This window comes from Chanodichthys erythropterus, chromosome 2 (genome assembly GCF_024489055.1).
Source record: "Chanodichthys erythropterus isolate Z2021 chromosome 2, ASM2448905v1, whole genome shotgun sequence".
Lineage (NCBI taxonomy): Eukaryota > Metazoa > Chordata > Actinopteri > Cypriniformes > Xenocyprididae > Chanodichthys > Chanodichthys erythropterus.
The window spans coordinates 41260720-41374698 of NC_090222.1; the positions used below are offsets into that span (position 1 = coordinate 41260720).

The 113979-nt window shown below is 41.1% G+C and overlaps 2 protein-coding genes across 7 annotated transcripts; both read left to right on the forward strand.

Annotated features, from left to right (window-relative positions):
• Positions 1–5015: 5015 nt before the first annotated feature.
• Positions 5016–21887, forward strand: LOC137002322 (SLAM family member 8-like). Of its 5 annotated transcripts, XM_067361909.1 has the most exons (7): positions 8110–8248; positions 11149–11241; positions 11443–11757; positions 12164–12445; positions 12582–12699; positions 21014–21084; positions 21235–21887. In XM_067361909.1, exons 2-6 carry the CDS (start codon positions 11202–11204, stop codon positions 21030–21032), a joined length of 774 nt encoding a protein of 257 aa, XP_067218010.1. In that variant the 5' UTR covers positions 8110–8248; positions 11149–11201; the 3' UTR covers positions 21033–21084; positions 21235–21887. The 5 variants fall into 5 exon arrangements, with proteins under 5 accessions (XP_067217975.1, XP_067217992.1, XP_067217982.1 ...); XM_067361874.1 differs by lacking the exons at positions 12164–12445; positions 12582–12699; positions 21014–21084; positions 21235–21887 and adding exons at positions 5016–5232; positions 5372–5692; positions 7687–7977 and having other exon boundaries at positions 8072–8248; positions 11443–11486; XM_067361891.1 differs by lacking the exons at positions 12164–12445; positions 12582–12699; positions 21014–21084; positions 21235–21887 and adding exons at positions 5016–5232; positions 5372–5692; positions 7687–7977 and having other exon boundaries at positions 8075–8248; positions 11443–11486.
• Positions 21888–62297: 40410 nt separating this feature from the next.
• On the forward strand, positions 62298–102223 carry LOC137002311 (hepatic and glial cell adhesion molecule-like). Of its 2 annotated transcripts, XM_067361851.1 has the most exons (6): positions 62298–62426; positions 62590–62901; positions 63067–63345; positions 63412–63519; positions 63598–63656; positions 100014–102223. In XM_067361851.1, exons 1-6 carry the CDS (start codon positions 62363–62365, stop codon positions 100074–100076), a joined length of 885 nt encoding a protein of 294 aa, XP_067217952.1. In that variant the 5' UTR covers positions 62298–62362; the 3' UTR covers positions 100077–102223. The 2 variants fall into 2 exon arrangements, with proteins under 2 accessions (XP_067217952.1, XP_067217962.1); XM_067361861.1 differs by lacking the exons at positions 62298–62426; positions 62590–62901; positions 63067–63345; positions 63412–63519; positions 63598–63656 and adding an exon at positions 90223–90308 and having other exon boundaries at positions 100014–102217.
• Positions 102224–113979: the final 11756 nt, after the last annotated feature.

The following is a 113979-nucleotide window of genomic DNA, read 5'->3' on the forward strand; positions in this document are numbered from 1 at the left end:
CTTAGGCAAGGGGGTTCAGGTGGCTCACGACAGAGCGCTGGAAGAGGGCAGCCCCTGTGGCGCTTTGGTAGGGATTCCTATTCGTCGGTCTGTCCGACGTACGTCGAACGTGACCGACTGAATGGGAACGTCTCGGTTACATAGGTAACCCTCGTTCCCTGAAGGAGGGAACGGAGACGTACGTCCCGTCGCCACAGGCGTTGTCCTGCTGATGCTGCCGCCTGCTGGGTTCGGCTCCTCAGCGAAAACCTGAAGATGCAACGCACCTGCTGCTCATTATATACCCGCGCTGCGAGGCGAGCAGCTGATGCAGATGATTGCATGCCAATGTGCATTGGCTCGTTTAGTTACACTCGAAGTAGATTGGCCTCTCTAGCGAGATTCCTATTCGTCGGTCTGTCCGACGTACGTCTCCGTTCCCTCCTTCAGGGAACGAGGGTTACCTATGTAACCGAGACGTTATATATAAGACATATAGTTAATGTATAATTTATATTATATTTTAATAATTATTATTAATATATGTTATTGCTATCTAAAAGGAAAAGGTTCAAAATGGAACCTTAATGGGGCTTTAATGCACCTTTAAGTGAAGGTTCCAATTAGAACCTTTTCTTCTTAGAGTGTGTTCTCAATGAATAAAATTCTTATTTTATAATTTCTTTCTTTTTTTCCCCCCACAAAACATATTTCACCAATAGGTGTGTTGACAGGTTCAGGAAAGGGAACTGTTCCTAAAGACAGAGTGATATTTTTGAAAAGAATGCATATGCCGGATGGAATAGCATCCATAACAGTGGCAAACTCTTTAGGAGTTACAGGTACATTATATTCTAAAAGAAATTCTGCATACCTAAAAAAGCAGACCACCCTTGTTAAAGAGCTGACTAACATGAAATATTCCGTTACTGAACTACTATCACCTGCTTGTAAATGAGAGTCCATGGAGAACTTGTTGGTGAAAGTTAGAGAGCTTGACAGGGAGTTTTTGGGTATCATAGTTACACATTAAGACAAATTTTGCACCACCAAGCTGTGCGAAGACAAGTTGAGGGAAAGTATTCCAAACGGAGGAGGGATTTTTGAGGAAACGATTAAGCCAATTTTTTTTGATTGTATTATTCAATGAGTTAAAGTCAATAATGTTTAAACCACCCTTATTGTGAGAGTTTAATATTACTGATTTCTTTAAATAATGGGGCCTGTTTTTCCATAAAAAGTTTAGATAAGATTCTATCAATTACTTTACATGTGGGGCTATTAACGTACAATGATTGAGCAGCATAAGTAAGGCGAGACAGACCTTCTGCTTTAATAAGCAAACTTCTGCCTTTCAAAGAAAGGTCTCTCTGTAGCCAACAATTAACCCTTTTTTTTGTTTTGCTTTGTTTTTGTAATAATAGGGTTAAATTTTACAGAGCATCTAAGGTTATCTTTAATTATCTGTATACTCATATATGTAAAAAATTTTAACTGCAACAATTAATTGAAGAAGCCATACTATTTTTAACTGGAAGTAATTCACATTTATTTAGATTAAGATGTTAGCCTGAAGCTTTAGAGAAACATTGAAGAATATGTAGGGCTGTTGAACAGGGTTAAGATCCAAAGAAGTAGATTAACAAAATATCTGCCTTAAAGGGACTGTTGTTCAGCGTACAAGCACACAAGTTTGTTTATTTAAAAATCCTCCAGTACTAAAGTGCGCAGTTCTACTTTAGAGTGGAGCAGGTAAACGAATAGTCAAAAAGGGGAATTCAAGTTGGTGGAAATATTTCCATGCCATCCACAAAGGCCCTACCTCCTACAAAACAGGCCCACTTGTTATCTCGCCGTACTTGTTCTACGAGAGGCCACAGTTTCTTTCTATTTTCTCTATCCGTCGGAGACAGATCCTCTGCGATTTTTAAGTTGTTGTTTATGGGGGGCGAAGTGTGCCACTTCTAAGGCTAAGCAGGCGAAGGATAAGGCGCAGTCTACCCTTACGTCGCCGTCAGGCCGTGTCAAATTTTGAATGGGATTGATAGGGAGGGCAGACGATAGACCCGCGGCGAAGTCACTGTAAAACTAATCGTAGGCGGCGACGTGACGGTGGCGTACGTGAGAAATTTACATAAAAAATGAAGTGTGATTGGTACGTCTGAAATATGTACGTCACATCAAATGACACCTGATCATCATACGTCGCATCATATGACGCCTTTAAATGCATTTAAAAGTTTCCATTAGTAGATGTAGGCTATTTGTTATAGACTATTGATTTTACAATAATTAGTTAACTAACTAGTGGCAACAGTGCATAAGAATTCTAAATTTATTTAATGTATTATGAGTGTGTGCGTGTGTCTTTGTGTGTATTGGCTGTTACGTTAGTGTTGAAGTGAACAAATTAAACATGTTTTGAAAATTTCAAGGCATTATTTGAACTTGGATGCCCTAAAAGCCTATGCTCAATTTTTCTATATCTTTTTTTTGTTCTTTCGTGATCTTGCCTGAATTTTCTTTGTCATTTAACATTTTCTTCAACATGAGGTGGAGAAGTTATTCTGAGAAAACATTCTTGGTTTCATGGATATAGTTTATCTATTTGGGAAAATAAGAAGTTACATAAAGTATAAACAGTAAAAAGATGATGGTAGAAAGGATTCTTCTTATTATATTATTATTATTATTATTATTATTATTGCATTTGTTACAACGAAGGAATACTAACATGGTAACTTCTGACCAAAAAGAAGAGCAGTTATAATAGATGTATGAATTTCTGATGCTCAGGAGAACAGCAAATTCTAAACCAGGGGTTGTCAGCTATGGTCTTTAAGGTCCATTTTACTGCAGAGTTTAGCTCCAACCCTATTCAGTTGAGAACTCCTGGTTTAGAATTTGCTGTTCTCACCCTGAACTATTATAATTTTATTTTTGGTATTATAACCACTGCTCTAAATCATCAGCAATTTCATCTGCAACCTGAAGGCTTGGATATTAACCTTGTCCACTAGATGGAGCTATAAGATAAGCAATATCAGAACCCATTTCGGTGCTAAATAGATCCAAGGATCCATAAAGAAATAATTTTTCTAATTTTTTTATCCATTGAAAATGCTATAAAGGACCCTGGTGTTGTAAATAATGTGTTTATTTTCAATACGATTAGTATATTATTATCTTTAAATTATAAAACTGTGTAGTTAATGGTTGAGCTCCAGAAATCCATTAATGAGGTGGCTATGACAGTTACAGCTTTGAAAAACAAAAATAAATAGGTTCTAAATAGAACTGTTACTATAATCATAGAAAAGTCTTCCATAAGTCTACTTTTATTTTTTTTCCAAAGAAGAAAGAAAAAGAAATACGTGTTTGGGGCAACATCAACATCTCTATCCCTTTAACCCTCTGGTACTGTTCAGTTCAACAGTTGAGTTTGTGGCAGAACCATAAAGGTCCTTGTATTATTTTATGAACCACTACATAGCTATTTTAGCTATGAAAAAAATAGCTAAAACTAAACCCCTGGGCTTTAGGACACTTTAGGACACTTATCAATTTTAATTTAGTTTAATTTAATTTAATTTAATCTTGTCGGTTAATGAAAAGATGTTCGCGTCAGTTGAAAGTCAGGGGGGAAAAAAACAGAAATGAAACTGACAAGGCAACAATAATTTTCGTTCAGTTTAAGTTTTTCAAATAATATTTAGATTTTCTTATATTTCAGGTTTATTTCGATTAGCATAAAAGTTTTAATAGTTTTTGTTATGAATTAACTATAATAACCCTGCCCAGGCCACAGAACTGCATTACAGTAAATTTTCCCGCTGTATAAGTCACAAATATTTACAAAGATTCACTAATTATTTAATTCCGTCTGGGACACAATCTCAGGCCGGGAGTCTCACGCTCATCGAGGCCAATAAACCTACAGCTATTGTTGAAAACATAATTTACATTTACATTACGTTTAAGAAATTTGTGATTAGAATAGTATTTTACTATATATTGTTATATTCGATTTCTTGAAAATAATAGGCTATTAAAATGACTTAATTAAAATTCTTACCACTATCAAAAGTAAAAGCTCAGAATGACATATCCCAGAATATTATGTTTATAGATTATAATTATAAGTTTTACGTGCTTGAATTTGAAGTTGGTAATAGTCGTGAACATAGCATTAAATTGCGACTTTGGTGGTGTTTTTAAACAGTAGGCTACTACATACAACTTTGTATGCAATATACAATTTGTATCAAGGATATATCCAGTGTCATCAGAACACATGAAAGTAAAAGAAAAAAAGTGATTGATACAGAAAATACGAATACATAGGAAAAAACATGAGGGTAAGATATTAATTTATTATGGTGGTGACGTTCCCCTTCTTCTGTGTTGCGACTTACCCCTTCTCACACGTAAAAACTGTTTCCTTTGGTTGGTAGTCAATGGCACGATCCACCCGTCATAATCATCATCGTTCCATTAGATCATCAGATCGATTGTTAATTAGACACGAGAGTTCTTTGAACTTGAGAGTATAATGGCAGTATCAAGGCTTTCTATGTTCCGATGGTTAATTAAAGGAGACTCATATGGAGTTTGGGGTAGAAGAGGAAATAACACCTCAGCAGGCATGATATCTGCAGAATCCATTTCTGACATGAGGTAAACATGCAAATTTTCACTCAAAAGTTTGTTTGAGTCTTGTTGCATCACTGGAGTAGCTTTATTAGCCTTAACTTGGCACGCGTTCTTGTTTTTCCTCTATAGATTTTCTCAATCATTCTAAACGTTACTACAATCACATATGCACCGAAATATAACTGAGTGTTCTCTGTTACTGCACTGCAAATTAAAATATTAGTTTGAATTTGCGGAGCTCTCTAAAGCACATCTTGTCAGTACGCCATCTTGGGGCCTCCTCTTAGAACTCAACTGTTTAGACCAATGAGGATTAAGCTGTGACGTCATCAAGTGGTTTCACACAGAAGTAGATGATTCACTCCTCCATTTCACAACAGACCTGCAGCACTGACTGTCCCTTCAGCTCTTCTGTCGCTGTTTCTCCAGATCTTCAACCTTTATGATCACATTTATGGCTTTTTGTTGTTTAAATGTAGCATTTAGAAACTTGGGAAATTAGGAACTGTTGTAATTTGAAACCGTTCACCGAAATGCCAAAAAATATAAATCACATGGACATGCTTATATTTCTCTGTTTGTGCTTATGGAGTCTGAATGGTAAGTATTTTATGGCTTAATTTCTGTATACAGGCTATTATCATATTATATTATTTATTTATTTTATTTATTTATTTATTTATTTATTTATTCAAATGAACAAATCTGGTAAAACTCCAAATGTGGTGTTTGTGTTCAGGTGTGTTTGTTGCTGATGCAGTGAAGTCAGAGTCAGTGACTGAGGGAGAATCAGTCTCTCTGAACTCTAGTTTCACTCAAATACACACACAGGAAGAGATCCAGTGGAAGTTTGGTGATTTTCTCATAGCTAAAGTAAACAAAAACAAAGAGAGCAAGTTTTATGATGAAAGTGCTGAAGGGAGATTCAGAGACAGACTGAAACTGGATCATCAGACTGGATCTCTGACCATCATCAACAGCAGAACCACAGACTCTGGACTTTATACAGTCATCAGCAGCAGAAGAGACACGATCAACACCATCAATCTCACTGTCTATGGTGAGGAGAGAATAACTGTCCTGTTACATCTGTGGACTAAATGTTACTGAGAATATGATAAAATGATGGAGAATTCTGTGATGATGCTGATTAGGGCTGCACGATTAATCGTGATCGAATCGAAATCGCGATTTGGCTTTAGTGCGATTATGACAACGCAAAGGCTGCGATTTTTAATTCTATAAATATGTACACGGCATAGAGAAGGCTTGAAGAAAACATATAAATCACGTATTGTTGTAGTTGTCATACCTATTCATATTTATATTTATTCTACCTTCTTTTTATTCAGTCACAGCGATAGCATGACGCCCATTGGGGATTTCCTGGAACAGCGTTTGTTATATTGCGTGTATTTGGAGTATCTGCTCAAGGGCGCCCTCCGGCGTCCAGTATTTAACAGACATGTTTAGTGCTGAGTACTTGAAGTAAAGCTCACTCCTATTCAGGGTAAAAATAGGGAAAATAATTCCTCTCTAAAGAACTTTGAGGGGAACATATAATATGTTTTTCTCCAGCGTACAGAAGTGTACAGGATTTTTTTTTTTTTTTCTACAGTGGATGCATAAGAGACACGTAGTTCATATTAAATAGCTACATGGACTCCATTTTGATTTTGCATACCTCCTGTCACATAGGCGTCGAGCACCCACGGAAAATTACGAGATATTCTCCATGGATTTTAACAAGAAAAAAAATCGATTGCTATTGCTATCAGAAACGATCCTTATATATATATAGTTTATTTAAGGCCGTTTCAATGACGTTATTTTAATGGCAAAAGTCGAGAGCGCGTCCAGTGTTGAGCGAGCACAAATCTCAACTCGGATTTCCATCACTCTCGCGCTCGCTCAGATTCAGAATCAACTTTTAAAAAACTGTCCTTGCCCTGTCCCTAAAATGGTCTTCTTTCCTGGATTTAAAGTTGACAGAAGCTTTTAACCACCTGACATTCATGACTGACTGACGAAATAACACAGTGTAGGCTACCTTTAGGTAACGTTACTGTCTGATCATCAGATTTCAACGAGAGCACGACAACACTCATGAAAAGAATGTGCTTGTTTTGGGTCGAATTCAAATGAAACATCCAGTTGACATTCATTTGAGTTCCCTGGTATTGATATACAATCATAAATAAACTTCTTTGATCTTAATGAGAGAAAAAAAACTATGCGAGGGCGGATTCGAACCGCTGATAAATAGAGCACGGGAGAATTTCTGACTGTTTCAACGATAACTCTACCACGAGACCAATGGGGAATACTAAGACAAAATGCGGATTTGTCTAAAATATAATAGTAGTTCGATACTTAAATTGTAATGTAGCTATAAGAATGAGACTATAATATCTTAAAAAAAAATAAAATAATAATAACTACTGGAATAAAATAATAAGTTACTGGGCACCCACCGGCAGAAACATAAACCGGCGCCTATGCTTCCTGACAAAAATAAAGAAATTATTGAGACAGATTTTTATCATAATAATATAATATTTGATGATAAATCCTTAGACCTTTCTAATGATTTATAGACAAACTGCTTGCACGTTAACAGGTAACCCCACATTTTGTCATGCAAGTTTTAATTTTATTTTCTAATTATTATAGTTATATTTATAATTAAATACTAATGTTAAATACTTTAATAATGAAAGTTATTACAACAGTAATATTTCTTATTTGGTTTAGAATTTTTATTTAGCAATAATGATGATAATAATAATAATAACAATTAGTCAAAATAATATATTAGCACAAAATTTCGGGCCAAATTTTGCAGCCCTACAAACAAGCAAAACAAGCCTGGTATTGTTTAGATTTTTGTTTTTCATTTGTTTTAGAAAATCGCATTTTAAATCACAAATCGCAATTTTAACCAAAAAATTGCAATTCGATTTTTTTCTCCAAATCGTGCAGCCCTACTGATCATTTTATCCATAAGATCACAGTGATTTCTACTGAATCTGATTCATTCTGTCATGTTTTCAGCTCGTCTGCCTGTTCCTGTCATCAGCAGTAACTCTTCACTAAACTCTTCATCATCATCATCACCATGTTCATTGGTGTGTTCAGCTGTGAATGTGAGTCATGTGACTCTCTCCTGGTTCAAAGGAAACAGTGTATTCTCCAGCATCAGAGTGTCTGATCTCAGCAGCCGGTCTGATCTTCTTCTCCATCTGGAGTGTGTGGATGATTCCTACAGCTGTGTGCTGAACAATCCCATCAGAAACCAGACTCAACACCTCAACAACACTCAGCTCTGTCACACATGTGCTGCAGGTACTTCACTGATGATATCTGGTGTTTATTTATATTTTCACAAACTAAATTAACAATAATTATATATTTATGTTGCTCATTTTTTTTGTCTCAGAAGAGAGTATCCACTGTTGTGGTTCCACTGAAGCTGTGATCCGATTGGCTCTCTCTGCTCTGGTGGGCGTGGCTACTGTGGTTGTTCTGGTTTATGACATCAGATCCAGAAGTCTTGAACAGAAGAAGAGCGTCCAGAAATATCCATCAAACTCTGATTAATCAGATACTCAGGAAGGTAGAGATGTTCTTGAAAAACTGTAGATGTGATATTACAAGAAATATAATTTTAAAAATCATTATCATTTTTTTCAGCATCTGTTTGTCACTTTTCACAATATAAATAGTTCTAAAGTAGATTTTCAAATTTGCCTTAAAATATACACTGTGACACATCAATATATATAAACACACAATCAAACCAAAAATTATTCAGACATTTTTAATATTTTTGTTATATTTTTACTAGTGGGTGCAGGACACTAGTTCATTTATGTAAGTGAGGATAGCAAAATAAAGCAAACTGTGACATATTATACCCAAAAATTCTTCATTACTAGCAGTAAAATTGATAAAAAAAAAAAAATATTAAGACCAAAAATTTTTCAGACACTTTGACCTGACCATGTTTTGCTTAAGTGTTATCTGACATAATTATATATATAAAATTCCAAAGTACCAAAATTCCAGTAGTTGGTACCAATACCATAAAAATTTTATGTTTCTCGGTACCACAGCAAAATCTGTTGGAACAATTTTACTATTTTATATAGCCTATTTTAAAAGCATATTAAATATGGTAATCATACATATAAATATTTGGAGCATGTGTGTTTGTGTGTGTATATATACCTCAATGAAATAAATTGTAAAATTATATATATATAAAAATGCTCAAACATCCATTTTGTAACAGTGCATGTTTATTTTAGCTACTCCTTCAATGAAACAACACACTACAGCCTGTAAAACTATTAAATAAATATCGGCAAATAATGGTAACCTAAATAATAAGAAAGTTAAATAACACAAACTGTGTTAAATAAAAACTGACATGTAAGCAAAAGGTTTCTGTCCTACGGTGTTTTTTCTACTTTACCACAGTAAAGAATGCAAATAGCCTATAATAGGCCTAAAAGTGAATGAAAGAAATGTTTATAATCCCCTGGGTGAGTGAAGATTTGCGAAAAGAAACAGAGATTTCATGTCTAATGGAATAACTAATGGAATATTGTTAAATTCTCTGATAAATCAGGTGACCAGATCGTGATTTGCAAAACAGAACACAAAGCTTAAATTTATGGACTCATGTACCTCTGTCATTCTGCATGAACCAAAATGTTTCCATGCAAACCTATTATTTCTTTTGTAAACAAAGCTTTGAGCTTCACTTGTGTCATATTCATGTAAATACTGTCACAGCCCTATCAGTGGGTACCGAATATACCCGGATTCTCGGTACTCCCGGTACTACATAAATGCAGATAATATTTTGTATGTCCTCCTCTGGCCTTGATAACAGCTTGCATTATTTGCTTGTTTTCATGTGCTATTACACAGTCTCTGTTGTTAGTGACTGTAACTGGAGGTCTGAATAATAGTTTTAAAAAAGTAAAGTGATTTACTATTTTTTTTTTCTGCCTTTCTTATAAAACAGTAAATTTGAAAAGTTTCGAGCTCAAAGAATCGATGAGAAAATGATCTTGAAGTCTGTTATCTAAATAAAAGCATTAATAAGATTATTAGTTGTTTGCTGACAGATTGATGGGGTTACGATATGTTTTTAATTTCCTTGATGTTTTATTAGTTTATTGGAGTATGAATGAATATAGTGATACATGTCTGTCCCCATTTCACTGTTATATTTATGACAACAGAAAATACCATGATATTGATCAAACATTTGTTTTAAGCCATGATTAATGGTCAGCTCATTTAATTTAACTTGTATTGTTTATAGGTAAATGTAATGTTTTTTTGTTTTTGTTTTTCCTGTCGGTTTTCTTCTATTGTTTTAATGCTTTGTTTCTTTAATCTCTCATGATGATGTTTTTAGTGTGAACAGACTTTAATAAGTGGAAATAATTTCCTTTGAATAAACAAGTGATTATATTTGTTAAATTATTTAGGTTTTAGTCAGGAGAAATTTTTTAATTGTTATTTTGGGTCAAGAGCACATTTTAAAGATTTGTTCTTGTGAAATAAAACAATAAATCATTTAAAAGTTTGTCAGGATCTGCATGTGTCTTAAATGTAGCAATAACTTGACAAGAAGTAAGAAGGATGATGGATGATTTGACACCAGGACAGAGATGAGCAGAACTGTATAAATCTGAACTATATATTATTTCCACAAACAAGTTCAAACTATTGCATTTTTCTTTAATATATATGTATAATATATATAAAAGTGGGGCATGGTTAAAGCATAAATCATTTATTGTGCTTTAAAAAAATATATATATAATTGTTTTTTTTTTTTTTAATAAATCAATAAAATAGGCTAACATTAGATGCTCATGAAGAATCAGTTGCAGAACCAACTGCAGATACATGAAGGAACTAGGCTTTATATACAAAATGCCAGAAAAAAAAAATGAATGCAAGGTAAATTCTTGGTGTGAGATGACTTACCATTGAGATAATGTTGAGCACAACTCATTGATTTCAATAATACTTCATAACATGAAATTATAGCAAACTTCAGTATTTTTAAAGCAATCTTTTATAATACTGGACTGGGAGGAATGGGAAAATTAGTCATTAGTAATTCTTCTTAAACTTCACCGTTTAAGACTTCAGAAGCCATTATAACCCGTGTTACTGTAAACACTCGACGCTGTTCTTCTTCATCGTGCTCTAAACACTCACCCTACTAACAGACATGAAGGACAAATTAATGAGCGACAGTCGCTTTGTCATGTCCAGGGTAGGCAGTCTCAAGCTGTTGCAGCACCGTAGACGTGGAGTTAGTAATTGCTTTTTAAAAGTTTTTACTAAAATAGGTCTATAGAAGTGAGAAGCCACAGAGGCTCTGAAGGGAAGTGCTCTAGAGGAACTTATTATTCACTCTGAGTTTCACTACAGACCCACAGCACTGTCCTCTCCTGATCTTCTCACACTTTCTACCTTTATTAGACCATTTCTGCTGGGATTTCCTTTTCTGATCAAGACACAACAACATATCTGACATGTTTATATTCATCTGTTTGTGTTTATGGAGTCTGACTGGTGAGTATTTTTATGGCTTATTATTATTATTTGCTCACAAACAAACCATTCTGTTATTAACAATATTTTGTTTTAATGTGTTATTAGATTCATATAAACATTTATTTATGATGTTATTATTCTTATCCAATGATTGTTTCGAATTGAGAGAAACTCATAATCCAATCCGGTGACTCTCAGAGTATGTGTGTTTGTGTTCAGGTGTGTTTGTTGCTGATGCAGTGAAGTCAGAGTCAGTGACTGAGGGAGAATCAGTCTCTCTGAACTCTAGTTTCACTCAAATACACACACAGGAAGAGATCCAGTGGAAGTTTGGTGATTTTCTTATAGCTAAAGTGAAGAAAAACAAAGAAAGTGTGTTTTATAATAAAAGTGCTGCTGGGAGATTCAGAGTCAGACTGAAACTGGATCATCAGACTGGATCTCTGACCATCATCAACAGCAGAACCACAGACTCTGGACTTTATACAGTCTCCAGAGACACAACGATCAACACGATCAATCTCACTGTCTATGGTGAGGAGAGAATTACTATCCTGTTTGATGATTTGGGTTTCTTTAGTGTTCAATTTTGGCTATAGACTTTAAGAAAACAAGTATATTAAAAATGTTAGACCTGAAATAACATTGCTGACTTGTTAAGGCTATAGCAGTTATTCATTATATGCAGCTGAATAACTTTTATTCAATAGTCCTGCAAAATATTTAATTACAGATTGATGGTAAATGAGGCATAATAAAAAATGTTCTCAAATATTTAACTGAAAATTTCCATGCTTTATTCACAAATTACATCTAATTCATCTCAAGCAGTACACTGTTCTTTCAACATCAGATTGTTTTAAAATGCTCTACTTTTCACTCTTGATTTCTCATCTACTTCATTAATACACATTTATCCATATTCTCTCACATTTTTCAGCTGGTCTGTCTGTTCCTGTCATCAGTAGAGACTCATCATCATCATCATCTTCATCATGTTCATTGGTTTGTTCAGCTGTGAATGTGAGTCATGTGACTCTCTCCTGGTTCAAAGGAAACAGTTCATTCTCCAGCGTCAGTGTGTCTGATCTCAGCATCAGTCTCTCTCTTCCTCTGGAGGTGGAATATCAGGATAAAAACACCTACAGCTGTGTGATCAACAATCCCATCAGAAACCAGACCAGACATCTCAACATCACTGAACTCTGTCACAAACGTGCAGGTACAACAGCAATGATATATTTGGTAATTTGCTGAACTGATCTCTCAAGTTATATAGTTCAGATATAGTGTTTGCTGAAGGTTAGATTGACAGGTTTATTTGCTTTAACCCTTCATTGTGTCTATTCTGTATCAAGGCGTATCCTCGTTGATCATTGGACTGATCTCTGCTGCTGCTGCTGGATCTCTGTTGATTGTAGCTGTAGTCGGGATCTTCTGGATCTGCAGGAAAACAGACCAAGAGGGTCAAGTCAAGTCAAGTCACCTTTATTTATATAGCGCTTTTTATAATGCAGATTGTGTCAAAGCAGCTTTACATTGATAACTGGTATATAATTTTGGCTGCACAGCAGCTCATAAAGAATAGTGTAAATGCAGGCAGATCAAAGCACTGTTGAATAAATGTCAAGAATACTGTTGAATATCAAATGTCAAGTGTCCCCAACTAAGCAAGCCAAAGGCGACAGCGGCAAGGAACCCAAACTCCAACAGGTGACATCAGGTGGCAAATAGGTGTTAAAATGGAGAAAAAAAAAACCTTGGGAGAAACCAGGCTTAGTCGGGGGGCCAGTTCTCCTCTGGCGAACAGTGCTTTGTTACGATTCAGGTTGCTATCATAAGTCTGATAGGATCGCAACATTCAAAGTATTTATTCCAGTTCAATCCAGTTGAGGATCGTATTCATCACGCCGGTATGGACGGTTTGTTGAGGAACTGTGTTACTGACTGTTGTGTTGATGAGGCCTTCACAGTGGATGATCTAGTTGACTCGATCTCTGCTGATACTTCAGGGCTGTGTTGTGGTCGTGTTATGGCACAGATCCTCGATCTCACCTGGATACTGCCCGGATCTGGTTGACTCTGGCAAACCTCGGGATAAACAGAAAGACTAATATTAGCGTAGATGCCATTCTTCTTCTGATGTAACGAGTACATCTGGTGTTATAGGAAGTGTTCCCGGTTCCGGCTGACCTAATTTATGCAGCCTAATAATCCTTTAATGGATTTGAAAATATAAATTGATAATGTGTTATGTGTATGCCAGGTTAAAGAGATGTGTTTTTAGTCTAGATTTAAACTGACAGTTTAGTGTGTCTGCTTCCCGAATGTTACAACAGAGACACGGAGACTGAAGTAGAAGCAATCCAGTTAAGTATTTATTTGCAAACAGTAGAGCACAGAATGATAACAGGCAGATATGGCGTGATGAGAGATGAATGGGAAATAATACTGTCCTTTTCAACTTGCAGATGCTGGATGAGAGATGCAGTTGAGGGAGACGATGGAGACACTCACACACACAGGTAGGTTTGCACACGGGGAGACCAGGAGACGAAGGAGATGAAGGAGATCGCTGGAGCAGGTAGGTAAGTCGTTTGGGAGTCCTTAAGGTTAGCATACATAACATGTAGTGCGAACGAGACCGGACAGTGAGTGTGTGTGAGTGTGGTGGCTTTATGGTGCTGGTGATTGCAGGGTAATGACGTGCAGGTGGCGGTGATTAGAAGGCTGGTGATTGAGTGCGTGGGTACTGCAGTGAGGTGGAACCTGACGTGTCTGTGACAGTACCCCACCTCGACGCCGTGGTGGTCGTCCTCTAGGTCGTGGGGCAGGTCTGTCCGGGTGATTGGCGTGGAAGTTCTGTAATAGGATAGGATCAAGGATGTCATTCTTGGGTACCCATGAACGTTCCTCTGGGCCATAACCTTCCCAGTCAACGAGGTACTCGAGCTGACCACCACGGCGCCGGGAATCCAGGATCTCATGAACCACGTAAGCTGTGCCGTCCTCCAGGATGAGTGGAAGGGGGGGCTCGGCGGCTGCCACGTCAGGTTCTGTGGAGGGAACAACAGAAGGGTGGTGAGGTTTTAGCAGAGAAACGTGGAAGGTAGGATGAATTCTACTATACTGTGCAGGGAGTTGGAGACGGTAAGTGACGGGGTTGATCTGCCGAAGGATGGTGAACGGGCCAATGAAGCGGGGACTCAGCTTCTTGCAGGGCAGACGCATCCTGATGTCCCTGGTGGACAGCCAGACCTTCTGCCCCGGTTGATAGACTGGAGCGTCGGAGCGTCGAAGGTCGGCTGTCCTCTTGCGTCTGCGCAGGGCTCTCTGCAGTTGGTGGTGAGCTGAGTCCCATACCTCTCGCTCTCCCGGAACCAGTAGTCGACTGCAGGGACGTTGGAGGGTTCCCCATCCCAGGGAACAGCGGGGGTTGGTAGCCGAGTACGCACTGGAAGGGTGTTAGTCCAGTTGTGGCTTGACGGAGGGAATTCTGTGCGTACTCGGCCCAGCAGGTACTGGTTCCAGGAGTTCTGGTGGCCGTGACAGAAGGTACGCAGGAAGCGGCCAATCTCCTGGATCTTCCTTTCCGTCTGCCCGTTCGACTGAGGATGGTATCCAGATGACAGGCTGACGGTCACACCCAGGAGGGAGAAGAAGGCCTTCCAGACGTGGGAAATGAATTGAGGTCCTCGGTCTGAGACTATATCTTCAGGTATTCCATAATAGCGAAAAACATGGTTGAATAGCATCTCTGCCGTGGCCATAGCGGTAGGTAGACCCTCCAGGGGTATCAAACGGCAGGACTTAGAGAAGCGGTCTACCACCACCAGGATGCACGTGTGACCGTCAGACTCAGGGAGGTGGGTGACGAAGTCCACTCCCAGGTGTGACCAGGGTCGCTCAGGAACGGGCAGAGGAAGTAGCTTGCCGGTGGGAAGATGGCGTGGACTTTTGGAGATGGCGCACTCCCTGCAGCCCTGCACGTACCTTCTGACGTCGTTGGCCATGTTAGGCCACCAGAAGCGTTGTTTGAGCAACGAGAGGGTCTCATTGACCCCCGGGTGACCAGTGCCAAGTGATGAGTGGGTATTGTGCAGAAGTGGAGTGCGACGTGCCCGTGTGACGTATTGCAAGCCTTGGGGGCAACCCGGCGGAGTGCGTGCGGAGGCATTGGTGGAGGGAATGGTTTCTTCGGACCACTGGATAGGGTTCACGAAGATAGACTCCGGCAGGATCTTTTCAGGCTCTTCAGGCTTGTCCTCAGGGGAATGGATGCGAGACAGAGCGTCAGCTTTAGTGTTCTTAGAACCAGGGCGGTAAGAGATGGAGAAATTGAATCGAGAGAAAAACATGGCCCAGCGAGCTTGGCGAGGGTTGAGTCTTTTGGCAGCCTTCAGATATTCGAGATTTTTATGGTCAGTGAGAACTTGAAACGGATGAGTAGCCCCCTCCAACCAATGCCTCCACTCCTCAAGGGCAAGCTTGACGGCCAGGAGTTCGCGGTCACCGATGTTATAGTTGACCTCCGCCGGGTTGAGCTTGCGGGAGAAGAAGGCGCATGGATGGAGTCTACTTGGCGTCCCCTGCTGCTGGGAAAGGACCGCTCCCACTCCGGTGGTGGAGGCGTCCACTTCCACGATGAATGGTAGGTCCGGGTTAGGGTGGACGAGGAGGGGAGCAGTGGTGAAGGCTCTTTTCAGGGTCTCGAAGGCGTTGGTGGCAAGTTGGGACCAGGACAGAGACTTGGGCTGGTTACGGAGTAAGTTAGTGAGGGGACTGACGATGGTACTGTAATTCTTGATAAATCTGCGGTAGAAGTTGGAGAATCCTAGGAATCGTTGGAGCTCTTTGATAGTTGATGGAGTGGGCCAGGACTGGATAGCGGTGACCTTCCCCTCGTCCATCCGGATGCCACTGTGGTCAATGATGTATCCTAGAAACTGTACGGAGGGTTGGTGGAAAGAGCACTTCTCAGCTTTTAGGAAGAGGTGGAACTGTCGTAAGCGTTGAAGGACCTCCGCAACGTGGTGGCGATGTTCGGCCAAGCTCCGGGAGTAGATGAGGATGTCATCAATATATACCAGAACGAACTTGTGGAGATACTCCCGGAGCACCTCGTGGATGAAATCCTGGAATACGGAGGGGGCGTTGACTAGGCCATACGGCATGACGAGATATTCATAGTGTCCGGTGGGCGTGACAAAGGCGGTCTTCCACTCGTCCCCCTCACGTATCCGGATGAGGTTGTACGCGCTGCGGAGGTCCAACTTGGTGAACACAGTGGCACCGCGGGAGAGGTTCCAGGGCCGCTGGGACGAGGGGAAGTGGGTAGCGGAATTTGACAGTAATTTTGTTGAGGGCACGGTAGTCGATGCAGGGCCTCAAGCCTCCGTCCTTCTTTGCCACAAAGAAGCTTGAAGCAGCAGGGGAAGTAGACGGGCGGATGTATCCCTGTTCGAGTGCCTCTTTGATGTATTCCTCCATGGCCTTCTCCTCCGGTAGTGATAGGGGGTAAATGCGTCCCCTAGGCACTGGTTCACCCGGTAGCAGATCGATGGCACAGTCCCATGGCCGGTGTGGAGGACGTGTGGAGGGCGCGCTGCGGGCAGAAAACGTCACTGAAGGGGGCGTAGTCCGGGGGAACATCCACGGAGCGTTTCTCGACAGGGCTTTCGATAGAGGTGGCGTTCATGGAGAGAGACTTGGAGAGTGGAGACGTTGGAACAGGAAGCGCTGGGAAACAGTCGGGAAAGCAGTGATCGCCCCACTTCAGGATTTCGCCCGTGCGCCAAGAGATGGTGGGATTGTGTTGTTCCAACCACGGACGCCCTAGAACCACGTCAGCAGTGGATTCCTCCAGAACCAGCAGATGTACCTTCTCCGAGTGCAGGATGCCGACACAGAGTTGAAGAGGTCCCACATAATGACGGATGTTCTTACGGCTCAGGGGTTTGCCCGTGATGGAGTGGATTTGATAGCTAGTCGGAGACGGGGAGACTTTGAGGTTGAGTTGTCGGCATAGGGCACCAGAGATGAAATTTCCTGCTGACCCTGAGTCGAGGAGCGCCACCACTGGAACAGAGGTGTTTGCAGCAGTAAGGATTACAACAGTAGTGAGTGGTTTCATTTTTTTGGATAGAGGGAAAAATTGCACTCACCACGGGCCGAGGAGGACGGGTTGGGCATGTGGAGATGACATGCCCCGGTAATCCACAATATAAACATAAGTTCAGGGTCAGTCTTCTTTGTCTCTCATTAGTGGTGAGACGAGAATGATCAATCTGCATGGGTTCGGTGGCTGGTTCTGGAGAGCTGACGGGTTCGGACCGACGGAGGAGGTTGGTGATGGTTGACTGGCCCTGGTGCTCTAGGAGGCACGACTGCATACGGGACCCCACGCGAATGGCGAGTTGGATGAAGCGTTCCAGTCCAATGGAGTCCTCGTATGCAGCGAGATGCAGCCGCATATTGGGTTCCAACCCCTGACGGAATGATGTGATGAGAGCTTGTTCATTCCATCCGCTGGTGGCGGCTAGCGTTCGGAACTGCAAGGCATATTCGTTAACAGAGAGATTACGTTGTTTTAGATTATAGAGTTTCTCACCAGTCGATGAATCAGTCAGAGGTCTCCCGAAGACCTCTCGGAAGTGAGAGACGAACGCCGAGTAAGATCTGACCACAGGGCCCATTTGAGTCCACAGAGTCTGCCCATTGCAGGGCCTTACCTTGCAATTGCGAGATGATGAACGCTATTTTAGCCGTGTCGGTGGTGTAGAATTGCGGCTGCATCTCCAGGACCAGTTCGCATTGGAGAAGGAATCCGCTGCATTCCTCCGCCGATCCAGAGTAGGGCGCCGGTTTGGCCATGGGACTGGCGGTGAATGCAGGTGAGGAAGCGGTGCTGGCTGGTGCTGGAGTGGAAGCGTTGCCAGAGGAAGATGACGATAGCTGTGGTGTGAGTGCTCGGCGCAGCGTGTCCACGAGCTCTTGAAACGGGTCGTTGGTGCTCATACTGTGAAGTTGTTAAGGTCCGGTCTTCTGTTACAACAGAGACACGGAGACTGAAGTAGAAGCAATCCAGTTAAGTATTTATTTGCAAACAATAGAGCACAGAATGATAACAGGCAGATATGGCGTGATGAGAGATGAATGGGAAATAATACTGTCCTTTTCAACTTGCAGATGCTGGATGAGAGATGCAGTTGAGGGAGACGATGGAGACACTCACACACACAGGTAGGTTTGCACACGGGGAGACCAGGAGACGAAGGAGATGAAGGAGATCGCTGGAGCAGGTAGGTAAGTCGTTTGGGAGTCCTTAAGGTTAGCATACATAACATGTAGTGCGAACGAGACCGGACAGTGAGTGTGTGTGAGTGTGGTGGCTTTATGGTGCTGGTGATTGCAGGGTAATGACGCGCAGGTGGCGGTGATTAGAAGGCTGGTGATTGAGTGCGTGGGTACTGCAGTGAGGTGGAACCTGACGTGTCTGTGACACCGAACAATGCTAGGAAGATTGTTCCAGAGTTTAGGTGCCAAAATAGGAGAAGGATCTACCGCCTGCAGTTGATTTTGATATTCTAGGTATTATCAGCTGGCCTGAATTCTGAGATCGCAATAAACGTGAAGGACTATAATGCATTAAGAGCTCGCTTAGGTACTGGGGGGCTAAACCATTTAGTGCTTTGTAAGTAATTAGCAAGTTTTAAAATCTATACGATATTTAACAGGAAGCCAATGCAGTGACGACAGAACTGGGCTAATATGGTCATACTTCCTAGTTCTAGTAAGAACTCTAGCTGCTGCATTTTGTACGAGCTGCAGTTTATTTATCAAGAGGGAGGAACAACCACCCAGTAGAGCGTTACAGTAATCTAACCTCGAGGTCATGAAACCATGAACTAACTGTTCTGCATTCTTCATTGAGAGCATACGTCGTAGTTTAGATATATTTTTAAGATGGAAGAATGCAGTTTTACAGATGCTAGAAACATGGCCTTCAAATGAAAGATTGGTATCAAAGAGCACACCCAGATTCCTAGCTGACGACGAAGACTTAACAGAGCAGCCATCAAGTGTTAGACAGTATTCTAGATTATTACGTGAAGAAGTTTTTGGTCCAAAAATTAGAATCTGGTTTTTCTGAATTTAGTAGTAGGAAATTACTGGTCATCCAGTCTTTTATATCAGCTATACATTCTGTTAATTTTCGTCAGGGCGTGAAGAAATATAGAGCTGAGTATCATCAGCGTACTAATGAAAACGCCATGCTTCCTAATGATATCTCCCAAGGGTAGCATGTACAGAGTGAAAAGCAATGGTCCTAGGACTGAACCCCGCAATACTCCATATTTAACTTGTGATTGATATGAAATCTCATCGTTTACTACTACAAACTGATAACGGTCAGATAAGTATGATTTGAACCATGCCAATGCAATTCCACTAATGCCAACATAGTTTTCAAGTCTATTTAAGAGAATATTGTGATCGATAGTGTCAAATGCAGCATTAAGATCCAGTAACACTAATAAAGAGATACAACCACGATCTGATGATAAGAGCAAATCATTAGTAACTCTAATGAGAGCAGTCTCAGTACTATGGTACGGTCTAAATCCTGACTGGAAATCCTCACAGATATTATTTATTTCTAAAAAGGAACATAGTTGTGATGAAACTGCCTTTTCTAGTATTTTTGACAGAAAAGTGAGATTTGAGATCGGCCTGTAATTGACTAATGCTCTAGGATCAAGTTGTGGTTTTTAATAAGAGGTTTAATAACAGCAAGCTTAAAAGTTTTCGGTACGTATCCTAGTTATAAAGATGAATTAACAATATTAAGGGCAAGTATTCCCTACTGCTGAGATATATGTACAAATATAAGGTACAGTATGTAAATTTCCCTGCTAGAAGTCATGACTGTATGAGATCATATTGATTTCTGTTATCTGATGAACACAGTAGAAGATATTTTGAAAAATATGGGAAACCAAACAGTTGGCGGTAGCTACTGACTTCCATAGTATGGGGAAAAATACTGTAGAAGTCAATGAATGTTTGGTTACCCACAATCTTTAAAATATCTTCTACTGTGTTCATCAGAAGAAGGAAATTCATAAATTTCAGGAAATTCAAGTTTGGATCAACTTGAGGGTGAACAAATGATGACAGAATTTATTTATTTATTTATTTATTTATTAGTGTAACGGAGGCCAGCTAGTAGTTGCTGTGCGAGTAAACCTCACTCCTCAAGTTACCATAAATAAGTGTCTGTTATTACCAACATTTGTCCATAAGTACAATATAGTTTCCATGTACATACATACATGTTAGTAAGTAAAGTAATATTTCTGTGAGTTGCCATATACGGACACTATAAGTAAGTGCCTGTTATTACTCAACACTTGTCTATAGGTACAAAGTAATAACCATGTATGTACCATTGGAAAGTTCAGCAGTGTTTCTTATTAGTTTCCATGTACAAGTACCTTGTGTTACCACTCTTTTACCTGTATGTACAACATAATTACTATATATGTACCAGGAAAGTACACATACTGTAAAATAAAGTGCAACCCTGCCTGTGTTAACCCTTTTGAACTATTGATAAATTCTGTCTGACCAGTCTCTTCGCTTCTGGGTCATCTGCTGAACATAACACCTTCCACTTCAATCAGAATCAAGCATCGCACAACACTGTATTATTATAATATTATTATATTAAAATAATGAAAATCAGTGCTGCAGAAAAAGCAACAATAATTCTTTGTCATTTTTGTAGAATCAGTTCAGAGCGGTGAAGAAATCACATACGCTGATCCCACATTCTACAAACGGAAAGCACAGAAATCGGTATGAACTTTAATTCTGTGTATGTGTGTGTATTATTTGAGCTAAAAGTCTGATCTGATCTAGATGTGTATTTGTGTGTATAAGTTAAAATAAATGATAAATGTTCAGTAATGTTCTTGATGACTACATCTGTGGTGTGTTTTCTTACAGAGAGCTCAAGAGGAGGAAGTTGTGGTGTACGCAGGAGTCGCCATGAGACATTGATAAAAATGTGCTTCTGTTGAAGGACTGCCAGCTTTCTAAAACCCAAAGATCCAACAATGGGAAAGGAGGTGTATTAATATAGTAGAGAGGTTATATTATTATGTGTGAATATAACAATATATGTGTATTTTATGTCACAGGAATCAGGCACAAGTGATGTGATCTAGTTTACAGTATTCAGAGGTTAACCCCTATTCTTTAACCTGAAAATCGAACCCTCACACAATTTTGGTGACATCATTCAAAAAAGGGAAATGAATGGTTTTATTCCAGGGCTTCTGAGCAGTGCTTTTGTTGTGTGTATGTTTGTAGATTGTTCCGTTAGAGTAATGTGTACAGACAGTTTTGTATTTCTCTGCTGGAGCCTGATGGAACCTGATTGAGGTGAACATGCTCAGTGAACATGTTCTTTCATATCTCTCTCACTGTCATATATTTGTAAGTGAAAATGTTTATATGCAGTCATTTATTTCAAAATCTTCATATTTTATTGCTTTGACACTTACTCCTTTACTCCCTTTTTGTAGTGTATTGCTCATTTTGCTCTATTTTGTAGGAAATACCAAAACAAATAAATACATAAACAAAAATATTAAGAATTTCCACAGATATCCTTTCTATTTCATTATGTACTATATTTCAAAATGATATACACTTTTATTCAGAAAATAAAATCTTCTATATGCCATTTATTGAGATAACAACATAAAGTTAAGTCTTTAAAGTTAAAAACTGACTTTTGTAATGAACTTTTTAGCGATATTACATGTATTTAATCAATTCATGGGTGAAATATATGAATATAATAAATCATAAAGCCTTATGATAAATTATGGTACATATATCGAACCCAAGAGGGAATTATGCACATACATTGTGAATTAATTACAATGAATTATAATCAATTACATATATGATCAGTTCTAATTTAATAGTTATTTAGAGAAACTGTCCAAGTTTGTCCAGCAAACTGTTAGTTTTCTCACAGACTATTATAAAAGGAATGTCATTCTCTGGCCACAAGAATAAACTCCTATTTTAGCATCAAAGCGTAAAGCAATGTTACAGGATCAACAACGAAGAAGTGAATTGGTGTTTCTGAATGAGCAACAGAACAATCGAGCATGAATATAATGTATTTAATATATGAAACTGATAATACAAAGGTTATGCGGCCAAATAGACACAAAGGATATACATACAAAAACAAACGTAAAGGCAGGAAAAGAGAGGTGATCACAGCAGTGGCAAATTAAAAAACAGTTAAACCTTTGAGAGCCAGCAAAGAAATCAATTTAAACAAATTTTAAAAGATTACTTGCATGAGTTCGATCAGTGTGCAGGAGTTCGTAGAGTTTCAGTGCGCTTCCGAGAGGGCGTTCTCTGGCGGGTTTTCCAAAGCGAGATTAAGATAACCGGAAAACAAAGAAGCGAGACCGTCTCCTAGGTGATAGAGGCTGACGGAGGCTTAACAACAGGAAAACTTGTACGAGGAAAATGGTCGTCCCGAAAGAAGATGAGCGCGTGATGGAAACGCGGTCGCTGTGACGTCCGGGAGAGATGTGCGTGAGAGGGTGATGGACAGTTCAGAGATAATCGAAAGACAAAAGAAAAGTTGCATGTTGTTGTCTTTTATGGGAAAACAAGCCAATACGCCTCCTTGGTTGAAACAACCAATGGTCAGGGTGCAGTGTTTGGCAGGCAAAACTTTCTTTGTCTTGTCTTGCGGCTCGATTTGCATAATATATGAGGTATCAGATCGGAGTGTATTTTCTTCACAGTACCATTAAAAATAGAACAATGCATTTTATAGTAATGTGACATACATTGATGAATAAGGCATAAAGAGAGATTTACAAAGAAACCCATCTTGTCAGGTGGCAAAAACCATTAAGGGAAAATACAGTTTTACAAACAGGGAAGATACAGTATACTCAAATACTGGCCACTATGAGTACTGTGTGATGCCGTATGGACTTGTCAACACCCCCTCCGTATTCCAGGACTTCATGCATGAGGTGCCCCGGGAGTTCCTACACATGTTTGTGATTATTTACATCGATGACATCCTCATCTACTCCCGGAGCCTGGCCAAACATCGCCATCATGTTGTGGAGGTCCTCCAACGCCTGAGGGCTTTCCACCTGTTCCTGAAAGCTGAAAAGTGCTTGTTTCACCAGTCCTCAGTGCAGTTCCTGGGTTACATCATCGATCACAGTGGTGTCCGCATGGACGAGAGGAAGGTTTCCGCCATCAAGGATTGGCCACTTCCCATCACCATCAAAGAGCTCCAGAGATTCCTAGGATTCGCCAATTTCTACCGAAGATTCATCAAGAACTACAGTACCATCACGTCTCCACTCACCAAACTGCTCCATGACAAGCCCAAGTCTCTGTCCTGGTCTCCAGCAGCGGGAAAAGCCTTTGAAGATCTCAAGATCACCTTTACGACTGCTCCCCTCCTTGTGCATCCCGATCCAGAACTCCCTTTCATGGTTGAAGTTGATGCATTCACCACAGGAGTGGGAGCAGTCCTATCCTAGCAGCAGGGGAAACCAAGTAGACCCATCTATGTGCCTTCTTCTCCCATAAACTCAACCTGGCGGAGAGAAATTATGATATTGGCAACCGAGAGCTACTCGCCATCAAGTAGCATCAAACATTAGCTCGAAGGAGCCCATCATCCCTTTCTGGTTCTGACTGATCATAAGAATCTGGAGTACCTGCGTGAGGCAAAAAGATTGAATCCACGTCAAGCAAGATGGGCATTTTTCTTCACTCGCTTCAATCTCACCATTTCCTATCGTCCAGGTCCCAAGAATGTAAAAGCCAATGCTCTATCCTGTATCTACGTCCATTATCCCAGAGAAGCTCATTGTCAGTCCCATAACCTGGTCAGAGGAAACATTACCTGAGTAATGCCTCCACTAACCCTCCGCCGGGTTGTCCACCAGGTTTAAAATACATTCCACAGACATGACGCATTCCACTGATCCACTCCTCACACGCGTCGTTGGGCAAACACGCGTTGTTGGGCTACCCAGGGGTCAATGAAACCCTCTCGCTGCTTAAACAGCACTTCTGGTTCTTCATGGCAACTGACGTCTGGAGGTACGTTAAGGGGTGCAGGGAATGTGCCATGTCTAAGAGCCCTCGTCATCTTCCCTCCGGGAAACTACAACCTCTGCCCGTTCCAACTCGCCCGTGGTCACATCTAGGAGTTGACTTTGTTACGGATCTCCCAGCATCAGATGGACACACCTGCATCATGGTTGCAGTGGACAGATTCTCCAAGTCTTGTCGTCTGATTCCACTCCCAGGACTCCCCACAGCTCTGGTCACTGCTGAACTCTGGTTCAACCACGTATTCAGATACTTCGGATTACCTGAGGACATAGTATCTGACCGTGGTCCACAGTTCCAGACGTGAGAGGTGAAGGCCTTCTTCAAGCTCCTAGATGTGACCATTAGCCTCTCGTCTGGATACCATCCTCAAACGAACGGGCAGATGGAGAGGAAGATACAGGAGATTGGCCGTTTCCTGCGTACCTTCTGTTATGGCCACCAGGACTCCTGGAACCTGTTCCTGGGCTGGGCCGAGTACGCCCAGAACTCCCTCCGTCAATCCACCTCTGGACTCACCCCTTTCCAGTGCATGCTCGGCTACCAGCCCCCACTGTTCTCCTGGGATGGGGAACCATCAGATGTCCCGGCAGTGGATCACTGGTTCCGGGAGAGCGAAAGGGTCTGGGACTCAGCGCATCTTCAGCTCCAGTGAGCCCTCAGGAGACGCAGGCTTACAGAGGATCTTCGCCGGTCTCAAGTGCCTTTATATCAGCCTGGAGATAAGGTCTGGTTATCCACTAGAGACATACGGATGCGCCTTCCCTGAAAGAAGCTGAGTCCCAGATTCATTGGCCCCTACACCATTCTCAGACAAATTAATCCTGTCACATACCAGCTACAACTCCCTCCTGAGCAGCGGAATCCTGGACTCCCGTCGTCGTGGTCCTCTAGAGTACCTCGTCGACTGGGAAGGATATGGTCCAGAGGAGAGATCATGGGTACCTAGAGTCGACATCCTGGATCCGAGCCTTTTGGAAAACTTCCATCCCAGACATCCCAATAGACCAGCTCCAAGAGGCAGAGGCCGACCACCACGACGGCGGGGTCCGGTCTCGTTAATGCATACTAACCTGAATGCTTACCTTACGGACTCCTTACCTGTCTCCAGTGTGTCTCCTGGATCCTCCATGTTCTCCAGTCCTTCGTGAGTGTCCATGTGCAGTCTCTGTTCCCAGTCTTTTGGTCGTTGTTGAATCTGGCGTGAAGATCAAGTTCAGTGTTCCTGTCTTGATATATGCTCTGTCTTGCTCCTCGTCTCTCTGCCTTCATCAAACCCGGTGTGAAGATCAAGTCAAGTATTACTATATACTCTGTCTGGAAAACTTCATCTGAAATACTCACCTGCTACTGCTCTGGTTGTCTCAATAAACATCATAACCTTTACCTGTGTCTCTGATCTCCTGTGTTATGTAACAATGGTTTAATGATCTTCTGATAAAATAAACATTGATAAGTATTCTTTCATGACACCGAAACTCTCAAGAGCTAAAAGTGTCAAAAGCTACAGTTACTTCAGCTTTTATTCATGTGAATGTGTAAGATGAAAATGTCAAAACCAGAGCAGAAACTGACCAGTGCATGGGAAATATATTTTATCACTGAACAATTACATTTAAATGTGCTTCTTTTAAACTTTTTTTGAAGATTATAGAACTATGAAATATAATGAGTGCGACAGGGTCTAAACCATTATCTGTGCTTGTGTTATTCTGCCAAAAAATTGAGAAGACTGAGGAGACGATTGAATTCTGATGAAACAATGACTCTCTCAGACAGTGAGTCTCTCATGCAGACCCTGCTGTAGCGCCTACTAGTGACTGAACCTTTTAAAAAAATTAGTTTTTTTCACAGTATGTATTTTCAGTAGATCCTATTGCTGGTACATGTTGTAACTACAGGTCTGGAAACACAGGACATCCTCCTTTTCATAAAATCATTCAAACACAATTGTGTATTCAGATTAAATTTTTGTTTAATCTGTATTACATGTATTACCAGTGACTACTATACTTCTTTGGACATTTTCAGTATGATGTTGTATGTTATGCTCTTCTAAAATGTACACTCACCTAAAGGATTATTAGGAACACCTGTTCAATTTCTCATTAATGCAATTATCTAATTAACCAATCACATGGCAGTTGCTTCAGTGCATTTAGAGGTGTGGTCCTGGTCAAGACAATCTCCTGAACTCCAAACTGAATGTCAGAACAATTTTGAGCGTGGCATGGTTGTTGGTGCCAGACGGGCCAGTCTGAGTATTTCACAATCTGCTCAGTTACTCGAATTTTCACGCACAACCATTTCTAGGGTTTACAAAGAATGGTGTGAAAAGGGAAAAACATCCAGTATGCAGCAGTCCTGTGGGCGAAAATGCCTTGTTGATGCTAGAGGTCAGAGGAGAATGGGCCGACTGATTCAAGCTGATAGAAGAGAAACTTTGACTGAAATAACCATTCGTTACAACTGAGGTATGCTGCAAAGCATTTGTGAAGCCACAACACGCACAACCTTGAGGCGGATGGGCTACAACAGCAGAAGACCCCATCGGGTACCACTCATCTCCACTACAAATAGGAAAAAGAGGCTACAAATTGCACAAGCTCACCAAAATTGGACAGTTGAAGACTGGAAAAATGTTGCCTGGTCTGATGAGTCTCGATTTCTGTTGAGACAGAGTCAGAATTTGGCGTAAACAGAATGAGAACATGGATCCATCATGCCTTGTTACCACTGTGCAGGCTGGTGTAATGGTGTGGGGGATGTTTTTTTTTTTTTTGGCACACTTTAGGCCCCTTAGTACCAATTGGGAATCGTTTAAATGCCACGGCCTACCTGAGCATTGTTTCTGACCATGTCCATCCCTTTATGACCACCATGTACCCATCCTCTGATGGCTACTTCCAGCAGGATAATGCACCATGTCACAAAGCTCGATTAATTTCAAATTGGTTTCTTGAACATGACAATGAGTTCACTGTACTAAAATGGCCCCCACAGTCACCAGATCTCAACCCAATAGAGGATCTTTGGGATGTGGTGGAACCGGGGCTTCGTGCCCTGGATGTGCATCCCACAAATCTCCATCAACTGCAAGATGCTATCCTATCAATATGGGCCAACATTTCTAAAGAATGCTTTCAGCACTTTGTTGAATCAATGCCACGTAGAATTAAGGCAGTTCTGAAGGCGAAAGGGGGTCAAACACAGTATTAGTATGGTGTTCCTAATAATCCTTTAGGTGAGTGTATACTCCACAATAGAAGAAACGTTCAAACTCTGAAGATCGCATCCATGACCACTAAATGAAAGGAATAGTGAGGATCTGATGGCGTAGAATTCTCAAGGAACAAAAAAAAACAGAACAACTCCACACACCTTCCAGATAGCAAACATTACAAATGGATGTCCAACAATGACAAACAAAACAAAAACAACAAGACCGTAACACCTCCCCTAATAAAGAAGGAGGACCTTACCTAAGGGACTCATTCATTAACCCATTTCAGGTCAAATTAAATCCCATCACCAGCACTTAATTTCAGCACCCACTCAGTACTTGGCCAAAACCACCCCTCCCATCTCACTCTTGGTATCTCCTCCAGCAATTCTTGGCACCTAAGAAAAGCAATATTTAAATTGAGAGAAACACAGAATGAAAAAGACAAAAGTATCAATATCCACAATCTCTGACTTGACAATAAAACTGTTTGTCTATTAACATAGAAGTTTGTTGGTGTTTGTAGAATTTAGCTAACTGGCTAGCAAAGCAAAAACGCGTTGGTCTTTGTTTACATCCTTGATGCAACCAAAAATAGCAACAGAACTATACATTTAAAAGACATGTACAAACAATAAAACATACTTAAATTTTTTGAGAGACGAGGGCCTTGTGTGGTGAACGCCACTGCTAGATCAGGATATGGAGAAACAGCGAACACCATTACTGTTTGCACGGAGGGGCGAGTTACTCGCTCCCCGGCGAATTAAGTGAACTCTCTCTTTCTCTCTCTCTCTCTCATTTGTTGGAGCCACAAGTGGTGATAAGAAATGGACTGTGTTGTTTGTTGTAACCAGAGTGAATGAGCTGGTTGTCTCAAGAGAAATCCCCGAAGGCAAGGAGAGCAATGGACTGAAACTTATACTTCGCAACCGCGGAAGGCCAACCTGATGTTTTAAGTCAAGGATTGCTTTTTGAACTGTGTGAACTGTGCCCAATGTTTTAAATCCTTTTGAAGTGAGTTTTTATATTCTCTGGAGTTAGTCAAGCTGTGGTTATTGTATTTGTTATTGAGTATTCTTTATTGTTTGGTTTCATCTTTTTTATATTACATTTGTTTTGAAGCCTGTATAGAGACCGGAGTAGAGCTTATTTACATCCAGATGTGGGGAATTATGAGTACTTAGTGTCGAGTGTATTATAGTAGGTAGATTTGATTCATGTTTGCACTTGCAGTGCTTATCTGACTTTTGGGGTGCGTGTATTTTGTTTTTGTTTTTTTTGTTTTTTGTGTGTGTGGGTTTGAGTACTTTTATTTCCTCCTCAGAGGCTTTTTTCCAGGCTGATGGTCAAATGTAGCCAAGGTATTTGGTGGGAAATATATATATATATATTATTGTTAAGTGCATAAATCTTTTTTTTATTATTAATTTTTTTTTTTACTTAGACGAACTCTTAAGAACTATCTTTGATCAATTGAATTTTTAACTTTTTCTTCCATAATTCGTTGTGAAATAAAGAGAATTGTGAGTAAGTGTGGCTCTGTGGCATGACTGAAGAAATTGGTTTGCTCCCCAGAGTAAAATTAGAATTAACCCAAGATTTGTATGTACATTATTAATATTGACCTGTGACACAACTCTTCCGCTTCCATTATGCTGCACGCACATGGCCTCACCCACTTTGTTGGGTGTTCCCGAGGGCGTGTTTTGCTGGGTTTATGATGTCACCAGCCCAGGAAGAAGCTTGTTGTAGTCCATTTACTCAGGGAGACTTTTATTTTGGAATTCAGCATATCATACAGTGACAGAGTCCTAGGTGTACTATCATTTCCAGGTGAAATTCGACTGTGAAATATATGTATTTTTTTTCATTTATATTTATTTATTTAGGCCTGTTTTTATTATTATTATTATTATTAGTAGTAGTATTATTATTAGTAGTATTATTATTATTATTATTATCATTATCCAGGCAGACATTTATTTTGGATTTCAGCATATCATACAGTGACAGGCTGTGAGGTGTACTATCATTTTCAGGTGAAATTGGGCTGTAAAATATATATTTATTTAGATATTTTCATTTATTCAGACAAACTGACTGAACAAATTAATGTGAAATCACTTTGACAGAAGACTTGGGTTCTTCTCAATATCTGCTCAAAGTGTTTAATGATAACATTTCTTTGTGTGCTTTGACCTTACTAACTTTAACCTTACTTAATACCTTAATTTACAACTATATATAGAGCCCGTTTGGCCTAAAGTTCCTTATGTATAGCCGGGCATAACTTGGCTTGGCTCCTGAGATACACCCGGTCAAACTTCAAGCTTGACTCCATCTACAACTCCAGTCGCCAATGTAACGACTGAGACAAATCAGACACAATTTTTTGTTATAGTGAACCAATAATTGTTTAAAATGCTCTGGGGCCTGTCCCACATCCCCTGAGAAGTTCTCAGTCACAAGTTTTATTGTGCTAAAGAATGTAGTTGCCACATGGAGAGCAGAGAAGAGACCCAGGAAACGTGCATCTTTCCTGCATTTTCCCCACATAACCCAGACTCTCTTGCATTAATTTATAGACAGACTGTTCTATAAATGAACATGCACATCCCCAGGAAATGGTATCCATTGCTGTTGTTGTATTGCACTCATTGCATTTACATCTTTTATGATTTTTAAGTTTTATGACATTCAAGCTAACTTCAATTATGCCATGTTTAGTGTTTATGGGTTCGTATCGAGAAGATTTAAATGCTTGTGTATGCGGTATGTCCATACCTGTGCAACACATTAATATTACAAGAATCTTTAATAGTTCTTCTTCAAAAACTCAGCCAGTTAATCTTGCTTGGTCGTAAAAGCCCTGACAGGAGGCGTGTTGTTGCCCGGAAATACAACATCTTCATTGGTCTGGTCAACAACTAAGAGGTGTGACTTTGACCAGAGGTTAAAAGCCAGTGAACAAAGCCACTTCCTCTCTTTTCCTTGCTTCTTGGATGACTGGAGAGACCCCCTTCTTGCTGCAGGCCTCTTCAGGCCAAGACCTGCTGGCCTAGTCCTGCAGGCCTTGGCCTACAACCCAGCCAGGTGCTCATCTATAAGTTGTTTCATAGTACTTCATCTATTGCAGAAGATACTGGCAACAACTTCAGATCGAATCATTAAGATTTCTCCTCAGCCTGCAGATCTGATGCTCCTCAGCCTAAAGGCATGTTGCAAGTATCATACATTTGAACACTAAACAGCGATTTAGTATTGATTTGTAAAACTTACCTTTGTCAGCAAAGGTGTTTTTATTACTGAGGAAACTTATGATTCTTATCCAGATTGTCTTGGACTTTTTCCTATAGCTCCATTAATGGCTCCCCTTCCGGTTCAACTATATCATTACTCATTCTTACCTACGTATGTGTGTGACCTTTGTTGTATCTTATGTGTTTGTTAGTTTAGCTATGTGTTTGTGAGTTAGTTAATAAAGATGTGCACAATACATATTTGGTTCTGACTCTGTCTGCTAATAAATTGCCTCTTAAGTGATTTAGATCCTGACAACATGCTCTAAGAAGCACGGTACAATAAGAATGTTATTTTTCTATAACCTGGAAATTAACATTTCTTAGAATTAATATACAATCAACACTGAGTGTCCACTGGACGAACAGGTTAATTGATTGTAATATTAATCTTAATTTAGCTACATCCAGTTAATCTGATTAACTGATTTATATATTCATAATTAGGGGTGTAACGGTACACAAAACTCACGGTTCGGTACGTACCTCGGTTTTGAAGTCACGGTTCGGTACAGTTTTCGGTACAGCAGGTGGAGAGAAAACTAAACATAAAATTGCTTTTTTTTATTATTAAACAGAGGTTTACTGAACAAATTGTGCTTTTGTCTTTAAATATATTAAATTAAATTAAAACTAAAAGTTTCTTAAGGATAAAGAAAATGATCTCTGTTAATGCTATAAACTATGTAGGGAGCCCTAACTTGAAAGAAGCCCAAACTATTAGCCTAAATTCAATTGCTTTTTAATTTTAGATAAAATAATCAACACTCAAATAACAAATTGTATGCAAACCTGTAAGCTGCACCTAAGGCAGTTTTTGCATTAACTTTTAAATGTTTTTACTCCAATTCGTTGTTGAAATATAATCATTTCTACACAGTGGCTGTTATTTTAACATCAGATTTATTTAAACATACATTAAATAGCCTAATCAGGATATCACTAAAAGGTTAAGTAAAAAAATGAATATATTGGCTAATACAGTGCATATATTAAGCGAAAGAGTTCATTTCTCTAGCGAACTAACAAGCTGTGAACACTGAATGGCTTTTCTGAGGTAAATGCATCATGACATATTGTTGAATACGGAAGCTTTCATTGATGTCTTTCCACCGTTGAAACACTGAATGAGCGATTACATGAGATATGACCGTTTCAGTAAGTTGTACTGAATCTTGCAACATACCTTCAGATGTTCTTGCATGTTTATTCTGTAACTATTAAGGAGGAAGAGATGAACACATTCACTTGCGCTGCCGGTTGAACTGAGGCGCCTGTACAGTGATCTGTCACCCCACATCAAAGCACGTCAAAATGGCATTTTCTGTGTAAACTTCATGATTTCGTGGACAGAATTTGAAGGATGACACTTTGTTTCTTATCGAAAGTAACAAAACGCAGAGCTTATTGCGGTTATTGGTGGTGAATATTGGTTGCAATGTAATGCTTCGGTACACACGTGCACCGTACCGAAAGCCCTGTACCGAAACGGTTCGGTACAAATACGTGTACCGTTACACCCCTATTCATAATTAATCATAATTAATGATCATAATTGAGTTATTAATAATTATTAATATTTCCCCTTTGAGTTAATTTGCTACACCAACTTAAGGCATAAATGAGATTTATGAGATTTTTCAAATGAGAGAGAAATCTTGCATTTTAACAAAAGATTTTCATATAAACAATGTCAATATCTATGAAAAAAACACCTAAACTTAGCTGCTAATAGGTACACTTACTCTATACTTACTGCATAAAGTATACTTAAAAAAATATACTTCAACATTCCTTAAGTAGACTGAAAGTATACTCTCTTATTTTTAGTTTAAAATAAGTAAACTAATGGCACACTCTAATAAACTTCTTTTTCATAAGAATATCCCACATTCTCCAAAACTCTTGGACCTTTTGTGAGGAAATTGCTGACAAAAGTATTTCTGCTGTATTTCCTGTGCTTGTGGAAAGAGGATAGATAGATGTGCCAGTAATGTGATGAATACATTGATGAACTTTTGTGTTTTCTTTAAGAGAGCTACAGAGGAGGATCATGTGGTGTACGCAGCTGTCTCGAGACGTTGATCAGATCTTGATCATTTGAAAGATTTCCCGATAATTTTTTAGTTATACATAAGTCAAGTCACCTTTATTTATACAGCTCTTTTTACAATGCAGATTGTGTCAAAGCTTCTTTACAGTGATAACTGGTATATAATTTTAGCTGCACAGCAGCTCTTAAAGAATAGTGCCCATAAATTCTGGCCTGCATTATATTTACTGAATGACATCCAGCACTTTTTTTTTTGTATTGAGCCAAATGTTTTCTGTTACAGATATTAAATTACATTAAATAATTAAATTATATTAAATTACAAATGTTATGGAAAAACTATATATAATTATATAATTTTTATTTATTAAGTCATAATTTTTAAGATGCAGTGTTAAGTGTTAAGTATTAAATTAAATCATTTGGCAAAAAAAAAAAAAAAAAAAAAAAAAAAAGAGAGAGAGAAAACCCCCAAAAAACACTGTTGTTCCAAATGTTTTACTTGTGTTTGGTTTAATTTAAAGTTTCTGTGAATGATTTTTATCAGTTAATGGCTGTGGTGTTCATAATCCATGTCAAAAGGTCAAATATTATACATTAATAATGTCATAATAATGGATTTTAATCGATGATATTTTAAGTGTTTTTATATTATTTTATTTATGCTTGTTGTGTTCACACAACATCATAATTACTGTAATTACCGTAAATTATAATTTGTAATTTTTGGAGAGCTCAAACTTCTACCTGACTGCTGGAGACTCATTTTGTGATTATTAATGCTGTGACAGAAGCACATAATTCTGAATCTGATGACATGAACAAATAAAATCATGTGTTTTCTCATCTCATAATAACAATTATCACGACATGGTGTGAACAAAGCATGTTTTCAATAGATTTGTCAGTCTTGTTTGTCTCTCTTGAAGCGACAACTAATGTGTTATTTCACTAACAGCTCTCTATCTCTCTGTGACATTGTATAGTGTAAAGTTCTTAAAAGTGTTTATGCATATTTTTCCACATTTCTATATGCCTCCTTTTTATACAATTTGAAATAAATATGCTTTAATATAATATTACATTCTCATCACAGCTGTGGGTGAAAACACTGTTAAACAGTTCAAAGAAGATGCTGACGACTGGAGTGGAAACAATGATGAGTGGGAAATGAGATGAAAAATAAACTGACCACACGGTGACAAAAATAAATGTGTGAACTTGAGTCATTTCTTCAGTCTAGTCCACTCTGCTCTTAGTTTGATCTTTATCTCTCATCATGACTATATTTGAGCACATTTGTTCACATGTTGGTTGAATCCACAGATGTTTGGTCTGATCAAGTGTCACTACATTCATCTTTCTGCTGTTAAACTCAGATTCAGTTGATCTGTCTACACAAACTATACTCAACCAAACCACAGACGTCGGGTGTGTCTTTCAACAACTCACAGCAAAACAACCACAGATGAGTTCAGTGCAGCGATCTGAGTGATTTACATCAACTAAACATGCATTTTTGAGCAAATATAGTAGCAAGAGATCAATTGAGAGTCGATGAGAGAGAAGAACTGTGAGTGTAGAGACACTTTAACCTTTAAACACACTGTGGTTTAATACGCTTCTGCTGAAACAAATGTTCATAAACAGTTTCAGACGTCACTGATGCCTTCAGGAGCCACAAGTGTCAAAAAGAGCTGATGTTTGTGTGTATTTGCATGTGAATGTGTGTGAGAGAGATGAAGTGTGAAAACCAGCAGAAATACAGTGCACTGGAAACACTGCAAAAAATGCTTACTTAGAGTTTTTTTCTTGTTTCTAGTCAAAATATCTTAAAGTTCTTAAATCAAGAAGCATTTTCTTGACAAGTAAAAATTATTTTCTTGTTTTCAGGAAAAATAAGTCAAAATTAAGTAAGTCTTTCCTTAAAACAAGTAAAATAATCTGCCAATGGGGTAAGCAAAATAATCTTATTTCAAACCAAGAATAAACTATATAATCTTGTTTTCAGTTTGGACTAAGATTATTTTGCTTACCCCATTGGCAGATTATTTTGCTTATTTTAAGGAAAAAAGTACTCAATTTTGATTTATTTTTCCTGAAAACAAGAAAATAATTTGTACTTGTCAAGAAAATGCTTCTTGATTTAAGAACTTTAAGATATTTTGACTAAAAACAAGACAAAAATTCTAAGAACAGCATTTTTTGCAGTTAAATTGTTTTTAATATTGAGCAATGAAACTCAATTAGACCTTACAACTAAAACCTCCAGAATATTTACAATAAGGTCTCATTTATTAACATTATGTTTAATAAGCTATGGGTTTAATCGAACAACATCATGGCAAAATTCACTTCACAAATCTGATTGTAAATGTTATTTATTTTCAGTTTTTTCACAGTGTTCATTTGATGGATGATGTCGACTGTCTGTGAAGAAAAAGACATTAAAATTGAATTGTGTGTACATTAATGAGGAAAAAAAAATGAACTTAAATGATTTTAGCAAATGGCTGCAATATAACAAAGAGTGAAAAATTTAAGGGGGTCTGAATACATATAGTAACGGTCTAAATGTTACCGTTTTTTTTATTGTATTTTTTTTCTTTCTATTGAATTAAGAGGTATCTGGGTCAAGGATAATTCCACAATAGCTACCAGATATAAGCCCTAGTCATGTATGAGCAAGTCAGGTCGTTTGGTATTAACTGGTTGACGGTATGAACTAACACTACATATATCTACTCATGTTAATGTCCTGTTTTGAGAACTCTTTAAGAGTAACTCAGATTCAGTTGGTCATTTGGTCGAGATCAGTCCACACAAACCACACTCAACCAAACCACAAATGAGTTCAGTGCAGCGATCTGAGTGATTTACACAAATATAATAGCAAGTGATCAATTGAGAGTCGATAAGAGAGAACTACCCACATAGCAAATGTTTTCTGGCCCCGCTCCGGGCCACACGATCACGTTTCCCTCGGCCCAAGTACAGCAAAGAATGACGGCCCTGAAGTGGCCCAGAACTGGTTTAAAGACAAGGGTCATATACATAGGCCATAATCGGCCCAAATCTCAGCTAGTTAATCACCCTGAACTGGCCCTGAACTGGGCCGATACAGGTTTTATTATTGGTACCAATTCTCAGCCATATGTTAACCATATCAACACCACCCTTTAACCAGAAACCCCAAAAATGAGCCATAACCCAGTCTAATCTTACCCAAACCATGTTAACAAATGAGTCACAAGAAAATTGAATTCTCAAAATTAGTTTATTTAACAATATTGCACAAGCCAATAATAATAATCACATTCACAATTGTGTAACTGTGTGAAGGCTATTTTATTTAGTACAATCAAAGCATAACATCTTATTACCACCTCATGAATATATGAATGAATCTAGCACTGAGTTGTAAACATAATATAATGTAATTTTACTCATAACAAATATAGAGCAAATAAAAAAAAAAATACCTAAAACAAATTTACACATCAGAATGTTTTTATGTGTGAGGGAGAAAGTGATCCTATTTAGGACTGTACTCAGGAAGTGAAGTACAGCTCTGCAGCCCCTCTTTTCTCCTCAAGCGCTCTTTCCTCCATCTCTATCAGAAGCAAGCTGAAGCCATCTTTGTATATTTGCTTCTATCTCCTGATCGGTGGCTTGTGGTGTTAGACGATTTTTTCTCACAGCAGCTAAAAGGCAAAATAATAATGCAAAATTCATAAATACATATACAAACATTCATCCATCTGAAAATAAATGTAGGTAACAAATTAAAAATAAGGTTGCTTCGGTTACATTTTTTTACAGTAAATAATTGCCTATAATGAGGCACTATTGAATGACTAACTGGCTTGTCAGAGTTTGACAACAGTATTATGGCAAATAAGGCCATTTTAAGACCAAATCCTTACAAATGTTGAGATATGGAAACTGTGGTGTAAACAGAGTAACCGATGCACTCTTGAAGTAATAATAATGTAACGCATTCAAAGCATAAAATCTTATTTCCACCTCAAAAAAGTGCATTTAATTTCAAAATGTGGTCTGTCTTAAACAGTTGCTTACTTATTGCATAGGTTAATGTAAACTAACACTGACCTCCTACAAATACCAAAAGCATGCCCTTGTTTATGTGAAACAATGATTATTCCAGATTTGATTCTACATGACTGATGCAAAATGCTTACAAAATAACAAATTGCTTTCCAATTGTTTTAAGAATGTGTACTAGCTAAAACAAAAATATCAGACATAGACCTATCTGTTACGTGTGGTTGTAGGGACAAGCACAACGACGATGAAGATGACAAATATAACAATACTTTAATTCCAAGCAGAGTGAGACAGCATACACACGTGTAAACATAAACGAGAACGGACCATGAGTGAGGGCAAACACAGGATATAAATACAAGAGACTAACAAAGGAACTAAACAAGGTGATGGGATAATTAACAAGACACAGGTGGATCAAATGAACTAATAAGACAGACTGGGGAAAAACTAGGTCACAGGACACCGTACATGTAACATATCGCCCCCCTCCGGGTAGGCGCGGCCTCGCGCCGTATGGAGTTCAGAGGAGGGAAGGGTGGGGGCTCTGGAGGAGGGCGAAGGGCAGATGAAAAAAAACCTAGTCCAAAGAAAACAAAAATAGTCCAAGGGGGAGTGGAGGGTGGGAGGAGCCAAGGGGAAGCCTGGAGCAGGATGAGCCAGATGTTGGTCCAGAGACCAACCATGATGAGGCCCCAGGGTGGAGTCGAGGACAGGAAGAACCATCGTGGGGAGATGAGAGGCGCCACCCTGGGGACGGCCGATGGAGAAGCCACCGATGATGGTGATCCAGGTGGAGTTGGAATGCCGGAGAGCCCAACCGACACTGCTGGATCTGGAGACCGAGCTGGAGCCGGGACGACGAGCATCCGAGGTGGAATCCGGGAACCTGAAGACTGAGATGGAGGCGGTGCGACCGAGGACGAAGGAGGAAACGGGGGGAAGGAGGAGCCAGGCGAAACCGTAGGTGTAGGCTGGACGATGTCTGACCAAGTCAGAGCCTGTGGGACGAGGGAGCCCGGTGGAGTCTTGAGGCTGAGGGTATCCGGTGGAGCCGAGGGAGGGAGGAGCCACGGCGAAGGCGAAGCGCCGACAGGCCGCGGTGGAGTGTTGGACTCGAAGGCTGGAGGCGGAGCCAGGAGAACCTCAGTCCACGGTGACACTGTTGGCCTGAAGCGTCGAGTCGGATCCATGCGTTTACGTAATGGAGTTGATGAGAGGCTGAAGGGTACCAGGGGAGGCAGAGATGAGATGGTTTGAGGAGGCGGGAGAGGGAGGTTGGGAGGGAACACAGGGCTGGACAGAACCAGCAGGGGCACGAACAGTTCTGAGCTGGACGGGACCAGCGGGGACACAGACAGTTCTGAGCTGGAAGGGACCAGCGGGGAAACAAGACAAGGGAAATTTACCTCCTCAAACACATCCAATAAATCCAGATAAGTTCCTGTAGACATGACGATGCCATCCGCCGTGTTGATGTTGTGGTCGGGGCTCTCTCCCCAGCCCTCGAACTCCACTAACACTCCCTCGACAGCACACGATGTAGCGGACTCACGCACCTGGTCAGACACACCTAGCGGTTCACATCCCGGGGTGACGACTCCTTCCGTCCTCTCTTCAGGTTCGGTCTCAATCGTCCCGGCAGGTTGATCTCCGCGGTCTGCGGTGGGCTCTCGTTTCTCCATCGTGCACGTAGTCGATGGCGGATGGTTGGTCTCTGGATGTGGAGTGGTGCTGGTGTCGTCCTCAGCAAGGCCGATGGTGAACGGAGAGTTGTTGTTTACCAGCACCCACTCCACGTATGCGGCGAAATCCTCAGTTGGACCGCCCGCTGGAATGCGTGCCTTGGACCGAGCGGTCTCCCTGCTCCAGGCAGAGGAGCTGGACTGCGGGTAGAGCCATGAAGGAGAAACAAAAAATAAAAACTGAAGTAAAACGCCGCAAAAGAAAAAACTGTTTAGGTCCGTTCTTCTGTTACGTGTGGTTGTAGGGACAAGCACAACGACGATGAAGATGACAAATATAACAATACTTTAATTCCAAGCAGAGTGAGACAGCATACACACGTGTAAACATAAACGAGAACGGACCATGAGTGAGGGCAAACACAGGATATAAATACAAGAGACTAACAAAGGAACTAAACAAGGTGATGGGATAATTAACAAGACACAGGTGGATCAAATGAACTAATAAGACAGACTGGGGAAAAACTAGGTCACAGGACACCGTACATGTAACACTATCCTGATGAAAAAAGTCACAGATTAGATTTAGATATAATTAAATCTGATTATTCAACCTTTGAATCAACTTCAGCTCAAAAAGTCAATTACTGTTGCTGATTTCGCTGTGATTTTTCCTATCATTTTAACAAAATTACATTGTTCCGCACACCGGCCTCGGACATCCCGCCGGCCGGTCTATCGCACCCCGGTAACGTGAATCCTCATACTCGCGTTCTCAAGTTCAAGGGGCAGTGAATCAGCTACCATAAGTGTAGAGACACTTTAGCCTTTAAACACACTGTGGTTTAATACGCTTCTGCTAAAATAGATATTCATAAACCGTTTCAGACGTCACTGATGCCTTCCGGAGCAACAAGTGTCAAAAAGGAGTTGATGTTTTCTGCGTATTTGCATGTGAATGTGTGTGAGAGAGGAAGTGTGAAAACCAGCAGAAATGCAGTGCACTGGAAATTTTTTTTGAATAATCTGCAATGAAACTCAATTAGACCCCTGCAACTTAAACCTCCATATATATATATATATATATATATATATATATATATATATATATATATATATATATATGAAAAAAAAAAAAAAAAACACAGTGGAGCTATATACTATATTTGGCAGCTCATTTGAAGTATTAGATAGCTTAGATATGTGCAACACTATCTACAATGACACAAATAATTCTTAAATTTCCCTGGTGTACATATGTGCATTTTAAGACATTTTAAGGCCAACAAATCATGTCAACAAATACATGCATGCACAGTTTTGAAGCAGCTTTAGTCACGTTTGGTAATTTCATGAATTAACTTACCACTGAACAACGACGGTCATTGCTCATAGTTTCTTTTGCGCTTTGTTTAAAGGTTTACTACTTCAATATTACTTGAAACTGTCTTTACTAACTGATAAAAGACTATTTATTAGGTGCACTGAAAGCAATATTGTTGGTCCCACTTTATATTAAGTGGCCTTAACTACTATGTACTTACATTTAAATTAATCATTTGATACAATGCACTTATTGGGTACATACATGTTTTTACATTGTACTTATATTTTAAAAACACCTGCATGTAATTACATCTGTAATTAATTTCTGTAATTACTGTTGACCCATCCCTTAACCCTTACCCCTACCCTTAAACCTACCCTTACCACCAAAGCTTTCCCTAACCTTACCCGTATCCACCTCAATAGCTGAAAATGTGTTTTGCAATTCAATATGAACCTAATAAGTACTTATTTTTTGATGTAAGAACATAGTAGTTAAGGCCACTTAATATAAAGTGGGACCATAATATTAATATACATCATCTGTGCACGAGGTAGGGCCTTAAAAACATCAGCCAATTCAGATTGGCCAGATTGGCCCTCTGGCTTGTCAATCACTGCCATGACGTTCCTTCTACCTTTTCCGCACGTTTGACTTGCGCCTGGCCCTGAGGTGAAGTCGGATGTGCGTCTGAAAAGTCTCCCGTTTGTTGTGGTCGTAAAGAGACAGTTCTATATAAACACAGTGTTTTACTTAATATTATATTATATATATTGTAACGGTCTAAACGTTAACGTTTTTGTATTGTATTTTTTCTTTCTATTGAATTAAGAGGTATCTGGGTCAAGGATAATTCCACAATAGCTACCAGATATAAGCCCTAGTCATGTGTGAGCAAGTCAGGTCGTTTGGTAGATGGAAACCGCATGAATGGTTGAACTGACGCTACCTACATCTACTCATGTTAATGTCCTGTTTTGAGAACTCTTTGAGAGTTTACGCTCAATGTGAGTATTGGCCAACTATGACTTGCTGTATTTGTAAAAAAACTGATGTGAACTATTTTGCTTTCTTTTGTAGAAAGGAGTCTTTGTTTCTTCCACCTCATGTTTCGATTCATTGCTGTCACGATTATACTCATGCACGTCTTCAGGGTAGCACGAGTGGCAAGGGAATGGGGAAAGACCACGCGGCAGCGAGGCTACAGCGCGTGGCCTAAACAACTCAGCGTTCAGCTCATCGGGTCGCCAAACGTGAGTAAATGCAATTACATACAGGCTATATACAGTATAGATAGATAGATAGATAGATAGATAGATAGATAGAATGCAAATCAATCGGTAGTTATTGATTTTATTAATAGAATAAACAGACACAAAACTTTACATTCCTTCGCATTTGTGCTCACAATACAAGTTATAGGCAGTGCTCAGATTATCCTAAGCTACAATAGAGAGGGATTAGAGGAAGTGAAAGGATAGGAATAAGAAGGTTTTTTTTTTGTTTGTTTGTTGTTGTTTTTTTAAGATGAGGTTAAGTGCTCACGTAAGAGATGGGTTTTCAGCTGTCTTTTGAATATTGCCAATGATTCCGCATTCCGGATGGAGGCAGGAAGATCGTTCCACCAGCAAGGAACAGTGAATGAGAATGTTCTGGAAAGTGATTTCGTGCCTCTCTGTGATGGTACCACAAGCATTCGCTCCTTTAATGAGCGCAGGTTTCTGGTAGGAGTGTAGACTCGTAAGAGTGAGTGGAAGTAGGTGGCTGCTGAGCCTGTGGTAGATCTGTAAGCAAGCGTCAACGACTTGAATTTGATGCGAGCAGCAAGTGGTAGCCAGTGAAGAGAGATGAAGAGAGGCGTGACGTGGGCTCTTTTGGGCTCGTTGAAGACGAGACGTGCTGCTGCATTCTGAATCATTTGTAGAGGCTTGATTGTGCATGATGGCAGTCCAGCCAGAAGTGCATTGCAGTAATCAAGCCTAGAAATGACCAGGGCCTGGACGAGAAGTTGTGTTGCATGTTCTGTTAGAAAGGGCCTGATTTTCCTGATGTTGTATAGTGCAAATCTGCATGACTGAGCTGTCTTTGCAATGTGGTCTTTGAAGGTCAGTTGATCATCAAGGATTACTCCAAGATTTCTGGCCGAATTTGATGGGGTAATTGAGGATGTTCCAAGCTGGATGCTGAAATCGTGATTTAGAGTCGGATTGGCAGGGAAGACGAGAAGCTCAGTCTTAGCCAGGTTGAGCTGTAGATGATGTTCTTTCATCCATGCCGAGATGTCCGCCAGACAGCTTGAGATTCGAGCAGCTACTGTGGGATCGTCTGGTTGGATTGAAAGGAAGAGTTGTGTGTCATCAGCATAGCAATGGTAGGAGAAACCATGTGCCTGAATGATGGGACCAAGTGATGTAGTGTAAATGGAGAAGAGGAGGGGTCCAAGAACTGAACCCTGAGGAACACCCGTGGTCAGTTGGTGAGCTTTGGATACCTCCCCTCTCCAGGCAACCCTGAAAGACCTTCCTGTGAGATAGGATTCAAACCAGAGAATTGGAGTACCTGTGATGCCCAGTGATGAGAGGGTGGACAGAAGGATCTGATGATTCACCATGTCAAAGGCAGCAGATAGATCGAGCAGAATGAGAACTGATGATTTGGAATCAGCCTTTGCAATCCGCAGGGATTCAGTGACCGACAGCAGTGCAGTCTCAGTCGAGTGGCCACTCTTGAAACCAGATTGATTGACATCCAATTGGTTTCTCTGTGAGAGGAAAGATGACACCTGGTTGAAAACAGCTCATTCAAGTGTTTTTCCTATGAATGGTAGGAGAGAAACAGGTCTGTAGCTGTCTACAAGAGACGTGTTTAATGTGGGTTTCTTAAGCAGTGGGGTTACCCGAGCCTGCTTGAATGTGTTAGGGAAAGTGCCAGTGTGGAGAGATGTGTTGATGATGTGTGTCAGTGCTGGTAAAAGTGTGGGAGCGATGGCTTGTAGAAGGTGTGTGGGGATGGGATCTAGAGGGCAGGTGGTGGGATGGCTGGAGAGGAGAAGTTTGGATACTTCTGTCTCAGTGAGGGGGAGAATGAAGAGAGGAGGTGTGTGGCTGTGTGTGTGGTTGGTCTGAGTTCTTGCATGTGTGGAGCAGAGAACTGACTGCTGATGGTAGATGTTTTGATGGTAGATGTTTTGATGGTAGATGTAGCAAAATTATCAGCAGTAAGGGATGAGGTGGGTGGTGGTGGAGGGGGGCAGAGGAGAGAGTTTAATGTTTTGAAAAGTGTGCGTGTGTTTGAAGCGCTGTTGATTTTATTGTGGAAATAGGAGGATTTAGCAGCATGAATTTCAGCAGAAAAGGATGAGAGTAGAGACTGATAGCTACTTAGGTCAAATTGGTCTTTTGATTTGTGCCACTTCCTCTCTGCAGCCCTGAGTTTTGTCCGATGTTCACGAAGAACATCAGATAACCAGGGATTAGAGAGAGTGGCACGTGCAGGCCTGGATGACAGAGGACAGATGCTATCTAGAGAAGAAGTTAATGTGGAACATAAAGTGTCTGTTGCTGTATTCACATCCAGAGATGAGAATTGTGAGGGTGAGGGAAGGGAGGATGATACAGTAGAGGAAAGATCAGAAGAAGAAAGAGAGCGCAGGTTTCGTCTGAAGGTAACTGGTAGCGGGGTTGGTGGTGAACAAATGGGGAGTTGAAGATTAAAAGTAATGAAAAAAATATCAGAAACGTGCAGAGGTTTTACCAAAATGTTGTCAGTGATGCAGTTGCGTGTGTAAATGAGGTCAAGTTGGTTGCCAGATTTGTGTGTACTTGTGGTGATGAGCCGATTAAGATCGAATGAGGCTAGAAGAGAGTGGAAGTCTGAAGCATAAGGCTTCTCTAGATGAATTTTGAAATCGCCAAAAACTACAAGTGGGCTACCATCCTCTGGGAATGAGGACAGCAGCATGTGCAGTTCCTGTACAAAGGTACCCAGTTGGCTTGGGGGGCCATAAATAACTGCGATATGAATTTTGACAGGAATTGAGATTGTAATAGCATGAAACTCAAATGAATTGTAGTTGCAAAGAGAGGAATGAGTCGAGTATTTCCAATTGTCAGAAATGAGAAGACCTGTGCCCCCACCCCTCCCAGACTGGCGAGGGGTATGAGAGAAAGTGTAGTTGTTAGAGAGAGTAGCAGGGGTTGCTGAGTCCTCTGGACGAATCCAGGTCTCAGTCAAGCCCAAGATATTAAGAGAAGAATTAGTAGCAAAGGCTGGAATGAAGTCAGCTTTGTTAACTGCTGTAGTACAGACCCATCTTGTCTCATATCATGATTTTCCCCAATATTCAAAATCTATTGTCATCATTTGAAAACTGTCAGAAAAGCAAACTGTATCTTCCGCACAAGATGGTGCGCTGCAAGGAGAAGCGAAACTGACTACTGGCACGTGGGAATATGAACTGACATGCTGAAGAGGAAAAACCAGAATGGCCTAATTTTTCATAGCCTAAGCTATAACTAATAATAATAATAATAATAATAATAATAAATAATTAATAATTTAATTTCTATGACTAATTAATTTCCTCATCCCTCCTTAATTTGAAATAGAAATCGGCTTACGTGTCTGTAATTTCAGTAAAATAAGGCAATTTATTAGTTGTGGGAACAAATGATTAATTCGTGGCCATGATCTATCTTACCCTGAGAAAATATAGGGCGAGACGGTAATGATTTGGGGAAAAGAATCAAGAGGATACATATTCAGAGGAATACCACACAATTAATGGACAGGCCTAAGTGTCTGTAACTGTGACCCATTAACATAGTCTGTTATTTTGTACAACGTGATATACATGTGCTAATACTATCAAAAAAACGCAAAGGTTTATAAAACACAGTCTGTTACGTCTAATTAAGTAACTGACGTGCGTATATTTGTTTGGTGAAGTGGTTTTAATTCTCAGTACTGATTGATTTTCTGTTGACAGGGACTGTTTTGAACTTTTACTGAGTCACTTGTATTAAAAAAAAATATATATTTCGACGGTACTGAAAACCCTTCATAAACAAATATCATTAGCCATCATCTGCAATGGAAGAGAGAGCACCTATCGCTGATTATTCAGATGAAGCTTTCGTGCAGCGTAGAGACCCTGTAACGCAGTGGTCTCAAACTGCCGGCCCGTGGGCCATTTACGGCCCCCCCTCACCCTCTACGTGGCCCGCAACTGATCTCAAAAATAAAACATAATCTGGCCCGCTAAATTATTATTATTCTCTAGTAGCTACCTGTCTGATATGCAAATAAAATGTCACCGTTCTAAGGGGCATTCATATATCGCGTCACATAAGCGGCCGTGCCGCATTCTCCTTCTTTCCAATGCGCTTTTGCTCCAGTGGCGTCTGTGGTTGCTATGCAACCATGAGCCGTGCTCTCAACCGCGTCGTTTCTATTATGAGCGCGCTTGCAACGCTGCATTCAAACGAGGCGTCAGCGTCAACGCTTGACGGAGGGCGTGTCTGAAGCTTGTGTGAGCACAAACGCTGCAGGTGTCTGTCAAGAAAAAGAGGAGTGTACAAATGTATTCAGGGATTGTATTTGTTCAATACAGTGTTGTTCAGTGCAAGATTTTAATGTTTAAGCTAACATAAAGTAAGGGAAAATACTTCAATGCAATAACGGCACGGCTTAGCTGCACGGCCTATGGCGACAGAGCACGCAAACTTTCCTGCTGAAAGGGGTGGGGTAATGTGCTATATAAGCGAGCGTTTCGCCATAGGCCATCAGTCCTTTCTCCTTCAGCGACGACTCTACTTCTCTTCGCTGATCCTCGCCGAAGCTTGCTCGCTGGGAAAGAAGCTTCACAGAGCACTTTCCAGCGGTTTTCACCGCTTCGAGCCCGGCCCTCGCCATTTAAGGGTCTCCAAATCGCCGTTTTCATGGCGCCCGGCATTTTTAAATGCCACACCACTGTGCTACGTGCAGAGCCCCTCTGCACGAAGGAGACAGGCACAGCGAGTGCATTGGATGCCTGGGCAAGTCCCACGCGGATGACGCACTTGCCGGCGGCTCATGCCCGCACTCTGAGTGCATGAGTCTGGTGTCTCTGCGCTCGCGGACTGCCTTCTTCAGGGAGAACGACCCTGCCGTTCGTGCCCTCCCGTCAGCGGATCGGACGAAGAGCTTCTCTTCGACTCTATGTCAATGGCGGCCTCTAAACCCGAAGTGTGGGTTGGCTAGTCAGACCCCTACCTTCCCTGGAGCCCATCGACCACGGCACGGGCATGGACACCGAGCTCTTCCGTGTCCTGTCCAAGGCCGTGGAGGATTTGGACCTCGACTGGGCCCCACCAGAGAAGCCATCGCGGAGTGGACGAGTGGTTTCTCCCAGGCCGTCGCCAGGCCCCTCGCCAGCGCTCCACCCCGTTCTTCCCAGAAGTTCATGAGGAGCCTGCACACTACCCACCGCTCAGCCCTCACCACTGTGGATGGCTCGGAGGAAAAGGGCTATGAGCACCTACCGTCCCTGGACAAAGCAGTGGCTGCTCATCTCTGCCCTCCCGCGGCTGTGGGATGGAAAACCAAGAGAGCCCTCCCGTCCAAACCCTGCAGGACCACCTTCACCCTGGCAGGAAGAGCCTATGCCTCTGCGGGCCAAGCCGCTTCAGCACTTCATTCTATGGCCATCTTACAAGTGTTTCAGGCCAAACTCCTCCGCTCCCTGGACGAGTCCGGCATTGACGCTCATCCTAGCCAGCTCGCGTACAGAACTAGAGCACCACAGATTCGTGCTTCTCAGCCACCTACAGTGCCTGGGTCTCAGGGTCAACCCAGCCAAGAGCTCACTGCTTCCCACTCAATGTATCTCGTTCCAGGACGCAGTCTTCGACTCTGTCCGTATGACGGCAGTAGTCTCGCCAGAACGCGCTCTGGCCATTCAGCAGCTCGTGGCTTCTGTCAAGAACAAAGCCTACCTCCCTCTGAAGCTGTTCCAGAGGTTGCTAGGGCTCATGGCTTCCACCTCCCCAGTTCTCCAGCTTGGCCTGCTTCGCATGCGGCCTCTGCAGTATTGGTTGAAAGTTCGGGTCCCTCCCTACGCTCGGCGTCATGGTCGCCTGCGTCTCAAGGTCAATCAGGCCTGTCTGGCAGCCCTGAAACCCTGGATGAACCCCACTTGGTACACTTTTGGAGTACCCCTACAGGCGGTGTCACAAAGAATGGTACTTTCGACAGACGCGTCCAACTCGGGTTGGGGCGCTCTGTGCGAGGGCAGTCCGGTCTTAGGCTCGTGGACACACGAGGAAAGCCACCTACACATCAACTGCCTTGAAATGCTGGCAGTGACACGAGCCCTCCATGCCTTCCAGGCTTATCTGACGGATCGCCACATCTTAGTCCAGTCGGACATTATGACAGTGGTCTCCTATATAAATTGCCAGGGGGCGGGGTGCTGCACTGTGGCGACCTGTAGAAGCAGTAGAAGCAGCAACGTGACGGTAGCAATACTATTTGTCCCTTGTTTGTTTGTTTTCGAGTTGTATTTAAAGTATCTAAAAGTTCCAAAGCTTCTTTACTCTGAAGCTGTCTTTACTCATTGTGTACATTGAACCATCATGATGATATATCGCATGTTTATCAACTATTTGATTGTTTGGCTACTCCTTGGATATTCTGTGAGAGGACAACGTGGGAATGGGAAGGGAGATTGGCTCCACTATAGTCGTGATTTTCTCATGGAGTGCTGTGCTTCTAACTTCGGCGCGCTGGATAGTCAAATCCATGACTGGCCTTTGGAAATTTTAAGGACTGATCTCTCTCGGGTTGGCACAGAGGAGACTGGCAGACAGAAGGTGAGGAAACAGGGGAAAAAGGGCGGACTGCGTCAGAGATTGCGTAAACAACGATTGAATCGCATTCCATTGCCTTCTATAATTCTTGCTAATGCCCAGTCCCTCCGAAACAAATTGGACGAATTGCAAGCAAACGTTCGGTTTCTCTCGGACTATAGAAATGCTTGTGTTATTGCATTGACTGAGACTTGGCTCAAAGAACACAATCTAGGCTCTGATATGGAAATAGATGGGTTTGGTGTCCCGCGGCGGTTGGACAGGGATGCCGCAGTGACTGGAAAATCCCTGGGTGGCAGTGTATGTATCTATGTTAACCAACGCTGGTGCAAGTCTGTGATTGTGAGGGAATCTGTGTGCAGTCCTGACATTGAACTCTTGTCGGTCTCACTTCACCCATTCTACTTACCACGGGAGTTTCCACAAATATTTATCTCTGTTGTATATATTCATCCAAGGGCTAATGTGGAAAATGCATCTGATATTTTATGTAAAACGGTGCATCGGTTGCAGAGCATCTCTCCAGATGCACCTAATATCGTGATGGGGGATTTTAACCATTGTAAAATGGAGAAATCACTTAACCATTTTGATCAATATGTGGACTCCCCCACTAGATGTGGGAAATGTTTGGATCTTTGTTACGGGTCTATTAAAGGGACATATAAGTCATCATTGAGAGCTCCCTTGGGCCTGTCTGACCATCATGTTGTCTATCTGGCCCCCGTTTATAAATCTGTCCTCAAAAGGGAAAAGACTGAGATAAGAGTTGTACCTGTGTGGTCTGAGGACTCAATTCAAGAGCTGAGGGGGTGCTTTGACTGTACTGACTGGGATTTGTTTAAACAAGTGTGTACTGATTTAGATGACCTCACAGAAACTGTATCAAACTATATTGTTTTTTGTAAAGACTTGGTAATTCAAAAGAAAAGGTGTATAGTATTTCCAAATACCAGGCCTTGGATCACTACACAGGTTAGGAATGCAGTTATGGTAAGGAATAGTTATTTTAAACATGGTGATAGTATTAGATATAGAGAGGCCCATAAACTAGTGAAAAAAGAAGTAAAATTAGCAAAATAGCAGTATAAGGATAAGATAGAAACTATGTTTACTAATGGGAAATCTCACGTAACCTGGGATGGAGTGAAGTCTATTATTGGAACTAAACAGAGGATGAAAGGCATTATTTTACAAGGGAAACCCGACTTTGAACTAGCAGAGAATTTTAACTCTTTTTACACACGTTTTGATACTCATGATTTTACCGCTGAAGTATTTGATTATCTTGGAAATCTAGAGAGTGTAGATAATGATAAATTTCAAATTTGTGAAGCTGACATACGTAGATGTTTTAGCCAGGTTGAGGTTAAGAAGAGTCCGGGTCCTGATCTTATTGGTGGCAGAATGTTGAGGACTTGTGCTGAGCAGCTTTCGCCTTTCTGAGATTTATTCATTTATTTTTAATAAATCCTTGAAACTTTCAAAAGTCCCTTGTCTCTGGAAAAATTCTAAAGTAGTGCCAATTGCGAAAAAAAGAAATCCTCTTTCTCTTAATGATTTTAGGCCTATTGCACTTACTTCCATGGTAATGAAATCTTTTGAAAAAGTAGTAAGGGGGAAAATTTTAGCTCTAACCCAGTCAGTCCTTGATCCAATGCAGTTTGCTTATAAATCAGGTAGATGATGCCACTTGTACCCTATTAAATATGATTTTAAAACATTTGAAAGGCACTAATAATTATGTACGCCTGCTCTTTGTTGATTTTTCCTCTGCTTTTAATTGTGTTCAGCCTCATATTCTGGCTAAAAAACTTATTGAACATTTTCATGTAGACTCAGCCGTTGTGCGTTGGCTGGTGGATTTTTTAACCAACAGAGTTCAAAGAGTGCGTGCTAATGGTGTGTTGTCTAATGCAGTGTCATCATCCACTGGCACACCTCAAGGTTGTGTTTTATCCCCTCTTTTGTTTTCTTTGTACACTGACGACTGTCTGAGTGTTTTCGAAGGAAGACACATTATTAAATTCACAGATGACTCTGTAATTGTGTCTCTTCTCAATGAGTCAGACGGGAATCAAAGTCCAGTGGTTGATCATTTTATTCAATGGTTTGAGGATTCTTTTTTAAATATTAATGCTTCCAAAACCAAAGAGATGTCTATTGATTTTCGTAAGAAGAACTCTGTACCTGTGCTACCTGTTGTCATTAAGGGCCACCAGGTAGACGTGGTTAAACAGTATAAATATTTAGGAACTATAATTGATGACAAACTAAAATTTGAAGCAAATACTGATAGAATCAGAGGCAAAGCTCTTCAGCGTATGTATTTTTTGAGGAAACTTAGAACGTCTCGGTTACGGTTCTCGGAAGGGTCTGTGTCGAGGCAGAATCGAGACATGAAAGTACGCGTCCTTCAGGTCTATAGCTGCAAACCAATCCTGGGGACGGTCCAGGATTGGCCGTAGCCCACCGCCCTTTTTCGGTACAATGAAGTAGGGGCTGTAGAACCCCGACTTCATATCGGCTGGAGGGACCGGCTTGATTGTATCCTTCACCAGGAGGACAGCAATCTCCACCCGGAGAACAGGTGCACTGTCCACCGACACCTGAGTGAAGTGGACAGCCCTGAAGACCGGGGGACGCCGGGGGAACTGAATCGCATAGCCGAGTCTGATAGTACGAATGAGCCAACTGGACAGGCTGGGGAGCGCTATCCACGCTTCCAGACACTGAGCCAGCGGGACCAAAGGCACCACAGACGCACCGGGGGTGGGGCAGCAAGGCAGAGAGGGACCCGACTCGGACGGCTTGGGAGCGGCCCGGAGTGGGGTCGGACTCTGCGAGGCAGCAGTGTGCATGGGAGACGGCGCACGGGACGCAGTCTGCGCCATCACACTGCCACCTGCTGGCGAATGGAGAGGGAGCTGCCAGCGGCGAGGCGGGGCCTGGCACACTGGCAGACACACCTAGTTGTGACCTGGAGTTTGAGGAAACTGCTCTTTTTGTGGGAAAGTGGGTACCGCTGGACTCCGGAGAGCCAGCGGCGGTAAATGGACAGCCGCCACAAAATCCCCCCGGCCCTCCTCCGGGGGTGGGAGAGCAGATGGAATACTCTCCCAAAGGGAAGGAACCTTCTGCTCCAGGTCGCCCGTCTCAGGGCCGAGTTTTCCCCGACCGCTTGCCACCTGGGTTGGCAGAGACGGGCTGGGCACCACGTCCGCGACCGGCACCCTGCTGTTTGGCTGGTGTAGGCTGCTGCTTTGCCGACTTAGCAGGGGCGGAGGAAGATGCAGGCGGGCGCCCTCGGCGACGAGCGGGCTGAGGCTGAGCCACGGGCGGCTGGGTGGAGGCAGCAGCGGACCGCCGTGGCATGACATGTCTGATAGCCTCAGCCTGCTTCTGTGCAGCGGAGAACTGTTGGGCACAGCTCTCCACCGCGTCGCCGAAAAGGCCGACCGGAGACACGGGGGAATCCAGGAACCGATGTTTGTCGGTCTCCCTCATGTCTGCCAAGGTCAGCCAGAGGTGACGTTGCTGGACTACCAGAGTAGACATCGCCTGGCCAACAGAACGCGCTGTCACCTTCGTTGCCCGGAGGGCAAGGTCAGTGGCAGCGCGCAGCTCCCCAAGCAGCTGTTGGTCAGGACCTTCCTGGGGCATCTGCGACAGCGCTTTTGCCTGATAGACCTGCAAAAGGGCCATCGCGTGCAGGGCAGAGGCAGCCTGCCCACAGGCACTGTAAGCTTTCTCAGTCAGACCGGCTGAGAATTCACAGGCCTGGGACGGGAGACGCGGCTCACCACGCCAGCCAGCGGCCGTTGGACACAACTGCATCGCAACAGACCGCTCGACTGGCGGGATCCTCGCGTATCCCCTGGCTTCCCCGCCGTCCAGGGAGGTGAAGGCGGACGAGGGACCAGGCCCTGTATGAGCCCCATACGGAGCTTGCCAAGACCTGGTCACCTCATCGTGTACTTCCGGGAAGAAAGGCATTGGGGCGGGACGCTGGATTTGACCAGTGCTCCCCCCCCCAAGTACCAATCGTCCAACCGAGATGGGCCGGGACAGGGTGGAGGGTTCCACTCAAGCCCGACGCACAAGGCGGCCCGGGAGAGCACAGCCGTGAGCTCGGGATCCGACTCGGGCAACGCTACCGTCCCGGGCGGCAGCGCGTCCGAATCTTCCTCCCCCGAGGACTCAGGCTCACCTTCCGATGCAGCGATCGACATCCGATCCGCCGCCGGCACACCAAAGGTAACGGCTGGACAGTCTGTAGAGGGCCCAGCGGAAACCAACGGTGGCACGATGGGTTGCGGTGCTGATGAGGCGGCAGGGGCCCGAGGAGCGTTTCCGCTCGGCGGGGGAGCCCTAACCGTTATCCTCAGGTCGCCCTCCCCATACAGCGCCGTACCGTCATTCCGGTTCCCGGGGCCGGAAAAAACGGTCGTACGCGGCATAGGAGAGGGGACTCCCGCTTCCTGAGACTTCAGGAAGGAGAGCCTCGACCTCAGCACCGCGATGGTCATGTTTCCGCAATGGGAACATGAACCATCCACAAAAGCTGCTTCAGCGTGCTGAACGCCCAAACACGAGATGCAGCGATTGTGCCCATCAGCAGGGACCAGGGAACGACCGCACCCAGTAACGCACAGACGAAATGACATACTGTCAGGGTTCGTCTGTAAAGCTCTTTTAGAAGGGGAAGTCAACTCACTCGTGCTGAAGCACCACTCCCTGACACACCGAGGAACCGGCCCAAATCGCTACACACACACACTCTTTGTGTTGCTGTGAAAAAAGCAGTTTTAGAGCTTATAGCTCAGCTCCTCGGACACTTGCGACCTCGCTGAACGTGCCCTCTTCACCAGCACTGAAAGCTCGCTGTAAATCCTCTTCTGAGGCAATGTTTTAGAATAAAACAAACGAAGAGAGGAGTCTTCTGAACAGGACACCAGTGAATGGCTTCGAAGCGAAAGACAGAGTGCGATTGCATCTGCTTCCTATTTATATACACCTGTCGGGGGGCGGTGCTCATTATGCAAATATCGCACGCCAATTCCATTGGCTTGTTTTAGTTTACACGAAGATGATAGGGCTCTCTAAGCGATATCCCGATTCGTCGGTCACTACTGACGTACGTCGAACGTGACCGACTGAAAGGGAACTTTTAATATGGATGTTTCTTTTATGAAAATGTTTTACTCTTGTTTCATTGAATCTATTTTAAGTTTCTCAGTTATTTGCTGAGATTAAAACTTTAATCTCAAAATAAACAAACAGCAAAACAGAAGTAATGCCGGCAGACCCTCGCGGACGTCCTCCGGCCACACAAACATAATAAAACATAAAATAAAGTCCAGGCCTGGTCCTCTCTCATCCTTCACTGTAGTCGCTCCTCCTTTTATGCTCCCGGAGCTCCTCCGTGAGGGACTCAAGGCCAGTGCGCCTCCTAGGCGAAGCTCATTAACACTCGCGCCATTCCCTCACGGCTCTTGCCCGCCCTGGTCGCCACATACCCCCATCGCCCCTCGCAGGCCGGGGGGTACTCCAGAGACTGCGCTCTACTCCCCCCCGGGGCCTGTCTCGGCGGCCGCAGCACCTGGGGGTAAGGATAGACGAGACGAGAGAAAGGAGATGGAAGCAAGCGGAGTGACAGGACAAGAGAGGGGAGAGAGGAAAAAGAAAGAGGAAAAAAAAAATTCTGGGTCCGGTTCCCAGACACACTGCTGCTCGGTCCTCAGCCTGCCGAGAGGCTTTTCCTCGCGGTGCCACATGCGATGGCACTGGACGCTTGGTGGACGACCCGATCCTCGACCGCCTCCTGGCTGAGGGCAGCCGGCAGCGAGTCCCCCGTTCCCTGCTCCTCCCCTTCATGGCGGACGGCAGCATGCTCCGGCTCCCGGCGAACGACGGCGACTCCTCCGCTCCCTCTTGGATGGCAGCCCCCCCACCTCGTCCCAGGAGCACGGCATCCGGGTCTCCGTCCCACCTGGTCGCCACAGTGTGTTATCCAATGTGTATTGTGCTACTGTATGTACATGTGTGTTATCCAATGTGTATTGTGTTGCTGTATGGACATGTATGTATACTGCTGTCTATAAAAAGAATTGCCTTTAAGGACAATAAAGAGAAAGACAAGACAATTTCGTCCAGCCGCTTATGTGCTCTGGTAAAGTGCCTTCTGGAATGGGCAACCCAAGGGTTCAGTCGCTCAAAGTGACTCCTATACCCGGGAAGAACAATCTGGGAGCAGATATGCTGTCTCGGAACAATGTCCCCTCAGACGGGTGGATGCTCCACCCCCAGACGGTTCTCACTATATGGGAGTTTTTCAGGAGAGCAGAGGTGGACCTCTTCGCCTCAGAAGACAACTCTCATTGCCCAACTTATTATTCGAAGGAGGACGACGCATTGGCCCACACCTGGCCCCTTCTTTATCGCCCTGATCCCTCAGGTTATCAGGCGAATCAAAGAGGACGGGCACAGAGTTCTGTTGGTGGCCCCACTCTGGAGGAGCCAGATTTGCAGATTCGGAGCTGTTCCGGCTTTCCCTGAAAGCCCCATGGCCAATCCCCCTGAGACGGGACCTCCTCTCTCAGGCGAACAGAACAATCTGGCACCCGCAGCAGGATCTTTGGGCTCTACATCTGTGGATCCTCGACTGGAGCCGTCTGACCTCCCGAGGAACGTGCTAGATACCATTTCCCAGGTGAGAGCTCCGTCCACAAGACGCCTCTACGCCCAGAAGTGGTCGGTCTTTGTTAGCTGGTGTTCCACATGCAACATAGACCCGGAGGAATGCGATGTATCTTCCATACTATCCTTCCTCCAGGAGCGTTTGGAATTGGGGCGGGCCCCCTCCACGCTTAAAGTCTACGTAGCAGCCATTGCAGCGTTTCACTTGCCCATCGCTGGACAATCAGTGGAGCGGAACGATCTGGTCATTAAGTTTTTGAGAAGCTCCAGGCAATTGCATCCTCCTCGACCCCTCACCGTTCCCCCCTGGGACCTTTCCTTGGTCCTCAGAGCTCTTAAAGGTCCTCCTTTTGAGCCACTGCGTCTAGCGGGCATCAGGCCCTTAACGCTCAAAACCGCCTTGCTACTTGCATTAGCGTCGGTTAAGCGTGTTGGCGATTTGCAGGCACTCTCTGTGAGCCCTGCATGCCTTGAGTTTGGGCCAAACGACTCTATGGTCGTTCTGAAACCAAGGGTTGGCTACGTCCCCAAGGTGCTCTCAACGCCGTTCAGAGCACAAGTCATTTCACTCTCTGCGCTTCCTCGTTCATCGGACGAGCTAGAGCTGTAATCATTATGCCACGTCAGGGCTTTACGCGTCTACATCAAGCGATCGCAGCCTTTCCGGCAGTCTGATCAGCTATTCGTTTGTTTTGGTGGCCGCACCAAAGGGTCTCCGGTCTCAAAACAGCGTCTTTCATGATGGATTGTTGACGCTATAGCTCTCTCTTATTCCTCTGTGGGCACAACTTTCCCCATCGGAGTTAGAGCCCATTCCACTAGAGGCATGGCTTCTTCGTGGGCCTGGTCCAGTGGAGTCTCAATCAAAGACATCTGTGAGGCGGCTAGCTGGTCTTTGCCGTCCACTTTTGTCAGATTCTACCAGTTGGACGTTCTGACCTTACAAGCTCGGGTCCTTTCAGTGTAAATCCGCGGCCCTTAGGTGTTCCGCTTTTTGCACAACCAAGGAGTTTCCTCCTTTGTAGTGTAACAGAGTAACGGTGGCTTCGGCCTTCACTTGTCCTTTGGTCCCCCTTGCGGCATCTGGTCAAGTCCTATCATTCCCCAGCTGTGGCACAGCGCGGTTGAATTCGTTCCCCCATACGCAGTATGAGTGAAGTATCGAAAGGGAACGTACTCGGTAACGTAACCTCGGTTCCCTGAGATACGGAACGAGTACTGCGTTACTTGCTGTGCCACGAGGCTGCGGCTCAGTGTTGTCGCTTCAGTCGATATGGCCTGATGGCCTATGGCGAAACACTCGCTTATATAGCACATTACCCTGCCCCTTTCGGCAGGAAAGTTTGCACGCTCTGTCGCCATAGACCACGCAGCTATGCCGCGCCATCATTGGTTCAACGACTTGTCTATGAGTGAACCAATGACGATGCAGTTACACTGCGTTATTGAAAAGGCTTCAGTAGCGCGGAAAAAGGGAGACTTTTCCCCCATATGCAGTACTCGTTCCGTATCTCAGGGAACCGAGGTTACGTTAGTAACCGAGTACGTTTACATTTAGTATGGTAAATAAGATATTTATAGTATAGGTATAAAAATATTTTAGTAGGCCTAATGAAATTTGAAGTAAATGAGAAATAATGCAAAGGAAAGTAAATTTTCTGAAATGTTGCACTTTCTTGCGCTTGAATGTTAATATGGCCCTCCTATCAGGTGTCAATCACAGAAACGGCCACCCGCCAATTTGAGTTTGAGAGCCCTGCTGTAACGAATCTCATAGATACTTTTAGTGAGTTTAGATTCAGATGAGGAAGAAAGAGAGAGTGGTGAGCATATTGTTAAAGCTGACGACTTACCATTACATGGTAAGATGAACTGCAATTCGGCAATGATGAAAATATCCAACGCATGCGTAGTATCAAAGAGTATCTTGTTGATCTTGACCTTTGTGGATTATTTATTTTGTTGACATGCATTGCACGGCCTTTTGTTTGAATGTTTCTGTTGTGAAAATAAAGCTCAGTCAGCAGTCCTCTTCCTTCCCAGAGAACTTTGAACATTGCTACAGAGGTGCCGAAACCCGGGAAGGAAGAAGGGAGCCGCCGCCATGCAACGGTTACTTCACGTTACTTCAACAGCACATCAGAAATTGTGGTAATACAAGATTCCATGCGAAAGTTATTTATATATATATCTTTTATCTTTTACAGTAATGGATAAATTCCAAGAAAGATCTAAAATGACAAAACCATTACATCACAGCTGCAAACAATATTTGCTTTTTCCATTCATACAGGGTATGTTGAAAAAGACATTGAGTAAGGCATAGAGCTTAAAGAAAAGAACCCTGAATTAGTCACATGCATCATTTATTGAAACAAACAATACATTTTTACAGAACTATATATTTTTACCATTCAATGTTAACTGCTGTCTTAAGCATGCCATTTTTGGTGCAACTGTTCCTTTAAAAAAATACAACCAATAGTCAAGTCAAGTCACCTTTATTTATATAGCGCTTTTTACAATGCAGATTGTGTCAAAGCAGCTTTACATTGATAACTGGTACATAATTTGGCTGCACAGCAGCTCTTAAAGAATAGTGTCAATGCAGGCAGATCAGAAGCACTGTTGAATAAATGTCAGGAATAATATTGAATATCAAATGTCAAGTGTCCAACTAAGCAAGCCAAAGCCGACAGCGGCAAGGAACCCAAACTCCATCAGGTGACATTAGGTGGCAAACAAGTGGCAAATAGGTGTAAAAACCTTGGGAGAAACCAGGCGTAGTCGGGGGGCCAGTTCTCCTCTGGCGAACAGTGCTTTGTTACGATTCAGGTTGCTATCATAAGTCTGATAGGATCGCAACATTCAAAGTATTTATTTCAGTTCCATCCATTTGAGGATCGTATTCATCACGCCGGTATGGACGGTTTGTTGAGGAACTGTGCTACTGGCTGTCGTGTTGATGAGGCCTTCACAATGGATGATCTAGTCGACTCGATCTCTGCTGATACTTCAGGGCTGCGTTGTGGTCGTGTCAGGGCGCAGGTCCTTGGTCTCAGCTGGATACGGCCCAGATCCGGTTGACTACGGTAAACTTCGGGATAAACAGAAAGACTAATATTAGCGTAGATGCCATTCTTCTTCTGATGTAACGAGTACATCTGGTGTTATTGGAAGTGTTCCCAGTTCCGGCTGACCTAATTTATGCAGCCTAATAATCCTTTAACGGATTTGAAAATATAAATTGATAATGTGTTATGTGTATGCCAGGTTAAAGAGATGTGTTTTTAGTCTAGATTTAAACTGACAGAGTGTGTCTGCATCCAGAACAATGCTAGGAAGATTGTTCCAGAGTTTAGGTGCCAAATAGGAGAAGGATCTACCGCCTGCAGTTGATTTCGATATTCTAGGTATTATCAGCTGGCCTGAATTCTGAGATCGCAATAAACGTGAAGGACTATAATGCTTTAAGAGCTCGCTTAGGTACTGGGGAGCTAAACCATTTAGTGCTTTGTAAGTAATTAGCAAGTTTTAAAATCTATACGATGTTTAACAGGAAGCCAATGCAGTGACGACAGAACTGGGCTAATATGGTCATACTTCCTAGTTCTAGTAAGAACTCTAGCTGCTGCATTTTGTACGAGCTGTAGTTTATTTATCAAGCAGGAGGAACAACCACCCAGTAGAGCGTTACAGTAGTCTAACCTCGAGTTCATGAAACCATGAACTAACTGTTCTGCATTATTCACTGAGAGCATATGTTGTAGTTTAGATATATTTTTAAGATGGAAGAATGCAGTTTTACAGATGCTAGTAACATGGCCTTCAAATGAAAGATTGGTATCAAAGAGCACACCCAGGTTCCTAGCTGACGACGAAGACTTAACAGAGCAGCCATCAAGTGTTAGACAGTATTCTAGATTATTACGTGAAGAAGTTTTTGGTCCAAAAATTAGAATCTCTGTTTTTTCTGAATTTAGTAGTAGGAAATTACTGGTCATCCAGTTTTTTTATATCAGCTATACATTCTGTTAATTTAGCAAATTTGTGATTTTCGTCAGGGCGCGAAGAAACATAGAGCTGAGTATCATCAGCGTAACAATGAAAACTAATGCCATGCTTCCTAATGATATCTCCCAAGGGTAGCATGTACAGAGTAAAAAAAAATGGTCCTAGTACTGAGCCTTGCGGTACTCCATATTTAACTTGTGATTGATATGACATCTCATTGTTTACTACTACAAACTGATAACAGTCAGATAAGTATGATTTGAACCTTGACAATGCAATTCCACTAATGCCAACATAGTTTTCAAGTCTATTTAAGAGAATATTGTGATCAATAGTGTCAAATGCAGCACTAAGATCCAGTAACACTAATAGAGAGATACAACCACGATCTGATGATAAGAGCAAATTATTAGTAACTCTAATGAGAGCAGTCTCAGTACTATGGTACGGTCTAAATCCTGACTGGAAATCCTCACAGATACTATTTCTTTCTAAAAAGGAACATAGTTGTGACGAAACTGCCTTTTCTAGTATTTTTGACAGAAAAGTGAGATTTGAGATCGGCCTGAAATTGACTAATTCTCTAGGATCAAGTTGTGTTTTTGTAATAAGAGGTTTAATAATAGCAAGCTTAAAGGTTTTTGGTACGTATCCTTGTGATACAGATGAATTAACAATATTAAGAAGGGGATCTATGACCTCTGGAAGCATTTCTTTCAATAGCTTAGTCGGTATAGGGTCTAACATACATGTGGATGATTTTGATGATTTAACAAGTTTAGACAATTCTTCCTCTCCTAAAGCAGTAAATGAATTGAATTTTTCTTTAAGGGCACTACAATGCACTGTCTGACACAAGACTGTAGTAGACGGTTGCATGGTTATAATATTATATTATATTATATTATATTATATTATATTATATTATATTATATTATATTATATTATATTATTTTATATTATATTATATTATATTATATTATATTATATTATATTATATTATATTATATTATATTATAATATGGTTCTCTAATATTATCAATCTTGCAAGTAAAGAAGTACTTATAGCACAATAGCACTGAGGGGGAAGGGTTTTTAAGGTGGAACGGATAGTACGGCGAATAAGGAGCTGGAGTCAGCCTAAAATGTTCAACTTTTTAAAATGATTGATGTTTAATATGAATAAATAGCACTCATAAACGGCCATTGAAGGCATGCTCAAGTGAAATGAGTCTAGGCTTGGACCCGGAAACGGCGCTCCTTATGTCACGACTTAACAAGCAGATAAAGCTTGGATGTGTCAGGATATTTATTAATATTTCTCAGATTGTGTTCATCATAAAGAAGAAAGTCATATACACCTAGGATGGCTTGAGAGTGAGTAAAGCTTGGGCTAATTTTCATTTTATAGTCAAATTTTTATTTTTTCTTCACGTTTTATTTTATGCTTGTTGCGTTCACGGCACATCGTAATTACTGTAATTACCATAAATTGTAATTTTCTGAGAGCTCCAACTTCTTCCTGACTGCTGGAGACTCATTTTGTGATTATTAATGTTGTGACAGAAGCACATAATTCTGAATCTGATGACATGAACAAATAAAATCATGTGATTTCTCATCTCGTGATAACAGTAATCCCACTTGCTTGTATGCTCTTTTTTTCTTCAGCAAAACTACACAACAACTACTACTGGCCCCTTTATCTCTTCATTCAACAATTTTGAACAATTTTAAAAAAGCAGAACACTGTTGAACTTGGAGAATCTCTGGGGTCTATGAAGTTCATAATGTGACACAAAAACACATGCTGTGGCTCGAGAGTGTAAACCACATCCTGTAGAGATGACGAATGTTGCGTTATGTGTGTAGATGAACATGGGTTCTGAGAAGCATTGTTGTGTGTAACTGATAATGAAGACAGTTAGGAAATAAATGTCTAGCAAGGTAGAAATCTGATAAAAATGTATAATAAAAAATGTGTGTATTGCTTAAACCATTAACGCAAGTAAAAAAGGTGATAGAAAAGTAACACAGCAATTGACACATGCAGGTAATATGTTAACGCAAGAAGAAACCACATGTGTGTAAATGAAGAGATAAAGTGTGTCAAAAGAGAATATAAATACAGGAGCCAGTAGTAGATGTTGTGGAGTTTTCCTGAAGAAAGAAAGAGCATACGGCGCCAGACCACAATCCTCAGAAGATCAAAGAAGACACCTGATTCTCTTAGAGAAGAACATATACTGAATAGAGAAGAGCTTTAAAATGTAATTATTTATCTGGCCCATGGATCTTCCAGCTTAGCTGGCATAGAGTGTGTATTTAGCTTTTGCCTTTGCAAGAAATAATGAAATGAGAACGAGGACTGCCCTCAAACTCTGATAGGATTGTCTCAGTCTGTTTATTGTTGTAGAGTGAGAATCAGAAATAAAAACACTCTTAACTGAGTAAGAGCAATTCTTTCATGAACAACAGCCTCTTCTTCACTCCTGCTCTCTTCCTCTGGGAACATGAGGCTGCATGTCCTTTATATTTTGTCTCAAGTTCTGGGAGACACACTTTCTTGAGGAATTATTGTGCTTTCTGTAGACAAGATTCCCAGAACTCCTGGTCTGGAAAGACACGCGCCACAGTGAAATCGTTTTCAGTCCAAACAACAAGATCCCAGTGATTTGATTGGGTGACATAAATCTGTGTCTGGATCTGAAGCGTCTGTGTTGTGCTTCATGTCCAATGCCTGCTGGACGCTGCAGGACCGACACTTGAAAGGACATTTTTACACACAGTCAGGCCATCCGGTGACGATGTGTAAAGATGTGTGTTTCACTATTCACAGGAGGGTCAGATGATACACACCTTTGAATGAAGGACGATGTTTCACAACTCGACTTTTGAACATAGTTTTCGAGATATTTTCGTGTAGTAACTGGCTGTTTTAAAGTCTCGCCCGATGTGGCATATCTGAAAATATAATAGTTTGTTGCACTCTTGTTGATTTGCATTTTAATTTCTCATTTGATTTTTGTGTTATTCTTTAGGTGACTGTCAGTCAAATTTGTTTATTTATTTTCACAATTTATTTACGTGAATGAAACACTGAAGCAAATGTGTCGTAATGATTCGAGGCTACGAAACAATCTGACACTGTCTCCACTGTGACCCCTAGTGGTCAGAACAGTGTAAATGCAACAAAACTCAGACCAAACATGCATAAAAACACCTTTTACAAATATATTGCAAATGTTTTATTGAAAGTAAAATATGTTAAATGCAATTAACTAATCATCTAAGATTAAATATAAAGTGTCTGTATAATATGTGTTCTTTTATCAATTTTCAAGGCTTGTTTCTCTGTTCAATGGCTCAAGATAAACAGGCCAATAAGAGATTACTAACTACCATTATTCATTTTAATTATTCTAATGTCTAATTAAAACATCGACAAATGTATAAAACTGATCAGAGATCATGTAAAGCCCACAGACACTTGTTCAATAGTTCTCTTTTCACTTTCACTTTATCATCGCCCTCTACCTATCAAAAGTTTCATGAAGCTTCAGAGGCGGAGCCTAATCGACCATCACTGGCTGTTCTTCAGCTCTTCTGTCGCTGTATCACCAAATCTGCAACGTTTATCATCACATTTATGGCTTTTTGTTGTGTTTAAATGTAGAATTTATGAACTTGGGAAATTAGAAACTGTTGTAATTTGAAACCGTTCACCGAAATGCCAAAAAATATATATTTGACATGGACAGTTTATTTTCTTCTGGTTGTTCTCCTGGAGTCTGGTGAGTATTTTTATAGTTCTCTTTATATTATCATTTCTCCACATACAATCTGATCTTTATTCATTTTTCATCTAATATTGTCAAGTTTTATCAGACTAAACCTTCAGAAATACTTCTGTGGAAAATGAAAAACTGCAAATGTGGTGTGTGTGTTTGTGTTCAGGTGTGTTTGTTGCTGATGCAGTGAAGTCAGAGTCAGTGACTGAGGGAGAATCAGTCTCTCTGAACTCTAGTTTCACTCAAATACACAGAGATGAAGAGATCGGGTGGAGGTTTGGTGAATTTCTCATAGCTAAAGTGAAGAAAAACAAAGAGAGCAAGTTTTATAATACTGCTGAAGGGAGATTGAGAGACAGACTGAAACTGGATCATCAGACTGGATCTCTGACCATCATCAACAGCAGAACCACAGACTCTGGACTTTATACAGTCTCCAGAGACACAACGATCAACTCGATCAATCTCACTGTCTATGGTGAGGAGAGAATTACTATCCTGTTACATCTGTGGACTAAATTCACCAGATAATGTTACTGAGAATATGATACAATGATGGAGAATTCTGTGATGATGCTGATCATTTTATCCAGAAGATCACAGTGATTTCTACTGAATCTGATTCATTCTGTCATGTTTTCAGCTCGTCTGCCTGTTCCTGTCATCAGCAGTAACTCTTCATCATCATCATCATCATGTTCATTGGTGTGTTCAGCTGTGAATGTGAGTCATGTGACTCTCTCCTGGTTCAAAGGAAACAGTTCATTCTCCAGCATCAGAGTGTCTGATCTCAGCAGCCGGTCTGATCTTCTTCTCCATCTGGAGTGTGTGGATGATTCCTACAGCTGTGTGCTGAACAATCCCATCAGAAACCAGACTCAACACCTCAACAACACTCAGCTCTGTCACACATGTGCTGCAGGTACTTCACTGATGATATCTGGTGTTTCTGCACACATTGATCTGGACTGATGACCGTCTCTTTCAGTCTCTCGGACAGTGCTGATCTCTGCTGCTGCTGCTGGATCTCTGTTGATTGTTGCTGCTGTTGGGATCTTCTGCATCTGCAGGAAACACACAAACACACACAGAGAAGGCAAGTATTCCCTGTATGTATATGATTCTCAAACATCATTTCACTGAGTGTTTGTTTCTGTCATTATTGTTGAAACAGAGACTCGAGCAGAAGAAATCACTGATCCCACATTCAACAGAAGAAACAGAAATAAATCGGTAAGATCTTTGATTTCAGTGTATGGTGTGTGTCTGTGTTGTTTCAGTCTGATTTTAGTGTGTGTGTGTGTGTGTGTTTAATGATTCACACACACAGCAGCAGCACAACATATATTGATAAAGCAGTAGATGTGTTTGTGGATTTACACTGTAGACCTTCATTTAGAGACACACAAACATTAGTCCGCTGACACACAACTTTAAAATACAGCAGTGAATCCTCTAAATCAGGCTTTCCACACTTTTAGAAGTGGATCCTGAAATATGAGGAAATAAGGACCACCATCCTGAAATTTAAAATGCATCTGCCCATTTAATATACTGGAATATTTAATATTATAAATCTTAAAATATCTCTGAAGCATAGAGGCTGATCCCGAGCACCCACGGAAATGGTCGAGCACCCACGGAAAATTACGAGGTATTCTCCATGGATTTTAACAAGTAAAAAATCGCTTGCAGCTATCAGAAACGATTCTTATATATATATATATATATATATATATATATATATATACAGTTTATTTAAGGCCGTTTCTATGACGTTATATTAATGGCAAAAGTCGAGAGCGCATCCAGTGTTGAGCGAGCACAAATCTCTCATCTCGCAGTCGGATTTCCTTCACTCTCGCGCTCGCTGAGGCTGAAGGTAGGCTACCTTCAGGTAACGTTACTGATCATCAGATTTCAACGAGAGCACGTCAACACTCATGAAAAGAATGTACTTGTTTTGGGTCGAATTCAAATTAAACATCCAGTTGACGTTCATTTGAGTTAAATAATAAGTGATCTGGCGCTGGAACGTGTTGTTTTTGAAATGCTGTGTTGCCGCTGTTATAAGTGGTTAGGGTATAAGTGGTCTCTTGTGACTCGTGTACAGTCTTCATACATGCGCGTCAATCTATCGCGATTCCCTAGACTCTTCTTTCCAGCGAAGTCACTATCAAAATGCACACAAATTTGTCCCTGTTATTGATATACAATCATAAATAAACTTATTTGATCTTAATGAGAAAAAAAACCTATGCGAGGGCGGATTCGAACCGCTGATAATTAGAGCACGGATGAACTTCTGACTCTTTTAACAAAAATTCTACCACGAGACCAATGGGGAATACGAAAAATAGGTGCGGATTTGTCTGTAATATAATATAATAGTAGTTTGATATTAATATTGTAATGTAACTGTAAGACTGAAACTATAACGTTTAAAAAAAAAGGGGGGGGGGGGGATTTACTGCCTATGCTCTGAAGTTACATTATTTTCTACTCATACTCAAATGTTATTTATATTAATCATTAATTTAATAGACTAATAACTAATCAGTTTTTTGTAATAAAATTTATTCATTTATTTTAATCTAATTTTTTACAGTTTTCTCTAGATTGTATCCTTATTTATTTTAATTCTTTTAGTTTTTCTCTGAATTCTTACATTTTAATAATTTGTTAATTTAACATTTAATAACTTTATTTATTTACTTTAATACAATTTATTTATTTTATTTATACCAACATATATTTATAATATCTAATTAATTTTGTTTAATTTTTTTTATTTGATTAATTAATTTTAGATTATGGTTTATTCTAGAATTTTCTGTGTTTAAGTATTAAATTTTATACATGAAATATACCTTTAACCCTCTGGAGTCTGAGGCTGATTTGGGGCTTGGAGAAGTTTTGACATGCCCTGACATTTGTGCTTTTTTCAGTTGTTCATAAACATATCTGCGCCTTGGCAAGATGTTCTCGCGCTTTTTGTCCTGCCAAAAACAAACGCCTACGAAACCCATTAACATAATCTGATAAGTTTTGAGGCGGTTCTTTGCTCTTTAATTCGTCCTGCAAAACTGCAAGTGGTCCCCGTACCGTGTGACCGAAAACTAGCTCGTTTGGACTGAACCCCAAACTCTCCTGAGTAACCTCCCGAGCCGCAAGCATTAACCAAGGCAACCCGTCCTTCCAATCCCTGTTCAGTTCAACACAATAAGCGTGTAACAGCGACTTTAGGGACTGATGAAAACGTTCCAGCGCCCCCTGGCTCTGAGGATGTCGCGCGCTTGACTGGTTGTGTTTTACCCCAAGCTGTTTTAAAATCTCCGCAAACATTCCGGACATAAAATTGGTACCTCGATTGCTCTGAACAATCTTCGGTATACTAAAAATAGAAATAAACTGCGTTAAGGCTTTAACCACAGCCCTAGTAGTGATCTTACGCAAAGGGTATGCCGCGGGATAACGACTTGTTTGACACATAACTGTGAGCAAATATGAATTGCCCGATTTAGACGGAGGCAACGGCCCAACACAGTCAACCAGTATGTGCTCGAAAGGTTGATTTACTATGGGTATCGGACACAACGGTACAGGCTTTAAAATCTGATTGGGTTTACCCACTACCTGGCAAGTGTGGCACGTTTTAATAAAAGCTGCGATTTCTTTTTTAAGACGAGGCCAATAAAATTGCCGCAAAACCCGGTGATACGTTTTTTTTCACGCCCAAATGGCCCGCCACATCACCATGGGCAGAACCTAATACCGCCTCCTTAAACTGACCAGGCACTACTACCTGAATTATTGCCTCACCACCAGAATCTTCGTTTTGATGACTCCACTTTCTCAACAGCAAATCCTCCTGTATAAAATAGCCATTTGCCACGCTCTCCACCTCCTCCGGCCGCACTACAGCAGCGAACAGAGCTCGTAAAGCAGGATCTTTCTGCTGCGCAGCTACCAAGTCACTATGAGAAATGGGAGAGAGAACAGATAACCCAGGTACCTCAAATTTAGGCATTTGTGCACATTCAGACCTTAAAGAACGACTCATTGCGCGTGTTACAGCACAAGATACAAACACCTCAGGGAATTGACACTCCAATTCATCAGCTTGTTCTTTCAACGGAGTAAACAAAACTACAGGTGGAGGGACAACATCGCTCCACACCCGCCCCCCTGCCAAATTATTTCCCAAAATTACAGAAACACCACTCACAGGCAGTGATGGACGCACTCCTAACGTTACCTCTCCTTCAACTAAATCAGATTTTAGGTTAACTTTGTGCAATGGAACTGCCAAGGTCTGCAGCCCTATTCCCCTTATCAATACATTTTTCCCCGCACTTGAGGCGGCAGAAAAAGGCAGAATAGACTCTAAAATGAACGATTCAGACGACCCAGTATCTCTCAAGATCCTAACTGGTACTTTGTCAAAACCATCAGGTAAAGACACAAAACCGTCAGTAATAAAGGGAGCAAAATCAGGATCAGTCTTTAGAGTTTTTAATTCAACAGAATCAGGGAACATTTCCGAATTTACAAAAGTAGACAATGTCTCCACTAATAATGCAGGAGCAGAATTTACCTTTTTACTTCGCGATCTCAGCTTGCCCGCCAACACTGGACATTCATTCTTCCAATGTCCCGTGTTTAAGCAATAATGGCAAACATTCACATCTGTTTTTCCACGCGCAAAGCTAACCGGCCTCTGAACAGGAGGCACGTCAAATTTTCGTGAACGTTGCAGAGACAAATTTTCTCGGTGACTAATGCCACCACCTGCACAACCATCAACAAATCCACTTTTATGGGTTAAAATAAATTCATCCGCCAATACTGCAGCTTCAGCAACCGTATGGGGTTTATTTTCATTGATATAGGTAGCAATGTTATCAGTAACGATGTTTCTAAATTGCTCCAACAAAATCAAATCCTGCAACTCCTCAAAAGTACTTACATTCGACGCGGCGCACCACCGATCAAAATGCACAGTCAGCTCCCTTCCCACTTCTACATGGGTCTGCCGATCCCCTTTTCGCCAATTCCTGAAGCGCTGGCGATACGCTTCTGGAACTAGTTCATACACCTTCAAAATGGTAGACTTAACTTTATAATAATCTTTTCGATCCTCCACCGTAAGCCTCCTGTGCTCTCCCTGTAATGACACTTTGAAGCACCACTACACGATCCGTAACCGACCAATTGCGTTCCTCCGCAATACTCTCAAACAAAGAAAAAAAAACATCAGGATCGCGTTCATTACATTTTGGGAGCAATTTTAAGTTACCTACCACATCGAACGCACGCGAGAAACTTTCATTCAGAGGTGCACCTTCAGAAGCTAATTTACCTACACCGATCAATTTTAACCTCTGAACTTGTAACTCAAATTCCCTGGACAACTTTTCGGATTCCAACTGCTGAGAATGTTTAAGCTGTAATAATTCAATTTCGCGTCGTTTAAGCATATCATCCATTTTATATCTTTCCAATTCAAATTCACGGTCTTCTAATCAAACAAAAGGCCTGAAAATATATCCACTGATTCTCTCGTCTTCATGGTCAACACAGATGAGAAATAATTCATAATTCCCCTTGCTAAACTACACCCATTCCACCCCCTATACTTCCTAAACCTAATCTTCATGCAACTCCCCAGAGTCGAGCGCCTTTAAACACAAATACCGCTGGCCGAGAAATGAGCAAATCTGCCCAATCCACAAATCACGGCCGTGTACTCAACCCAGGAGTCTGCACAAAAATAAAAAACAACAAACCAACGCTAAGCGTTGCTAAAGCCTAACAGGGGAATGAATCAAATCTCATCTTGTAATCTACCCAGACTTACCTATGAAAATGTAAACAAACTGCTTTGATTATTGCGTCCGTCTCCTACCATTTCTGATTCCTTTACCCCAAACACAATCAAATTAATCAAACGAAAATCATAATAATGTGATTAACGCACAGTTCAATGCAATTTACGGACGAGCCCCCAGTTGTTACAGCCGGCTCGTAGACTGTAACAAACAGGAGACCAGACGCGCCAATTCTTTGCAGAAAGCATTTATTTTACACAAGAAAAACATAAATATAATATAAATAAAGAATCGTTTTAGGGCCAGGCAGGACACTCAGCGTAACGCAGGCCAGCAAGCGCCATGCTGGAACCAAACAACCATTCAACCAAAGCCCCCGCACAACTAGTCGCAGTGGCATTTAACTCCGCATCCAACGAGTGTCAGGTGTGTCGGCCACGCCCCCTCCAGACGGCACCTAAGAAATCACACACACCCAACAAGATGCACAGCGTAGACTGAGACGTCACAAGAAATAATAAATGCATAACATCAATTGCTCAAAGATGACTCTAAGAGTAAGAAATGCATACACACAGTGGTGTGTGAGTGTTTTTAAGACATTCACCCATCACTGCATGGGGGTTTCTGGCTACAGACTTTCCCCAATGGCCGCTCTGCACTTTCCCTTAAATACCCAGACCAGAACAAAACGATTGTAAATATTTACTATACCAACACCTGGGGCCTGTACCATGATGGTAGATGAACAAACTCAGGGTTATAGGATTAGTTTCGAGTTGACAAAACCAAACCACACCAATCCGGCTTTGTTGGTACCATGATGCAGATCATCAACTTTCTCTGTCAACTCAGGCTTTGATCCTGAGTTTGTGGAGCGCGGGCACATGAATCCATGACATCAGTGGCAAACAGCCAATCACATGCCTTGCAACAGAAACTGTCATTCACTTCTCGCGAGAGAGCCAGTGTAATTCAAAACTCTTTCGCTGAAAATGAAGAATTTAAATGCATTTACACTAATAGAAAATACTTGTCTGTGAAAGAAGACAAATAAAAGAAATTATCTTTCTCTATCAGTGCAAGTGAAAGTTGTGAAGTTTGTTGATAATATATAGCGATAGAGACTTAAACATACAAGGTCACATGTAGTAATTTTTAAAGAGTATATATTTACTCCTTATTTAGGCCTATATTACATAATGATCTATATATATTAATATTCATTGAAACTAAGTGCTTAATAACTACTTTTACACTAAATTTGCCTGTGTGTAATGGATTAATAAAAATATAGATCATATAATTATACAAATCATATATAAATTATATTATTATTAAGACAATTTCATCATTAAATATTTGTTTTTACTATATAATGACCTTTAATTTAGAGGAAGAGAAACTGGGGGAGTGACTTTATTGCATTGGGTGTGTCAGTGTCACTTAGCTTACGTCTGATTGGTCCAATTTCAGTTTGAGATCTCTAACACAGAACATAACCTGCCCTGGAGCAGGTTAGCCGTGGAGCGTAAGTTACTAAGGCGATGAACACCACTAAAAGCCAAGTTACTTTCATGGTACCTAAAACCCAGGATTGGCGCAAACTAATCTGAAACTTACCTGGTTAGCCAGCTAATCCAGCTTCATGGTACAGGCCCCCGGTTTCGGGGGAGAGGGTTATCAGATATCTTGAAGAGACACCACCCAAAAAGGAGAACAGAAATTCTCATAAGTTTTCAATCTTTCTCATAATACAAGTGACTGATGTGAAATTGAGACCATTTTAACAACAACAAAACACACAGCTGTTTTGGTAACTGGATACAGTTACACTGATAGTTATAGCTACATTGCAATGGATTAGCTAGCTAAAATATGAGTGTATTACACAACATTCTCATACCTCCTTCTCAGTACATGCTTTATTCTTTTTAATGGACCAGCGGTTTAATATAGTTGGCTGGGCAGCGGTTCTCTTCATTTTTGGTGCTACCCGTGCTCTCTCATTCAAACAGTACAGCACTACTCGTGTTGTTTTGGTGAAAGAGCGACGCGCATTGGTTGGGCGTTACCAATCGGTTCAATGGAGGGGGAGAATATTTTTGTCTAATTTATTATGACAAACTCATATTTGAATAGAAACAAAATTATTGTTACAAAATAAATGAATTCTACATATTTTAATTTGATCTACTGTGATTTTCATGTTGAAATGTTGGGGGGGTTGTAACTGAAGCATTTGAATATTGGGGGGGTTACCTCCCGGATTTTGATAACTTATTTCATTTACTTGCAGATTTTTTTAATCATTCAAATTTGGCTGGGTGGTTAATAACACATTTTTCTGCGGTGTGACAAACTCAGAACACATACTTTAAAATGACTTTACAGGGACTTTAAGATCTAGTTTGACCAACTAGCACTTAGTTAGGGCTAATCAGTCTTACTTTTCTGATTAGACTGATCTACATTTTTATGTAACTGACTTTACAAAGTTAGTACCAGTCTTGAAGAAAAAAAAAAGATGCCTTTAGTTTTAAGACTAGTCTAAGCAGTTTATGCAACTGGCCACTGGTAAGAGCTGGTAATTCATATGTAATGATTATGTACAAGGAAGCACTTTATTTTACAGTCTTATTTCCATGTACTTACTATGAATGTACTAGTGAATATGCCAGTTAGTTAATGTGTAAGTTATACATTACTTAGGTTGGGGGGGGGGGGGGGTCCTGTTATTACCCACAATTGTCCTTGAGTATTACGTAGTTACCATGTACATACCGTTAGTAAGTAAAGTAATGTAACTAAACTAGTAACTAAATAGTTAGTAAGCACCTGTTATTACCCAACACTTGCCTATAGGTACAAAGTAATTACCATGTATGTACCATTGGAAAGTACAGCAGTGTTTCTTATTAGTTTCCATGTACATACATGTCAGGTAAGTACCTTGTGTTACCACTCTTTTACCTGTATATACAACATAATTACTACATAGGTACCAGGAAAGTACACATACTGTAAAATAAAGTGCTACCCAACTATCTCCTTATCTAAGCCTGATTCACAATGGTGAGCTTGTAATAATGTTTTATAATTAAATCAGTATAGGTGGGTTTCCGCTGGAAATTCAAGCATTTAGCTGTTCGTCTTTGTGTCATTACGCCACGTCTGAAAACAGAAAGAGTGAGTCTCAGCTAGTAGGCTATTTGTGAGGATGCTGCTTGTAGCTTCTCATTTATAGCGTTTTCTCTCAGCAGCAGAAATAATTAAACTTATCATTTTGATGGCGGATTGTAATCCTGAAAGGTCCAAATGACAATCATCAGTGACAACTGGAGATTCAACCATAGATATAAGCAAAAGACTTGGACTTCAGAAATTGAAATCTACAGTTAATGCACACTAAATACACATAGTCATGCAATGCTGATGTTGTTAACATTAACAATTTGAGAACAAAGTATAACGGTAATAATAACTTGCATTGTTTGATGTGATCCAAGCTAAGCGATCATTAGATTTAATCACCATTAGCAGCACAATTTATGTTTTTTTTTCAGGAAAAAAAAAGTGGCAGATTTGTTACACTCCTTCAGATACAATACAATAAATAGACAAACAATAGGCTATACAGAATGTTTCCTTATAGTTATTTTTAATTTTGTTTTTGCAACCATAAAATAATTTTAAAAAATAATCTCAAAACTTTGCAGGGTAGTTATTTTAAATAACAAAAATAGCTTATAGTATAAATCATTTGGTTATTTTTAGATTATTGTTTTTATATCCATGTAAACTAACTTTTCAATTAAAATGTTGGAGATGTTTTTGTGTCAGGGGTGGTGGTGGAAGGATGAGGACTCAGTTGCAGTGAGGATGGGTTCTTTAGTTAATAAAACATAAAACAAAAACAAACAAAACTACCCTGAAGGGGAAAACCAACTTGGACTTGACTTGAACACAAAAGGAAACATTCAATGACAACAAACCAGCACAGGACTTCTTCTCTTGATTATTGGTGGATTGCAAATAACTTCAAGGTGCATACCGCCACCTACCGTACAGGAGTGTGCAACATCATGTCATTTAACTGTTATCAAATTCTGTGCAACAACCCTGTGTTTTTAAGAAATTTAAATAGAGCCTTCCTGATACTTCTTATCCCCTTTCCCTCTCCTTCTAACCAGCACAGGACTGCAAACACAAGGAGAATAAATAGGAGAGAAAACAAGGCAGGTAATGAGGGAGGACAGGTGGGGCAAATGAACCAATAATGAGGTAACAAGGTGGGCGGGGTCAAGACAATAGACAAGAGAGCACATGGCACAAAGAAACACTTGACAAGCCATGTGCTCACACCAAACAAAAACACAAGCACATGGCCAATGAAAACAAAATCACAAGCCATGTGCTTACACAAAACAAGACATGAACACGCAACTATGAAAACTCATAAGCTACGTGTTCACACAAAACAAGACAACATGAGAGCACGAAGCCCGTGAAACACAAACTGCATGCTACACAACACAAGACAAAAACACAACATGAAAGCATGCGGCAGGTGGAAACAAATCGCGTGCTACACAAAACATGACAATACAAGAGTATGGAATGCCAAATGGGTCAAAATATGCCAGTAACCAAATGCCTGGTGCCCAGAAAACGCTGTTATTTGCGGCGTTTTAGACGAAAAGACGGTGCAAAATATGGCGTTATGTAGTACAAGCGCCGTAAATGACGGCGTTTTCACCGCAGAAACGCCGTTAATATCGGCGGTTTTGATCCAACCCAAAACGCCGTTCATTTCGCCGTTTGGCGAACGCCGTCAGTTACGCCGCTTCAGTCTTTCAAAGACGGTGTAAAAAGCGGCGTTTTCTATAACAGTGGTTCTCAACTCCAGTCCTCGGGACCCACTGCTCTGCACATTTTGTATGTATCCCTTATTTAACACACCTGATTTAGATCATCAGCTCATTAGGAGAGTCTGCATTAACTGAATTGAGTGTGTCAGATAAGAGAGACATACAAAATGTGCAGAGCAGTGGGTCCCGAGGACTGGAGTTGAGAACCACTGTTCTATAATATTCAAACCAGCCCCTCCTTTTACTACACAGCCCAGCCCCATTAAAAGACGGTAAGACCTGTGTAGTAGAATGTCGATCCACCTCAAGAGTCCTGTCTTTTAACGCTATTGCAACTGGACTTTCATCGTGTGATATTTGTATTTTTTCATTGGGCATGTGTGTATGTGCCTTTTCCTTAATCATATATGCCTAAGTAAAACTATTTTATAATCTTTTGTGTACGTTATTGTTTGTGAAAACCACAGAGCTATCGTTTGTTTACGAGACAGTAGTCTACTCTTTATTTCGTGACAGGAGTTCGAGGTCTCTCTCTCTCTCTCTCTCTCTCTCTCTCTCTCTCTCCTTTTCGGTTTCTGTATTATTCTGTTTGGTCTTATATGGAAATATGACAATGACAAGAGGGTGTCAGTGTTGTTGAGTGCAATAGGAGGGAAAGCTTATGCACTGCTAAGAAGCCTCACTGCTCCCGCAAATAACGGCGTTTTCTGGGCACCAGGTGTTTGGTTACTGCCGTATTTTGACCCATTTGGCGTTCCATACAAGAGCGCCTGGCCAATAAGAACCGACCAGGCGCTTCACAAAACACAAAACAAGAAAGACAGGACAGGACAAGACAATAAAGACAGGACAGGGAGCGCGAGTGTCCAAATCCCGACACGAAACTGAAACCAAACTAGACATGAGTGCCGGGATCCGAAAGCCACTCTCCCAACATGAAACAAGACACGCAGAGAGGAGAGCGCACGGCTCGAGAACACTCCAGACCGCTCACACAAAAACAGGACAAGAACGATGTAGTGTATTGAGTTAAATACATAAACCCAGGAATAAGCACTGTTGGCCACTCGGGGTTAGACATTGGTTGGCCAGTGAATTGTCCAATGAGACACCTGTGTTAACAGAGTTTGTGATTAAGTGATTGCACAGTAAAAACTAAAAGAAGAACTGCCCATCGTTGTCCTGACTTTTATTTGTGTTATTCGAACAAACACAACAGTTGGCGACGAGGATTTTACAGATCGTATGGAAGCGCTTTCTCCTAGTTTTTTTTTTTTTTTTTTTTTTTTACGGATGGGCGTTTTTTTTCCCGGGGGAAAAAGGGAGAGAAACCCAGACTCACGAAGACTGAGGGGTAGATTCAGCGCGAAATAGTAAGTGAAAGCAGAAAGATGGCAGGATATATTGGAAAGATTGATGCATTTGACAATGCTACGGATGATTGGACTTTGTACTGTGAACGAATCGAGCAGTATTTCAAAGCTAGTGACATTGAAAATGACAAGAGGGTGTCAGTGTTGTTGAGTGCAATAGGAGGGAAAGCTTATGCACTGCTAAGAAGCCTCACTGCTCCCACAAAGCCTGCCTATCTTAGTCTTGACAATATTGTGAAGGTAATACAAGAGCATCTAGCGCCAAAACCGCTGCTCATTGCAGAACGATTCAGATTTCATAAACGGAATCAGAACGACGGAGAGTCAATCGCAGTTTATGTCGCCGAATTAAAGAAGCTGTCAGAACACTGTCAGTTTGGGGATGGACTGAATGACGTGCTGAGAGATCGTCTAGTCTGTGGCATTTCACAAGAGAGTATACAGAAGAGATTGCTCTCTGAGGCAGATCTAACATTCAAACGTGCGGTTGAAATTGCTGTCGCCATGGAAACGGCTGCCAGAGACGCAGTCGAGCTGCGATCAGGAGTAAAAGTGTCTGTAAATAAGCTGGCCACTGCAGGTAAACCTAAGACAGTGCAGAAAGTTGAACTGTGTTACCGTTGTGATCGGGGTGGACAGAAAGCAAATCAGTGCAGGTTCAAAACTGAAATATGCAGAAAGTGCAATAAAATGGGTCACATATAAAGAGCATGTCGATCTGTTGTACAATACAGTGATAAGGAGAGACGGTACAAGATTCAGAAAAAGAAAAGTAGGAATGTGCATGTTGTCGCTGAAAACTGTGATAAAGGGTTGGCGAATTTAGGAATCTACAGCCTGAAACGTGACTTGAAACAAGCTATCTGGCTTACACCTCAATCGAATGGACAGCCAGTTAAAATGGAACTGGACACAGGTTCCGCCGTTTCAGTGATGTCACAGTGCGAGTTTGAAAAACATTTCAAGATGGCTAAGTTAAAGCCATCGCCTGTCAAACTGAAAACATATACTGGTGAGCCCATAATTCCCCTAGGAGTAATGCCCGTGACTGTAAAGTACAATAATCAACAGAGTGAGTTGGATCTGTACATAGTACGAACAGAGGGACCAGCACTTTGGGGACGTGACTGGTTGAGAAAGTTGCAGTTGGACTGGAAATCCATAAAAAGTCTGCAAATCACAGTCCCTGCGTCATCTAGCACGCAAAAGAAACTGGAAAAAGTGCTGGATGGGGCTTCAGCAGTGTTTCAATTGGGAATAGGAACTCTGAAACATATCAAGGGGAAGATAACCTTGGATGAGAACACTGTTCCAAAGTTTCACAAAGCAAGGCCCGTTCCCTATGCTATTCGCCAGAAATTGGAAACTGAACTGGATCGGTTGGAAGCTGAAGGAATACTTTCAAAAGTTGACTGGAGTCCCTGGGCCACTCCTGTTGTTCCTGTCGCGAAGAAAGACGGAACTGTAAGATTGTGCAGGGATTTTAAAGTCTCAGTTAATTTTTGCTACACTCTCAGGAGGTCAGCTTTTTAGCAAAATAGACTTGGCGGAAGCATATTTACAAATGGAAATGGAGGAGGACTCAAGTGTTCTTGACTATCAATACTCACAAGGTCTTGTACCGCTATAACAGGCTTGTTTTCGGTGTCGCCTCAGCACCGGCCTTATGGCAAAAGGCTATGGATCAGGTACTTCAGGGTTGCCCTGGTACTCAATGCTACCTCGATGACATCATTGTCACAGGTGACAGTGACAATAGTCACTTGGAGAACTTAGCACGAGTCTTGAAGAGATTGGAAGAGTATGGACTGTGTGCAAGACGTGATAAGTGTGAGTTTTTCAAGGAAACAATCACATATTGTGGGCACAGAATCGATGCAAATGGTCTGCACAAGTGTCATGACAAGCTAAAAGCTGTTGCAGAGGCTCCACAACCGAAAGATGTCTCACAATTAAGGTCCTTCCTTGGATTTATCAATTACTACAACAGATTTTTGCCAAATCTAGCCACTGTTCTCCATCCTTTAAATGCCTTGTTGCAAGCAGGAAAGAAATGGATGTGGTCAAAGCAATGCATGCAAGCTTTTCAGGAAGCAAAGAAACTGGTGATGTCAGATACAGTTCTGACTTATTTTGACCCTCACAAACCATTAAGGTTAGCCTGTGACGCCTCACCATACGGAATCGGAGCGGTGTTGTCGCATGTGATGGCTGATGGAACGGAGCGCCCCATAGCTTTTGCGTCATGCTCCCTTACTGCTGCAGAGAAGAACTACGCACAGATCGACAGGGAAGCTTTGAGCCTGGTATGGGGTGTGAAACGATTCAACCAGTATCTGTATGGAAACAAGTTCACCTTGGTTACAGACCATCAGCTGCTGGTTTCCATATTCAGTCCTCAGAAAGGAGTTCCACTGACAGCAGCAGCACGGATGCAAAGGTGGGCGTTTTTTCTGGGAGGACATAGATACCAGATTGAATTCAAAAGAACGCACAAACATGCTAACGCTGACGGGCTATCACGCCTACCATTGGATGGGTGTGATTCAAAGCCAGAGAATGTAAGCACACCTTTGGATGTTTTTACAATTGCTCAGCTTGAGAGTTCTCCTGTTACAGACGAAATGATTCGGAGAGAAACCAGGAGAGATCCTGCATTGTCCCAGGTATATTCAGCTATACTGTCTGGCTGGAATGCAGAGTAGAAGCTTCGATTCACACAATTCTATCAGCGCCGTGATGAACTCACTCTAGATGGTGGTTGCATCATGTGGGGTTTAAGGGTTATTGTACCACCTAAGTTGAGAACTCGAGTCTTGGAGGAGCTTCACGTTGGACATCTTGGGGTGGTAAAGATGAAGTCACTTGCAAGAAGTTTTGTATGGTGGCCCGGTATAGATCAACAGATCGAGCAGCTTGCCATGCACTGCTCAGGATGTCAATATGTGCAAAAGATGCCAAAACCTGCACCGCTACATCCTTGGGAATGGCCTGCATTACCGTGGCAAAGGATCTATGTTGATTTTGCTCACACTAAGCCAGAAGCTTCAAAATTTCTTGTTTGCATATCGAAATGCAACTCATGTCACCACAAATCGAACACCTGCCATGTTGTTCCTTGGTAGATCCTTACGTTCAAGGCTAGACTTGTTGAAACCCAATTTGAGAAGAACCGTACATGACAGACAGATAAAACATTCACAAGGGGGAGGATAAACGAGAGAGTTAGAAGTTGGAGAGAGTGTGCTAGCTAGGAACTACAGAGGAGATCACAAATGGACACCTGCAAAGGTCAAGGAACGAACAGGACCACTCTCATATACAGTTGAGATACCATCTGGAGACGGCACATTGATCAGTTGAGAAGATCAAATGTTTCTCTGGAAAGTGGTTTTGTCAGTGTTCCATTCAGCTCTACTGATACTGATACAACAAGTGGAAGTGATGCAACGACACCTCCAGATGGCACTGTATCTTCCAGTGATGCACCACAAACACCAATTCCAACCTTTCTTATCTAAGGGGGGAGGAAGTGTAGTGTATTGAGTTAAATATATAAACCCAGGAATAAGCACTGTTGGCCACTCGGGGTTAGACATTGGTTGGCCAGTGAATTGTCCAATGAGACACCTGTGTTAACAGAGTTTGTGATTAAGTGATTGCACAGTAAAAACTAAAAGAACTGCCCATCGTTGTCCTGACTTTTATTTGTGTTATTCGAACAAACACAACAAACGGGAGTGTCAGAGCTCTGTCACAAAACCAAAAAATAAACTAGACAGAAGTGACAGAACGTCTCGGGTTACAGATGTAACCCTGGTTCCCTGAGTAAGGGAACGAGACGCTACGTCAATGACGTGATGGGAACCCTCTGTATTTTGTGTTCGTGAAGCACCTCTGTATCTAACCAATGAGATAACGTGACGTCAGAGGCGGGTGACGTCACGGACCAGGAAGCTATAAAGCATATCCGGAAACAGAGAACGCTAGCTTCTGGAATAGTCTGAAGCAAACGCTCACAGGTATGCTGGGGGGACGGCGACGTGACGTAGCGTCTCGTTCCCTTACTCAGGGAACCAGGGTTACATCTGTAACCCGAGACGTTCCCTTTCGTGGGAACTATCGACGCTACGTCAATGACGTGATGGGAACGCTATCCCAACTACGCCGTATCTCCAGGTACCTGTCTATTGTCTTGTAGAGCTACAGCACCTGGAGCAGAGACTACATCTAGGTTATAAAACCTTATAAACGTATGCTGGGAAGACCATCCAGCTGCATTGCAAATATTATTCAGTGATACCCCAGAGACTAACGCTTTGGAAGCGGCCATCCCCCTAGTGGAGTGAGCACGGACAAAGAGTGGACACGCATGTCCAGCTGCTTTATATGCCAGTGAGATAGCCTCGACTACCCACTTGCTCATTCTCTGCTTGGACGCAGAGGCCCCTTTTTTAGAGGATCCGTAACAAACAAATAACTGATCAGTTTTACGCCACAGGGCAGCTCTGTGGACATAAGCATCCAATGCCCTAACTGGACATAGCAGATTCCGTTTTTCCTGATCCATATTTTCGAATGGAGGAGGACAGTAGGCCTGGAGTACGATAGGACCTGATATATTAGTAGGGACCTTAGGCACGTAGCCAGGTCGAGTATGCAGAAACGCTTTAACCATGCTAGGGGCAAATTCCAGACATGAAGGAGCCACTGAAAGTGCTTGTAAATCTCCTATTCTTTTTAGAGATGAAATTGCAAGAAGAAATATGGTCTTTAGTGTTAGGAACTTGTCCGGCACTTCTTCTATGGGTTCAAAGGGTGCCTCAGCTAACCCTTGCAACACTATAGTAAGATCCCATGCTGGAGTCCTAGGACGTACTACTGGCCTCATCCTCAATGCACCACGGAGGAAGCGAATTACCAAGGGGTCTCGACCCACCGAGACACCCCCAATAGGAGCATGGTATGCTGAGATAGCTGCAATATACACCTTTAGTGTAGAATGTGTTAAACCTTCGGAAAACTTTCCTTGGAGAAATTGAAGTACAGAATTCAATGGAGCATGGACAGGGTCCACATTATGTTGACTACACCAAGTAGTAAATAACTTCCACTTATACATATACAGCTTCCTCGTGGAGGGAGCTCTGGACTGAAGGATGGTCTCCACAACCTCGGTTGGAAGACCAGCCTCTATGAGCCTTGCCCCCTCAGGGGCCAGGCCCACAGTTTCCACATTTCTGGGCGGGGATGAAAAATCTGCGAACCATACTCTGGTCGGCCAGTACGGGGCCACTAATATTAGATCGGCCTTCTCCTGGCGAACCTTTGCCAGAACTCCCGGGAGCATCGAGATCGGAGGAAATGCATACAAACGCAGCCTCGGCCACGTTTGCAGCATGGCATCCAGCCCTAGAGGTGCTGGGTGAACTAGAGAGTACCAGAGAGGACACTGGGTTGACTCCTGAGTAGCAAATAGATCGACTTGAGCTCGACCAAAGTTTTTCCAAATAAGCTCCATCACCTCGGTGTGGAGCTTCCATTCCCCCGGTCTCGGACCCTGTCTCGACAGGGTATCCGCCCCCACATTCAGATGCCCTGGAATATATGCTGCTTTTACTGATAGAAGCTTTCCCTGGGCCCACAGGAGGATCCGACGGGCCAGTTTGCATAAGTGGCGAGACCGCAGACCCCCTGATGGTTTATGTAAGAGACCACCGACGTGTTGTCCGTGCGGACCAACACATGATGGCCCCTCAGGTCTGGGAGGAAGTGTCTTAATGCATGAAACACCGCCATCATCTCCAGCCGATTTATGTGCCAGGAGAGCTGATGGTCCTCCCATAGACCTTGAGCTGAGCGACCACTCATGATCGCCCCCCAGCCCGTGAGGGATGCATCTGTCGTAAGCATTACGCGATGACAAGAAGCTCCCAGCACGGGTCCCTGGGACAGGAACCAAGGCTTTTTCCACATGAACAGAGCACGAAGGCATCGCCGCGTGACTTTGATCATGCGAAAAGGATTTCCCCTCGGAGAAAACCCCTTGGTCCTGAGCCACCACTGTAAGGGCCTCATGTGCAGCAGGCCAAAAGTTATCACGTTGGACGCAGCTGCCATCAGACCCAACAACCTCTGAAGTTGTTTCACAGTGAGTGACTGGCCTAACTTCACCCCATTTACTGCCCCGAGAATGGAATCCACACGGGCATGAGATAGACGTGCCCTCATTTTGGTAGAATCCCAAATTACCCCCAGATAATTGGCAACTTGACTCGGAATCAGCACACTCTTTTTGGCGTTGAGCCTCAGCCCAAGCTTTTTCATGTGTGACAGAACAACATCTCGATGTTGGACTGCCAGATGTTCTGTTTGAGCTATTATCAACCAGTCGTCTATATAGTTCAGCACGCGGATGCCCTGAAGTCTCAGCGGAGCCAGAGCTGCATCCACGCACTTTGTGAACGTGCGGGGTGATAGAGATAGGCCGAACGGAAGTACCCTGTATTGATATGCTTCGCCCCCGAAAGCAAATCTGAGGAACTTCCTGTGTGAAGGATGAATGGATACATGAAAATAAGCATCTTTCAGATCTATCGCCACAAACAAGTCCTCGGATCTGATCTGTGGGATAATCTGTCTGAGTGTAAGCATCTTGAACTTCAGCTTTTTTACAGATCGATTTAGCACGCGTAAATCTATGATCGGTCGCAACCCTCCATCCTTCTTTGGAACAATGAAATAACGGCTGTAAAACCCTGACATTTTGCTGGGAGGAGGAACCCTCTCTATAGCTCCTTTTCGCAAAAGCGTCATAACCTCTTGTTCCATAACCAGAGACTGCTCTGGGGTCACCACTGTGGGAAGAACCCCGTTGAACCCGGGCGGATGATAATTGAATTGAATTTTGTAACCCTGTTCTATCATGAGCAGCACCCAATTTGAAATGTTCGGGAGACGTTTCCATTCTTCCAAATATTCTACTAAGGGTACCAGCCTCTCGAGACTGGTCTCTGGTGTTTTTTGAGCATTTGGCTCGTCTATCTGAAGCGGCGCACCGGCAGATAGAGAAATCAAGTGCGAACCGACCCTCCTCGGAGGATCGGTGGGAACCTCTGCGCCCTGAAGCACACTGGGTGGCAGGGTTGGCAGAATGGCCCCCTGAGGGCACCGAAGAGGAGTGGCTGATAGATCTCTCGTCAACCGAAACCCTCCGGAGGGGACTGCCCTCGTCGGTCCTGAGCACCTGGCGTCAGGACTTCTTTTTCGAGACCTTCCGGGACACAATGACGGTCCTCAGATCCGCCCTGCCCCCGGGAGGTCTCACCTGTGCTGACCGCCCCGGTCCCCAAGCTTTCTGCGGGGGAGCCCGGGCGGCCACACTGGTCTTCTGTTGCTCTCTATGAGCTGAGGAGCTGGCTATCGGCCGAGGCTGCCCCCGCCCAGCAGCCTCGGGGGGAGTTCGGCGGGGAAGAAACCTCTGGAAGGCCGCAGATTGTTTTCTTGTCTCCTGGAACCTCTCAACGACAGATGATACTGCGTCGCCGAAGAGGCCCTCAGGAGACAGCGGCGCATCCATGAGGATGTTTTTATCTTTCTCTTTGATATCTGATAGATTGAGCCATAAATGCCTCTCCGTGGCCACCAATGCTGCCATGGAACGGCCGATTGACTTGGCCGTTTCCTTGGTGGCCCGGAGAGCTAAATCAGTTGCTTTCCTTAGCTCTTGAATCGACTCAAACGTAGCTTCCCCGCTATCATCAATCTCCCCCAGCACGTCAGCCTGGTAAGCTTGCAATATAGCCATATAATGGAGGCAAGCTGCAGCCTGACCTGCTGCCGAATAAGCCTTACCCACCAAACCCGATGTTGTTCTGAGAGGCTTAGTGGGTAATGTCGGTGTCTTGAGGGACGATGCAGACTCAGGCGAGAGATAGCCCGCAAGCGTCTCTTCAACCTGAGGCATCGCCCCATAGCCGTTGTGTTTCAGCCCCAGTATATTGCTATAAACTGATGTTTGGGGGCTGAAAACACGATATTGTACAGGTTTCTCCCACGACCTCGACACCTCGGTGTGGAGGTCGGAGAAAAAACGGCAGACCCCGACGCTGTGGTTGTGACCGTGCGGGGAGAAAGCGCTCATCAAGTTTACTCTTTTGCTTACTGTCGCTTCTCTCCGCGGGCCAGTCTATTTTTAACTTAGCGACTGCCCTGGTCACAACCTCCAGCAGCTCCTCATGTGCAGGGGAAGAGGATGGCGGTTCCTCAACCCTAGCTTCGACACTCTCTACATCAACCTCCTCGGAGGAAGATATATTGAGTGCCGGTGTCTCTCTTCGGGGGGAAGAAACCGCAGCGCGTGCTTCCGCCACCAAAGGAGAGACACTGGGTCTGGCAGGTAAGGGAAGAGATAAGGCAGAGCCCGTCTCAACCCTCTCCACCAGATCCATCTGTGAACCCCACGAATGGAGCTTCCGCTGAGCCTCGGCTGCAGCGGGACCCGATCCGCGGGGAACACTCGCTGCCGCGGCACTCTCCTCGAAGAGCGCGCGGCGCGACCTCAGCACTCTGAGAGTGAGCCTGTCACAGTGTACACAGACAGCCCCCTCGAGAGCTGCCTGTGCATGCTCAACTCCCATACAAATAACGCACATCTCATGTGTGTCCCCACCAGATATAAAACGAGTGCAGGGATGCACACACTTGACAAATTGCTGCTTGGCCGCTACTTCACTTTCCATTTTCTCGTGAATAATGTGTCTTAATAGTGCTTAGAAACTCTTGTCCTCGGACGAAGAGATCACTGTGTGTATATATAAACAGACAGACAACACCAAATAAGACATACAAGATAACAGATAGCGCTTGCTGAAGACAACAGAAGCTAGCGTTCTCTGTTTCCGGATATGCTTTATAGCTTCCTGGTCCGTGACGTCACCCGCCTCTGACGTCACGTTATCTCATTGGTTAGATACAGAGGTGCTTCACGAACACAAAATACAGAGGGTTCCCATCACGTCATTGACGTAGCGTCGATAGTTCCCACGAAAGGAAACCCTGACATTTTTGTATAATGGCCTATACAGAGCTCTGAAATTAGTTTATGCAGCATTTAATAAAATGTAGCAATTATATAAAACAAAAAAGCACATTATAATGTTAATGTGAAACAGAAATTATAAATTCTTGGGTTTGTTTCTATCTTCATGAACTGCGCTTCATGAGGCTTCATTTGCCTGCGCTTTCCCTTGTCTTAAACAGAAAGTCGCAAACTTGCGGAATTTAAAAATTAACATTTTGTTTTACTGACTAACATTTGTTTAATGAATAATAGTTCACCCCACACATCACTGGAAAATTCATGAAATTATTGTCTGTCTACATTATTAACAGTTTCACCCTTGATATCCAGTATCATATATACATTTCAAATAGTTTGTTCTTGTCAGTTTGATGTTCATTCACACCATGATCTTCATGAAGTCAGAACAATGACTAAGATCTTTGAACAACAAACAAAATCTACTAAAAAAACAGAAATGATTTCACCACAGCTTTACACAACCAGCAGAAAGAGAGCAGGCTGAATAAAGATAAGCGACATGTAACGGTCTCACTGTTGCTGTCCATTGGTCACACCTTAATTTGGCAATTTCTAGTATTGCATTAGTATTGCGTCCTTCTCATGAGCATTTATTAATTTTTGACTTTTCAGTGTGAGTTGAATCTCTTTTTTGGCCTATTTTATCTATAAAATTAAATCTTAAAGCTTACAGCTTTCCTTAACAATTATATATCACTTATAAATGATTAAATACAAAATTAATAGTAGTTATTAAGATTAATGTGGTTTAAAATTGGTGAAATGTGCTTGTAAATATACAAATAATAAAGTTGGGTTGCTGAATATACGATCCCTTTCTTCAAAAGCACTTATTGTAAATGATATGATTATAGATTGTAACCTAGATGTGCTGTTTGACAGAAACCTTGCTAAATCCAGACAAATACATTACTTTAAATGAGTCTAAACCCCAAGATTAGTGTTATATACATGATGCTGTAATTGATAGTAATATCTTCAGTATTACTCAGAGGAGTTTCAAATATAATGATGGTTCTTTATGTCACTGGGTCCTAACTGCATTCCTAGAGGCCCCCAGTATGGCACATTTTGCATGTTTCCTTAATTAACCACACCAGGTCATCAGGTCATCAGCTCATTATAGTGACTCCAAGACCTAAAATGGGTGTGTTGTGAACATGAACAACTTCTGAGTGACCATTCAATACTTGAACACTGATGAGCTTGGTGTTATTGTAAGATGAGAAAAGGGATTGTTGGAAAAACAGAATAACACAAAATGACACATGATGAATATGTCAAAAGTGCGAGTGGTAAAGAAGATCTCCCTTTCAAAGTCCTATCTTTAGTGAGCAGGTCTCATTTAATCACCAGATTCTTCACTATCACTGTTATATTAACACAAACACAGTTTAACAGTCTAAATAACTAGTATATTTACCAGTGGTATACATGATTAAATATATCACATACTTAAACACAGAAATACACAATTTCATAATTACAATTATAAAACTGTCTATAATAGTTGTTTTAACTGCAAATCCTTAATGGAAAACTAAGGTTTCAATCAAGTCAATTAGAGAATGGAATTTACAGAAACAGAGATTTCAAATCTCTTGTTTAGCTTTTACAACCATCATTTGTGCATTTGATGTGTAGACTAAGTCACACTCAAGAATACAGATCTGACTGGAAATTACGTAACAGATTGACAGAAATGCCTGCATTTCAGTCATATGTTGAAAACTAGGGGGCCCTTCTAGTTAATGTCACTTGTGCATGTTTGCAGCCAGATCCTAGTGGAATTAATTCAGATCTGAGTGATTTTGTGTGCTTTTGTGTGTTTGTATGATTGTTTCAATGATTAGAGTCAGAACTGTTATTGATTATGAAGTCAAAAGTCAAAGTTTGAGATCTGTGAGAGGAACTGATTGGATTCGATCTCAAGTGTTGCTGCTGCCATTTTATTTCTACTCTTTTGACATCTTTGACAGATCAAATCAAATATACTGAACAGATACTGCTAAATACATTGAGCGAGACTGTCCTCCAAAAAAAACCACGACCCTATAGGTCGTATTTCAAGCACCTTATAGAGTGCCTCAGGGATGACGCATTTTTGTAGGCAAAATCCGGAAGTGAGTTAGCATTTTAGGACTTCCGGTTCCAACGCCATCAAGTCTATAGGTTTTTTGAAGGGGTGTTTGCTAAATCGCCTGAAATAAGGTCTGTGGTTAACAAAGCCTCTAAATACTTTCACGTTTTGATCTATGACATAAAACACACCAGTTATAACCCACTTGTGATTTTTTAAACTTTTACTGTGTCTTAAAATCGGCAGTTGCTAACAAATTGCTAAAAGGGACTACTTCCTTTGGCGGGGACTTTAGACGTCATCATTAAAAACGGGACATTTGGACAGCATTCCTCATGAAAAAGTGGATAAGTATTAATAACAGCGCAGATCATAATCAGCGAGCATGTTTATAAATAAAGTTGTTTTCTAAATAAAGTTTGAGGAAGCTTGGTGGTGACGACGTTGATCCGCGACTATGGTGTGCTGTAGTCCGTTTATAGCCTACTGTTAGCCTTTTATATCTGACCACTTTATTTAGGCTTCAAAATCTATAAATGTTGTGTTAACTTGTAAAGATTATCTTGATAGACAAAAGTGTCATAACCCTTTGTTAAACACAGAGCTTATTTTCTGCGATTTTCCAAAAGTCTATGGGAAAAATGAATAGGCTTTCAGTCGAGGGAACCCGTGCGCCGCTAACTTCCGGGTTGGCCTACAAAAACATGTCATCCCTGGGGCACTCTATTATGACCTATATTTATGTTTTGAAGTCATGCGCCCTCTAGTGGGCATAAAAATAATGACAGTGTCGTGTTACGTCTGTTGTCATGAAATGACGTATGACTGTCATGACCAATCAAAATGCGTGTTCATTTAAATGCAATGTGTGGACTTTTTACACAATTTCTCCTATTTCTATTTAGCAAAACAATTTTTTTTTTTTTTTTTTTTATTAACAACTACACCCACCCCCATCCCTAAACCTACCCTTAGTGATTTATAGTGCACTGCATACACACTTTATGAGCACATGTGTTCCCTGGGATTGAACCCACGATCACATGATTGCATATTGTTATTGCAATGCTCTACCAATTGAGCTACGCGAAACCCAAAATATGACGCAGATAAAAGGGAACAATGCATTAATATGAAAGTGTACTGTTGTCGAAAGGGGCGCCACTTTAGTAAACGCTCCTATGAGTCGTATTTCAGGGAAGTGACAAATGACCTATATGGTCGTATTGGTTGGAGAACATTTTGTATTGAGCCTATAATGAACCATGTGAGACTTTTAAAATCTATTCTTAATAATATAGATATGAATACAGTTTGACACTGGAAACATGAAAGCTTTGGTGCTTTTCATTTTTTTTTAAAGTTTTATAATTATTGTCAGTTTCTGCACATATAAAAACTGTAACATGTTAATGATCAAATTACTTTATCACAGCGAATGTAGTCATTAGAAAATCAAACTATATTTAGATTCATATGGATATATTATGCTGCTGTAGTGGTTGATGAAGATGAGTGTCATTAGTGTTTGTTTTTATATTATCGAGGTTTTATCCATGTCATATTGTGAGAAATAACAGTATTAAGGCCCGTTCACACTATGAACTATAACTATAAAGATAACAATAAAGATATTGTAAGGTCCGCCCACTAGTCCAAGGACGGTAGCCAATGGCGCGGTAGAAGGTTTCCTGCGTGTTACTGTCTTCCTTTTTGCGCAACAATACAAGATTAAATTAAATACATTTCCTCACCAGAATTATCTCTTTTCTATTTATCTGACTCCAAAGATAAAAGGTTTTACTGACGTACCATTACTCATGAGTTGTATAAATGTTTGATTATTCTCTTTAACTCTTTACTTTATATTTTACTTGTTCATTAGGAATTTATGTCGCATTGAGTGTCTCGTATCGGCCGAAATACGGACCTCACGGTCACAAACTGGTCAGTTTCTGTTATTAGACAGAGGTAATTGACTATACTAGTAGAGTGCCGCTTTCATGCTTGCTTTCTCTAAAAGTATTTGTTTTAGTCCCCATAGACTTGTACACTTGAATTAAAGCAATATTAATTCTAGTCAGAGGTCACGGCCACTACTACAGGTATAAGCCGACCAATATTACTTTCTCTGATAGTAGTTTTGGTGTAGCCATGCGAGGGTTTCCCACGTACACTTAGCTAGAATAACATTACAATAAACAGAGGTAAGGCCCACCCTATTTAGGTTGGTCGTTCAACTTAATGTTGTCCTAAATGGAAATTCTCTTTTTGGCCTTTACAATCTAAGTACACTTGAACCAATACCAAATGTTAGTCAGAGCTCTAAAATCTCAGTTGGTGTGCCCAATGCTCCACTCAGACTGGACTTTAGTCCGTTACTAACCTGACCCAGATTTGCGGTAACATAACCTTCACTTAATCTACTAGAGAAAATAATTTCAGAGTAAGGCAGAATAAATCAATCATAATAATTTATTATCCAAGAAATTGGGATAATACAAATTCAAATCAAACTCAAATAGTAATAAGCAAACATTCAATAATACCAATAAAGACCTTAAAAGGATTTACCTTGCAATGAGAACTACACACAGCAGATGTGAGGGATATCTGTTTACAGAATCCCAGAACCTTTTGCCACTATCCTTTAAATATCCAGATATCTTATGAATTTACCAAATGGTGTTTTTATTATTATAATCGTTTGGAGACTTCTCTTTGAGGGATGTAGGGTAATGGTGAGAATTCTTCTTTGATTTCTGTGGGAAGATGCAATTCATTTACATACAGGAGGTATTTGTGTGTGAGGGACCTGGGGGGAGTTGGGGGGAGTCTCCTATGATTAACGGAATAAGACCTTTTCACCAGACGCACTGAGACCTTTTAAATGATACCAAACATGAATTATTACACTTTTGTACATCTTGATTTAGATAGTGGTGTTCAGGTGAGTTTTGGAGTGTCTTGAGGTTAGGAAGTGAGGAGGGGGAAAGAGAGGGGGAGAGTGAGCAAGGAAACAGATGTTTACAGTCATTAGTGAGGTGTGACTCTTCTGTCCTCACCAGTGGGGTGTGTTGTCTCAGACGTGGAGGTGAACTCCCTGAGAAAGTGTTCAAATGTTAATTCTCGTGAGGAACCTTTGTTCCTTCAGAAAATGGCGCTCTCCAGGTTCAGCCATCTTTGTACCAGCCTTACAATATAGTTTTAAAAATTATTCTGTTAAAGTACAGCAGAGTTCACACCACAACTATAATGATAAAGACACAAAGAAACGATGTTGTCAGAATCACTTTCAGAACAATTTTTCTCCGGCTGATGAGTGTTTTTGATATTAATATTGCTATTTAACTGTAGCAAAATGTTATTTGCTTGCTTTTAAGTTAAAGCCATATAAAGATGTTTGAATGCTGCTTGGGAAGTACCTGCAACACTTGAAATTGTGTTAATGTAGAAACAAATGTGTTTGACTTGACTCAGCATGAGATGAGCAAAAGTTGTGAAAGTTAGCTTCCTGAATTTAATGTTTTGTCACCAACAACAGCTTATCGAGAGGATACACGGGGTGAAATGTGTTGAAATCACCAGCAGAGATGAGATAGACGAAGACTACAGTGAAGAAGAGCAAGAGTGCTAGAAGAAGTCAGAACATGGCTAAAAAAAAAATAATAACCCAACAAATTTTAGAGAGTTGAAGGTACATATTAGTGTGTAAATGGTCGGCTGCTTCATTGACAGCTTTTGTACCTTCTTCAGAGACCTCAGTTTGTCCTACTTTAAACCAAAAGCCTTAGAGTAGCTTCATCAGATGAGAAATACAATTTAGATGAACTTTATGCATCAGCATTATTTCAGTGGCTGACATTCATGTGAACATTTACTTTATGGAACCACAGATGAATCTGAAATCTGATCATTTGCACTTCTTCTCTTCAACCTTTGTGCAGTTTTAATCGGATTCACTTTCCATTTATCATTTTACTAAAGTTTCAAGACTGTCCTCATGAAAACCCTCAAATGAAATTACTAGCAAGGGCATGTACCAAACAGGAAGTGGAGCTGTTTTATAGAAATACCTTTGCATATTGATGTTGTAAGTGTCAATGCCACAGTCAACTAAGAAGACCACAAAAGTTTAAAAATCATGTTATCAAAATCTCCTGGAGGCGTTAAAAACTGCATGTCATGTTTGCAATTGGTTCAAGCCACATTTATGCCACCGGCATATAATGTTATTATATTATATTTTATATTAACAATTAGTTAATAGTCATATGCCTCAACAAGTAAAATCATTACAAAATGATACCTTTGCAAATCATTAGATAATGATTAATTAAAACAGACAACTGAAAGATGAAATGCATGGCCTTGGAAAAATGTGGCAATTACTTCTGTGGTGTTTTTTCTGAGAGTCATGTAATTTAGAGAGATCAGACAGCTCAGTAATATGCAGATCCTTTCTGATTGGCTGACAGGCATCTTACGTAACATGAGTACACTTATTTAAGACCACAATGTAGTGGAAAAAGAATACATCAAAAGAGTTCAAGAAAACAAGACACATCTCTGATATACTATCCAGCAGAAACACTCAGTTTGCTGTTCGGAGCACAGATTTACTCAGGTTTGACTTTTTTTTACATTTACATTTAATATCACTTTTAGCCTTTTAAAACCCATTTAATCATTTTTGATTCAAGGGATGTTCTGGGAATATTAGTTATGTTGGAAAATTCCCAGAACAAAGCTTAGATTTATTTTTATTTTATTATTTTTTTTTTTTTTGTCTTGGTTATTCAGAATGTAGCCTATGTTTTATGTTTTTTTTTTTTTTGTTTGTTTGTTTTTTTTTTGCACATTAATGATTCTAAAATGCTCAATGCAGAAGTGCTTAACATGTTTTAATGCATTAGACAGTAGCTAATGTTGCACGATACACCTCATCGATCATGTGTGCAGATGAGCCCAGAAAGTGATTATTTTTGGGCAAAACCGTATAATTAAATTTTTTTATTGTAATAATACTTAGAATATTACATATTTTCAACTTGACAAATTTAGTCATTAAAACTTACAGTTCAATAGTTTTCATTGCCAAAGTTCAAGTAACCTAATTGTAATGATGACTCAACAGAGTTAGGATCCATTTGCAGCTTTACTGAAAGATAATTCATTGTGTACACGGGCAGGGGTCGATTGCAGTTGACAGTAATTTCGTTGAGTCCATGATAGTCAATACAGGGGCGCAGACCGCCATCTTTCTTGTCCATGAATGTTGCAGCTCCCTTAGACTTTCCATTCTCTCCTGATCTCCGCGTTTGAGATCGGGAGGGCATGGAAAACCCCCTGGCCGTTCAGATTTGGATCTGAGCCAGACAGACGGGAGGAGAAAGAAACGAATGTGCATGTGAATATATACATATATAGGATGTATGCATTTATATGCATGTGTATATGTATTTTATATCATGCTCAGATACTTCTTATGGTCAGACTGATGGCTGGGCCCATAGTAATTATTTTTGTCGGCCTGCTTTTTTCGGTTTGATAGTGAGAGGATCTTTTATGCTTTAAAGAACCCTAGATTCTATCCTTTTTTATGTAAAAAAGAGTATTGGGATCTTCGGTCTTTTAGCCGCAGGAATATGAGATGGGTCTATTTTATGTTTTTAAAATAAGACCTTGTTTTCCTGTATAGTTTTGCTGAGCATGTAGTTTATCATGAGGCTGGCCCTTTTCAAGCTGAGGCTCTGAGACAGGGCCAGTGGTCCAGTATGGCCGCTCAGGCACCTCCTCTTTTCAGAGCATGCGCAGAGATGGCTGGACTCGAGGAGGAAGAAGCAGGTTTGAGGAGGTGATTGATCACATACACCAATATCATCTGTGGTCAATTCCCTCTCATTGCGGGGGCAACTTTGCATTTGCCCTCGCCCCTTCTTCCTCCGCCTTCTGAGTTTGAGTTTCTTTCTACTTGCTCAGGTGCTTCTTTTACAAGCCACGCCCGAAAACTGCCACAGGCCAATCGTGGTTTAGCAACCGTTACTAGGCGCGGGAGGTCGGTCAAGCTTTCGAGCGAGGGAACATGCCGAAGCGTTGTGCTTATGGATTGTGTTAATCTGATACCCGAGCTTAGACGGGGTGGTGGAATTTTTTTCCCTTCTCGAAACTTAAAACCCAAGGGGAGAAGTGCCGGTGTTCTGACAATTTGTGCTGCTCTGTCAGATTTTATTACCTCCCATTGAAACAGTGGGTAACGTTAGCAAAATCTGAAAAATGCTAACGTTACCTATCAGATTGTGCTTCCAGCGTGATATTAACGTGGTTTATGGCTTTATTAACATCTACACTTTCCCCAACCCTAAACCTACCCTTAACAATAATGCAAGTACAGTAATTGTGTGTTATTTATCATGACGACCGACAATGATGTAATATTGATGTATGCATATGCAGTAAGTCCGGGTAACGTTAGGTTAGCTAGCTAGCTAACTCAGCACATCGTTGCTTGGAAATAATGACGGTTCTTTGTTCATAATGCATATAACTGAAGGTGAAATAAAATTATTAAAGGCAAGACGGAGTAACGTTGGCCTGGCGTGCTAAAATTATAAGTGGGAGAATGTTATCATTGCAAAGTGGTCAGGCTAACGTCTTGTGTTTATTCCACAAGACTTATGTATAAGCTGTTTGATTTATAATTATTAGGTTATTTTCACAAATTTCACTTAACCTGCTGTTGTGACGCAGACTCAGGCTGATTGGGATCCATAAGCGGTTTATTGGCAAACAACAGGAATACAGTACAGGCAGGCGTGGGTCGAATCACCAGAGCAAACAACAGTGTCAGAGACAGTCCAATAATCATGGTCATAACCAGGCAAGAGATCGGGGCTAGCAGCAAAGAATCAGAAACGCAGTCCAGGCAAAGAGGGTAACAGGCAGGCGGTAAAACACTCGGAAGGTCGGTAATCCAAAACAAGGTCGATACACAGGCAGACAGAAAACAAGTAATAAACGCTCAGAAATTGTTGCGGGGCAAACAATACTTTGCGAGGTGCGTGTGTGGGGCCTAAATAGCTGGCTGACGTGAAACAGGTGCGTCGTAATCAGGCCAGGTATGTGGGCGCTTGGGATTTGTAGTCCAGTTAGTACTCGGGAGAGTGAGACCTCCGGTGGCCGATCGAGGGAGCATCGCTGGCGTTCGTGACAGCTGTGGATGAACAAAGCTTTTCCTCAATAAACTGTGTGTTTCCCATTTGAATAGTCAGCGTATGAGGCAGCTGCTGCTCGCGCTGGGAGCTTTAGTTTCAATTTTGATCAATTATTTTCTAATCGGTTGCATATTATGTCGTGGATATATCCCTTGAATGCATACTGCAGTCCCTTTTGTCTTGCTCTCTCAGATATTTCACCTGTTCGCCAAAAATGACTAATTATCTCCTTGAAAATGTCTGACACCGGTGCATACACACTGAAAATGACTTGCCAGGCTCGAAAGCTGGACAGGCGTAGCAACAGTAACTAAGGAGGGCGGGGCTTAGCGAAGGGTCCATTAGGCTGATGGCTGGGCCTTTGATAATCTTTCTCTAAAGGCCGCCTTCTGGCTTGATAGTGAAAGTGCTTTTAGGCTTAAAAGAACTTTTGATTTCATCCTTCTTCATGCATTAAAATAATGAGGGAAAATCTTCGTTCTACGAGCTGTTTATAAAAAGTGTAGACCTTGTTTTTCCTGTATAGCTTTCCTGAGTAGCTTCTCAGCTAATACTTTAGTTTGGTTTGAGTTAGCACTCGTCACTTCAGTTATTTGTGTGCAGGACAGCTTTATCGGCCGCCTGACACTGTTTGCTTGCAGTGCTTCATTTTCTCCTCATATTTGAAGGATTCAAAATGAAGCCCAAGCTTTACTTGTCCCAGTAGGCCTTAGCTAGCGGCTAGGCTAGAGCTAGGTTTAGGTGTTTGTTTGTTACATCACCCTTATTATTACTATCCCTGTGAGGTTGTATAATTCCTAGTTCTGGCCTCCTCCTGAGGGAGTTGCTGGCCATATGCCCATTTCCCCTTCAATGTGAAAATGTAGGTGCTACAGTATGGCTGAGGTTAACAGCTAAGGTTATAGGCTGTTATTAGCCTTCCTGGTGCTGTTTTTCCCAGGTGGTAAGCCCTTATCTTTGAGAAGATAAGTTACGCATTGCTGCTAGGACCCACTTTTTAGAATTTTTGTCATGCTTCACCTCTTGCTTAAAGAGTAAAAAGGTTCTTTACCGAGTACACTGATCATTGGATTGTGTTGGATGGACTGTTTTGTGGGCACTCACAGCTACTTAATAACATGGTTGGTCATGCGCCCAGCATGCTATGTTTCCAGATGAGTGGCCTTATGGGCCATCCTGGAATATGAGTTGAGTTTCTGTGTGATATTTAGTTAATTTGTAAGAACTTTAGTTATGACCATGACTATGTGCCTACAGTATGGTCTGTCTGTAGGTTGAGCTTCGTACTTCCCTTTGGTGTAATTGTGCTTAGCTCCCTAAGCTGGGGCCTCATTTATAAAGCCTGAGTATGCACAAAACGGGGCTGGAAACGTGCGTACGCCACATTGTGACGCATAAGTTGTGATTTCTTAAAACAAACTTGACGGGAAAATTTGCGCACTTCCACGCAAACTCTGACCCATGAACATTTTGGAGACAGAACAGTTTGGCGACACCAATGGTGAACTGAGGGACTGACGGCAGATGAAGGAAAACCACTTTAAATCCTCATTATGAGTCATAATCATAAATACAGTTCATGTACACAATAACAGTTTAAATAAATAAAAGAACTATTTAAACTGGCGTGGAAACAAGTTTTCAGTTGATAACATTTATATAACATTAATATTACACTTTCACTATTGCCGATAAGCACTGAAATTACATTACATAGAAGTTAAACAAAAGTGATATGAATTGAGATAGTAGATGTGCTACTTTCGATCACTTTTCCAGTGACACGCTGTTTTAATGACAGCGAGGAGCGCTAGAAGCACAATAATTCCTCTTTAAACTACACTGCAGATGTTATGACAAAATATTTTAGCGAGAACGATGATCAGTGATGCACACTTAACTTTGATATTATGGAAGACACTGCTGGATTCGGTGGTCGAACGGTCCGTTGTCCAGTTTGAATAGGTCCAATGATATCTTACTGTATAACCGCAGCTGCAGGTGGTGTTGATGTCGTGTGAAGGATCTTCAAACAATTACCATTTGAAGGATATAATATGAGGAAAATGGTAAGATTTGCATGTATTCTTTTTAAAATACTTTGTCAGTGACGCGCCGAGACCGACAATTACACTGCAGTAAATAAGTAGGCCTGTCTGTTTCCACTAAAAATAGCCTATAAACTTCCTAAAAGATATGTTCACCTTATCAGCATAACTGCATAAATTGGATTCGAATTGTTTAAAACTATTAAAATACCATTTGGCCAGTGGAAATGAATGAATCAGCTCTATTCTAAAACCTTTATCTTATAGGGATAGTTCACCCAAAAATGAAAATTTGATGTTTATCTGCTTACCCCCAGCGCATCCAAGATGTAAGTGACTTTGTTTCTTCAGTAGAACACAAATGATGATTTTTAACTCCAACCGTTGCCATCTGTCAGTCAAATAATGCGAGTGGATGAGAACTTCTACTATAAGAGTAAATAAAACTTGCATAGACAAGTCCAAATTAAACCCTGCGGCTCGTGACGACACATTGATGTCCTAAGACACAAAACGATCGGTTTGTGCGAGAAACCGAACAGTATTTATATCATTTTTTACCTCTAATACACCACTTGTCACGTGAAAAGAAGACTGGATGCAATAGCAAGTTATTCACTTTAATAGTGCTTCACGCCAGGTAGTCAGATATAAACACACAGTACAGTCACAACACAGACAGCAGGAGAGATGGTAACACAGGGACTGGATGGGCGCTGGTGTCCGTGGTGAGTGGTGCTCCGTGGTGAGAATCCGTGAGATGAGATGAACAAGGTAAATCCAGAACGAGTATCCAGGGGAACAGACAGGAAACAGCAACGAGAACTCCAACTCCAGGAAACAAGAAACACGGTAACACAAGACAACACCAGGACTCCAAAACAACGATCTGACAAACATGAGACGAAAGACAAGGCGTTAAATAGGCAAGATCTAATAACCACCAGCTGCCGCTGATCAGTAATCAGCGGCGACGCCCACACAGAACAATCAGGTGACACACCCCACAACCCACACACAGACAACAGAATGACACAGTGGATCTGCGAACCGTGACACCACTATGTCCAACTGCATTCATCACTCGATTCGTTTGGTCTGATCGCGCTCTGACAGCGGCAGTGATGTCTCGCGCATATACTTCAATGAGAGCGAGACATCACTGCCGTTGTCAGAGCGCGATCAGACCTTACTAACGAGTGCTGCACGCGGTTGGACATAGCGGTGTACTAGAGTTAAAAAATGATATAAATACTGTTTGGTTTCTCACACAAACCGATCGTTTCGTGTCTTAGGACATCAATGTGTCGTCACGAGCCGCAGGGTTTAATTTGGACTTGTCTATGCAAGTTTTATTTACTCTTATAGTAGAAGTTCCCATCCACTAGCATTATTTGACTGACAGATGGCAACGGTTGGAGTTAAAAATCATCATTTGTGTTCTGCTGAAGAAACAAAATCACCTACATCTTGGATGCCCTGGGGGTAAGCAGATAAACATCAAATTTTCATTTTTGGGTGAACTATCCCTTTAAGTATTTATATTTGCACAATCTTCCGCTGATTGAGATTTCTAAAATTATTTGTGCGCAGGTTCTGGCGTACGCATGGTGCCCATCTCTGCGCGTGGGTTTGAGTTGCTTACTGCTCATTTGCAGTCGCTCTTACCTGCCCTCTTCTCTGAAGAATGTGCTTTGGAGATTCTGTGTATCAGACAGGGCTGGCCCAGACTATGTTTGGCTTTCGCTAGATTAGTATGGCCTCCTAGGTGGCGCTGAGGGTGACTTTGTTCCCCTCTAGTGACTGGCCGGGGTAAGAACTGTTCTATTATACAGAGATAGTATATTAAAAGCACATTTTAGTTCATATTTCATGCTGTCTCAAAATGAGTACACTTAGATGTTCCTAAGATTATCTTAAGAAATACTAAAGAAGAATTTTTAGTATATTAAGTACAAAATTAGTGCACGAAAATAGAGCACTTTAAGTATATTATAGAAGTGTACTTTTTTTTCACCTGGGAACTCTCGTTGTGTGTGTGTGTGTGTGTGTGTGTGTTAGCAGTTAGAGTCAGAGTCCCAGTCCCAGAGCCCATCTGTACTTGCATTCGTGGTCCGTCTGTCAGAGACTCCTTTCAGCAGGCCTGGTTTCGTCCATCAACCGGCCTAGGTGTTTTCCATCAGCCATCTGAGACACTCCAGTAGGACCACCGTGCTACAGTTGAACTGGGACTTCGTTCAGGAAGCTTACTGGTACTTCTCCTTAGTTCTCCAGCTGCAGCACGCTCTTAATCTACGCCTGGCAGTCTGCTTTTGTTCTGTTTTGTTTTGGGACTCAATAAATACTGTGAACATTCTCTTTTGCCTCTGGGTCTTCTGCAGTCGCACGACAGTCTCATCCATCCACAAAACATTTGTCCAATAACCCTCTGGCTTGTATAAATGATCTTTAGCAAACTGGGTAAAACACAGAAATTAAGCCATAATACACATACTCTTTGGAGAGCAGTAGCTTTCTCCTTGCAACTCTGCCATGCACCCCATGGTTGTTCAGTGTTCTCCTGATCTATCCCTTGCACCCAACAATCACAGAGCATCGAAGACTATTGCATGTCTTGCTTTTGGAGTGACCTTTGTTGGTTGACCACTCCTGGGGAGGGTAGCAATTGTCTTGAATTTCCTCTGTTTGTACACAATCTGTCTGAATGTGGGTTTGTGGAGTCCACACTCTGACAGTTCTATAACCTTTTCCAGTCCTTGTCACAGATCCACCATATCCACACTACTACATAAAATTAGCTCAAGTGAAATAATTAATTTATAGGGAATTATAAAGAGTTGTTTAGTTTACGACCGAGCAACCGAGTCGTCCAGCGTTCATTTGCTCGAGCCGTATTAAGATCTTGTAGCGGATATGAATATCCAACAATCATGAAAACACTGATTAGAGCGTGGTAACTTTGAGATTGACAGTTTAAGACATTAAATTTTAGAAGCACATAATACAAGACACTTTCTTCCAAAATCTACATTCTAACACAAACTAATCTAACACAAACACACACATTCATACGCATTGCAGTCAAAGAAAGGAAATGAGAGCGAGAGTTTTAAGAGAGAGAGTGATATAATGAACAGGGTTTCTAGCAAAATATGCACTTCAAAGACCTGAACGAACCATGAATCATTAATTTAAATGCACAAGTACTTGCTTGAATCGACTTTAAATGTGAATTTTTAGGTTTTTCCAAGTTGTTTTTTTCAGGTCCGGATGGTAGTTAGGTAAAAACCAATCATTTGTTTTAGCTTGCTGGAAAAATGAAAGGAAGTCTCTTTGTCCCTGGAGTTAAAGTTGAAGCAGCAAAAGTCGTTGGTTGAGCTTTGCGGCAAAACTTAGAACATGAGACTCAACGGAAAAGAAAATTAAGTAAAAGAAAAGAAAAGTGAGTGAAAGTTGGATGGCTTGAATGAGCTGCTTGTCTGTCCTTCTTGTTACTCCATGGTTACTCTTTGTTCTTTTTACTCTGGTCACGGCTGACCGATTCTTTTTTTTTTTTTCAGTTCATTCCTAGTTCTGCTCCTTGTCTTGCGATATGACTATTTAAACTTAGGTGTTTGTCAAACCTCTGAGAGGAGTTTTGGCCAATCAGATATCGTCCTGTTTCAAAAAGTGGCTTTTCTCTGCCACAATCATACATAGGTGTTACCTCCGGTCTCTGCTTTGGCAGAGAGTACCGTTTTAGACATAATTTCTATTAAATGGAATATGATACACTTTTACACAGATTTCATTCAAGCCATGATTGAGAAGAGAGAAAGAGAATTAAATTCATTCCAAATAAGGCATACTTTCAATCAGTCATTCAAGAGTTAACAGATTTACATAAATGTTGGGTGTTCTAAAGCATAACTGGTTACAGGTAGTATTTGTGGACATGATGTAAAATGTATGCAGTTAAAATATGTTTGATAAGTCATCTGCAAATTTTATCAAATCATCTGAATGATTCATTTGTCTGGTTCGTCCACGGTTCCTACAATCACCTTTCCTGAATACTTATCATGCACACCTGCACCTCATCAGGACACTCATCAAGCTGGCTTTATAAGCACACACCTCACCTCACTCCAGTGTCTGGGCTGTTTACACGTTAAGGACTCTTTCCCTGTTTCTCTTATGAATTCTCCAAGCAAGTTTCTCCAGCATTTCTCCTGGGTTTCTCCATTCAGTATAGCCTCTCAAGTCTTTGTGTGCATCTTAAATACCTAAGAGACAGAGGTGTGTGCTTCTTCTGTCCTCCATCCTTCTCATTCAAGATCTTGTCCTGCAAGAAGAACACTTACATAAATAACGTAATCCTCTATGCTAAAGTATCTTTGCACAGTTTACTCACTTGATTTCCTGCTGATTTACATAGTTGTCGGTAAACTGAGTTTACTTCCGTAACACTCTGATGTGCAACAGCAACTCTTTTTTTCTGAGGTTCTCAGAAATGTAGAAAATTCTAACAGGTTCACAAACTTTATATGGGATATATCTATCTATCTATATATATATATATATATATATATATATATATAAAATATAAAATATAATGGTCCAGTTTGTGTTACTACAGTAAATCCATGGAAAAGTCTTCTATCTGGATTGTTCATGGCACAGTATTTCTCTTGTTTGTCAGTGCTGTTTCATCTAAATCAACAAGAAATGTGTGTTTAGTATTTTTAAGCAGTTCTCTTTGGATCTGGTCACATGTTTGAGACCCATCAGTGTCAGCTCAAGTAAGCTCACGCTGCCGTTTGAGCCGAGTGAACGGATAAACAGTCCATGTGTCTCAAACGAGTAACGCTGTGTAGTGCCGCTTTTGGCTCGTAAACTTCATAGCAAACGTGCTATTGTTTTAAGTAATTATATCACGATAAGTATTGTTATCGTTTTATCGCCCAGCCCTATCAACTGGGCTAGTACGGTAACATGTTACTGGTAATGCATCACTTCCCAACACTGACGATTAAGTCAAACATTACAGCACAAAGCCTCTTACCCTTCACTTTATTCTTCTCTTTACAGAAAGAATGGCACATCCACACACTCCTCTCGTTTTGCTCATCCTGGTCTGTTCATTGTGGCTGAGTGACGGGAAAACGTACTTTACTCATCTTGGAACAAAGTGTATAGAAGACTGCAAGCTTGATGATGGTGTGTACAAGTGCAAGACTATTGATAAAGATGGGAAATACCAGACAATGAACTGCTCACCTCAGGAAAACATGGACTCCCAGGGTAGACCGTGCACAGATCCGAGTGTGTGTGAGAACAATAAAGAAGACTACTGCGTGTGCAGATCTGCTTCTTGGGGCTACTGTGGGACGGTGAAGACTGAACTAAACCATTATGGATCTACTTATGGATTGGTGTGTTACGACAACTGTGACAAAAGAAATAAAGATTACTACTGGTGCAATACTGCCAAGGGATGGGATTTCTGCTCTCCATCTGAAAACACAGATTACATGAACAGACCGTGTAAAGAAGACAGTCCATGTGGATATCACGGTGAAAACTACAAATGGTGCTGGCTGAAGGGGGAAGCTGGGGTCTCTGTGGGGAGGTGATGACTAACGAGAATCATTATGGATCCCAATATGGCGTGTTGTGTTATGACTGCTGTGAACAAACAGCTCAAGATTACCACTGGTGCTATACTGCGCAGGGATGGGATTACTGCTCTCCATCTGAAAACACAGATCATAAGAAGAGACAGTGTGATGAAGACAGTCCATGTGGGAAACAGGGTTACGGGTACAACTGGTGCTGGACCTCAGATCACTCAAAATATGACTACCGCGGACACATTAAATCAGATAAGTGCACTCACTCTAACTTGTGGGACACAGCCACACAAGGGACAGGCACACAGAAGGACAGAAAACTGATACGTACCTGTTATGACAAAGGTAACAAGAAAATAACCACCTTTACTGCTAAGCCAGCTCCTGGTAACATCACTGAAGGTGGTCAATGGAGAAACGAGGCGGAAAAATTAATCGGACAGTGGAAAAATGAGTACCTGGAGGATCAGACCAGCTCAATCCTGCACCACTCCGATAATCTCCAAATCGTCATGCTGGGCACTATCATCCGCAACAATCAGCTCTACTACAACCTGCTGATCCAGGTGAACAAGAAACGAATACGTGGTGAAAGCACCACCGTGTCTCAGATCATCGTGCCTGATGGAATTCCAGACCGTTACATCCGCAGAGCTTTCCTGGAGAGCTTCAAGCACCAAGCTCAGGTTTTTGTAGAGGTTATGGCTAATCAGAATCAGAGCCTTGAATTGGAAATGTCCAAGCCATAATAAAGCCAAGTACAGATGTAACTGTCTTTTATCGCTTGCTTTACGACACAAATACTGTGCAGAACATGCTTTTTTTCATAAGTAATGTCTTTAGCTACACAACTTTTCTTCATGCATATTTCATTTGTAACTAGTGGTAGATGGATATGTTTTTTTTTTAAAGGCTGATACAGATAACAAAATCTAGAGTAAAATGGAATCTGGAGGATTTCACAACAGAAAATGTTTGAGCCATTTAATTTTGAAAGTTATTGAATTAATCGTTGATTTTAAACTATGATTGAAATGTTTTTTTTTTTTTTTAAATGAATTTAAAGATGACTTTTATTTTGTAAGGTGACTCTGTATAAGGAAGAGGGCAGATTGGAATCAGGTGTGAAGGTGGAGAGAGCACAGAGCTTTCGACCACACATTGTTTGATTGACCAACATTAACCTTTAACATTTTTTTTTTATTATTTTATTTCGCTTTCTTTTGAAAATAAATGCTTAATTTACCATTTACATTGGAATGGAGGTCTTTTTTTATTATTATTATGTGTGTCAGAAAATTTTACTAAAGTTACTAAACCTTGAAAACAGAAATAATTCACAATCCATTGACATTTATTTTGGGTAACACTTTATAATAACATTCAGTTAAAAGTCACTTATAAATTAATGATGAACTAATAATTTACAAAACATGACTATACCTTCATGAATGATAAGTGATATGTTAACATTCTATGAATGTTTTATTAATTTAGTTAACTTACTTATAAATTATTAGTTAATGATGAACAAATAATTTACAAAACATGACTATACATTTATAAATGATTAATAAGTGGTATGCTAACGATTTACAAATGTGTTGTAAGCTATCTTAAAAAATGTAAATCATGAAATAAATCAAACAGATCATTAGTGGATGGTTTATTATTTATTAGATACATTATTTATCACTTATAAATCATTGAAGAATTTACATTATCTCACAAAAGTGAGTACACCCCTCACATTCAGCAACCATTTTAGCATATCTTCTCAAGCGGCAATAGTCAGCTTTATTTATAGTTGTTTTTACAATAGAAGTTTAAACTGATATAGCTTTAGAACATGTGGAAATAATAAACTTTAATGATGAAAGAAAAACTGCTATCCATGAGAGTGTGTGCGTTATAGATGATAATCAACATATACATTTTACATTTATTCAGTCAGACGCTTTTATTGAAAGCGACTTACCGGTGAGGAATACAACAAGCGTGAATACAACTCGTCATGAGTTGTCATGACGAGGGAAATCGACAGATCTTTTTCTACACACACTCAAGAGCTCTAACAAATGGAAGCCCGTTTCCACCACTAAAAAAAAAAAAAAAAAAAAAAAAAAAAAGCAACAAAAAAAAAAAAAAATGAATTGCAACTTTTTATCTCAGAATTCTGACTTTTTAAATCGCAATTGCGGGTTTATATCTCACAATTGCGAGTTAAAATGTCAGAATTCTGAGATAAAAAGTCGCAATTCATCTTTTTTTTTTTTTTTTTTGTGGCGTTTTTTTTTTTTTTTTAGTGGCGGAAACGGGCTTCCATACTAACAGCCCCTGTTTTTATTTTCACTTTCGACACACATTATCCCTATATTTATGCACATGTGGCTTCTACTTGCATTAACATATTACCTGTATGGGTCAATTGCTATGTTATTTATGTCACCTTTTTTACTTGGGTCAATACATTCCCTGTTTGTGTTAATAGCTTTAGCAATACACACATTTTTTATTGTACATTTTATGATTTCTTAATTGCTAGACATTTATTTCCTAACTGTCTTCATTTACACACAGCAATGCTTCTGTTCCCCAGAACCCATGTTCAACACATAATCTAACATTTGTCATCTCTACAAGATGGGTATACACTACACTTGAGCCCACAGCATGCGTGTGTGTGTGTGTGTTTTTATGTCACCTTATGAAAACTTCATAGACCCCAGAGTTTTTCCAAGTTCAAAAATTTTCTGCTTCATATCATTTCTTATCTTTTAAATCTTTATTAAATTGTTTGAAAGAAAACACTCCAATTCTATTGACAGCATGTTTAAATAAATCAATCAAGACAGCCTCTATTTAAATGTTTATATTTAAAAAAATATATATTTGGAGTAGAAATAATTTTAAAGTTAGTAGACCTATTATAACATTATTATGATAAAAATGTCCTTAAGTGTAATGTAAGTTTGTATACAAATCAGTCAATTTTAACCTACAATATTAATGTAGTACCAGCATTAGTTTTTTTTTTTCTTGAGAAAATTTGTCATGTACTGTACCTGATAAACAGTAAATTAAAAATAACTTCTAGCCTATCAAATTGAATTGCAAGCTTGTGAATCGAAATGCATATTGTGTCATACTGATCTTCCTCATCTTTCCATTATTGTTAATAATAGTTGCAACTTGCACTCTTAAATGTGCTCTGAAAATCACCAGCTGATAAAACCTGTGCTGCAGGGACCATATAATTGGAAAACATCTAAGGCTAAATAATGTAGATCTTGACACAGAAAACATCATCAATAAAATTATTAAAATGTTTAGTCTTCTTCTGTTTTTTTTTTTTTTGTTTTTTTTAAAGACACACATATTATCATTATGTTTACCGGCGTGCTGTGGCAAGCTTTATGCTTGAGTTTGAGCGCTGATTATATTTAGGCAATTAAAGGCTCATTATTATGATTTATTCATATAAACATGTGATTTGTTGACTAATAGCTTAAATGAACGACTACTAGTTGACTAGAAAAAACTAGTGGTGCCCTAGTGGTGACTACATTTCAGTTTATTGTACAATTCCAAAGTCCCAATAAAAATCTGTGAACACAAAATAACAGTTATACACTGGAAATGAAAGTACTGAAGTGAGAAGCAATAAACATACCTGCTTAAGAAAATATATATATTATTATTATTATTATTTTTAAATTAAAACAAGAGTCTCAACAATTATATAATCATAACAAAAAAAAAAAACATAATAAAAACAAAATAATTTTATGTTTTCATTTTGTTAAAGTGTTAGTTTAATTCTGTTTATATATATTCAGGATACTGTTTTTGTCTTCACAATTTCAAAGGTAACTACATGACTGAACATGACACTTCTAAACCCAGAAGAGATACACTGGTTTTTACACCAGCTGAGAATCTACATCCCAGGAATTTTGCCTCCACCCCAGTCAGACCAATAGATACACCCATGTTGAGTCCAAGTCCCACTTTCACACTAACTGGACCAGCTTTAGCTGATGCACCGCCGACTTCAGCCTGAGCCACACTGAATTCAACACCAGCTGAGACATTGGGGCCTTTGGCTTCTGCCTCAAATATACTGTATTCAGCTTGAGTTCATCCAACTCCTGCAACTTCTGCAAAGGCTCCAGCCCTGGAAAGTCTCTCTCCTGCTTCGTCTTTATATTCCTTATGTTTATATGTTCCACTTTGAACATAGGTGCCTTTTACACGTGCATCTGCTGCTCTATCATATGTGTTAAATACATTTATGGCATTGAAGAGATCAACATTAGCTGTTACAAGATCCACACGGGGCCTGAATTCTTCATCCCATTCTGTTTTACACCATGTGAACACTTGAAACAGTGAACTCTACTTTGGGTCTTTTCTTCAGCTGTTTGGTATAAATTGTACCAGATTCTGAAAATAAAATAAATTAATGAATGCAGTGCAAATTAAGGGACAGACATAAAAAACAAGCTTTATATGAATTTATCTTTATATATATATATATATATATATATATATATATATATATATATATATATATATATATATATATATATATATATATATATATATAAAAATTTACTTTAATGTTAGAACTTCGTGAAGGTGAAGAAATATTTTTACTACTAATATTTTAATATTACTTTACCTTGCAAGCTGTCAGTTCTGTATTTGGTGTTATTTAGTCTAGGTCTAGGATTTGTTTTGTCTACTCAATCCTCTAAAGAAAGTGGCTCTAATTCTTCAAAAGGCCTCTAAAGTGATCTTCTGCATCGTCATAATCTGTAATGCTTGTGTCTCTTGTGCATGGATATGTCCAGAAGACATTTTCATAGAGTTGTGAAATATGGAGCTTTTAGGGTGTGAAGCTATTCTCTGTCAGACTGGCATGAGCACAAACTATTGTGTATCACTATCACATTCAAAAGTGTTCAACTCACAAGGTTTTAGATCAGCTTTAGACCTGCAAACAATGACAGTAGAAGACAAAGCAATAGTCTTCTTTTGAAATGGACTTCAGGAAAGAGTTTCCTCGATTGAAATTTTTGAATTAATGAATGCTGCCCAAGCCATGGGTCAGGATTGGAGAATTGAATCTGAACAGATTGAATAACGCAAAATCTAGCAAATCTTTGTGCAGCTTGCATTAATGTCTTTTGCATTAATGCGACAGTCTTATTGCAACACTTTTTAAGAAAAAAAAGAGCTAATAAAAAATCATAAATTAGAATCAAAACAATTAAACCAAAATGTGTTCAATTGTCCTGCTGCTGTATTGTAGTGCATTACTTTATAAAGTGAGCAGTTGTCACAGACACGCCAGGCTCTGCACCCAGCCAATCACGTCGCACTCCCTCACCAGAGTACTGATCACACGCACCTGACACTCATCATCATCCCAATCAGCAGCACCATAAAAGACACTCACAATCACTCAGTCATTGTCTGGTCTCGTTAATGCATACTAACCTGAATGCTTACCTTACGGACCGCTTACCTTACGGACCGCTTACCTTACGGACCGCTTACCTTACGGACCGCTTACCTTACGGACCGCTTACCTTACGGACCGCTTACCTTACGGACCGCTTACCTTACGGACCGCTTACCTTACGGACCGCTTACCTTACGGACCGCTTACCTTACGGACCGCTTACCTTACGGACCGCTTACCTGTCTCCAGTGTGTCTCCTAGATCCTCTGTGTTCTCCAGTCCTCCGTGAGTGTCTCTATGTGAAGTCTACTCCACGTCTCCTTGCCTACATTGAATCTGGTGTGAAGATCAAGTCAAGTAACTCTGCCTTGATATCTACTCTGAGAAATTCATCTGCTGCACGTTCCTCTGCATTCATCGTATCTGGTGTGAAGATTAAATCAAGTATTACTGTCTTGATATATATCCTGTCTGGAAACTTCCTCTGCTCACTGCTCTGGTTGTCTCAATAAACACCATAAACTGTACCTGTGTCTCTGACCCCTCTGTACTGTAACAGAAGACCGGACCAACACCGCTGAGCAACCACGATGAGTACTACAGATCCATTCCAGGATTTGGTTATAGCACTTCGTCGCACTCTCACCAGTACATCCACGCCAGCACCACCAGCGAGCACTTCCGTATTCCACGCTGCAACTCCTCCTCCATCTGTCTTCGCCAGTCCCATGGCCAAACCGGTGCGAACCGTCAGAACCCTAGCGGCAGCGAGTGGTTGGAACGAACAAGCCCTCATCTCCAGATATCGTCAGGGTTTGGATCCACGTGTGCGTTTGCATCTCGCTGCATACGAGGACACCATCGGGCTCGAGGAAGTCATCCAACTCTCAATAAGATTCGCCACTCGTATGCAGCTGTGCATCAAAGATCACCAAAACCAGCGGCTATTTCCATCCTTCCTCCGCCAGCCTGAATCCGTCAGCTCCCCATAACCAGCCAGCCTCAAGATGCAAATTGACAGATCACGTCTTTCTTCAGCTGGGAGACAGAGGAGGCTGACCCAGGCTCTCTGTTTATATTGTGGCCATCCTAGGCATTTCAGAGCTGAATGCCCCATTCGCCCCATTCGTGCGATCTATGGTGAGTGTCATCCTTCCTACTCTAAATCATCAAAATCCACTCACTATTATTGCCAATCTTACTGCTGATGTTTGTATTCCAGTCAGTGCCTTCATCGACTCTGGTCATCCTCTCCATCAAGTACGTCACATGGTGGGACCTCTTAACCTACAGATTGCCGTTCTTCATCCCGAGGAGATTCATCTGCTGGTTCTGGAGGATTCTACATCTGACGTGATTCTGGGGCGTCCACGGTTAGAGCAGCATGACCCGATCATCTCCTGGCGGACAGGGGACGTCCTGAAGTGGGGTAATCAATGTTTTCCTGTGTGTTTCCCGGAGATCCCAGTTCCAATTCTGAAGCGGGAAAAAGCTTCTTTATGATGTTTTTATGGCCTAATTTGTGTAGTTTATGGAGGTGTCCGAATTGGTAAGCCTTCCTCCAAAAGACTTTAAAACTGGAATAAAAATTTGCAGTAACTTAACATACAAAGTTGGGTCAGACAATTGGAGAGGAACCTTTTGAATCCAAAAAGTCTATATTTGGAAAACATTAAAGTCGAGATACATTTTTATCCACTTGAAAGTAAACATATTAGGATACACCTTCGGGAATACATTGGATACTTTTCTGGAATTTAACTCATGAGTTAAAGAGTCCTTATATGTTTCTGTGTGTATTGAGGAGTCTGGGGGCAATTGCTCTCTCTGGCCCAACAGGAGGTAAATCTAGTTACAACCTTTTGAAGCTCGTATGAGGTTACTAGAATGTTAGTGGTTACTCTCTCTGGTGTCATAAAATGTGACAAAAGGTAAATATGGTAAAAATATGGTGCCAGACCCATTGGAAAATCTAGAGTTACTCGATTGTTGTGATCCACTCCAGATGCTAGATGACGGTAAAGGGCCAAAAGTTACATAGTGTGAAAATAATAACAAAGCTATTAATTTAATTCCATGAAAGGTCATTAGGGTTAAAACATAATAACAAACAAAACTTCCATTTTCCAGCCTGTCGGGCCTGTGAGGTATGATACATTCATATAAAAAAATCATAAGAACATTCTTGGTATAAGCTCTGTAAACCTCTGTGACACCTGTCAGTTATCATAGGAAAGTCATTTCAACTTGTTCCTCGGTTCAGATTTCTGACATGTTTAAAGTGGGGTTAGTGTTCATGAGGAATCATCTTTTAGATAATTTTAAGCTGTGGACATAAACTTTTTTTTTTTTTTTTTTTTTTTTTTTTTTTTTCTGTTCACAGGAGGGAGTTTGGTTCTGGAGTGATGGAACCCAAATTGAACTATCAAATATGGTCGCCTGGAGAACCCAGTAACTATAGATATCAGCACTGCCTTGAGATGAACTCTGTCTGTAAGTAACGTCTGTTAATGCTCATGAAATAACATGATAAATGATCCATCAATCTGAATTGTTAGACCATCCATCAGAAGATTAGTAGATACTGCTTTGTGTCATATTTTCATAAGATGGAGAATAAAAGAATGAACATTCATCTCATTCATGTTGCTGATTGTTTTCGAACAAGTCCTAATATTTCTGTCTACCATACTAAACATTATTTCTTTTTTCATAAAACACAAATAAAAACTTTTTTTTTTTTTTTTTTTTTTTATCTGTCTTTCAACAGATGGCAACTGGAATGATCACAAATGTCATGAAAAGAAGCCCTTTGTGTGTGCGTACTGAACCAGCATGTGAAGAATCAGTGTAGAAGAAACAAGCTATTTAGACTCCTTTACTTTCCATTAGAAATGTTTAATGGAGGCTAATAAATCTGTTAAAAAAGGTTAATTTTGCTTGTTTGATTGGTGTGTGAATGAGTTAATGACTCAGTGACACCTGTTCATTCAAACATCTCTTTTCACACTAACAAGTTAGAAAATGGCTACCAACTATGTAAAAAAAAAAACAAATCAAAAAATGAACCCATGTAGACTAGAAATTAAACAAGTAAAATTATAACCTGGAAAAGTTAGTCAAGTCATCTTAATTTATATAGCGCTTTTCACAAATACATATTGTTTCTAATCAGCTTCACAGTGACAATAGGAAAATTATTTTCAAGCTAAAGTTGGTTTTTGATTGATTCACTTCCGTTGTAAAAATGGTTAATTATGACTTTAGGGGCCGCTAAAAAGACACCTTTCCTACTGAAAACCGAATACCTTTAATGCATTCTTGCCGTTCATTTACATGTTTAGTCTGTAGATTTGCGTGTTTAGTTAGTCACCAAATATATTTATGAAACTCTTATTTTGTCTCTCCACCAGGTCATTATCCTGTACCTTCATTACATGTCAAGTATTTACCCCACATAAGCTAAAAATGATCCTAAATCAAGTAGTCTATATGACATTTTTCATATGCTGCAACTTTCCCCAATTCTGTAACAGGGGCAGAGATATGATTGACAGCTTACCCACCTTGTCAGATCCAGGGAAATACATTATTATTATTTTTAATGTTACAATTTTCTAACGTTTAATAATTCTTCAATAATTATTTTAAATGTGTTTTGTCATGCATTAGAACTCTATTTTTTTCTTTTTTTGCACTTAAGTGGGATTTTACTGAACTCATGAGAAAAATTAAAATGATGTCTCTCACAGCCTCATTGTATGAGGAATGCTGCTACATAGGGTTTATTAAGGACAGTAACATACAGTGTTGTCTCAAGAAACAATATCAAAAGACAAATTACAACAAATAAAAGTTGCCAGGGGGAAGTAAATATAAAAGTTCAAGGCAAAGATAGAAAATATACATACATATACATGGATAAAAATCAAATAAATGCATTATGAAGTATATTGTAATAAGTTCTGCAAAAAAGATATGAGTGACAGGTGCACTAACACCTCACAGCACCAGTAACTCCACAACCCTACCTAGTGTGGTTTTCTTCAGCGTTTGTAATGTCTACACAAAGAAGACATAGGGGAGCTGCTCGAACATCTCGCCTTTAGAGAAGACTGTTGATTTTATTCTTAGAAAATGTATCACTTCTTAAAACTTAAGATAATCCCACAATCAATTGCATTGCTAGCCCACCCCAACACTTACACACAATAATAATGATAAATGCTGACCAAAATTTATTTATATTACCTTTTTTAATGAAACTTGTTTTAGTAAAACAAGCAAAATGCAGCTTTCTTTCTTTCTTTCTTTCTTTCTTTCTTGAAAGAAAACAAAACACAAATGATAAAATGTTTGTGGTGTCAACAGCCAGTTTTCTCTCCAGAAGACCCAGATACAGTGCTTTATCTCCCCCTTCTGTCTGAACACAAAATTACATTATTTCAGCATTCTCACTGTAACTAACATGCCAGTTAATAATGGTAAAATACTGCAAATTGTCTGTTATTTTTGTGATTGTTTGGGTCATTGTGCAGCCCTTCATCAAAACACACAACCCACCTCAGATTGCTTTTAATCAAAATCATAAACACAGATAAAATCTGTTCCTAAATTCTGATTGGTTGGCATGTTTACAGTGTCTCCACAATTTCATCTAAACATTTTTATCCCCCCATCCCTACATCCTTACAGCAGATTTTCTGTAAAAAAAAAAAAAAAATTATAGTCCATACGCTATAAGCGCAATGTTTACTTTAAAGTCACGTTAAATGCTAGAGATTTTGGAAGATTTCCCATGTTCACAGAAGAGGTCTTCCCAAGCGGGTTCAGGTCCAAATCTCTGACGAGTGACACGGACACGGATCAGGTTTGGTATCAGTGGCCTCAGGTCTCGAGTAATTTAAATTAAATGTGCTTTTTCCAAATAGACCCGAGAAGTCCCGAATTATTTTAAACTGTGTTCGGCATTTAACTACCTTACTTTTTCGAAGTTCTCCTTGAATCCACACTTCTACAAAGCATATACAGTTGCATCTCAATAAATTAGAATGTCCTGGAAAAGTTAATTTATTTCAGTAATTCAACTCAAATTGTGTATTAAATAAAATCAATGCACACAGACTGAAGTACTTTAAGTCTTTGGTTCTTTTAATTGTGATGATTTTGGCTCAAATTTAACAAAAACCCACCAATTCACTATCTCAATAAATTAGAATACTTCATAAGATCAATAAAAAAAGATATTTTAAACAGAAATGTCAGGCTTCTGAAAAGTATGTTCATTTCTATGCACTCAATACTTGGTTGGGCCTCCTTTTGCATGAATTACTGCATCAATGCGGCATGGCATGGAGGCAATCAGCCTGTGGCACAGCTCAGGTGAAATGGAAGCCCAGGTTGCTCTGATAGCAGCCTTCAGGTCATCTGCATTGTTGGGTCTGGTGTCTCTCAGCTTCCTCTCATAGATTTTCTATGGGGTTCAGGTCAGAGTTTGCTGGCCATTCAAGCACAGTAACACCATTGTCATTGAACCAGCTTTTGGTACCCTTTGGCAGTGTGGGCAGGTGCCAAATCCTCCCTGGAAAATAAAATCAGCTTCTCCATAAAGCTTGTCAGCAGAAGGAAGCTTGAAGAGCTCTAAATGTTCCTGGTAGATGGCTGCGTTGACTGTGGACCTCAGAAAACACAGTGACCAACACCAGCAGATGACATGGCAGCCCAAATCATCACTGATTGTGGAAACTTCACACTGGACTTCAAGCAACATGGTTTCTGTGCCTCTCCACTCTTCTCCAGACTCTGGGACCTTGATTTCCAATGAAATGCAAAATTTACTTTAATCTGAAAAGAGGACTTTGGACCACTGAGCAACAGTCCAGTTCTTTTTCTCCTTAGCCCAGGTAAGACGCTTCTGACGTTGTCTTTGGTTCAGAAGTGGCTTGGTACGTGGAATGTGACAGTTGTAGCCCATTTCCTGAAGAAGTCTGTGTGTGGTGGCTCTTGATGCACTGACTCCAGCTTCAGTTTACTCCTTTTGAAGTTCTCCTAAGTTCTTAAATCGGCTTCACCTGACAATCTTCTCAAGCCTGCGGTCATTCCATTCACTTGTACACCTTTTCCTACCACACTTTTTCTTTCCAGTCAAATTTCCATGAATATGCTTTGGCATAGCACTCTGTGAACAGCTAGCTCTTTCAGCAATGACCCTCTGTGATTTACCCTCATTGTAGAGGGTCTTGATGATCGTTTTCTGGACAACTGTCAAGTCAGCAGACTTCCCCATGACTGCTGTTGGGATTACTGACCTAAACCCAGTATTTATACCCTGAGAATGGTAATTTAATAGAACTTGAAATTAAATATTCCAATAATTTGAGATGTTGATTGAGCAGCAAGCTGCAATCATCAAAATGAAAACAAAACAAAAAAAAGTCTGGAAATATTTTACTTTATGTCTAATAAATCTAGAATATATTTAATTTTTATTTTTTGAATTAAATTACAAAAAATAAATAACTTTTTCATTATATTCTAATTTATTAAGGTGCACCTGTATATGCAGGGTTGCTTCCGCATTTAGACACAGTTGCTCCACATTTTTGCCTATCGTTTCAACAAGTGCCGCTAGCGTGGATTAAAATAAACTGTAATCATCTTATGGTCAGGCAAATACCATTACGGCAAAAGTTATAGGGCGTAATGAGGTTACAGTGATGAATGATTGACATTTCAGCACTTGAGCCTGTACGAGTCCTCATAGGGGTCCAGAGTGATTTTCTTTGCTCTTTTTCTCACTCTGGATAAGTACAATTGAACCAGACAGTAATTGAAGTGCAGAGGATGGATTCAATGATGTTAGAGTAAAACTGTTTCAGCAGCTCCTGTGGCAGGTTGAACTTCCTCAGCTGGCGAAGGAAGTACAACCTCTACTGGGCCTTTTTTCCAATGGACTCAATGTGGTTGTCCCACTTCAGGTCTTGGGAGATGGTGGTGCCCAGGAACCTGAATGACTCCACTGCTGCCACAGTGCTGTTCATGATGGTGAGTGGGGGAGAGCAGGGGGGTTTCTCCTGAAGTCCACGATCATCTCCACGGTCTTGAGCGTGTTGAGCTCCAGGTTGTTAAGACTGCACCAGACAGCCAGCTGTTCAACCTCCAGTCTGTAAGCAGACTCGTCACCGTCCTGGATGAGGCCGATCAGTGTGGTGTCATCTGCAAACTTCAGGCGCTTGACAGAGGGATCTTTAGAGGGGCAGTTGTTGGTGCTAGAGGGAGAAGAGCAGTGGGGAGAGGACACAGCCCTGAGGGGCGCCGGTGCTGATGGTGAGGGTGCTGGATGTGAGTTTTCCCAGCCTCACTAGCTGCTGCTTGTCTGTCAGGAAGCTGGTGATCCACTGACAGACAGAAGTGGGCACGGAGAGCTGAGTTAGTTTGGGCTGGAAGAGTGATGGGATGATGGTGTTAAAAGCAGAGCTGAAGTCCACAAACAGGATCCTCACATAAGACCCTGGTCTGTCCAGATGCTGGAGAACATAAAGCAGTCCCATATTGACTGCATCATCCACAGACCTGTTTGCTCAGTAAGCAAACTGAAGGGGGTCCAGTAAGGGTCAGGTGATGTCCTTTTCAGGATAAGCCAAAACCAGTCTTTCAAATGACTTCATGGCCAAGCAGATGTTAGAGTCACAGGTCTGTAGTCATTTAGTCCAGTAATTTTGGGTTTCTTTGGGACGGGGATGATGGTGGAGTGTTTGAAGCATGAGGGGGACTTAAACGCACAGGTGCCTCCAGTGATCTGTTGAAAGATCTGTGTGAAGATGGGGGCCAGCTGGTCAGCGGCGAGTTTTCAGACGGGCTGGTGAAACACTGTCTGGGCCTGGTGTCCTTTCTTCTCTTGTTCTTTCTGAGAGACACTGGCGCACGTCATCTTCCACTGAACTGAAGTGGAGGA

What these genes read in the sequence shown, in the direction of transcription:
- LOC137002322 (XM_067361874.1), top strand. Translation starts at nt 5,166, where the DNA reads ATGCCAAAAAATATAAATCACATGGACATGCTTATATTTCTCTGTTTG. An exon ending in GTGCTTATGGAGTCTGAATG is followed by an intron (nt 5,233 to 5,371) that starts GTAAGTATTTTA and finishes GTTTGTGTTCAG; the next exon opens with GTGTGTTTGTTGCTGATGCA. An exon ending in CATCAATCTCACTGTCTATG is followed by an intron (nt 5,693 to 7,686) that starts GTGAGGAGAGAA and finishes TCATGTTTTCAG; the next exon opens with CTCGTCTGCCTGTTCCTGTC.
- LOC137002311 (XM_067361851.1), top strand. Translation starts at nt 62,363, where the DNA reads ATGCCAAAAAATATATATTTGACATGGACAGTTTATTTTCTTCTGGTT. An exon ending in CACAAACACACACAGAGAAG is followed by an intron (nt 63,520 to 63,597) that starts GCAAGTATTCCC and finishes TTGTTGAAACAG; the next exon opens with AGACTCGAGCAGAAGAAATC. An exon ending in GAAGAAACAGAAATAAATCG is followed by an intron (nt 63,657 to 100,013) that starts GTAAGATCTTTG and finishes TTCTCTTTACAG; the next exon opens with AAAGAATGGCACATCCACAC.